This window comes from Chelonus insularis, unplaced genomic scaffold, assembly GCF_013357705.1.
Source record: "Chelonus insularis isolate UGA/USDA-ARS -01 unplaced genomic scaffold, ASM1335770v1 contig_210_pilon, whole genome shotgun sequence".
NCBI classification, from domain to species: Eukaryota; Metazoa; Arthropoda; class Insecta; order Hymenoptera; family Braconidae; genus Chelonus; species Chelonus insularis.
Genome location: NW_023276430.1, coordinates 1 through 105,928, shown reverse-complemented (window position 1 = coordinate 105,928; position 105,928 = coordinate 1). Strand labels below are relative to the sequence as shown.

Genomic DNA, 105,928 nt, shown 5'->3' with positions numbered 1-105,928 from the left:
TTTTTGAGAAATAAAAAAAAAATCAAGCGGAAAAGTAATAAGATTTCAACATTTTTCCGGTTAATTTTTCTTAAATAGCAGAACAATTTTTTTAACTCAATGACTTGCTCTTAATTCACCATGGTATTTTTTATTTTCTTAAAACAAGTTTGAATTGGTGATGGACAATAAAAAATTATAATTAATCACCAAAAAATTATCAATCAGCCAATCGAAGCTACTTATTATCCTTTTAATTAACGATTAATTATTTTATAATTTATCTATCACAACATTAATAAATAATTTTATTTATTATATAATAAGAAAATAATATTATTATTGATATAAAAAAAAATGAAAGAGAGTCAAAGTAAGTCATGACTCCAAAAACGTCTACCTTTTAGCTAGCCATGTGCATATTTGCACTTTTCTTTCACTCAAGTTATTTTAAGAGTCTTTCTTAATCTCGTCTGATGATAAATTATTAATAACGACAGACTAATTTTCAAAAAGGGTTGAAAAATGTTGATGATTAAAGTCTGAGATTTGAATATTCACTGACTCATAATATGAAAATAATTGAATGTAAAGCACTAACGTTAATTATTTCGAAAACTATTGAAAGATAGTTTCATCATCTCCAGCAAAGTCTTTGATCATCTGAAACATGTATATTTCTGTTGAACCGCAGAATGTTTTTCAGCCGTTTCATAGACAGTATTTTTTATTGCATGAAATAAGTAGAGTAAAACGAGTAGACTCCTGGAAAAAAGGTTGGATTAACGTCGAGAGACGAGATATGCGACGGAGGAACTAAGTACTCTGTTTGGCAACCAAGCAAGTGAGTGCTCTATGGAGATACGTCAAGAGATACGCTTCAGACCAGAGTCTTGTTGCCGTAGATAGAGCCGATATTATTCATCTAGCTTCCTCACTAATTCCATTCATTTCCCGTCGCTCTTCGTCATCGTTCATTGCCCGAATTCGTTGTACGCTCTGGTTTATTCACTCTTCCATCCCACATTCTCTCAACATTCTCTTTTGAATATTTTCAAAAAATCCTTGACACTTGAAATAGCACCGAGTGAATGATTATTTACTGAGTTAGCAATCCAAGTTATAGATAGACTTGGAAATATTATATTCTGATAAACAGCAATATTAGCATTTCAAATAAACAATACCACAATAGACATCAACATCTGTTTAACCAAAAGGATCAGTCCAAGTAGCCCTTGAACTATTACCAACTTGTTTGATGACAATGCAACGACCCTTGACTTTTCTGAAGTCAAACGTAATCAATACAATCAAGATGAGAAACCACATGATATACAGATGTTGCTGAATACTTCTCAATCAGTGTTAGATATATATATATATATATAATTTATTAGCACAAAGGTATTGTGTTGGAATGGAATTAATTATCGATTGATCATTTGTTTAATTAAGAGGAGCAATTAAATATTTTGGTTAACCTGTGTGTTTAATTGGTTTACTTATCGGAAGATTCTGATATGAAGAAAATCACAAACATATTTGTTGGTTAAATCGAGTGTGAGGTTTATACTCAGCCGATTAAGCACAACTACCCTTGTTATATCAAAAATAAATTGAGGAGAAGGGAGCAAAGACTGTGAGACCCCTACTGTGACGTTGACTCCATGTACAGATGTATATAGATCTTCGTTTTTCGTTACGCACCCTCACTATTGCTCTGTAATCAACCCTTAAGTTTGGTCGCACTGAATTCATACGGTTATTTATATGTTTCAGCTACCCCACAAATTAACCCAAATATTAACTGAATCTGAACTGTTATTATATTCATAAAATGTCATTTATTACCTATGGAAGGTTGTTTTATTCAAATAAAAAATAAAATTATATATATTTAAAGAAAAGTCAAATGGTTTGTTCTAGTTGGAAAAATAATTTTTATTGAACCAATTATACATAAAAAAATAATTTATTGTAAATTATGTAAATATTTAATTACTTTTAGATTTTTATTTAACGTCTTTAATTAAATAAATAAACTTTGTGTTTGTCGAGATATTTCAAATTATTTTGCCGTCTACAATTAATGAAGAAATTATTTTAACAATCATTCATTGCAGTAATAAAAAAATGTTTGCAACACAAGTGTATACTTTATTCTTGCGATAATGATATATTCAGTATGACAGTTATTTTTATTTTGAAAATTGATGAGAAGTATATAGAAACAAAATTACCTAGTGGTATAAGAAATTACATAATTAATATTACATAAAAATTTAATAATCATGACAAGGTCAACAATTTTCCTAATTTCTTAAAATGATTATTAAAACTTGAAAACACTTATTTTGAAGCATGAATTATAATTTACATATATTAATAATTGATGTAAGTCCTGCCAAAATATCTTATAAAATTGTAAACATTAATTAATGTGGTAAATAATTTATTATTTTTTTATATAAATCAAGTTCAAAATGTTTTAATAAAAGTAATAACAATTAATATTAATCAAAAATATTTTTTTGTTGTCAACAAATAATTTAAAACAATTTAATCATTAATTTTTGCAATGTTTATAAACATGTATATTTTTTTATTTCCCTCAAGTACGAGCATGTAATGATTGAGTTGAATATTTATTACTCTTTAATATTATAAATCAGTAAAATGATATTTCTATGTCAGTAGCGATTGATTGAGAAAATATAAAAATTGTAGTAAAAAGTCAACACTTGGTAGTTGAAGTTTGAGTAATCTTGTAAAGAGCTGTTTAGTAAAGATAAGACTTTCTTTGTTTAACTTTGATATGATAGAATCTTTAGAATTTATATATATCTATATATATATATATATATATACATATATATACATGTCTAGCTGCCTTAGGAAATGGAGAGGTATGAAGGGGAAGACTGACAATCTCTTATATTGCCACGTGCGACGTGACCATCCCTCATGGTAAGACTATATAATTTTTTTTTTTTCATAGATAATGCGTCAAACTATTCTGTACTGTCATGATCCATGATGTTACAAATACTTTTCGATTCAACCAACTATATAACTGTACCACCATTACATATATTCCAATGAATACCTTTTTAAACCGACGGACAAGTTTCCTACGAGAAAAAAATTTTTTCTTTTCATCACTAAATAAAAAATCTTGACAAATAAATTTCGATTTAATGAAATAATAATTTTATTTATAACGATGGAGTTGAATTTGAATGAAATTATTATTTATATTTATATGAAAAAATGAAGTAATATTTATTGACAAAAGTAATTAATTAAATAATATAAAATATTAAAGTGGAATATTTTGAAAAGTTGTGTGAAATTATTTGACCTAAAATGTAAAAAAATGTAAATAAACAAAATGAATATTTCTTAACGTAGCTCTTGAGGCGCTATCTCGTCCGATGCTATCTTTTGTGTTTAAAGCATATAATTATACGGAATTCACCTGAAGCTACTGCATACATTATTCTTATTGATACATGCGCATTAGATCTGAACTGCAACAGTCTCATCATCATGTGCGTTTTCATTTTTCATTAGAATAAGGTTGTACCGGATAAAATGAAAGCAAAAAAGATGAGAACGAAAGAACCTAGTATACCAAAAGCGAGACACTATACACATGAAGATTTCAGTTTGCACAATGAACGCCTCAGGACGGGGGTGTGGAGTCGAACAAAAAAGACTACCAAAGAAAGGGTCTATCTTATATTTGCATGCTTGTATATTATAAGTTCAGCAAAGAACATCGTTTTATTATTCTTTAATAATGTTACTTCAATAAGCAAAAATCATTTTTATGCCTCGAAAGAATGTTGGCTTTTTATCATAATTAATTACATCAAATGCATTTATTATTTTTAATTAATATCTTTATTTTATTTATATTACCCTTCTTCCAATTCAAGCTTCTTTAAATTGGAACATCTTAAATATTTGAATCACAAAGAAATTTTTTGAAATAAAATTAAAGTAAATATCCATCATTTCAGGTGCTTTAATGAATTATAACACTCTTTAGAGCCTTAAGATATAAAAGATGTTTTATATATTATGTTTTGCATTTTTTTGAAGTAACAATAAAACTAGGAAGAAGCAAAACTAGTCCATTCTTGAACAAACATTGTATCAAGGTTGACTACATAGGTCCAATGTTAGGTCTTATTTTCTCCTTGGGAATTACCTCTTTTCGGGAGGTAATTTATCAATTGAAACTTATCATGATGGGTATCTTACATTTCATCAATCAACACTGTAAATCCAAGTGCATTATTGTTACACATTTAAACATGTTAAATATGACGACACATTTAAAAATGCATTGAAAGTGACTCCAATGTTAATCAAATAGGTGACTTCATATTTAACACATTTAGATGTGTAACAATAATGCACTTGAATTTGCAGTGATGTTTTTAAATAGATTTGTTTGTGTAATAAAAATTTTGGATCTAAATGAATTTTTAATAATAAATATTTTATTTATAAAAAGTAATGGTAAATGAATTGTGTTTAAAGTCATTTATTATGAGAAAATGATTTGTTACATAATTTTATTATTATGTGTTTTATAGTGTCTTATTATTACATGTATAACATTTCCTTAAGTATTATATTCACTATTACAAAATCAATTTTATTTCATTGCTAGTATATTTACTGTTTTTAAAATTTATAGTGGTCTCGATATAAGGTATCTTTACGATAGGACAACATTTTGTTGGCTCGCTTCTAAACTCATATATTTCGTCATTTTCTTTCTGTGCATTGTAGTACTGTATTATATTCCTTTCGAATAAATAACTAAAACAGAGTATGACGATAAAGAGAATTATTATAAAAAATGTATCAATTTACACAATAAAAAACATTAAATTTCAATTTTTGGATGAAATACAATAAATTATACATATATTATTATATCATCGTAATTCATTATAACGAGTGGTTTAATACATTGGATACTGTTTATTATTCAATAGAAAATTACAAAAATGTATAATAACTTATGAATATTAATTTTTTTTGTTTTAATTTAAAAAAAATAAAGGAATCAAAGTATTGGCTGTTTATTGATTTTCTACATACTTGTTTTTATAATATAAACTACAATGTTTTATCGAGAATAACTGTTGAATAATGTTTATAACAATAGAATGTTTGTAACGGAAATATTTATTCCATAATTTTATCATCATTTAAAATGTTCGACTAATAATAATATTCCTTATCATATAGAAACATAAAATGAGTTATCTTAAAATATGTTGAGCTAGTTTTTCACATTACTGTTAACTTATTTGCATTGTTTGATTTTTAAATGAATCTATTGTCACTCAGTATGAATACTTGAGTACAAGTTATTAAAAACAATTGAAATATTTATAAACATTTAGATATATTTAAACAATCAATATATATATTTCTAGATAAGATATAATAACAGTACCAATCTAAGTGTTTTAAGTGAAAGCATTTTAAATGTTTGAGTCGCAAAAAAATCTTTTAAAATGTGATTGAAATGAATATTTTTTAATTTAAGTATTTTATGCTCAAGGATTGCAAAACACTTGAAACATTTTTAATTATTTAAAATGACAAGAAACGTTTAAAAATGAAATAATAAGATAGATACATTTAGGAATGTATATTTTTAAAAAAACAATAAAAAAAATAGATAAAATAATTTAATATAAAACACTTAAAGTATTTTTTTTCGTAAAACACTTGAAAACATTTAAAAAACGACTACATGGATTTAATCATTTAAAATGTTTGAATTTAAGACATTTAAGACTGTAGTGAAAACACAGCTAAAAATGACAAAACAAAAAAATAATAAAAATCATTCACTTTCATGGTATTATTTTTTTTTCTGGAGCTAATGATATTTTCAAGTTGATTAAACTGTTTGATTTATAACTTATCTTTCGGGGAAGAAATTGTTTGTAAAAACGTCAAAAATGAAAAGAGTATCGTTCCATCAGCGTTATCTCTGCTGAGTCCACTAAAGAAAAAGCGTGTCCAGGGGGCAATCATTTTGTAAGGTTCAAAACCAAGTCTTTTTCCCTCTCTCAGTTTCTCATACTTTCAATATATAAGTTTCCCTTTCAATAGAATACCATGACGGCATTGAGTTATTCTATTTTGTATACAGATTCGCTATAGTCAATATATCGGCTGTTAGATCGTTAAAATTGTCACCTCTACCAGAACTTTATTAGCAATAAAATTATTCAAGGTAGGCTATTAAAGAACGATCGTAACATCAAATGGTAGACTTTTATTTACCCCCAGCTCACAAACCTATTGTACGCCTGAACAAAATCACCAAAATAAGTTATTTCAATTAACTTTCACCGGTTAAAAATAATATCGAACCCTCAACATTAATCGTTGATGCTGCTGATATAATAAATCATAAAAATATATATCTTACCTATAGGTAAATATATTTAGCAGTGTGTGAACGCAATATAGGAACATTTAGAGTCTATATTTTATCCTGATTTAACAAGAAATAAATTTATTAAGTACATAATACAGCAAAATTAAATATTAAAAGTAATGATGATAAGTTAAAATATGGCTTATTAATTACATGCATAATATTATAATGAATGTAATTAATTATTTCTATATTCAAATATAAAACAGAAATTCTCCAATGAAAGTGAAACTAACAAAGAACCAAAAAAGAACACCATACACTTGAGTTATATCATTTTTTTTCTAAAGTATCCTGCTGTCATGAACTCAAAGGACTCTATCTATTTCGTTAGTAGATAATGGAATATCCTTAGAATTTAAAGAAAGTCACTAGATGTAGAGTGATGCTGAACCATGGGTGGGCCCAACCTAGTTGATGAAAAAACTATTAGGAGAAAGGTATGTTTTATTTTATCGACTAAAAACTTTAGTAATATATTCATTCATCAATTATACTATTTTTCAATTTAATTTATCATAAATAAAAATGAATTTATAGATAAAACATTTCATTGGTGAATCTTGAGCTGACAAGTCTAGTTTAAATTGAACCAAGCATCCTGCATCATGATTAATCTGATAGTGTCTTACAGTAGCAAAGATTTCTTTTATATCTTCTGTTTTTTGGATGTGTCATGTTTTATTTCCAATACATAAATATCTAAGACTATTTTAATTTATTCTACATCTTCAGAAAGTTGGTGTGTTGATGATAACATTTGTTGATAATTATAAAGTAAGTTAGGAAAAGAAGTATCAATGATTGAAATATATTTATAAATAATAAATTAATTAAGATAGTTTTATCAACTTGGAAGATAATACGTCAAACATGTAGTTAAAATGAAAAATGTGATTTAAAAAAAAAAAAAAAGCATGAGACATAGTGCAATTAATGACTCAGAGTCCCCTAATCTGACTATTTAGCTTCCAGAATGACTTTTCATCCCCTTTTGGATAATTTGATCTCTGTGTCTCTTTCAAGCTTAACGTTTCCTAAAGTGGCTCTAAGAGAGATAGTGTATAGTTATAACTATACGACATTCTACGAGAGAACATTTCATTCCCCAAGTGTTCACTCCGGACACTATAGTCGTCCTCAACGGGAATATCCTTTTTCTCCATCAACTCTCTTTCTCCTATTACCTCAACCATCCCCTTCGCGGTACCAAAGGCATCAACCACTTATCTGGCACGCGCATCGGATTGCGTTCCTTATCGCAAAACTGCACTACTTTTACCACTGAATGTCACCCTCACTTTTCATCACCCTCCATCTTTCAAAGCTTATACGTAACTATTGTCCCCTCGTATACTAAGTAAACGGAATCTTTTACATAACGAACAAACTAGATATTCATCCGGCAAAAATGCTTGACGGCTATGGAATCATTTTTATAGATCAGTTTAATAATAATCAATTAAATTTTTTATATTTTTTAATATTCACTTATTTAAAGTAGTATGGCTGAAATATTAAAATAAATTTAGATTAGTAAGTTTATTATTATATTAAAGATAAGCATATAAATTAATTTTTGGCAAGGTTGAGAATGCTTTAATGACTTTTATAATAAAAAAATTAATCATTAAAAATCGTAGTTTTATGTTTACAGAATAGGAATAATTGGTCGTTATTTTTCCAATAAGACCAAAATTTTTATATTTCTAGAAAACTTTGTATAATGATAAAAAAAAGCTTAAAGTTTGAAGAATTTATTAATTTAACAAAAATGTATGTCAATGATCATTATTACAAGATATTAATTATTAATTATGATATTTATAGTTTTCTAATGTATAATATGACTGTAAGACCGACTTAAAAAATCGGGTGATTCCATAAATTTAACTAATAAATATAAAATAATGAGAAATTATAGAATTACAAGCAAATTCTGTAAAATTCAATTTTTGCAGCATGAGTTTGTTATGTTTTACAGTAGAATATTATAAAAATGATAGACATTTAACAAAATGTAAAACACATCAAGTAAATTGTCCATTGATTTGCGATAAAATATACTGATCCATTATAATAATCATAGAATTTTTTCGCAAAAAACCATTTTTACAGAACAAACGACCATTAATACTGTTTTTACTATAAAAATGATATTTTTATCTACAAAAGAAGAAGAATGAAAAAGAAAATTTATATTCACAGTATTAAATATTGCTGTTGGCATTCTAATCAATAGAAATTATTGAAATAAAATTTACTCGAAAGCTAAATTTATTTTTTTCTAAATTTCATTTATAAATATTATAAAATATCAATCTGCGTCCATTTTAATGTGCTAACAGAAGAAACTTTACGTGATTTTCAAATAATTTTTGATAGATATTTCACTTCGTTTTTCTCTGTGCAGTCAAATCAGTATTAAAAAAAATTTTTCTTTTCTGTCATTAACATTTATACATTATTGTTAATCATTATAAGATTAATTTAATTATTTAAATTAATTATAGTAATACTTAGATAATGTTCTTGTACGTGATTTAAAATTTAGAAAAAAATAGATGGTCTGTTGAGGATCATACTAACGTTACATGAATTTTAAAAATGTATTATTATTACTTGAAGACTAATATTATGTAGAAATGTATTTTAATTACTATCATAAAAGAGAAAAAATAAATAAGAGTATATAGAAGCTGTAATATAAATAAAAATGAATAAAATAAATACTATCTGTCATCGCAACTTTTGATGATAATAAATAAAAATCTGTCAGCAATATCTACCTTGTGTTCTGACGCGAGAAACGTAGCACGCTGATCAGCTCACTGGCAAGTATGGAGTTAATATTAATCTTGGCTGTCTTTTCTCCTGCATAGTATCTCAAGATACCGGTCGCGTGAGAACACTCTGGGTAGACGAGATTGGAGCTACTACCTGAACACACCAGTCGCGTTCCCAAGACATTGTCGAATGATTAATCATTTAATGATTCTTTCTACGAGACAATAATGTTGCTAGGCATTCTAAAAATAATTTTCTGTATCTTATTATAGCCTCTTATATGGTGTAGGAAGAATCAGATAGATTGAAAAATAAAAATAACAAGGTCTTTCAAGGCATGTAAAAGTACAAAAAAGTACTAAATTGCTGTATTGAAATCATTATGTACCCATCAATATTTCATCTTTCAAATAAATAACATTTTTAAGTTTCAAATAATGTTTTACTTGTTTTTGATTTCTCTTTAAGATTAAAAGAAAAATATATAAAATGTATACACACATAATGATTCGCACGTTCATATTTATAGATGGTATTTCGGTAAGTTTTACTAGGTAAAGTATAAATAGTGGCGTCGAGTAGACCACCTCGGAAGAAAAGGTGCATGTTTCTAGCCTGAAAAAAATTTGTAGGGAAATATATAGTATATCTCAAATTCTACCCTACGTCAGTAAAACAACCATAAGTCACTAATTTCATGAGACAGTTGGGTTTCTTTAATAGTGAAATGCCGTTAAATTATACAAACTATTCTCGAAAGGTGCGGCAGTGACCTGCCATCATGATATTTTTAACCTGAAAAATCTAACTCTGTCAAACATTTCATTTATTATTCTCTTACTTTTTTATTCTTTGTATTTAACTAACTACATTTTTACTTATCGACAGTATATTTGTTATTTGTGTGTAGCATTATTTTATTATTATTATTATTATTTATATTTGTTAACGTATGTGAATTTTTACTCCAGAGCGTTCCCCACACTCCACAGAACTTGAAACATAATTGATAGACTGAAACACCAGTATAATGCGGGATAATTTGTCCAACTCGGTATACACAATCAGACTTATTGCCGCGAACGGATGCATCGCATCTGTAATCTTTTATTATGTCTCGGTTAGACCCAAAGATACACAATTTACTATCTACCTTATGCTTCATCTCATTCTGCTTTCTACGTGGTGGCCGATATACACACACTATGTGGAAAAGAGTCTTGTTACCAAGAGATATTAATTTTGGCCATTAAAAAACAGAACGAATGAAAAATAGTCGAATAAAATAAATAAAACGCGAGAAGCTTTGCTACCTGTGTTGGGAACACTCGCTATCAAATTTATTTCCACCTTTATATAATTTCATTCATAAACTATTAAATGAGTTTACATTACACACAAAATATATTTGCATATATATGTATGTAATATGTAATGTATATGTACTCTTTATAACTGCATTTTAAATTCAGTTTATTTTATAACTCGAGCATCTAGTATTTTTAATATCGTCAATGACGATCATTTTATTTTATATTTGTTTTTATGAAACTCGTAAATTATATAGATGTTTAAGTATTATCGAAAAAATATTTTTCATTATTTTATTGGATTTAGTAATGAATTTTAATTGTATTAAGCCTACAATGCATCCAGTGACACATATGATCAATCAATATTATTAAAAGCTGAGGCTATAGACTAATATTACCAAAGATTAATGTTATTATTATATTGATTAATATTATTAAAAACAATCTAGACCTTAAGTATTTTTTCTAGACTAAAAAAAAATCATGCATTGCAGGGTTAAATGCATTACATTAATTATGAAAAAAAATTTTTATCGAATAAATACATTTGAAATGTTTAAAACTCTTCATTCCATGGACAATGGCAATTATTGTGTAATTTTAATATGAAATATAAAAGTAAAATTATTATACAAGTGTTTTGCGAATGGTTCAACATCAAAAAAGATTAAAAAGACCTAAAAATGGAGTCATTTTTTGTGGTTTTTTTTAAATTGATGAATACTGTTATTTAGTTGAATTAAAATTTATGTCAATACTTTTATCAACACAAAGAATAAGAATTTTTAATGGGTCCCTTATTCCACTGTTACTCAAAGTGTATAATAAAAGTGTTTTAATATAAAACATTTTAAGTATTTTTACAATTACAGTATTAATTTTTTAAAGTCAATTATTTTAGTGTTTTTTTGGAGTTTAATATTAAAAATATTTTATTAAATATTTAAATTTTTATGCACTAAAAGTGTTTGATATGATGTCACCTATTTGATTAACATTGTAGTGATTTTTGAAATACTTAAGAATGCATTAAAAGTGACGAAAATATTAATTGAGTGGATAATCCAGTATTAATACACTTTAGAATCAACAATTTTCAATTTAGTGTCGACACAAAAATTTTAAATAAATTTTTTTCTCGGTACAATGAGAAATAACATTTCTTATAATTGAGTTACATCCATTTTCTCAAACTGTTTTTTTTTTCTCGAAGATTTAGCTCTTCCACTTTCTTGAGTAGTTATTTTTATCTCTACCCAAACAATTGAGAGCCCTGTATCTTGTTTTATAAGTATTGTTTCATCAATACAGACACCTTTTCTAATTATTCTATGAATGTTTTGAGATAAAAATGAAATAAAATTATCTCTGAATAAATTAAATCTATTGATGTAATAGAATTACTGTATTAGTCACGATCATCTGATAACAAAATTTATTTAGTGTGATTTTAATATAAATTTGAATTTGAGAATTATACAGAAAATGATGAAATTTTAAAACATTACCCTATTTTCCTTCGCCCTAGACAATATCCCTCCATATAATAAATACAGAGTACATATATGTGGTATTTTATTTAAAAAATTTTCAATATTTTTACCAGCACCCCTAACGAAAAAGTAACAGAAGGTAATTAATTAAAAGATAAAAATCTGGCGTTGGTATCACGTATTATGTATTAGACAGTAGAAGTTGAAAAATAGAAAACTAGAGAAAAAAAATATGCTAAAAGGTACGTACAAACTCAACTGATAAGAGTAATATCCCGGAAAAATGTTCTTCCCGCAAGAGATACGGGATATACAGGCATGAGTGGGAGTAGTAAATGTATACAGCACTGGTACATGTGATATCTGTACATGTACTACTAAAGATCGTGTATGTGACATGTGATGCTGAGAAAACAAGTAGTTAAAAATAAAAAAACTTATTACTTTTACACACTGATATATATATATTTATGAAAATCATAAAAAAAAACTCAATACACAGACAGCAGTGAATACTGCAAATGTAAAAACAGGAAACCAACGAATTACTTTAATGTTACATTTTTTTTTTATGTATTATAATTCTACAGTTATACAGAAAAAATTTGAAAAAAAATTATTATGATATTTAAAATGAATTTGAGTTCCACTGCTTAATGTTTAAAAATTTAGGAAAAATAAAAGTATTATTTTGAATTTACTGTACTTATATGTATCTATCTAGATAATATATTTATTTTTTATAAACATTTATTAATAAACTTATTTAATACATAGATACAGAAAGTGCTTCTTGAAAAAAATTACAAAGTATAATTGAGTACAGTTATGAATTGAATAATATTATATGAAACTATATTATTATATTATATTATATTGTAATAATTAATAAATATTATTCCTATTATTACATTATTATATTATATGGAACGTTGGGTGTACATGGTTTAATTTCCAAGTTACTTTTTTCAAGGAATTAGTAAACTATTAAGCATAATAAAGCCTTTGTTCACTGCAAATTATAATGTTTTATTTCAATGCACTTGAAGTGTTTTACAATGGCGTCATCAATTTAATTAGTATTGGAGTCGCTTTTTAAACACGCTCAAGTGCATTAAAAATGACCACCATATTAATTAAATGGGTGACAACATTTTAAATACTTTAAGTGCATTGAAATAAAACACTTTTAAATTTAAAATGTGCAGTGATTTATTTAAAAAAATATTTACAGTATTATTTGAAGAAAATAAAAATCTATATTAAAAAATATTTTTAAACGCTACTGGAAATCAATACTAGTAAAAATGACTCTGAATCGATAAATATTTTTTTATGGTAATTATTGTGATTTTATTTGAAGTAATTTTGATTTTAAATGAAACAATATTTGTAATTAAATCCAAAAAATAAAAATATCATCTGAGCACTAAATTTGAAAGAACTTAACTATTTATAAATTAAAAATGGGTCTTAAATTAAAGTTTGGATGTATGATACATAAACAAGTAGAGAAAAGGGTAAATGGCTGATAGGTTATAACATGAGATATACATCTGTAAAAATGAAGAGATACCTGGTTCGAATCCCAGTCAGGTAACATAAAATCAAATCATAACTAACATGAGAATACCATCATTTGCTGATTTAAACTCAAGTTGTTACACTGTAGTCAAGTTGTTAAAACATATTTATCTGAGTGATTTACAGAAATAGATTCATTGGTGTATAGAGTTTTATCGAGGTTCATAAACATCTTTTCAGCCCTCCAAAATACAGAATCAGACGAAATAGACAACGCTAGACACTTAAATGATGTCCAATAAAATTTTAAATAGCATTAATTTTTTATTTTATAAAAATCAAAATGGATTCCTAAATTTATATTGAATTGATAAAAAATTATTCGACAATAATCCATAGCAATAATTAATTTTAAACAATTTATATATGTATTATATAAATATAAGCTTCAATTATTTCTATCAATACAATAAATTAATTTTAAATAATTAATTAATAAATAAAGAATAAATTTTATTTTTTTCCAAACATTTTATACAGTAATTTGTATGTATACACTGTAAATTTTAGTGTTTCATTTAAAACGGTGAATGTGTTTTAATATAACCTCATCCATTTGATTAACATTGTCTCCATTTTAAAACGTTTTTAAGTGTTCAAAAATCGAGACAATGTTAATCAAATGGATGACGTCATATTAAAACACTTTTAATGTTTTAAAATAAAACACTTAAATTTACAGTATAATTACAATATAATTGCATCAGGTATATTCCTAATCAATTAAATATAATAATCAAAAATTAATTATTGTAAATAGAACACTAAATAGATTTTTTTTTTTTAATTAAAACATCTTTACAATTAATTTTATAGAAAGATTCTATAATTTTTTTTTTGTGTTACTTTTTATATTTTGTATGATGTGATAAAAGAAAGGAAGATTCTTTGTATTAATTAAAGCTCCTCGAATAGCCCATTTGAATAAATTTTTTATTCCTACTGATTTCTCGCGTTATTCCAACAACCCGTTCTTCGGGCTTTTATTTCAATGTAACCAACGATGTTGCAGTGGCGACTAATTTAAATACACATGTTGATGCGTACAAAGATTGGGTTTATATGTACATGCGGTCACTACTCATTTGTGTCCATCGATATTCTATAGCGATATAAATGGCTACGCGTAATGATGTAAAACCTAAATAGTGATATATTATATGGATATATATGAGGTTATAAGTATGTAATATATTATATACTGTCTAACAATTGTTCTTTTCTTTAAACAACAATCCATTTTTACATACTTAACAGTTGATATAAATTAAATGGTATTTCATGTTGTCATTTGAGGTTTGATTAATTCTGATAATTAAGACATTAATTGAATCATTCCATTTTTATGTGCATAAATATTTTTGAAAAGTTCAACTCAACTTTTTCTGGGACTATAATAATTAGGAAAAAAGCTGATGATCTTTAAAATACTGAATTATATTTTATAAAAATTAAATATAGTTAAAAACAATTTTGATTACTTCATTTTTTAAATAAACATAATGAAAGAATAATAACAAATTTTTTAAATAAAAGAATGTTTAAACTTTCATTTAAGCGTAGTTTAGAGCATAAACTTGATAGGTTCAATTCCTGTCCAAAAAAAAAAGTTTCAAAAATGTCCTGCCGAGGTGATGGTCTCATATTTATCAAGGCATTAAATAATAATATTATTTGACATGGTAAGTAGTAAATTTTGAGTCTAATTTCAAGTGGTTACTCCTTCGGTATGATTACTGTACCTATTATGGACTAAAAAAATTATAGAAATTTTGTGCACTGCTTAATGTCGTTTAATGTTTGAATATATAATAGTGAGTACTTTACAAAAAAAAATGTTTTATGCAATAAAAAAATTGTAATGTTTAAATGATGGAAATTTTTTGTTACAATAATTACAGGAAGCAAATGAATCTATCGGAGGGCTCTAAGAATCTTTAATTTCATTATTGTTGAAAGAAAGGTTTGACATTTATACACGCAGAGAAATGTATAGTAAAAATTACCCTGAATTTTATAGTAATTTGGTGACACTACAGGGTGAGGGTAAAAATTACTATACACATTGTAAAAATTGCTGTGCACATTTTAAAAATTACCATATTGCATAGTAATTTTTACCCTAAAAATTACTATGCAGTATGGTAATTTTTAGAATATGCACAGTAATTTTTACTCTCACCCTGCAGTGTCACCAAATTACTATAAAATTCAGGATAATTTTTACTATACATTTCTCTGCGTGTATAAACAAATATATGAATATAATAATTCTTGAAGAATAGTTATAATATTTTTAGAGATTTATATAATAATAATTGAAATCAACAACACATGTTCAGATTTTCTGCCAAAGAAAAATATTATAAAATAAAAGAAATATTGGGTTGGTAAATAAATAGTGAAACATCAGGGCAACTTCCAATTTTATAGTTTATAAAATGTAATTTAAATTCTTTAAAAATAAATTAGTGAATATTCCCTGTTTGTAGTGACAATAATAGCACTGATTTAAACAGTGATGGTTTTATAACTGCCAATCAATGAATATACAGTGTTTCACAGTGATTATTACTGATTCATTTTTGGAGGTAATATAGTGACTATGTGCATTAATGATTGCTGTTCTCTTCGGACACAAAAATATTGTGGCATAATTTTAATACTACACTTTCTGGAATGTATCAACTCTCAAAGTCTTCCACTATTTTCTTGCGAATCTACGATTTTGCAATGTATTTCAAAGAAGTATCGGTATGTATGTCTATAGAAATACATGATAAATACCTAATACATGCTCTATTAATTGATCAATCATTACTCATTTATCCACACTGAGGGAAAAAATTTTTTGTTTCAATGAAATACTTCTTTGAATAGAATCTATAAAATAATTAATTGATTTAAAGAGATATTTTTTATCAACAATAAGCTGATATTGTTCCAAAACTACATTTATTCGGTACAATATCAGCTTATTGTTGATAAAAAATATCTCTTTAAATCAATTAATTATTTTATAGATTCTATTCAAAGAAGTATTTCATTGAAACAAAAAATTTTTTCCCTCAGTGCACTCTAGCTTATTCATGAATGATTGCTTATTAATTCTCAAAATCTGCAGATCATGATCAAGCATACTTTCATACAAACACATATGCACATGTCTATCTTATTTGTACTGTATTTTTATCTCTACCACAAAAAAAAAGTCATCTATCTCTTTACCAAATTCACATCTTTCATATTTATTACAAAATGTTCTCGTCATATTTTTAAAATAATTTTTTTTTGATCCTCTAAAGTTTTATTTTGCTGAAAATTTTTCAGTGGTATATAATAATTTCTGTAGTAAGGAAATAACAGTATTTTCTATCAAAAGAGGAAAAAATTACTGTGCTACACCATAGAAATTATCATACTCCACAAGATGTTACTGCACGCATTTTAAATTTTATTTTCATGATTTTCAATTCCTATTCAAAATTACTAGTATTTCCTACAAAAACAAATCCATTCAGCATGACAATCATGGCATTATAATGTTAATAAAACAACTGAGCATGAAAACAAATCAAATTAAATCGCATTATTATTATTATGCCCACAAAGAACAATTGAGATGATTAAATTTAGTCCCCAATTATTTAAGTTTTTTTTTATCTATTATAAAAGATGCATTAGATTCAGTCAATAAACAAAACCATTGAAAGCGATTTTTAGAATATCAAAGGGACAATTTTCATGTACAGTACTGAAAAAAAAAACAAACAATATCTCTGGGCTGCGACGGAGTAACAACCCCGTCAACAGAGGGTAGATGCTGTCTGATGCAGTCTACAGAGATGCGATCAATATTACTACTACATACTCTCTTTACTCCTCACTACCCTCCTCGTGGATCCCCTCTTTTCCCTCTAGCTCACTCTCCTCTAGTACTCCTATCCGATAACCAGCAGTAGAGAATCGCGTTCCGACCCTCCATGACGTCACTATCGTAGGACGCCATCTTGCCATCAGACAACTGAAGCCCCCGTTATCGCATTCGTCCGTGTTCGCGTATCCTCGCGGTCGCCATCATTCCACCCCCAACTTCGCTGTGTCAGACTCTGACTTTGTGCTCAATCCGTTGAATGAGCAAATTAACGTGAGTACATAACTGTCGGGTATTTGACGTCTTCTGGAATCTACTAAATAATTCTTATCTTTCTTTAAGTATCAATCAGTTGGAAAATCCGATAATTATTTTGTACTTAAGAATTCACTGATTTCGATAATATGTAAATTACAATCCTCCAGATAATTGTTTATTATATTTTCTCTATTGCTATTTATTGAATTTCATTCGTTGCTGACACGTTGATTGCTGATCTCCATTTGTATTAAAAACACATTATATATGCAACGAAATATCAGCTAGAATATTCGTGTCTACTTCTATCTCTGATCGTTATTTCTGGTTTAGAATAAAAAATTTCGACAATTTCTGTAAAAATATCAAGTTTAGCTTTTACTAGTATAGCCTATCGGTATGTAATATCGATAAACTATGTCGAAACATTATTATTACTTGAGAATTCCAGGAAATTGCAGTTTCTGTGTATACAAAAAGCTTAGCTACTTTCTCCTTCGTAATTATAATCATTCTAAACTCAATGATTTCGTCATTTTCTATTGTCATTAATCATTCTCGTATTTATTTATCAATAAAGTCGAAAATAAACGCTCATTATTTATAGATTAATTGAAATATTTCCCGTCCAATCCAATTAGTCTGATTTATTCATTTAAATTCTTTTCACAATGTTTTTTTTTAATAATTATCATCATTTTTAGGTGAATTATAATTAATTGTTTATAAAATTTATAATGAAAAATATCTTATGTCATCAAGAATATTTTTACTTACATCAATACTTCATTTTATTAAATTTATCAATAAAGTTTTAATTATTTTAATTGTTTAATGAAGTTTAATTATTTATTATTTACATTATTAAACAAAAATATCTGAAAATATTAAAAAAAATATTAAAAATTTTAGATATAAAATGAATAACAATTGCATTTCTTCTTAAGCAGTGCAAACTTTTAGATGAATATATTTAAATATTTTTAAATTGTTTATAAAATTAGAATGAAATGAAATTTAATTTAATTTGCATTTTGAGTAATTAATTTATTTAAAAAAATAATGGATAAGTGATCTATTACATGGCTGAGACATTTAGTATCTCTCGTATAACCGAACAAGACGAGAACAAAGAAATGATAAAAAAATATTGTCAGGGTGGTCTTGACAATTTCGTGGTGGTCTAACGACCTTTTATAATTGTTGAAGAGTTCACGATGTATATCCTAACTGATTTAGAGCATATGCCACGTAGGATCGAATGAATGATTGAAGTACTTTCAGGCATCTGTAGTGGCAGCGCGTGTCAAACAATACCTACTTCTTATTTAAGTATTTTGAAGAGTTATTCAAACTGTATTTTATCACTATGTATAGACATATAAGTACAAGTAATGCACTGCATCCATTTTTCGTTACTTCAAATAATGATGCAAGCCACGCTTATTTATCTTCAATGTCATTTAACATGTTATATAATAAAACTAAATTATCTCGTTAATGATAAAAAAATTATTTGAAACCATGAATATAATACAGTAGAATTCATGTATTTTCAACTCCTTGGGATAACTCGACTCATGTATTCTCAACTCCTCCAACATATCCACTTCTTGGTAGCCGTATAACCAATTAGAATAAACCTGCATCATTTTTTTTTTCACTCATTTACATATTTAACACTTTACTTATTTAAGGTTCAACCTTCACACTCACGTGAAATACTTTTACATGCATTTTTTTAATTGACTGAGCAGCGTTGAAAGAGAGAAACTCTAGACAAGAAGTATGGACTCAAGATTTGAAAATACATAGATTAAATCGGTTTTAAATACACAGATTCTACCGTTATTGGTTGTTATCTCTATTTGCCATTTTTTTTAATTAATTCTTTTTCTTTGCTAGTGTTGAATTATTATTCTTCACAAATGAATCGATGAAAAACACTGGAAAATAATGTATATTTATTGATTGGTAATTTATAATTTATAACAATCACTACACGGATAATATATTGTAGTAATTTTTACTAGTTAAATTACTGGTAAAAATTAATTGATTTTTTATGAGTAAAAATAGCTAAAAAACAAAGTAATGAAAAGTATTGTTTTGGTAATTTTTATCAACCAGAACCGTACTTCACTGCAAATCCTGGGAAATTCAAATATTTAGTAATGAAACGCTTGAAGTGTTTAATAATAAAACACTTAAATGTTTACAATGTTGAACGTCATAAAAAAACTATAGCATTTTTGTAAACAGAAAGAAGTGATTTGCAATATTGTTACAACTATTTTTTAAAAAAAATTTTTATTAACTAAAATAGGTTTATTTTACTTTAAAAAACCTCTTTAAATTTACTGTTAATTAACTAGTAAAAATGACTGATTAAATGTTCTCCGTGTGTTAAAATTAGTGTTATTAGTACTGCAAACAGTAAATATTCACTGATTTATTTTTCGAAAGTATTTCTTCTGAGTATTATTGTTGTAACTTATCAAAAGATGTTAGGAAAATATTGGCATGATAAAAGTCCTATGCATTTGAAATGAACCAATAGCACAATTAGACAATTCAAGTGTAATCAACTATTATTCATCATTCCTGCGACACATAATTATTGATACAATTAGAAACCAGAATAGTAATTCCAAGCAATCGTAACTAATGTCAAGATTGATTTCATTCTGGACAATTCATAACTGCGAGCTATATCTTTGTGCTATAAATTCAAGATACAATATTATACGTATATAATCCTGATGTGAACATATAACGCCAACTACGCTTACTGCGTGTTTGTAGAGTTCCCGCTCACGCAAATTTAACATCCTATGTGCATCTAACCCGTGATTACGCCACTGAATGTGACAGTTTACTTGAAGTATTTATGTTCTGATAAGTGCATGTTCAGGAGTTATTCTTTTATACTATTTTTCTTTTTTCCTAATTAGGGACATTTTAAAATATACAACCAACAGTCAATTACGTGAATAAAATTAAGAAATATTGCCAGTGAAAAATTTTTATGAACTGGAAGGAATATTTTTTATCTTGTAGAATTATTTTTATTCAGTTGAGTTTTAATTAATTTAAAAATGTGAACTGTAATTAATAAAACTATGACAGCATTACTATTTCTAGTTATTTATTTAATCTTTATTTAAGTTCACATTAATTTATTGATTCGGAAGCTTTAATGTCACAAAAAGGGAAATATTAATTTTAAAAAATGAATGAAAATAACTGAGAGGAGGTGAATGTTTAAATTGTCGGCTTTAAATTGAGATTGTTATAGGTAATTGTTGTAATTAATGTGAAGATCAAAATGGAAGTTTTGAAGATATATTTACAAGTTTTAAAGTCTTAGAAATCACCTGCGACTTAAGCATACTCCATAAATCCTCTATTTCTAAAAAACAATAACCCAACGAAACAACATTCTTTCTGCGAGGAATTTTTACTGAATACTAATCCGGGAACAAGCGCATTAAATACCGACCCAAACTTTCCTAAAAAACAAAGCTAAGCTTTGTGTTGCGTTGTAACCAATTGTCATTCGAAAAACAAACAAATAAAGACATAGAAAGTGGATATACGAGCATACGAAACCACAAAAGAACAAAAATACAGAGAAATTTTAGTTATTTTCTATAAATGTTAGAATTATTGATGATTTAAAAAATTGCATACTTATTTTATCAAATTTTTTTTTATTTATTTAATAATTTTTTTTTATTATGTACAATAAAAATAATTGTTGTATGTATTTTTGAGCAATTAAATACAAGATTACATGTATGTGTTCCATTGGTAAATTCATCCTAGCACCAAAGCAGATGAGAGGCAAAACAGATCTTTAAATTTTTAGTAACATGAAGCTGATAAAAAAATTTACATTGATATAAAAATATTTCTTTTTTTAAATTGCTTTCTAATGTGTATTGGAAATTTTTGAACCAAGAAATGTGTTTTGCTTCAAGGATTCATTTTGCCCCGAGTTCTTTTATATTTTTTTCTACAGATTTAAACTCATAACTGATTGTATAAAGTGACATGTACAGATATGTCCTTAATTGATGATAATTTCAAGACCGAGTTAATTTATTATGTAAGCACATATTTATAAATATATTTAAAAGCCTATAGGGGAGACTGAGTTGAATATTATATTTTTAATTTTATCTAAATTTCGCACTCTTTATTTTTTTTTCATAAATTGTGAATAAATAAATGTCTTCGAATTTATTTTTTCTAATTTATAAAGAACACAAATTTTGGTTTATAAACATTGAAAAATATCCAAATACATGAAAATTTATCATACAAAGTATAAAATGTCTTACAATTATTATATAGTAGTAAATAATTATAAATAAATATTTCTCTTATTTTTAGTATATTAATTTTTTTTTAATTCTTAAACCCAAGTCTTTGTTACGTTAAATATTTTAACTGTTAAAAATTGTGGATAAAAATTTTCTCTCGTTGATGTTAATAAATAATAAATATTGTCGTTAATAAACAAATCTGTATTTTCTTTCATTTAGATTTGACATACCTTTAAATTGTTTTCATTTACATGTGTATAAACATGTAGATACATGAATGTCTTCCTATTGTATACATACAATTCACTCCTTATCTGTTTGTGGTAAGGTGAAAGATGTATCTTAATTTGAAACTGATTACGATTTAACTTTATTTATCTTATTTCTACTCAATTTTGATATGATGAAGATGACTGGAGTTTAATTTGATTGACATTCAAAAATTTTAATCCACATACGAAATTATTTTATCTGCATAATTACAATTTATTTTTTATTAGGCACAGATATATAATATCCATTTACAGTGACAATAAATAAATAATAAATATACAGTAATGCAAAAAAAAATATTCTTCAATTTTATCTTTACCGTCAAATATTTTAATGAGCATGTGAAAAATCATTAGGACCCGAAATTTTTCGGTAATTAAGATGCAATCGTTTTAGTCATTTATTTTATTGATTGACTTTATTTCATTGAAATAATTATGGCTTACATTAAGAATGAAATATCATCAATGACATTATGATGGATAATTTGTTTTGATTGTACAATTTGTTGTTTTAATTTGATTTTCTTACAATTTAATTAAAAACAAATATTTTCAATTCAATATTCCTTAAATTCAAAAAACAATAGAAAATTCAGTGTCTTAAAAATTATTTTTAATTGAAAAATGTTTTAAATTGAATTGTTCATTATTAATATATTTATATTTATAAAAATAAAATTTAACTTACATTTAATTAATTAATGTCGATAGAGTGTAATTTTAAAGAAATGTCAATTAATATTGTAATGAAACCGATTTTTGATGTTTTCGGATACAAAGAGTGACATTATTATTTTTGAAAAGATGCATTTGTGTCCAGTGAATGTGTTCATGTATGGATGCAAATCATGGTTATTTTTTCCATGCGAAATCTCGTGAACAAAAAAAATCAACTCCGAACAAAAGCCATCCGAAAGATAATAGTAAAAATAAGATCCGATAAAAGTTTCATTAAATTCGGCTCCATGATTTTTTTTGTTTTTGTAATAAAAAAAAAAAAAAACTGGAAAAAGGTAGGTAATTCAAATTTTAGTAAATAGTTTATCTACAATTATTTGTGTCAGATGCATTTATTTTAAATAAACATTCCATTATCGATCAATAAACTATAATACTCGAGTTTCTGTTTGAAACGGTAAACTTTTTGTTGATTAAAAAATTTAAAAATAATTAACTATGGCCAATAATAATATATAAAATAAATGAAATAAAAATAAAGTTACTTTTATTTAATCTATGGCGATTTTATCATGCCATTATATTAGAATATTCCTTTTTTTTTTTTTAAATAATTATATTAATTTTGTTAATAATAATTGAATATTATTTTATATCATTGAGAGCAATTCAGCATTGTTAATACCATTCATGACAAATTAATGAAATAGCAATTTAATTAACAATCAAGTATTGTTTATAAATATTAATCATCTTTAGAAAGATCAAAATATTGTTTACAACAATCAAATTGAGTTTATACTAACTATATATTGTTTATTATAATAAAATATTATTAATACTATTAGACCATTAACAATATTAATAATTTATGTCACATAATAACAAATTTTAAATCACACAAATTTAGCATGAATTTTAGTATAATGGGAAGTTAATCATGTAGACTTATATAGGGTTGCACCCACATCAGAGCTTTTTTTTAAGTGAATTTTAATTTCATTACTCATTTATGTAAATTACTATTAGCAGTCATTTTTTCTCACCATGTAATGGCATATATATATATATATACGTTCATTACATGCAGCAAAGATAAATCTTAAATAGTTTTAAAATATTATATATTTATTTGTATACACATTGTAATTTTTAAAATATAATTAAATGGAGAATATTTTGTAATTTATTTTATTAATGATCACAACAATTGTTTTGTATAATAAAAAAACATAAATAAATAAGAAGATTTTACTCAAATATTTCATTATAATCCAAGATTTTTATCATAACAGAAAATGTAATTTTCAAAATATTTACAAGATAAATTGGTGACATTTATTATTTAAGAATAAATAATTGTATAATAGTTAAATGAAATTTTCCAAAATAAAAAAGACAATTGTCAATAAAGAAAGTATTTACTTATGTTTCAACTTATCTTATTGAGAAAAAGCTCGTAAATAATAAAAAAGAATGTAAGACAGAAATGAGGTAGCACATAAAAGACATATATTTAAGTTGAAGGTCTATATTCTGACCATGGATGAGTAGTTCCTTGAACATCTTGTAACTAAAAGATTCCCTCATAAGATATCGAACGTATATAGGTATGACGAATTTGTAAAAGAGAAACTAAACTCAGGTTGAATGTATAGCGAACCAGGGATCAGTGACACACACTTCTTGCTACTATTCTTTCTGTCACAATCAATATTACTAAAAAACAATTTTATCAAGATAGATAAAATAAATTGGTATCGTTACTTCATATAGATTATTAGGACAAAAAGAATCATATTTAAATACACTTTACTAATTATTTTATAACTCTTTTATAATTCCAGGTAACTAAATGCATAAATATTAGGCGATAAACTACTTCAAGTTCATCATGTTTTCGAAAACAAATATAATATTGTATTTTTAGAGTACACTCTTGTGTCTTATATTGAAATATTTTTTTATTTTCATTTAAGTTAACTACAACCTGTTATTTTTTTACCATTAAGTAATTGTTCTGATTTTTTTTTTTTTAACAGTAGCATGAATGGACTTGTGTTCAGAGGATCCTTCACACTGCAAATCCAAGTTGTAGACACTTTTAAAACGCTAAGCCTCTTCAATGTTAAATGTCATAAACAAACTATAGATTTTTCACACACTATAAAACGTGTAAAAAGTGTCTACAAATCATGCATAGTTTGTTAATGGACATTTTACATTGAACACACTTTACGTGTGTTATTTTAACACGTTTGTGAAATTTTGGGATTTTCAATGCAATGAGTCACTCTCTGTTATTTAATATTGAAATATATGATCTTTTTCTAGTTCTATTTTTGAATTAAATAAAATTTTTTCCCTTTATGAAGAAATGACAATTATTTTATAGACAAAAGATATTAACTATTAATTCTACATGATTATTTTTAGTATAAAATGTCAGCAATTAATCTGTTGATTCTTTTTTTTTTTTTTAAACTCATGTGAAAGTTATATTACGCATTTATCAGATTTATACATTATGAGTAAAATTTCTTACTCACCTTGTACAATGTCGTGTGCTATGGTCTATAGAGAAAATTGCATAATCCGACCATTAGGGGTAACTTTGCTTTGGGGATCACGTTAAGTACGTCATAGGATGGTGGGCGGTCTGTGTATGTCCATGAGACTCGTGCCAACATAAAGCATCGATACATCAAGCTTTGCATACCTGATATGGGAACTCATTATAAATGACTTTTTAATCTTGGAATACAAAAATTATAGGACACTACAATAATATTTATATATAAAAAATATTTTATATAAAGCCAGTGAAAGAAAAGAAACTAAAAAAGTCACTCAGTTTTGATCATATTTATGAAAAATAAAAAAAAATTTTTAATTTTTACTGATTTCTAAATAATTTTGTGATGAAAATAAGTGTACTATAATGTAATTCAGAATTTATAACAGGATAATTAGCACTAATTACCCTCAATAAATATTTTCATTAAGTCAATATCAATTTCCATGGATTGAGTTATCATTGATTCTATCATCACGATGAATCTAGGTACTCGATTAAACGTTTTTATATTCAACATTTCAATGACTTTCAAGTGTATCGAAACTAAATATAATTAACATCTCGTATTAAACTTTGAAAAGATTTAAAGTATTCCATTTTCACCTTTTTCAAGTTCCTGCACTGTAAATCCATGTAAATTAACCCATTACTTCCCAAGCATTGAAATAATTGTAATTTTTGTCAATTTAAAAATTATATACTAAAGTGAAGTAGATATATTTCCATTCCAAAAAAATATATTTAAATAGAGAAATTGTGTATTAATACAAATTTAATCACAAATAATAGATAAAATATATACATACTTCAAAAAAAAAATATGCAATATAGTGTTCTAAAAATAGGACAGCAGTAAGTAATGAGTTAAAATAATCCATATTAAATGTGTTTCATATTAAAACCTTATGTACAAATTATTGCACTTTTGACTCACTTTGAGATGTGTTAAATTTTATAATTTGTTTATAAAAATTGAATACATTTTAAAATCTTGGATTTGCAGTATGGGCTTATTGAGCTAGTCTATTTTTTAATTTTTAATTTATGCTCAAAGTTTCAATAGCTATTAATTATGATCAACTGATATTTTAATCAGTGATGCACAGATATTAATTGTAAGGAGTATATAGAATAAAAGTTGAATAATATCGTAGTGGATAAATTTATTCTTGTTTATTGGTTTCACATAATAAGGCAAGAAATTATTTCGTAATATTACAACTATTCAATAAAGATTATAAAATATTATAATTGCAGTATGTAATAAAATTTTTAAAATTCCTTTCTCTCGATGTAAATACTCATTGTCCTGATTTTAACAATGTCCTAGTGATTGTCACTAATTCAAAATGATCATTTTTAAATAATTCAATTATTGATAGTCATAAATTTTAATTATCATTGCGTTACCAAAACGTAGACAAAAATTCTTTTCTGCAAATGATATTTTTTTCTGTAATATATTCTGTTAGTCTTCTTGATGGACTATGTGCTATTTCATTGTGTTCTAACATAATTTTTTGCTACTATTTTAAAACTATACCGAGAAAAATTTATAGGACGAACTTGACATATTGATCTGAGTAGCTTTACATAAAGTTACATGTATTGAAGTTGCCATAAATAGAAAAAGAACTACACAAACTTTTATAAAACTCGAGTTGAAAATACATGAGCCAAGCTGTCCTGAGAAGTAAAATTGATTATGCTGTATTTGTTCTTTATCAAAGGAGATCAAGGTTTTTTTTTAATTCATTGTGATAAATTTTTTTTGTACGTCACCTTATTAAAGACACTTTAACATTAATTCTTTTTAAAATATCCTATTATTTTATATACATTTTAATAATTACAGTTTTGCAATTTACTGTAAAAATATTATTTAAAGATTTTATTAAAAAAATTAATTGATGAAAATAACTTGAATTTTCGAAACTGTTGATAACATGGTTTTGTTTCAAATAAATCAATTTTATTTTTTTTTTTGAATATAAATGATAGTATAGAGAATTCCTAAATCATTAGAAAATATAATCAACATAATTTAATCAGATATAAATATAGAGCTAATAAATCACAGATTTAAACGACAAATAATGTAAAGATGATCGATTTAGAAGTAATTCTTAGATAAAATTTTGATAAGGGTAAATGTTTTATAGGTATGATGTGAATTTAAGGAGCTGCATAACTTACACCGAAGATCAAACTATCCCCGGTTCAAATGTCATTTTGTGAGTGCATTATAGAAGGGTACGATTTTAAACGGAGGGTGAGCTTTAGTGGTTACCGGTGTGAAATGTTCCCATGGGGGATCTTGTAGATCAAAAAAGTTATGGTAAAGTATGTAAGAGGGAGTTTTAACTTTATTGGTATAAGCTTATATACATGTTTAAATACGCATACGAAAACAATATGTTACCAATCGCCTTAAACTAAATAAACATTATTTTCATATTTATTACTAATTTATAGATTAAATTTTCATTCTTAGACATCGAATATCTTGAAATCAAAATGATAAAGCTCTGTTTTAGATCAATATTTTTGAGAATATGAGCTTTTTTTTATTGTCACAGCATTCTTTCACTATTTTGCAGTGATTTTCATATTAAATTAAGAATTTTTTTGCATGAAAATATCTTTTTTTAATTAATAAAATAACATTTGAATATTTACAATAAAATATTTTATTTGATTTAATTATATTATTTATTATTTAAATTTATTTATCATGTACTTGGAAAATGTATCTCATCATTTGATTCGGTACTTTGATAAATTTTAATACAAATGATTTTTGATTGATTATTTTAGAGAATTTTTATTTCTTTAGACACCATAGATTAATAATAATTAATTCAATCAATTGTTAACTCTATCGATAAATTTTTCTTTCTTGTTAGAAAAGACTTTACTTGAAAGTAATAAATACATTGGATTCAATAAAAAAATTGTATTTTTCCAGTGCACTGTTCTGTTTTTTTTTGCAAAAAAAAAAATAAGTCTTTGATTTAGTCTGCCTATGTAATTGTAAATATAACAATTCATAAAGCATATTATAATATTACGTAAAAAGAAATAATTACCTAATTTATTGTTAATAATATAATTATTATGTTAATCTGTGATTATTTTATCATTGAATTCATGACACATTCAAACGTGTGCATGTAATGATACACAGATCTGTCAGTACTAAATAACATAAGTCACTTTATTTTAAAATTTAAAATATTTTTTAATAATAATTTTCTTTCATAAATATTTTTAATAAGTCAGATACATCTTAAACTTATGTCATTTGTCATTGAAACAATCTATTTTGACATATTTTATTCTTAAAAGTAATATTAAATAATTTAAGATAGCATTTTTTTTTATTATTAATACAATTAAATTATTATAAACAATTTTAGATAATTATAAAAGATATGGTCCTCTACTTTAAATAAACTTTTATTTTGTAGTATTATAGTTTAAGACCAAGATTGAATATAAAAAAATATTTTTAACATTCAAAAGAATTGAATATTCTTAATTTGACATTTATATTATTTTTTCTTATTCGTATGACATCCGATTAGTAAAGTTTTTGTTATACATATAAAAGATACTTCAGTATCTCATTTTACTACATACTACCTTTCTGCTGAAGGCAAAATATTGTATGTAAATCTTCAACATGAAGAATAAACTAATCATAGTGTAGGTGAAACAATAAATTTCAAGCTTATGTCATTTTTTGAATCACAATTCACTCGATAATAATATATCCTAGGTAAAATTCGACGGAGCTTGAGCTGTTATTTGGATGCATACATTTTACCTTTAGGCTTGGTATCATGTTCCTTTTTCTTGCTCTCTTGTAATTGTATTCATTTTGGGCGTAAAATCTATGCTATCAGCGATAACATTTAGCATTTCAACCGTCTACATACACATATGTATATCAAGAAAAATAAAATACAAAGGAGATAATAAAAAAAGAACGATGGTAAAAAAAAAGAATAAGATTGACTTAACAATGTGTATCAGTGTGCGAATTATTGAATTATTTCAGTGGGTGATTTACTCAGTAATAAATGCAAGAATCTGCACAATGAGATGGTGGCAACAGCTCCCTACCGAGTGTGGCAATCCCTTCATTCAAAAATACAAAGAGGGTTCGATCAAGGCGCGTAAGTACTAAGGGTGGAGTAATACATCACACATATATCACTGACGGAGTCACCCTCAAGTGGTAAAATTAGAGATTAAATAACCAAGTTATATCTCTTCAAAGTTAATCCTAATTCTTACAATTCAATAACTTGAGTATTTTCATTAATATGTGTATAAATTATTTTATCAGCTCAAATACACTAATGGAATATTATTTAATTTTATTTAAAACAAAACAGACTTAACATTAATACCATTTAAAAAAAACTACACAAGGTAAAATACATAAAAAGAAAATGTAGAAAGCATATTAATTGGTATTTTAAAAATTTATATTATCATGGAAGTGGTGTAAAAATAATTGCCTTTATCAAAAAGAAATTTATATGAGGCTCCACTACAGTTTCAATAATAAAAATTTTTCAAACATCAGAATCCTCTTGACTATCTAGAATTCTTCATTTATTACATTTTGATCATAATCAAATGACATACTAAAATTATCATATAATTTGTTCAAGTCTATTGTGTTTAATGATTTTTTATAAACAATAGAATATTTTTCAGTTACTTGCATTGTATAGCAAATTTTCTGTTGAATTTCTTTTATGTAAAATTGATCGAATAATTAATGTAAATTATTTTTAAAATAGTTGTCTAGAGATATTATCAAAGGCAAGCATTGAAAAATGTTTTCAAACTTTAAAAAAAAAAATGTCATTGGTGAATTGATATCTCCTTTAATTTAAATATATTTTTTAATCTGGTAACAACTCACATGGTAATAGCCTGCATAGTACTCGTGACGAGATTGATAAAACCGAGTTTTTCAACTATCTAAAGCTATTGAGATAGTTTCATATCATATTTTATTACATTTACTCTCATAATGGATAAGGTGATAACTTTTCATCAATGCATTAATTCAATATATTTTCGCAACACTCAAATTACCGTAGTAATTGAAGTTAGTAATGCATATTATTTAATATAACCTTTTATTTAATAAAATTAAGATTTGAATGTTTTTCATATCATTTGTAATGATAGTGATTAACTTTTATTGAATGATAAATTTTTTGAAGATCTCAGTTACTTACACCAGTTTACAGTCAAGGTGATCATCATCACCAAGTATCCAGCAATTAAAGTAGGATGAAATAACCTCTAGTACTACCTGTTTAAAATCGTCGATAATGTATACACGCGTGCTCATGTTCTACACAGAAATTTATAATTAGCCAATGTTTTCATAATCTCTTTATAATAATCTTACCGATGTCGTGACGTTGTTTGGCATCTGTTTCCTGCTACGCCAAAGTGCCACTTGGATGATTTCAGTGAACATATACATTATAACATCATATCTATATGAAAAGATATTAATCGACAATGAACCAGTGTGCATATATGGTATATTTAAAATGAATATCACAAACTTGTGTACCTATACATATATACATACCTTGGCAAGAATATACTTGATGCAATCCATTATAAAGTTGCGGACACAGTTATGCATATTTATCTCATCGAATGCATCAAGATATGTTGAGAAAAATTGCTGAGTGCCACGCAAATGTCTCCCAACTAAGTTCGATCACGATGAATATGATCAGTGTACTTTTTTATCATTCATATTTAACTGTATATTTTTGGTTAAAATATTAAACTAATCTTTTGTTTGTGGCTATTTAAAGTTAAATTAATAGATAGGTTGATTTTATAGCATAAATAGGTCGTTTTAGTTAAAAAAATGTATTAAGTTTATTTAGATAACCTCAAAAAGATATAAAGAAATTTATAGTTGACGATCAATTGTATCTACATTCAAACAAAAGGATCAAAATGATTATTGTTATTCTTTTTTTTTTGCTTACATTAATTATTATTATTATATCTCTTTGTTGAATGTTTTAAAAAAAAGCTGGAAGAATGTCTTTATTATTTTTTCAAGTATTTTGAAGAAGATGAAATGAGTTAAAAGTAATTAGAAGATTTTAGTGGATATGTTCTTAGATTTATGACTATGCATGAATCTAATATATATTTGATAAAAGTCTAAATGGCTAAAGTAGAAGACGTAGTGATCATGGGAACGCGGGGGTTACTAACCAACCGTTAATAATGTAAACGGATCAATGGACAAATTCCGTAAATCCTATTTGATCCGTCAACATAAAATAAATACTCCCACCATAAGGCTACGGTTTACTGTGGGATTCTCGCTGACTCTGACTCGTAAAGACCACTCCAACAGATTATGATTTTTGTATATGTATGTGTGCACGCATTTTACTGATCTTTTATATCCACTAAAATAACACAGAGCTTTTGTTAGAATATTTTTTTACGAAAGTATATCCATCATCATTATCAAACTAGATTAGAAATTTGCATTATTTTATGTGTGTATCATCATTCAAGTAGCTGATTTAATTCTAGGTAAGAAAAAAATTCATTCTATTTAAATATGAAATTATGAATAAACTAATTATGTTTTATTTCAATTTTTTTGCAGGAATCCATTAAAAAAAAAATTACTAGGATTTTATATTTTTACAGAACTGATTATTTTAGGAATATAAGAAAAAAATAAACTTATATGTAGATTTTTTGACCGTTCGTAATTATATTCAGTTATCTCTGGCCATCAGAAAAACAGAAGCATAATAACAATGATAGGTTTAATTTAATTCATAAGGTATACATTGATAAAATTATTTTATAATGATTAGGAATACTCATTAATAGCTATAATGGTTTATTATATATCAAATATTAGACCTTGTTTATTACATCATTATAAATATTTGTAGATCAATTTGGTAAACGAAACATTTTTAAGCATTGTAAGATATTATTTGATTAATATAGTTAGAATTAAAATAAAAATTGTAAATGTTAATTAAATTTTATGTTTTAAAGCCTTGAAAATTATTTACGATTGTGTTTATGTATGTATGCAAGGCATGTAGACATTTTTTTCTGAACAATAGATTCAGAAATAGTTAGAACATCACTGGGAAAAAATTATGGAAAACATCAACTGGATATTTATTACTAGAAAGATAATAAGGTTGTTGTATTATTGTTGCTAGAAGGAGAATAAATTCTATCTCTGATAGTCTTAAGACAAGTGAAACACTGATTCAATCAGTGGTAGGTTTGACATTATAAATCAGTGAACAGTCATTTCTTTGTAGTAATTTTCACTAATTAAATATGTAAATCTTTTATTATTAAAAAATAAAACAGTAAAATAAAATTTTAATTCTCCAACAAGTTTGATATAAAATTAGTCCTTAAATAAATGTATAATATTCAAAAAGCTTAGGAATAATTATCATTTTATTATCAGTCCTCATTTATTTGTAAGTTAGAAAAAAATTGGTGGTCAGGTTTGCTAATAATCAAAACCCTGTCATTTGAATGTTCTAAAAAAGGAAAATGGTATTTCCTATAAATTCAGTTCCTTGATTACTGATCCTAAAAATTCAAAAGAAAATGTTCGCTTTGAACTATTCAAGGAAAAATCTGTAATTATCCAATATTATCACAAATGTAAGAATCCAACGAAACCTTCTTTCATCTTGATCAGTCTGATCCTGAATTTCAGTTACTGATAAAGTATTGATTATATTAAATCAAATAATATGACATTACTTGGCTTCATATGATAATGATTAATACCAATGAAGATAATTGTAATTATTTTTATCAAGAAGTTCAACAGCATTTAAAATTCTACAGTGTTATTTGAAGATAAATGAGGATCGCAGGAAGCTGAAAACCAGTTTACTCCAGGATGAAGCTACAAGAAAAAATATATCTTTGTCAAATTAATGAATACAAATATAATGACTAAAAGTGCTCAATTATTACCTGAAACTTACGTCTATATCATCAGTTTGAGTGTTTTAAATTTGTATATTTTAGAACAAACTCCAAAAAAGAATTGTTTTTTATTTTATACATCATATTATAGTTTATAAGTATCTAAAACTTGACTGAAAAACTCTAATTATTAACAGAGAGTATTTACCATTGGAAACACTTTGTATATTTTATTTTGAAACATTTCATAAAAGTTTCAGATTTACTATGTAGATATTTCAAAAAATATATAAAGCACCATCTCATTCATAAGAATTCAATTAAAATAAAAATTCTAAGAATTCTCGCAGATTGTTTTAATATTTTGAGTTAATTAAAGATTATTTTACCCAGAATTCGTTTTTACCTGAATAAAATGGATAGATGGATAGTAAGGTCTTCAAAAAGAGACAAGAAAAATCATTTTTGATCTTTATCAATACTCAAGATGAACTAAATGTAAAAGTTACCAAAAGTAATCTACATCTTTTTTATCATGATAAGAATAAATAGGTAGAAAAGATCAGGAGTGAGTTGACATATGAAATTGCATCAGTGCAGCAAAATTAGCAGTTAATATGACACTGTCTATGATTCAAAAAGTAATGTTTGAAGAAGGTTGAAAAGAAGAAAAAGAAAATCATTAAATATTTGTCTCATGCTGGTTATTCAGAAAATCTGAGTCTACACAAGCCTCTAGCTATCCTTATCGATCTTTACTTTCTACCATGATGGTTTGTTATTGATATGATCGATGAACATTCGATAATTAATAAGAGAAAGCATTGACATCTCAAGTTTCATTTTTCTTCTTTTAACAAACACCTTTTAGGCTATTTTTTTTTTTTCATTCTTTTCCCATCTACAGCAACTATATTATATGAGTTTTAATAGTTATTTTAATACATAACTGTGTATAAAGTTATTTAATAGTTTTGCTGCTTGAAGTTAAATTAGTTTCTTTTTTTACTCTGTTACTCCAATTAGTTATATTTTTAGAATCCTTAAGTTAATGCACAAACATTGATGATAATTTACTAGAAAATGAATTTATCAAATTTAAAAACAATTGATCTTGTGGTGAAATCATTGAAGACATCAAGAAATGAATCAATATCTAAGTTAGAACAACAATACATGCATATTTCAATATGATAGAGTTACAATCATCCAAAATGGTCTATAATAATTCAATATCAATATTATGATGTATTTGAGTTGTTCTGAACACTGTTTTAATTCAATTTGCAATCAAAGAAAATTAAACTCCAATTTCCTGATCTTGATAGCCAGCATGGTACCTTTGCTATAAATTCAAGTGCAGTATTTACCGGATGTGCTGGCATTAAGTTCTACATTGAGCTCAAAGGTTTTAAGTATTTATAAAAAGTTAGATTGTTAACTTAATTACAAATTGGCTTAGAGGAGTTGATTATAAATTGATGAATGATCAAATTCAGGCTTGATGTAGAAGACTGTTATAACCTGATGAACAGCTACTTTAAATGTTCCTGATGTAACCAGTAAGTTTCTCCAAAAAGCCTATGGGAAAATCATGATATCTTTTATTAAAACCTAACTGTGATTTTCAATCACTTTAAAATTTCGAGTATGAATTTATATCGATTTCATATGAGATGAATACAAATAATCATTATCGTTCAATAACACATTAAAGAATATGTTCAGACTCATGCTTACATAGCATATCGTGTATTGGTGTATAATGGAGTGAAGTTTCAAATAATAACTTATTTAGAATTAAGCTATACAAGTATATACATTAATGATGACTAGTGGTTATACTAAGCTATGACAAGTTCTGCTTTCACATTGGTAATAATAAAATTTAATTAAGAACTATGTAGAATATATACATCAATTAGAATATACAAAAAAGAGTTCTTAGATTGAGAACTGTAATTCCATGAAGAAGGCTAAGTTGTCTAACATAAATTAGAGAAATACATTGATAGTAATAGGTTTATAATTGCTAATTAGTAAATATTAACTTGTTTGAACTAATTTTTGAATATTTCTTATTTAGAGATTTGAAGATGTTGGAAACAATTCCAAGTTCTTTCAAAATAACTCTTTTAATCCTAAATATGATGAATTTGGCAATGTTGGACACTGTTAGGTCTGAAAAAAGGGTTCGATTTTAATCTTTTAAGGAAAGTATTGGATATATTTTTAGTCCTCCAGGTCTTCTGGTAATTTAGTCCTTGCAAGATGAAAGTAGAATTAATATTTTTACTCTAGTATGTAAACAAACTTTTGAAATTAATATTTATTAACATCAAAGTATCATTTTAGGATGTTATTCAACTCAGTGATAATTTGTTTAAACAAATGAGTAATTTTTTAACTTAAAAATTTTTAAAACTATTATTGTTTTTTTCAGTTAATTATTGTTAATAATCATCATAAAATACATGTATATACGCATTAAATAATCTGTGTCTTATTATTATTTATTATTATTACTATTTTAATGTTAAAGAGTAATAAAAATACTTAAAGTAGAATTAAATGAAGTCAAATTAAGTTGATATGATTTTTAGCAGCAAATGTTAGCCATACATATCCATTATTCAAAATATAAATGAAAGAGATAAATGTTTAGTTAATGATTAAAATGTAGCTTTTGATGACACTTGAGATTGACATAAAATATGTTTAATAGAAACCGAATGACAATCATGTTCATATAAATGTTAAGTCCACTCAGAGAGTGCGTATAACTAGGGGAAAAGTAAGATAAATGTATGATGTGGTTTGCCACAATGCAAGACAGAGGCATAAAGTTACTTCTTATTGTTTAACGGACATGGGAAACGAACATTGTGACATGATTCATGCTCCATTAAGCAGATAAACAATTTACGTAAACACCTTCAACAATACCATGAACAAATGCATAACTTTTCAAAATGATGTAGGCGGCTTTGATGTGTATTATCCGTAAGTGATATATATTTTCTGTACGACCAATTTTTTAGATTATCGAACTTGAAATAAAAACTTTAAAAATCATGTATTATATTGTTTAGTGTTATAATTTAAAAATAAAATATTTTATTTGATAGAAGGAAGGTTTTTAGTATTTGTTGTACATCTTGAATTTTATATAATTTTTGAGATAGTAAACCGAGTAATTTGATTACAACGAAAATTAAGAGCTCATTAGAGAAGAGATGTAATTGTATTTGACTAGTTATTTATGTGGCTCTCACACAACCATTTATTCAGTCGAATGATAACGAGTGATTCAATATGATAATGTGACCTAATAAATTGATAAATTAAGTCATAATTAAAAGAAGTTCTTTTAAATTAAAAATTTATAATAAATTATTATAAACTATATTAATAAGAAAGATTGTTAAATTAAAAAAAAAGCTCAAAAATCAAATATTGATTTTTTAAAATAAAAAAAATTATTTGATATTAAATTCTTAATAATACGTAATAAAAAATTGAACATTTTAATTTTTAAAATAATATTTTAATATTATAATATAATAATAATACTAATAATAATAATAATATTTTAATTTTTAAAATTTAATATTAAATTAAGTAAAAATTAAATATGAAATAAAATTAATTTTACAACGAATATTATTTTATTAAAAATAATAGCGGAAAACTAAATTGTTTACAACAATAATAAAGGTTCAACAACAAATGCAGTCCTATAAACAAAGCAGCATCCAAAAATTAGTGACTCCAATTTTTATAAATAAAATATTTAAATACATCAAAATTAGATTAAATAGCGATATTTTTTACAATTAGAAATATTTTTAAAAAAAAAGCTACACTTTTTTTATAAATTACAATTCTAAAAAACTATTCGAGTTGTATATAAATTTAAAAGCTTGAAAATCTCAATAAAAAGTGGTTTAATAGTTCTAAAATGAAAGAGAAGTAGTTTGAAAGCAAATAAGAAAAAATTCAAAAGAAAGAGGGTGTACTTAACAAGTTCGACCCCTCTTTACCAAGTGAATAGTGCCAATTGACAGGGTGACAGCTTATGTAACTGTAACATCACATGTATCCGATACCCATGAGAATATTTTTTCACCACATGGAATTTTTTGTTTATATATTTTACATAAATTAATTCTACAACAAATGAAAAAAAAAATACACCAATTTTTACAATGTATTTTAAATAAAATTATAGTAAATGTAAGAAATATTTAAAAGTACGACTTTTGTCATGTTATTTGTAATCACAAGCTTGTAATATATGTTACACATTCATCATTCATTTTCTGACGGTCATCTTAATCACCGATATTGACTACTAGTATAATAAAGGACTCATACGACTGAGCATGCTAAACCTTTTTTTTATTTTTCATCAGTACCTTCACTTCACCCTTTTAATGCGACACGCGTCGTGATAATGTCTCTGACATAGCACTTTAAATTTAACGGCCTCTGTATAAAATTTTCACTTTTACTATACTGGATATGGCTTATTGACATTTTACGATTGAATGATTGTTATATTTTATAACGTACACAATAACATCTAAATCTGCAAGGCTTGAAGAAATTTTTTATTAAGATAATTAAATAGTTGCATTCAAAATGGTATAAAACAATTTTTTTTTAACTTAAACACTGGAAAAAATTTTTTTCATATCAAGTAAATATGTAATTGTTGTAGAATTAAGTAAATAATTCCTCATGCTAAGTAAATAATTAATTGAAATAAATATTTAATAATCTATTTAATAAATTACTTATTTAGCACCAGATACTATTTACTTAATATTACAATTTATTTTTTCCAGTTTACTTTGTAAAGATGGATGGATGAAAATTACTATTGAGTTCAAGTAATGGTGGTGAATTTCAATCAAAGCTTCATTGAATCTTGCAAAGTGGTAAATATTTATTATTTTGTGGCAATTTATTTACCATTATGTGTTGTTATTCTGCTGAACTATGTACAGAAGAATATTTTTGATTATTAAAAATTATTTATCCATGTAATGTTTAATTAAACAACAATTAACATAGCATTTTAAAAATGTGCCTATTCCTGACACAACGTTGTGCTAATCTAAGTCAGCTATGGTTGATGTTGGACTATAAACGAGCTAGTTTTACTTCCTGTTAGAGTTTTGAAACTTGATCATAAAGACTTGACATTTGATTAAACTTTTAAAATTAAACTAACAAATTTACTATTAAATCTTAATATTATAAATTTGATAATTATAAAGATTTAACCTTTATAATAATATTTTTTGCAAAAATTTTTTTTTTTGTTGTCCTATCTAATAATTTATAGTATTTATAAATCATTCATGTGTAATAACATTAAAATAAATATGTTAAAAGCAAATTTTTCCTTCATAATTGATATTTTGTTTATTTGAAATAATATTCTATTATTTATAAATATTAAGACAAAAGAAATAAATATTAAAAAAAAAAAAAAAAATGGCACAACAAAAAAGTAAAATATGTCGACAATATATTCGAGCTTTTTCTTATATAACTATCGCACCGATTTTTGTTATCTAAAGTCTTGGGTATATGAGTGATCGTCTTTCGGTATAGTTATGCCGTAGGTACGCAGCAACTTGCAAAACCGGAAATTATGTCTGGAGTTCCATCTCCGGTACACTGCCAAGTTATACCTCGTGAAACAAACTCCAGAATTCGAGGAGAGAGAAAGAGAGAAAATAAGGGTAGGAGTGGAACTACATTGAGAGAAATCGAAATAGTTGGATTTACTATTGTACTATCATAGTTTACATTTTTCCTTACCATTTAAAAATTCAACTTTAAAATAAATTAAATTAAAAAACTAACTAATATCAACAAATGTAAGTATTTCAATTTTTCTTATCACATATTATCTACATAAAACTACATTTAAATATTTCAAAAATCTTTAAATATACCTTTTTTTGTATGTAAAAAGTAAAAACTAATGCCACTATGAATACATGCATAGTATCTTGTCATTTAATACACAAAAAGAAGTGGAAATAATTAGATTTAATGTAATGAATTATTTTTAAGTGTAACATTGAATAGTTGAATGTTTATTTGCCGTAAAATCAATAAGAATCAACATATTGTTTAGATGGAAATTATTTTAAAATTCGGAAGATTATTTAAAGTCCAAAATGATTGTGTAAAAAGAGAGTTTTTACGCATAGAAATGATAAATGAGCATGTCATTAAATTTTTTATTAGAATATCAGGTTCACATTCTGTAACATTGATGACACTACTCAGAGTGTAATAAAGCCATCTTGTGCTCCACCCAAACCCCATCGCTCTCCCTGAAAAGGAGAAGATGGAGGCGGCGAGACCGTGGATAGCGATCTATACTGCTGTTGCATCCCTCTCTATGGTTGCCAGGCAACTGTTCAACCCCTTCCGTGCCTTCACCTCTTCCTCCGTGAAACGCGCAGATATTGCGCCCTTATCTTTCCTCTCCTCTCTTTGCTCCCTCACCCTCTGAAACAAGAAGAGTTGATTCTCTCGCTTCCTTCTCTTCCAGTTTCTGTCTTTTCGTGTACTTCCTTCTCTTTAAACTTTCTCCATCTTCTCTCTTTGCAAATTCCATTGTATTTCATTTATATTTTAGTTTAGCTTCAATCATTTTTATTTATTTATTGCTTACAACCATTTTTTTTTACTCAAATTCCTCACATTTTATGATCAAAGAATGACCTAACTATCACTACGAATTGTAGTGTTTTATTTCAATGCATTAATAGTGTTTCAATATCACGTCACCCACTTTCTTACAAATATCAGTGAATAGTCACTGATTTGCAGTGGTTTTCACTGATTCAGTTTAAAAGAGTGTTTGATAAGCATTTTTGTAACTTTCAGTGCATTGAACTCTCTAAAGATGGATCAGTGAATATTCATTGTTTGGAGTGATAAACAATAGCACTGATTTAAACAGTAGTGGTTTTATAATTGCAAAAAAGTGTAAATACACTGTTTTCCAGTGATGTTTATTATTTCATTTTTCAGAGAGAAATAAAATAATCACGAAAATCGAAATTTGTAATGTACAAATAAAATATGTATTACAATCACAGGGAAACAGTGTAAGTTCACTGATTTTCAGTTATAAAATCGTCACTGGTTGTGAAGTAATGCTATTATTATAACTGAAAACACTAAATATTTAAAGAGCAATTTTTTTTATTAACATTTAAATATTTATTTTATTAGCATTAATTTTTTTAGAGCAATTTTCACTCCTTTATCTTAGTAGCAAGATCTCTTTAAAATAAGTTAATGAAAATCACTACAAATTAGAAAATAATTCCTGATCGATTAAAGAGAAAACAATAGACTTGTTTAATACTACACGAGGTAATAAATTTTTACAAGATAATAGTTAGATTCGAATCAGATCATAAATGCACTAAAAATCATAATGCTATGTAGGATACAAAACTATGTAAATGATCTGATTTTTGAGAATTTAATCTAAGTTTGATGATAAGGTGAATTTCATGATGTATTTAAAACATGGAATACGAATATGGTTTCTTATTTATTAAAATATAATCAAATTTGAATTTTTCAAACTCAATTTGATATTTCTAAATTTTCAAACATAACACTTTGGAACGTTTTTTTCATCCCTACAATTTTCACGTATATGTGAAAGAGCTTATTTCGATTTCTTTACTTATTTTTTATCAACATCTTCCCTCGACAAAGGAAAAAGGGAGTCTCAGCGAACTGATAACGGTTTGATGTATGGTTTAGTGACGTCACTAGTCGTGGGGATGCTCGGCCAAGAATAGATTATACCGATTGATAGGGTTACAAACAAAAGACCATGAAAAACAAAAAAATAGTTGGTTAAATAAATATCGTTATTTTCACAAATATTTTAGTATCTACTGTAATATCATTAAATAAAATTAGCAATTTATTCATGATAAAAAATGTGATGATAATAAATAATAATCATTAAAATTGATCACTGAATTTAGCAGATCATTCGAAGGATTTTTTGCAAATAAATTTTTGACAGTAAAGTAAACATAATCATTGACAATTGCTGTAAACAATACATTGTTTAATTATAAAGGTTTAATCAAATTCTTTCGAAGTCTACATTAAATAATTTTGAATTAACAGAAAATTTAAATAATAAAAAATTAATAATAATAATATCAAATAATAATCAACATAATAATAATAATAATAAATTATATAAATATAAATATATGTTGGAGTGCTCGTTTATATTGCTTTTCTCAAATAAAAATATTTTACTTATATAAATAATTAATATTAATTATTTCTAATTTATTTATCTTATATATTAATGTTAATAATGATGATATTAATTAATAAAAATAATTGGAAATTTCACTTAAATATGATATGAAATGTACCGTATTATTTAATTGAAGCATATCATCTTATTACAATATCTCGATTACATTATCAATTAAAATGGTATAAATGTTAAATTCACATTCAATCCTTTATACTTGTGTTGTATAATGAATACAATTGAGAACATCAGGTATAAAGAAATTACAATAATAAATACAAATACAATAAAAAAAAAAGAATTAGTTGAATCGAATCAACTTAAAAAAATAGCAAAATGAGTTTTATGGCGGAGGAAAAAGCTTTCATAACTAAAGAGTACGAAGAGGAAGAGAAAAAAGACGAGATATCAGTAGGGAGGATTTAAAAGAACTCAGTGGTAAAGCCCCAGGCATTGCTCGCACATCATTCTACTTCCAGGAATTAAATTTTTATATCTTTCGCTGAGAGTTTAAACGATAGAAGCTGCAGGAAGAAAAATTTCAAGGAAATGAAAAAACCAAAGGCAAAAAATCTCAGAAGAATACTCAGCGTGATTTAAATATTTATTTAATTTTTATCAAATTTTTTATATAACGGTAATATAAGAAATTTTTATTTATATAATAAATGAAATTAAACATTTAATTAAGGCTATGTTATATATACTTTGATATCCTTTAAAATTATTGAAAAATCCTTGAAAAACATCAACTTCCTAAAAATTTTATTTCTTTACTTTTTATTGTATTATTATTATTATTTCATGAGGTATAATTTATTAAAGACTTACACTTCAATTGTACTAAAAGCGAGTGCGCAGCTATTCCGTTAAGCTCTAAACTAAATAAATTTATTTAAATATTTTCCAGAATCAAATAACTATTATAATTAAGAAATATATTGATCTGATTGTATCCTCAAATAAATGACTCATCAATTGTTTCCAAATTCGTTGGTTATTTTTTTTTTTATTTTTTTATTATAAACAATTTTAATAATTAAATGCGATTTACGACTTATCTATTAGAGATATCAAAAAAAATAATTACTCGAAACAATTCCTCAACTCAAAATCTATCAGAAACAGTCAACTTATCTCGAGGAGATCGAATTGCATACATGGTTCATGGATGGCCCCATAGATCACTAAATGAAAATAGAAATATATTATTTGTTAAGTATTAAATTTTTCCCAAGTCTAATGAACAATACAGTCAACATCCTGTGTATGTTCAATTATTAATTTATTTTCAAAGTTCATTTGAAGTCTTCTAAAATGTTACCGTAAAATCACCAATAAATATAATTTTGGCAAGAATGGTAGAGTGATAAAAATATTTTTTCAATTTGTTGATAGACGTAATATGTCTCTATTTTCACGTTCACATTATATTTATTTGGAACTGTACATCAAAAAAGTAACCCATAAGAAAGCTAAAATGAGTATGAAATATAGTCTTACTTGATGATTATTCTGATAAGAATATTGAGAATCTAGATATATATACATACATAGAATGATGAAAGCCTCTTTGTAGGTAATGATATCGATAAGTAGAAATCGGTGCACATTGTATGGTGCCTTACGAGTGTTGGCTTCCAATATCTCTTTCTTTTTACAGTTTTTTGATAGTAAGCCAGTTCACTGTGACAAAGTCACTCTCTTTAGATTTAGATGCTCTTTAATATTTATGCCTGGAGTCATAGACTTCTCTTGGCTAAAGAAATACTCCGAAGAATTTGCTTGCTTAACAAAAAAAAAAAAATATTATAAATGAGACTCTGTTCAATGACAAAAAAAGAACATAATAAATAGAAGAAAACATTCTCAATGGATATTTTAGCATAGTAATTCAATAGTTGATTTATTCAAATGTAAAAATGTAATATTTTGGTAAAGTTATTTATATCAAAGCATTGAATGTTTAAAAAATAGTAAACTTGAATAATTGTTTTCAACAAATGGTATTAAAACTGACAAGTGATATATTGTTTCACAATAATACTCATAGGACCACTCACGTTGTACGAGGAAAATGATGTCTCGATGAGCACAGATTCTGCTAACAAGTAATTTCTTTATTCTTTCGGGGTGTGTAATTGAGCTTGTCTGGCATGCAGTCTGGTCCAAATATGTATACATATACATATCACTTTTTTACAGTAGAATATTTATATTAGCTAAATTAAATGAATATTCCTTCAGCTGATTTAAATGAATAAATATTCATACAATTGAAATATTAATTATGATCATGAATAAATATTTCATTGATTAACAACACTGTAAAAAATTATAAACATTGAAGCATGAAATGTAATATTTTTGTTTGTACTTGAACTTGAAGTTTTAATTATATTGATTTGTGATAATTACCTTTAAAGAATGATAATCATGGTGAGGTGATTAATATTCTCCACTGACAACAAATACATGTGTGAATTGAAAGTGAACGTAGTTCAGTCAACTATATTGCAGATGTAAATACAGCAAATCAAATGAATCAGTTTTCTAAAACATACGACGTAGTTGTTAAAATTCAAGTTTTCTAAACAGATACAGGATGGAAAATTCTTTGGAATAACTTTACATTCTGGTTTGAATGATTTCATGCGGAAATAAATACAATAAAAATTCCAGAATCAGAGTAAATCCAATAAAAGGAACATGTAGGTTAATATATTGAGTTTATTATTTCATACTAATGTATCCTCATACTAGACTCAGGAGTTCATTTCAAATCATAGTAATAGTTGAGTAACATGGAAACACAAAAAATATTATGTATTACATTTTTTTATGATATACTTTGAGATGTTGGTCACCTTAGCAACAACGGTAGAACATTAATAAAATCTTATTTCGATTCAATTAAATAAAAAATAATCTTATACTCTCTTGAATTGAATCAGTGAAAACTACTGCAATTCAGTGAATATTCACTGATTGCCACTGTCAATAATATCACTAAAAAAATCAGTCATTGGATTGGCACTGGATATCAGTGAATATTCACTGATTCGTAATAGTTTTCACTGGTTCAGTTTAAGAGAGTATCCCAAATTTAATTGAATTTTTAACAAAAATTTTGATGTTATCATTCGATCAGTTATGGAAATTGTGATATTGATTCAAATAATAATAAAACTTAAGGATAAACCATATTATTGCTATTACATTCTAAAAAATTATTGTAAACTCTAAAATTGATGCCTTGTCATTGTTGCTAGGTCACCAACCTCCTCAAATCTGTACACATAAAGATCTCTATGTAAATGATCAACTTAGCGGTTTTTGTAGTAAATATGTAATGAGTTTTACGTGGACAAATGATATTAATTTTAAGTAAATTAAGTTTTTTTGAAATTTTTTATAATACATAGTGAATCAACATATTTTTTTTTAACTTATTATTTAAAACATGAAGTAATAATGATAATAATGATTAATTTAATGTAAAAATATCATTAAGTCTGAAATTTTTATTGATATTATTAAGAGAATAGAATAGAATAGAGAAAAAATTGATGAAAGAATACACTATTTCTCAGTGATGTTTACTATTTCATTTTTAGAGAGAAATAAAATACTTACGAAAATTGAAAAATCGAAAATCTCCTCAAATCTGAAGATCTCTATATAAATGAAATTAAAATATATAATACAGTTGATGGATAATGCTGAAAAAATAGCTGAATATTAAAATCATTTTAAAATATACATTTAAACTTATTTACACATTTATTAAAAATAAATAAAACTCACCTCGACTACACCGATTCCTTGAATATTTTCCAATGATAAGGAAGAAAAAAGGTACATATCGATAATACAGAATTCTAGTTATTAGTGACCGATAAAGGTTTCAATGCATTACAGTTAAATTTTGTTCAATCAATCATTGTAATTTGAAATTATTATTATTGATTTTTAAAAAATTAAATTGACCAGAAATAAAAACTATCACCATATAATCATTTTATCTTTAATGATAAATAAATAAAACATTTTACTCCAAATTTTTGTATCATGAGTCGATAATATATCAACCATTTGGTGTAGATGTCGTGATTGAAATACCAACTGCACAGTAACACGTGGGTGCATCGTTTCGACCATCACCTTACTGAAACATAACCATTAAAGTATTGTGTTCAACTTTAATGAAATTACATTAATTGTGATCTTATTTATTTAAATAATTCTAATAATTAATCAATAGTAATTTTCATGAGTTTAAAAAAAATATGATAATTCATATAAGTGTCAGAAAACTGTCTATTTAGCTTGAAAAGCTCTGAGTTGTGTTTGTGAGTGTCAAATAATACATGAGTACCTGTCTAATTTAGTAAACAGAAAAACTTTTAATTCAACATCATGTTACGACGACAAGCAAGACTTAGAAGAGAATATCTCTACAGAAAATCTGCTCAAGATAAATTAAAAAGTATTCAAGAGAAAAAAGAACGATTGAAGAAATGTTTAGAAGAAAATACTCAGATACATCCGGATTTGAGGAAAACTGCATTATATCTTCAAAGAAAAATAAACTGGGAAGATGCTGGTCCAGAAATGGCACTGGCTACGTCTACAGAGATGGGTGGATCAACAGGAAACCATGAGGATGATGAATATCGGTGGGCTGGAGTAGAAGATCCAAAAATTGTCATTACAACTAGCAGAGATCCAAGCTCTAGATTAAAAAAATTCGTTAAAGAATTACGACTTATTTTTCCTAACTCACAGAGGATGAATCGTGGTAATTATGAAATGAAGCAGCTTATTAACGCTTGTCGTGCTAATGAAGTTACTGATTTCATAATGGTTCATGAGCATAGAGGCATTCCTGATTCACTAATTATATGTCATTTACCTTATGGTCCAACGGCATATTTTACAATGACCGATGTAGTCATGAGGCATGATGTTCCAGATATAGGTACTATGTCTGAACAATATCCACATCTTATTTTTCATAATTTTAAAACTAAACTTGGATTACGAACAATGAATATTTTAAAATATTTGTTCCCTGTTCCAAAAGAAAGCAGTAAAAGAGTTATTACTTTTGCTAATCATGATGACTATATATCTTTTCGACATCACAACTACATAAAAGTTAACGGCAAAGACATAGAATTAACAGAGGTTGGTCCACGTTTCCAAATGAAACTTTATGAAATAAAATTAGGAACTTTGGATACCATTGATGCAGCAGATACTGAATGGGCTTTGCGACCTTACATGAATACAACTCATAAAAGAAGATTTTTGTCAGAAGAAGATGGATGGGTTCAAGAGGATAATTTATAGTGATCAAGATAATATGTCATTTTTCATAAGTTAAGATTTTAAGGTTCATTTAATTACACGAACTAAATTCTTATTAACTCGATCATTTATAATATAATGTTCTTTTATTATTTATAATAAATTAAGAAAATTGAGAAAAATATTGTTTTGTATTATTTTTTTTTTTTTATTTGAATTTTGTAAATCAATTAATTTTTATTTTTAATTGTATTAAGTGGCATGTTTGTAGGATTTCTAAATCTAAGTTTACTTGATTGTTATCTTGAAAACAAATGAAAAAAATTTTCATTGATTTAATGATGTATTATTATCTATACATCACTTTATTGGCAAAAATATTTAATTCATTTTTGCTAATTTAAAATTATAACTCAAATAGCTTTTACGAATAATCGTTTTTTACCTATTAAGTTCGAGCTTTTAGAAAAACAAAATGTCGTAATCGATTATAACAAAGGATTATTATCAATATTCAGTGTTATTATAATTTTATTAATTTAAATCTACTTGTTTTCTCATTTTACAGAATTTTTCTGTTGGAAATTTCAATATATCTTGAAAGTTCAAATACCTAATAATTGGCATGAATTAGTAGCAAAGTGGGAGTATTGACACAACAGCAGCGCCTCTATTGGGGATTTCCTGTAGCCCAACGTTGATAGTTTTACAAAAAATTATTATTGTTCAATTGTCTATTGTTGAAATAAAATTTTTATTATTATTACTTCTAATAAGCGATTAACTAATTATCGTAGTGGTTGACTTTATCAATCTCAAACTGGTGCCAGTTCAATTATAATTGAACACAATTATCCGTGTCATTAGATGCACTTTTCTTCTTTTGTCTAAAGCCCCGGAGACATTCGTTTTTGACGAAAACTTGTAAACGTTTTATAACAGTATAAAAGTTTCTCAGTAGAGGGCTGTTTAATTGTTGTGATCTATAATGGATTTATTTGTATCTCCAAAACGTCCAAAAACAAATGGTGAGAAATTATTCTTGATGCCAAAAATGATTTTTTTAATTACAATTTATTATTTAAATATAATTTTAATATTAACGTAATTAAAATCTATGCTTATAATTTGAATAGCAGCTAAAGTTGCAAACATTTTTACGATTGAAAATTACTGGGGTTAGTTTACGCTAGCGCTAGTAGTGGTCGATATGCAAACATTGCAGATTTCTTGTATGCATACCTCCAATTTTTGATATTTTTACTTTCGTAAAATAATGTGATATTCTTAATAATTTATTGTTGATTTAACGAATGATTGGAGCTATTTAATTAGGAATCCTTGAAAACAGTAATCTTATTCAATTTATCTTCAATTTTTGTCATATTAATACAAAAAATTTCTTCCTTTGACGTAAGAAAAAGCACATATATTTTTCTTTGTAATCCAATGAAAGCTTTAACTGCATTTATTCATTAAATACAGTTATTATTAGCTTATTTAAGTATTGATATGGATATTTGTTTAATTCATCGTTATATTACAGATTTAGAAGTTACTGGTGTATCCAGAAGTGGAAGAGTGAGAAAAAAATCCTCCAAGCTTATGGACTTTGAATCACCAGATGATTTGGCGGATAGTAAATTCAAAAAACAACAGAAAGCTCAACATCTTCATGCACAACAATTACTAGAAAAATTTGAAGCTCAACAACTTGCACAATCATCAACAACTGTGAACCAATTTGGTATTGGTGGAAAAGTTCGAAAAAATTCAGGCTCACAAAATGTTATTCCTCAAAAAATAAAACAAGAGCCTGTTTCTGAAACTGAAGGACAGTCTTCAGGGTCAGATTCAGATGATGTTGGATTACATGATGATGATCGATTTTCTATGGAATCAGCTAGTGAAGAAGAAGTTGATCCTTTATTAATCGACGAAAAAGAAACAGGATTTAAACGATTAGAACCACCTGATCAAGAAACTCCTTCTCAAGCGAATAGCCTTTATATGTTGGAAAAGTACAAAAAAAAATTAATAATAAAAGATGGGAAAATTATTGGTCGTATGAAAGCTCAGAGGAAAGACAAAGGCGTAAGTTTAATTTTTATACATAGAAAGTTTTTTGTTTTTACTGCCTGTTTTAATTCGTACTAACTTATATTATGTAATTATTTTTGACAGAAAACAAGATTTACTGCTTACATGTTATGGGCTAAAGAAATTCGCCAAGAATTATTAAAACAATGCCCATATATGGGTGAGTTATATATTTCTGTTAACACTTATTAAAATTATAATGAACGTATATAAACATAGAATTATATTTATTTTTAGATTTTGCATCAATTTCTAAACGATTAGGAGAGCGTTGGGCGACAGTTCCGAATTCAGAAAAATATAATTGGAAAAGGCGAGCAAAACGATTGGCAGCTAAACCCAATAGCAACGTAACAAATGCAAAAGATGAAAATTCTGAGTGGAAAACTTCTCCTACAGGTTCTCGTAAGAAGTTCATCAATAAAATCGGTGAGACGTTCACGAAATCACCGATTATTATTATTATTTTTTAACTATCTTTACTATGTGTTTTTAAAAATGAAAATTTCATTAGGTAATGGAAAGGAAGCCAAATCACCCACAAAAAAAATAAACAATCAACTTGGAACAACTGCTGTGGTTGAAAATAGCCCAACATCACCAACACTTAATCGTAGTGGAAAGGACCTCATTAATGAACCTGTAATCGGAGTTGGAATGTTCAAAGTTATTGGAACACAGCCTGTAGATGTTGCAGCTCACTTGAAACTTTTAGGAGAAAGCTTGACGATTATTGGAGAACGATTAAAGGAACACGAAGGTCAAATAGCTGTTTCTGGTAGTTTATCCGTCTTATTAGATTCTTTACTTTGTGCCCTAGGGCCACTTATGTGCCTCACGCAACAAGTTCCGGAAATCGATGGTGCAGAACCCGAAGTTTTATCACAAGTGCTTGATAACATCGCTTATATTATGCCAGGACTGTAACCTGTTGTAGATTTAATTTAAGCATTAATGCGGTATTATTATGTTCTAAAAATATTTATTTTTAATCGAAAATATTCATAATATATAGTTATCTGGTTTTTTGTAAAAAAGTTTTCCATCTATATAATATAAATACTTTGATAATTAAGATTATCAATATTTTTCAAATATAATTACAAATAAATATTTTAATTTACATATAAAATTTTAAATAAATTTCATTGTGGAACAATTGGTGGGCACGTACAGAAAAGATTTTTATCACCATAAATATCATCAATTCTACCTATTACAGGCCAAATCTTTGGAACATTCACGAAAGGCTAAAAAAAATATAAGAATTTAGATGAATAAAATTCAATTAGAATTAATAAGAACAAGCTCTTGTGGAAATAAAACTTACCACAGGAAAAGCACCCAACTCTGGTGGATATGGTCTGTCCCATTGAGAGTTGATAACTTGCTCTTGCGTGTGTGGTGCCATTTTTAATGGATTGACATTGATATCCATCTCACCATCTTCAATATCTTTGATTTCTTTTCTAATAGCTACAATTAATAGTAATAAACATATTTTATTACTCATTTCAATAAATCATTATAAATACCATATATTGATATATCTTACAAATTAATGCATTGCAAAATCTATCAAGTTCCATCTTATCTTCAGATTCTGTCGGTTCAGGCATTAAAGTACCAGCTACAGGCCAACTCATCGTAGGTGCATGAAATCCATAATCCATTAATCTCTTTGCGATGTCAACAACTTCAATGTTTGCAGTTTTTTTAAATTCTCTAACGTCAATAATAAATTCATGTGCTACTAAACCGGTTTCTCCTTTGTATAGAATTTTATAATACTTTTCCAATTGTTTACTCATATAATTAGCATTAAGAATAGCTACTTGAGTAGCTTTACGTAAACCTTTAGAACCCATTAATTTAATGTAAGCCCAAGAAATTGGTAAAATAGCTGATGATCCATACGGAGCAGCGGACACAGTTCCTAATTCGTCTACTATATTTCCATTACCTGTAGTATCGAGTGCAGGATGACCAGGAAGAAATGGCATTAAATGACGTTTCCTTAAAAGATGAACATATGTTAATGTTTCAATTATTATTTGTAATATTGATTGAGATTTTTTTTTTTTAATTCAAAAGTTATCTTACACTCCAATTGGTCCCATTCCAGGCCCACCACCACCATGAGGTATACAGAAAGTTTTATGAAGATTCAAATGAGAAACATCACTACCATAATCACCGGGCCTACAAAGACCAACTTGGGCATTCATATTAGCACCATCAAGATATACCTGTCCTCCAGCATCATGAACCATATTACATATATCACTAATGGTTTCTTCAAATACTCCATTTGTAGAAGGATATGTTATCATGAGACATGATAATGTTTTTTGATATTTATCAATCATTTCTTTCAAATGAACCATATCAACCAATCCATCTTTATCAATTAATATTGGCTCTACTTGCATTCCAGCCATTTGAGCAGAAGCAGGATTTGTACCATGAGCAGAAATTGGAATTAAACAAACTCGACGATTATTGTCACCTTTTGATTCATAATAACGCTGAATTGCTCGAAGACCAGCATATTCTCCTTGTGCTCCACTATTTGGTTGAAAACTTATCCCATCATAACCAGTTATTGCACATAAGTCTTTTTCTAAGTCTTTAAATAATTCTTGATAACCTTGAGCTTGTTCTATCGGAGCAAATGGATGTACATTAGCGAATCCTGGTAGGCTACATGGCATCATTTCTGTTGTAGAATTTAATTTCATGGTACAAGAGCCCTAATTATAAAGAAATCAAAAATTAATATACATTTTTATTTATTCATTTATGTTAAAATAAAGTATCAAAATTACCAGTGGTATCATGCTATGGACAAGTGATACATCTTTGTTTTCTAATGCTTTCATATATCTAACAATTCTTGTTTCAGAATGATACATGTTAAATATTGGATGTGTTAAATATTTGGATGTACGGTTGAATTTTGAATTTCTCAATAACTTATCATCTAATATTTCTTTATCAACAATATCTTTGGCAGTTTTATCAACATTAAAAATTTTTAAGAGATCATTTACATCATTGAGATCAGTTGTTTCGTCTAATGAAATTCCTATAGATTCATCATTATTATATCTGTAAAAAACATTTAATATATAATAATAATCATGTTATTAAAGAATTAAATTTTTTTTTAAAATCTAAGCATTGAATCTTACCTCAAATTAATTTCTGCTTTTTTTGCATTAGCTTTAATAACGTTTAACGGTAATTTAGATTTTATCGTTATAGTATCAAAAAAATATTCATTTAGTATTTTATGTCCCATCATTTCTAAACCTTTAGCGAGAACCAAAGTTAAATGATGGACTCTCATAGCAATATCTCGTATTCCTTGAGGTCCATGATAGACTGCATACATTGCAGACATATTTGCAAGAAGTGCTTGAGATGTACAAATGTTGCTAGTAGCTTTGTCTCTTCTTATATGTTGCTCTCGTGTTTGAAGAGTTAATCGATAAGCATCTTTGTTGTTAACATCTCTAGTTACACCTACAACTCTACCAGGCATTAATCTGACTAAGCTATTACGACAAGAAAAAAATCCAGCATGTGGTCCTCCATATCCTAAAGGTACTCCAAACCGCTGACTTGTGCCGATACAAATATCAACATTAAATTCTCCAGGAGGTTTTAAAATTGCTAATGAAAGCAAATCAGTGGCAGCACATACTAAAGTCTGGAAAGTACATGAAAAACAGTACATGTTATATCTAAGTGGTTTGAGATGATCTAATAGTTCAACTATTGATATAACTGATTACTTACACCATTTGCGTGAAAATTTTCAACAATTTTTTCGTAATCATAAATAGCTCCAGTTGTATCTGGGTATTGGAAAAGAACCCCAGCGATTGATTTAGAAGATGGATCTACCTGGAATACATCACCTACTTCAAGGGTCAAACCTAAAGAATTAGCTCGAGTGGCAATGACACTAATTGTTTGGGGATGAACTTTATCAGAAACAAATAATTTTTCTCGTTTATTATGACGATGTGCGAGACTCAGAGCTTCAGCAGCTGCTGTTCCTTCATCTAATAAAGAGGCATTTGCAACTTCCATGCCTGTCATATCACAAATCATCGTTTGATAATTAAGAAGACTCTCTAATCGGCCTTGAGCTATTTCCGGCTGATACGGTGTATATTGTGTAGTCCTATAAATACGATAAAGATAAACAAAATGTTTATTTAAATAAATATTATTGTGATAATATCGTAGTAGAAATATTTTACCATCCGGGATTTTCAAAAATGTTTCTCATAATTGTAGGTGGAACACAACAATTGTAATATCCCATACCAATAAAAGTTCGCCATAGTTTGTTCTTTTGTGATAATTGAGTTATTCTTTTTATTAACTCATATTCCGCTTGAAATTAAATGCAAAATATAAATAATTATTATTTATCAACAAATAGAAAAAATTTATTCTTATAACATCAATTATTTTTTATAAATAAAACACAAATCTTTTCATTTCACAACTTATTGTTTTTATTACGTTCATAACAAACAAGTTAATTGTTAAAAAAATTACTCATCAATTGTCCAGTAAAAGGCAATTATAATTAATTAAGCTATGTATATGGTATATGGTATCAATATGGTAAATATATGTACACAAAAAAATAGTATTGTATTTGTTAGAAGGTAAATTCATGCATCAATGCAATTTAAATTTTTTCAATGAAAAACATTTTTTATCACTATGAAATTCTATTAATAATAATTTGTCGATAATCTATTTTTCCATACACTAGAATTATTTTTTTCAAACAGATTTTATGTTATACATATAAAATGAGATAAAGTTATTGATGTCATATATCATAAGAAATGATGAAATATGATAAATAAAAATTAAATATCGGTAATAATGATGAGAAACTGTTATCGATTAAATAATAATTATAGTAGTGCAATTCTACTGGAAAATTGATAGTATAAACCCTAGGAGTTTCACTCATTCCATGGCTTATTTTCAGAACATATAACAAATGGATCTTCATTTTTTAAATATAAAACTAATTGAAAATTTATGATTGTTACTTGAAAGTATTAAAATATGATTTTAAAAAATGACATGAGATATTAAATATTTTAAGTTTTTATAAACTTACATAATGGTGATTCAAGATCTAGATCTTGATTATGTTGAATTTTATCAGGTATTGCAGTATTCGTTAATTCATCTAATGTCTAAAAAAAAATTAATTTCTATGAATTACTATATATAATAATGCTGTTCTACACATTGTAATCTATTACATTGAATCCAATAGTTCTCAGCATCTCAAGTTGTTCATGATCTCTTGGACCAATATGTCTCGATTGAAATTCCCGTTTAGGAAAAATTTTATCAAATTTAGTAGTAGATAATTTAGTAGTTAATCTCAGATGTCGAGTTAATCCATTGATATTTTTTGAAATGGATAACAATTTCCCATGTCGGGAAAGTTTCAAACTGCACTGCATATTATTTTACCAAGAACAAATGAAAATCTTAACCGAATTGTAAAGTAGATAATATTTAACTGAATAAGTAATTTATAATCCAGTTTTATAGTCACGTGCAATGATATCGTTTTCAGAGATCATAAGTTGTATTTGTAATACTCTGATTACAACTTGAACTACTTTGACCTCTCTTGCATGTGTAACTTAAAGGAATTACAACACAAAATCTTGGTAATAACATTGTACGATTTTAAAAATTTTACAATTTTAAACAATTGCTTATATTTCTCTAAATCTATGCATGTGTAACTTAGAGGAATTTCAACACTTAAAAATTCACAAATGTGTATCATCATCCAGCAAAATTGCATCACTGAATCCATTTTTCGTTGAAGGGAATATTAGAATTTGTTAATCGACCACCAACCCTGATCAATTCCCTTTCATCAAGATTATAGTTCGTCGTGCCCCATTTCGTACTGCTCGATATGGTATGCTTCCTACACGACTTAACAGAAAGTTGAAAAATTTGTCTAGTTTTTTTCTTTACAACTCAACTTTTATCTTGAGGATGAGGACAGGGAAAAAATAGCTGAGTAAAGAGTAAATACGATGAATGAAATTTTAGGCATAAGGTTAATACAGGGGCTAAGTAAAAAGATCATGCTACTCTTTGGAATAAAAATCAAGATGTTTATTCAACAAATTATTATTTAATTCATTTAATTTAGTTCAATTTAATCGAATAAATAACAAAATTTTAGCATAGACAAGAGAGAGTTATACGAATAATGTTTATCATTATAATAAAGTTCATTAAAATAAGCTTTATTTTCTATTGTAACATTAGAGAATGACCTTAGTAAGTACAATAAACAAGATCGTTTTTACCCTTTCGAATTTGAATGTTTCAGTTTTAAACTACATAGAGAAAGTGTTTTGTTACTAGTGTAGCAACAACAATGGATAAGGTAATCCCAGGTAACATTCGTCCAATCCCTTTGTTAAAAACAATTAAACGTCCAATAATGTGCCCCGTGGCCGTGTTCTCTTAATTGGATCTATCTCAGGTGGTGGCATTGCTTTTCTTTTTGTCATGCCTTTTCTTTCTAATTGTTTTTCAATTATTCGAGCATTATTTGCATAAGAATCAGCCACTTCTCGCTAAAAATGTTAAATTGGAAATTCGTTGAATTAGTTTAAATTGAAGATGAATTATGACACATAAAATTAATATTTAAATAAAATAATTATCAACTTACAGCTTCAATTTCATCTTCTTCTTCATCAATTGTTGATACAGTAACAGAACTAAATTTACCCATATTTTTAGTGTGTTTTGTGACCATTATTTTCTTTGGTTTTTCAACGGCAACTTGGTTATAAATATCACTAATTGGTCCTTCTCCAGAACTTTTAATTACTGCACCCTTAACGATGAAAACAATATTTGCAAAAGGATCATGCTTGTAATACAATAATAATCCACATCTGAAAATAATATATTTTATCAATAATGATGATTCAAGTTGAAGTTAGATATGTAAATGTTTTACATTACTTACTTTTTGCATTTTTGACGATGTTGTTTTTCGATTCCTTCTTGACGTTTTAGATAAACAATTTCATCAGGTTCACAGGTCATCTTATGAGCATGTTTGGTACCATCAATTACTCGAGCACCATCCCGTTTTCTCAATGGTAATTTTTCTATGGAACAATCTTGAAAAATGAAATCAATTTTTTTTCTATTAGTTAATTCTGCACAATACCAATGAAAATTTCAAATTAAATAATATTTTTACGTTATTTTTACATTGAATTTTTTTCTATTACTATATATTTTAAGTAATAAATTAAGAAACATATGTTGATTTCTTGTGTATTATAATAAATTGAAAAAAATTTAATTTACCTAAAATTAATGTCATTTGTCCACATAAACAATAGTAAATATGTAATGGTTTTTCTTCACTATATTCTTCTTGATCTTTTGTGTCAGAACAAATAATACTTCTTGACACTACTTTAGGCATTTTTATTTCTGTTATATTATTAATTACAAATTATGAGTATTAACTAGTTGATTTATTTACTAATAAAAAACAATGGTAAACATAACCTCAAATACATATAAACATCGCAGAAATTTCTTGTCTACAGACATTCCGTGTCTTTAGCCATCATACTTCTGTCACTTTTTATCACTTCAAGTCTTTTGCGCATGGTCAAGAATTCAGCGTGTCGTATAATTTGTCACGTGTATTAATTTCAATACTTCGATTGATTTGTTTATTACAAATTAATGTTGAACATTTATTTATATCAAATACTTATTTCATAAACATTAAGAATCTCTTGAAGTAATTGATACATTTTCTAGTGTGTAGTTTCTTGCAGTGTATATGAGCTTTATAAACATATATATATTGATAAATTGAAAGACGGTAACAGAAGCCGGCTCAGTGTTTTATCAATAATTTTGTGCTGAGATTAGAACGATGAAGATTGAAGAAGTTAAAAGCTCTGCAAAAACACAAAGAATTTCAGCCCATACTCATATAAAAGGTTTGGGTCTTGACGAAAATGGTGTTGCTATACAATCAGCAGCTGGATTAGTTGGTCAGGAGTTAGCTCGTGAGGTTAGAATATTTTATATCTATTAACAAAGTCAAGTAATCATTGATATAATTAATTTATTAAATTTTGAATTATAATAATTTCAGGCAGCAGGTTTTGTTGTAGATTTAATAAAATCTAAAAAAATGGCTGGTCGTGCTGTGTTATTAGCTGGCCCACCAGGAACTGGTAAAACTGCAATAGCTCTAGCGATTGCTCAAGAACTTGGAACCAAAGTACCTTTTTGTCCGATGGTTGGATCTGAGGTGTACAGTTCTGAAATTAAAAAAACAGAAGTGTTAATGGAAAATTTCAGACGAGCCATTGGTTTGAGAATCAAAGAAACAAAAGAAGTGTATGAGGGAGAAGTAACTGAGTTGACTCCGGTAGAGACAGAAAATCCTATCGGAGGATATGGAAAAACAGTATCACATGTTATTATTGGTTTAAAAACGGCAAAGGGTACAAAACAATTGAAACTAGACCCATCAATTTATCAATCATTACAAAAAGAAAAGGTTGAAACTGGCGATGTCATCTATATCGAAGCAAATAGCGGAGCTGTTAAGAGGCAAGGTAGAAGTGACAATTACGCTACTGAATTCGATTTAGAAGCAGAAGAATACGTTCCTTTACCAAAAGGTGATGTCCATAAAAAGAAGGAAGTTGTACAAGATGTTACATTACATGACCTTGATGTTGCAAATGCTAAACCACAAGGAGGACAAGATATTATGTCAATGATGGGACAATTAATGAAGCCAAAAAAAACTGAAATTACAGGTAACATTGTAACTGAATTTAATTTTTTCTATTATTTAAGTTAATTTTAACTAAATTAAATTTTTATTTTATATAGATAAATTGAGAAAAGAAATAAACAAAATTGTAAACCAATATATTGACCAAGGCATAGCTGAATTAGTACCAGGAGTTTTATTCATAGATGAAGTTCATATGCTAGATATTGAGACATTTACATATCTTCATCGTTCCCTTGAAAGTGCGATTGCTCCAATCGTAATATTTGCTACAAATAGAGGTCATTGTAATATCAGAGGAACAGATGACATTGTTTCACCTCACGGAATTCCCTTAGATCTTTTAGATCGATTAGTTATAATTCGAACACTTCCATATTCTAGAGCAGAAATTGAACAAATTATGAAATTACGAATTGCAACAGAAGGATTACAAATTGAAGACGAAGCTTTAAGTGCATTGGGAGAACTTGGAACAAGAACGACACTCAGATATGCGGTTCATTTGTTAACACCCGCAGCATTAACAGCTAAAATAAACGGAAGAACAATGATCAAAAAAGAAGATGTGGAAGAAGTTGATTCAATATTTTTAGATGCAAAATCTTCTGCGAAAATTCTTACTCAAAATAAAGATAAATTTATGATGTGAATAATTTATTTATGAAATCTTTATTATCTAATTTTCTATTGTATCACTTTATTATTTTCATTCAATAAATTCATCATTGACACAGATATAAACAATTGTATAATTATTGTTAAAATAGATTAAATGTATCAATGTCACTGTGTCGTTCTATTAAGCAATTTTGTGGTGTTTCTAGGAGTTCTATTATTGCTACACTCACATCATTTTTTGATGTACAATCCCGATGAAGAAGAGTGTTCATTTAGTCATCGACAGCATTAGAATTTTCACCGTTTTTCAACAAACTTTTAACAAGTTCTAGATATTCACTGATTCACAGTAGTTTTCACTGATTCAGTTTAAAAGACTAGAATGTTATTAAGACGTAAAGTCTTGTTAAACATGGCACAGACATAATTAGTGCAAAATCTTCCAATACTTCAAAGAATGTACAAAAACAACCCCAACTATGATACCGCGTTCTTAATCGGCTCAACTTATTCACAAATTGTTGCAACTAGAAAATTGTTATAAAATTGAGTTTTGTTTTTTTAATCAATTACAATAATTTTTTAAAAAATTGGTTAGTTAATAATACACATAAAGGTACCAATCAGTAGTTGTTTTATTAGAATATTATATTTAAATATTTTCATTAACGGTACATTAACATAAATATTTAAAATATATATAAATGACTAGATACAAATATTGCATAAAAATTTACATTGCAAAAAATATAAAGATCCAGTAAATAAATATAACTACGTAGAGTTCATAGGAGCTAATTAATAATATTTTTCCAACGTTAGTTTTTAACGGTTGAATATATTGGAAAGTTGCCAATCTTTACATGCCCGCATGATAATTCAATACTGCGATTGGCAAATAATATATATTTATCTATGTATATTAAATCAATATATATTCTTTGTTCGAGCCCATTTAAATTAAATAATGTAAAAAAAAGTTATAAACAATGTACATAAATTTATGGCAACGTTTTTACAATTGAAAATGCCGAAAATATATTCAAAAAACAATTTATACTTGTAAAAAACAAAAATAATTAATCGATTTAAGGCATATCAAGTGGTAATATATACATGTTTGAAAATGAGGTAAAACTTTACACAGAATTATAGATAAAGAAGTATGAAAAATTTGGAAAAGTATCTTGGAAAGTATGTGCACCGATTTTCAATGGAATGAAATAAGATAATAGCAATCAGTCCACTGGAAATATAGAAGTATAAATCTTTAATCATGAATTTTATTTTTAAATAAATATATGTATGTATAAACACCGTATGATGAGACGAACGTTCCCACGTTTTTTATATACTATAATAATATATATGACCACTCGTAATGTCTAAATACACAATTTAATAAATATGGCTCTGCGTGAAAATAACAAATAGTGAAAAATTCTAATATATTAATAACAAACTGGCCATATTATCTATTTTACTTGTTATTCCTAAGTATGCAGCCATTTAATGATAAAGTTAGTGATAAATAGCTCATCATGAGGAATCAATACAACGATAGAATCGAATTGCTTAGAGTAATGATTCATAATCATGTGTATTAGCATTAATTGAACATATTTATTCAATAGAATATAAAATAAATATTGATTATACTACTTAAATGTTATTTTAAGTTTTGCAAAAAGACTAAGCAGTCAAAACATGATTAATATTTTTAATAAATATAGCACTCATTTTCGATACAGTTTGAGACGTTTTAATAAATGCTACTTATTATTTTTCGATTCAAACCTATTTTAATTATCTGGTGCTCAGCATACAACTTATCGGTTAAATATTTATTATTAATCAAGATTCCCTATAGGAATTATCACTTTTCACGAGTCTTTATGAATCAATCAATTAAATTTGTATCAATGATCACAAAATTTGAAAAAAAAAAAAATTAAACTTTCTTCTTTGATAACTTTTTATAAACACCTATTAATTTTTTTTTTTAAACCAAATTTAGCAATCATTTATAAACTTTATTTACTTAGCTTTCATTTTTTCGAATTTTCTGAATGTTTATCCTTATTTTTTTAAGATGCCACTTGAGTTGTTTTCATATCAGATTTTTTTAGTATCGTAGGTTCGTCTTTTAAAAATGTTCCAGATCTTGAACCAACAGTCAGTTGTTTGATAACATCTCCATTCTGATATTTGAATTTTTTCGGCACTTCTGTATTTTTTGCCAAAGGTTTTTTATTTGCTTGTATTGCCCGACTTGGCCTATTGGTTCCATTAGATTTTGGAGATTGCTTGCTCGGGCTTTCACTACTAGAAGGATTAGTATCTTTTTTATCACGTTTTAGAGCAGGTAGAGTACTGGTAGAAGGTAAACTTTGACGTGAATTAACTTTAGGAATAACACCATTCATCATTTTACTAGAAATATCTGGAGTTTTTGCAGCATCTAAAAGGTTTTTCCTTAAATTAGGAGGACCATGATAAGCATTAATCGCTGCTACTCGATTACGACTAGCAGCCGTGGAATTTTCTATAGATCGACTAGCTCTACGAGTAACGGATAAAGGACTTTTTTGATTCACTGGAGGAGATGATTTTTTAGCACGTTCCATTGCTAAACTTTTAGCTGTAGGTCTTCCTAGCGTTGGAGACACTTTAGTCGAAATCACAGATTTTGGAGTTGTTACTTCAGTCATCAAACTATCAGCAGACATTGAAGTATCCATCTTACTAGATTTTTTCACAGTTAAAGTTTTTTTCTTGGGCTCTGCTAAAGAATCGACTGATAATCCAATTTCTGGATCTTTAGATTGAAGAGATGGAGACTCTGGACGAGTAATTCCGCAACTTTTACTCGTACCTTCTCTTTTAGGAGTAGACTTCACACCAGTAGAATCGGCTAAACTATCTGAAGATAAAGCTTTTACATCCTTCTTTGCTGCAACTTTTAACTTTGTGATTGGTTTCTTATCTACTGCGCGTTTCATGGCAGGACTTGATGTTCTTGATGAGTCAGATGACGATATGATAATTTTTCGGCGATGTTGAATATTTACACGCTCAGACAAAGATTGATGTGTTGTATCTTTTGGTACTGATTTATTTCTTGGTTCTAAATACCGTGATTTCACCTGAAAACAATTCAATGAAATATTGAATTACAAATACTTAGATTATTCAAGATACTTTTGTGAGATTAGATTTTATTCAAAATTTTTACCTCTAATTTATTCGGCCACGACTTAGGTCTAAATCCAGAATCAGATGCTAGAAATTTGACATCTTGCATTTTACGTTCCATGGGATCACTTTTTGGTTTTGGTGGAATTTTTTTAATGACCGGAGCAGTAGTTGATGGCTTCAATACTTTATTATTTTGTTCAGTAGCAGTCATTTTTCCTTTTTTTGATTCTAAATTTCGATTAGTTACATTACGATTCGATGGAGTTTTGGAATCCTACAAATATTCAAATAATTAATATTTTAAATTTATTTTAAATATATAAGTTAATCGAAATCAAAAAATATACCTGAACTAAATTAGAATGTTTCGAAGACTTTTTCAAGGGTTCATGTGGAAGAATCACTAAACAAGCAAGTTCTTGAATTCTCCTTCTCAATTCAAGATCCATTTTTAACCATGTAGTTGTTCTTGCAGCTCTTGAAGCTTCTTTGACTAAACATTTTTCGACTCTACTTTGAATTTTTTCTAGAAAATCAATAAATAATGATCCCCATTGTGGTTTCTGTAGCTCATCTGAATGTATCGTTGTTAATAGTTTGTGTAATTTGGTGTAACTTTTACATGCTTGATCAGGAGGTAATTGATCAGCTGCTGAAAGAACATTATCTTCTAATCGACTAATGTTCCAAGTAAGGTCTCTTCCAAGAGCTTGAAAACTATCATTACTTAAAACACTTGAAAAATTGTCAGAAAGAAATTTTAAAGCAGCTTCTAAAAGATTAGAAACCATTCTAAAAACTGGCTCTGCCCACCGTACATTAGGAAGAGTTGCTAATAATTTATCACAATCCATTATCGTTTGAAGTACATTATCAGCCGACATGTGAACAATATGTTGATGATAACACTTATCCATAAGTTCTCTTGGTAATGCTGCGAATGCCTTGCAAGGCCAAATACGTACAAAATGTCTAGTAATCCATCGTAGAGATTTCCTGTAGATTTCATCAAGACCATAAGCAGCAGCAAGTGGCATACACTCTAAAACACCCACTGCACATAATTGGCAAGGTTTATGGAAAAGATGACAGTATTTTATTTTAATAGTATAACCGATAACTTCTTTCAGTCCTTCTAAACAAAGCATATCTGCTAGAGTAGCCAATTCTACAATGCTAATCGAATCAGGAATATTGCTTTCTCCACTATAAATATGGCATAAAGCAAAATGAACGGAAGAATAAGAATATCCTTGAAGAGATATAATATTTCCAGCATTCTCAATCCAACCACCACTAAGAATAGCTGCGAAATACTGGCACCTAGAACTAAGAATACATTTATGAGCACGAATTCTTCGTCCACCAACATCTATAGTTACATCGGGGTTGATCTCTTCTAAAAACATTCTCAATAAGTCTTCACCAAGTCGATTATAAGGTTTTGTGTTAGCAAAACTAGATGTTTCAGTTTCTTCTGTACTAATATCTGCTCCTGAACGGCCCATACTACTCTGCATACTACTGAGATCTGATTCAGATATAATGCCATCACCATCACCTTCATTTCCAAATTCTTCAATAGGAGATTTATGTTTAGCAGGTAAAGATGTGCTCATAATTGATGTAAACTTTCTTGTAGGAATTCTCATTTGGCAAGAACCTGTTGTTCGATTCATAGCTAATTTGCTTTCAACCCAAGACATTTCTGGAATGCTATTACTCATTCTATAACGTGAGTTTCGAGATTTAATATTTTCTTCAATTTCTACTTTATCTTTTATTGGAGCTTTATCCAAATCTGATAGCCTTACAAATCCGGAACAAGAAGCTTTACTCTCTTTTTCGTCATTTAATTTCGTATTAGAATCACTGGGCATGTCTTCACAGCTAGTTTCTAGATTTCCATATTCAGGCTTGTCAAACTCACATTCAATCTTTTTGATAGTTTCTGTCAAAGATTTGTGAGTCTCTAATATTTTCGTCGATTTTGAATTTTCTCGTCGCTTTTCTTTAAAAGCAGATCGACTTCGATAATTTCCAAGATCTAAATCTTGATTATCACTTCCTGGAGATGGTCCACTATTACTTCCACTACTGATATCAAAGGTTTCACTTTTTCTCGTATGGCCTTCAGTACTCTCTGTAGCTGTTTTTTCCCAAGTAGATATCTCTGATTGATCATCCTCAAAAGCTTTAGGATCCATCGATGCTTCAAAGCTAGAATTGATTACTTCAGAAGTTCTGCTAGAATCTTTAAATTCTTCGCGTTTTAAAGAACTATGACGATCATCATTAAGTAATTCTACATGAGAATTCGGGGGCGTGTCTCTCATTTCATTATCGAAACTCGAAAAAGACACGTCAACTTTACTACTCTTTCCTGTTGATAACATTGACAGATGAAGAGATGTCGATTTTTCGTGGTTTAATGAAGCTTTTAAACTACTTGATTTATCCTGCAGAATTTTGTCAATTCCCGGTTCAATTGATATACTATGAGCTCGTTTATGTTCTTGAGAAAAAGCTATATCTTCAGTCAGTTTGCTATTTTGATTTTGTGATTTGTCAACATTCCAAGAATGCCTTTGTAAAACTGGCCGAGATGTTGAAAGGGTTCTTCGTCTTACAACTGGAGAATCTGATTCAATGAACATAAAGACACTTGATTTTTTATCTTTCGAACGAGATTCATTTGATGAAGAAGATCCACCACCAGAACCATGCCCAGAATTATTTTCGTCTTCTGTTGAACGATGTGGAAGTCGATGTAATTTTTTTTCTTTTGTGTCTTCTTCATAGCTTTTACGATTGGGCTCATTCAAGTCAATAAACATTGAGAAAATATTTTTCTTTTCACTACTTTCACCTGAATGTTCCTTCAAATTATTAATTTCTTTTTTTTCACATTTATTGATAGTTTTTTCAGTCTTCGAAATATCAATAAAAAATTCACAAGATTGTTTTGGGATATCTTTATTAGATTCTGTTTGTTTTTCACTACTTAATACTTTTGTCGAATTATTAATATCTTTTAAATTAACAAAAAATCCCAAACTTCCTTGTTTTTCTGATGATTTCACTTTAGATGAATTTTTATTACTTGAATCTGAGAAAGAATAACTTTGAGACATACTACTCGAAGAAGATCCATTAACAGATTTTAAATTACTCTTACAGTCACTCATATCAACTACCCACGTGGTCATTGATGATGACATACGGGTAGGTTTAATTTCTTTTAATGGATGATCAGAGAGTACAGAACCCCCTGACACGATTGGAGTTGATTCAGTTTTTCTTCGAACAGTAGGACTGTCTGTGGGTCTCGAATAATCATTAGTGCAAACGCCTCCAGAAACTATAGGGGTCATTTCATCTCTTTTAGTTCTTTTCATTACTCCCAAACGATTTCCTTGTGATGAAGGATTTAAAGTTATTGGTAAACTGTTACAATCCGCAGTAGAGTTATCATCTGTTTCTGAATTATCAGCTAAAAATTTGTCACTTGCACTTTTTGTTATTGGATAATTTTTGTCTGAATTGTTTGCGTGATTTGAGTTATCATTATTGAATGATTTCGATGAAGTTCCAGCAGATTGTGAGTAATAAAATACTTCATTTAAACTGCCAGAATATTCAATATCTCTATTTTCTTGATTTTTGTGTGCTGAATCAGAAAAGTATGACATGGAAGGATAATTTTTGCCATTAAATGTTAAATCATCATCAACGCGATGGCTTGAGTATTGTGGAATTGAATTTTTAAATATTAAATGACCTTGTCGACGTTCATCTTCTTGACGAAAACGTGATAGAAGTTTATCACCTGATTCTAATTCAAATGTGTTACACCTTACTAAAGAATACTGAGAGTCTTGAGTATTATCAATATTGATAGCTATTAAATCATCATTATCATTTTCTTCATTTTCGTATTGGGCTTTTTTGTTATTATCAATACATGGCGAAGGATGATTACTTTCTCCGCTATCTGCTTCTTTTATCTCTACTACTAAAGCTTCTTTTTCAATCGGTTTTTCTTCTGTAGCAGAATCAATACGTTTTATTTTTTTTGTTTCTGAAACCGGCTTTAAATATTCTACGAGTTTTAATTCACGTTCAAATTTTGCTGTTGATTCATGTCCACTTGATAATGCAGTCTTTCGAATTAAGTTACTGCTTTGTTTTTCTTGACTTCCAGATGGTGATTGAATATGACTGACATTTCCTTGTAATTTTATTAAACTAATTTGAGATTGATCTTCACTTTTTTTCGAACAAGTTACTTCATTGTCGTCATTAAGGCTTGATGCATCTATAAAGTAATAATTATTCACGCTAGAAGAACTCGTGTTTAATGTAAGAGCACTGGAATGAGGTATGACATGATGTTCATTATCAGTTGTAACATTTCGTATTTTTGAATTAAAGCTTTTATCTTTTTCAGATGTATTAGAATATTCTTGTCTATCTATATTCGTTACTGGTGATGAGTTTCCTGGCTCTATAAATTCAAATGAACTTGTTGGAACAAATGAACAACTCTGCTCATTATCATTAGAGTCTGATTCATAGAATGGTTCATTTAATACTTCGTTTTCATAACGAGTAATATCATCAATTTCACAGTTCTCCAATTCTCGGTCAGTCCGATCATAATTTGATTGTGATATATTTTTTTCTATTTTGCTGACGCTGCACACACAATCATCATTTGATATGGTTCCTGCTACCTTATTCTCTATGAGGTCTTGATGACACCAGTCTTTTCGATAGCTTGGAGTAGTTTTATTCCCTCTTTCTACATCTCCACTAACAGAAACTCGAATAAAGTCATCATCAGTAGATACACAATCAGTCACATGTGACTCTTCAATATCAGTTCCAGAATTTTCAGACTCTGTATTCTCGTGAAAACTGATTGATCCTGTTTCTAATCCGGAATCTGCCATATCTGAAGTATTAGGACTTAAATCAACTGCATCATCAGTTTCATTTGATACATTTACTTCTAAAAATGGATTAATCACGTCTAGATTATTTTCAATATGAAATATGAGTTGTATCAATCGTTGTTCCTCCTTTGAGATATCCGAATTACAATATAAAAGTCTGGAAATATATTAATATTATTGAATCAGTTAGGTAAAAATGATATTGAAAATATCGATAATTGTTAAAAATATACCATAAATGATTATTGATTGAATGAAAAATATATTTTTATACCTTATAAATTCAGTAATTTGTTGATAAATTTCAGTTATATTTAAGTAGCATTGAATTGGACTGGTATTGGTAGTAAAGTATTTGTTTTTTAATACATGGTATAAATGTGGAGATCGTGCTTTAAAAATACAACTATTTATTTCAAGTACATCTGACTTATGTAAAATGCATAGATCTGTATGTATACACTCCTTGAGTATTCTATAATATAACAAAATATTTGGTAGTTATTCAACGTTATTTCCCAGTGATCACAAGAGAATGTTTTTGAAATTCTAACGTATTTAACTATCAATTAGAGTAACCATGAATAATTCTATAAATATTGTAATGATTTTTTTTTAAATATTTACCCTACAAAATATGATTTTATTATAAAACAATAAATTATTGTTACCTGAATATATCTTTTTGAAAATCGTCAATGCTTTTAGTGTTGGTATTTTTATATTCTTTTTTTTGTTTTGTCTTAAAAATTTCACTCGATGTTGTTTGAAATTTGACAGCAATTTTGTAGTGAAATAATGAGTGTGAACATGTTCTTACTTTATTTAAACTTCCTTGCTTCCTTTTATCAATGCCAGCGCCTTTAGCCATGAGTTGAATCTACTCTTCCATATTTATCTATCTATAAAATTGACAACTATTATAACTAAAATTGACTGTATTAAAGAAACTGAATTTTAAAGTTTCATGAATACTATTTATTACTGTAAAATAACTAAGAAAAAGCCTTTTGATAAGGTCGAATTTTCATTTATATCACATCAAACTACGTTATAATCAAATAAAAACCAATATGTTGAGAACTAATTAAAACTTTGTTGGTTACAATATTCATTAATAAAAGTAGTAACGTCACTCAAATAAAATTAATTAGATTTTACCCTCATTAGGTGACACGAAATAAGTTGTAAACTAGTTTATTAAAAAAAGGGAATTAAGAATGCTTCCACTGGAGATCCCAATTTCAATAGTTTATTGATCGTAACACACGTATGTATACATATATTTATATATACCTTACGTTTTCACATCGTCTTTGCAGGTTGTTTTTGGAATTACACTAATTCCACTTAAATAACAACGTGTATGAAATACTAATAATAGAAAATTTCACAGTAAATTTAATTATTACTTTATAACGCAAATTTGCGCTGTTTTTTATTATTCAGATATCTTCATTCACAAAAAAAAATACATGTTTCCAATAAGCATGTAAACGATTAACTTTAAAGCAGAGGGCGCTGAGAATCTTCGCTATTGGATAATTTTAATTTGTTGAACAAAATACAAAAATTTTTAAATAAAAATCTATTTTTGCAAACGAAATTTTAATTATTCGTTTATTTATGTATTTTTTTATAAATTTAATAGTTAAAAAAATCTAATATCTTAATAGTTAATATCATATTTATTTATTGACAATTTTAAATAAATAATTCCTAATTTTTCGTATTTGTGGTTATTTACTTATACGTATATATATTTTTATTAATATTTTTTGTTTAATTTATATGGTGTTTGTGTTAATTTATCTATAATTATGTTAAAAATTTTTAATTTTTTCAGTCGTCTTTTTTCATATACTTTTTGTATAGGCATTGTTTTTGTATATTTTTAAAAAGAACAATTTTATTTGGTTTCATTAACTAAAAAAAAAACTACAAAAAGTAAACAACGATTGCAACGCCACTTATAATCGTGATGATTCAGCTTACATATTAGCTGTAACTGGCTGCAGTAAAAATGTCATCTTTTGCTTTGTTTTTATCCACGTATAAAAAAATCATTCCATGTATATATGTATATATACATTGAATCTTCAAACAATAATAATAATATTATTAATACCAATCCACTGAATCTTTCAATAATGATGTTAGATTGATGTCATGGTCTATCATAACGTTTACTGATATTATTGCAAATAATAAGAACAAATTCAAATTTATCATTCAAATGACTGAAATGATTTTTTTGTTTAAGTATTAATATATCTCAGTGTTAAATTAGAATGAATTCTTAATTTTTTTTATAAAAAAATTTTGATATATTTCAGTAAGTAAAAATTTTATGGTATTAATTAAACTTTTATAAACTCCAGATTAATTTATAACAAAAAATTATACTGAACAAATGAATTGATAAAAAGACATAATTTATTTCTAATTAGCTAACATCTTGGGTAGAAATGACTCCAAAAAATACACTTTCCAATGAACAATTTGCTTTGAAATGGAATAATCATTCAAGCAATTTATCTTTAGGTTTTTTATCATATTTAACGAATAAATATTTAGTTGATGTAACCCTTGCTGTTGAGGGACAACTAATTCAAGCTCATAAACTTGTTCTCTCTATCTGTAGCCCATACTTCCAAGATATTTTTAAGGTAAACATCATAATAAATATAAAAAAAAAAATAAATAGACTTATTTTTATAAAAGTCATTACCAAAAACTTATTTTTAGGATAATCCCTGCCAACATCCAGTAGTGATTCTGAGAGATATGAAATATACTGAAATTGATTCATTATTGAAATTCATGTATCAAGGAGAAGTCAACATCAAGCATGAGGAGCTTGAAAATTTTTTAAAAGTTGCTGAAGCTTTAAAAGTGAAAGGACTTACAATAGAGAATAATAAAAACAATGTTCGTTTCATGTAATTTTAGTTAAATTATAAGTAATTATAAAGGATATTTATTCCAATCTATAAATACTTACAGTATGTTTAACTTCATAGGAAAAAGATAACGAAACTAAATTAGAAAAACATTCTAATGAAACTTTGGAGTCTAAGCAAGTTGATAAGACAAGTCACTTAGAATTGATTCAATGTGAACGTTCTTTAAAACGCCCTAAAAACTCCATTCCTACGAGGGCTAATAAAAAAACTATAAAATCTTCGTTTAGCATAGACGATGAATCTTCACCACAAATTTTATTAGAAGTTGACGATAATAATTTAGCCGAAGATAGTATTTCTTATTCAAAGAATAATTTAATTAATATAAATGAGAATTCGATTAAAGCTGAACACAACGATGGTAAAAAAAATATCTAGAATTTTTTTGCTTATATTTATTGACAAAATTTATTTGTTTCATAGATTATTCCCTAGATTCGATTCAACAAGTAAATGATCCCAATGGAGAAAATGATCCTGATAAGTCAATACAACCTTCGAGTAGGACTTGAAATGAATATTTTTCAATATTTATTATGCTTTCGTTTTAATAATAAACAAGATCATTAATGAATTTCATAATCTACAGATAGCACCGAACCTGTAGTAACTTACAGGCTGTCAACTCGAGGACGTCCACAATTAGTTCATAAAGGATATGTTTATAATCTGACATCTCGTTCAGAAGTGCTGAACCGATCACATTATCGATGTGCAGAACAACATCGAGGTTGTCGTGGTAAATGTGCTGTAATTGAAGAACAATTCATGCCAACAGGTGTTTATGATCATAATCATGCACCAGGGTATCAATCTGAAAAAGATTATAAGAAAAAGAAGTAACTGAAAATAAATAAGTGTAATTCTACTTCATTTTTGTGATTCAGAAAAGTTTTAATTTTAAAAACAATTAGTGTAAGAATTTTACCATTTCTTTTTGTTTAGGGGTTTTACACATATGTAAATATATATTTATTCAAATGAAAATGTTGGAAAATTTAAAATACATCCAATCTAATAAGACTTATTTATTCACACAAAGTCGTATTTTTCTACAATATTGACATATTTTGTATTGAATATTGTAGAATCTTATACTATAAATAAAGTATTTATTAACATTCATTTTCTTTTAAACTATTAAAGCTCTATGATGGCTTCCAAGCTTCGATTTTTGGCTTGGTTGTACTGTAGGGCATATAAGCTTCTTTCGTGCCAGACATGTTTTCTTTATGATCAATCATCCATTTATAATTTGGTCTAGAAGGATCATTGAATGGTAATAGATCAGTTCTGTAGTGCAACCAACCATGCCATTCTGGCGATACTTGTGATCCATCATAATTCATCCCTACATGATCTGCATAAATTACCCAACGATTTTGCCCTGTCACAAGAAATTAAATTTGTGAAATGAAAAGATTAGTTATCACGTATGATTCGAAAGTACATAAAACCAATTTGATTGTTTTACCCCAAATATAAAAGTTATTTTCATAATAACGATTTCCATATTTGTCGACACCAACTAAATTTCCCCATTTTAAATCATCAGTCCTGAAGATAAAACAATATTCAATTAATTTCGTATTTCGCAATAGAAAAAATAAATCGTATAATTGATATCTCAGCTTATTGAAAAGACAGCTTGCCAAATGCAATTTCGCACAACTAAAATAATTCTTTGAATTACCTGAATAATGTTGATAAAATTTTTATTGGATTTGGACCATTTTGTTTAATAATGCGTCCTATATTCACTAATATATCAAACTGACCTTTAATAATTGCACCCGGAGTAGGTTTCATTTTTGCATTATGTAAATAAGAACAAACTCAAAATTTTTGGTTATGTTTAGAAACTAAAAAAAGACCAGTCGATATTATCAAGAACTGTGTTATCATACGATGGTAAAAGTTACGATAAATGAATTCAGCATCTCTTGCCCGAACGTTTAGTATGAACTTCGACAACGTGATGTCACTACTTGTTAAGTATCAACTCGCCAATAATATGAAATTCAAAAAGACTGGACATGTATTTTTTTTGTATTTTATTTGGTAATATGTTTAAATTTCTGACATGTTACACGAAATGACGAAAGAATTCATTTCATGAGATAAGGCAAAGATTCTATTTAACTTCTACAGATAATGATACATCACATTACGTGCACTTTAGTACCACATATATTAGCAGAATACATCACCTGGGTTGGCTAAACGTACTTTCAACCGATAATGAAAATAATGGTAATAAAAATCTTTTATTTAACAATTATTTATTAGAAATATTTATAAATACTAAAATGTTAACAAAGAATAATTTCTTACATTCACAATCAGAGCTAATTTAGCTTATATAATATTCTATGGACGAGACTGCTCATCATTTAATAGATTCCTGACATGACTTGATGAAGGCCTTCAACTCACTGATGCTTACAGAAATGAATATGCAGTCTAGAAATTCATAAGGTTATTGTTTATTAATATAAAATCTAAAATACTATTTAGCCTGATTTACTAATTTGTTTCGTCTGCATTGAATTGTTGCTTCTCGAAATCGATTACGAACAATATGTATGTATGATGGAAATTGTTTATCCAAGTCTTCTTGTTTCAGCTGTTGCTGAATTTCTTCATTAGTAACGAATTAAGGAAGAAAACAAATATGGTTTTTTAGAAAATCATACAGCATTATATCATTATTACCAATATTCTTCTTTTTCATCTGTTCAGTCTCTTTTGTAAAACGTGATTCCTTGCTCAAACGAGGCCAACGTACATTATGGTTATGAAGTATATCCAAATTGTGATTGGGTAATTTTAATCCAGCGACTTTCAATTTAGCTACTTCGAAGATTAAAATTCGTACCGTTTTCGAAGGATAAGAACCAGAAGAATCCATCTTTAAGGCTTTCTCCAAAGGCGTTTGATTTTCTTTATCGGGAAGATTAATATCAGCATTACATTTAATAAGACATTCAGTCGTTTCCACAGATTGCCGTTCAATAGCAATGTAAAGAGCAGTTAAATTATTTATACCGGAATGATTAACGTTGGCGTGATGATCAAAAAGACATTGAATAACATTACAATTGCCGTGATCAGAAGCTACACGCAGAGAAATGTATAGTAAAAATTATCCTAAATTTTATAGTAATTTGGGGACATTGCAGGATGAAGGTAAAAATTACTATACACATTGTCAAAATTACTGTGCACATTGTTGAATGTACTAAACTGCATAGTTATTTTTACTCTAATTCCACCCTAAAAATTACTATGCAGTTCAGTAAATTGAACAATGGGCACGGTAATTTTTACAATGTGTATAGTAATTTTTACCTTTATCCTGCAGTGTCATCAAATTACCATAAAGTTTAGGATAATTTTTACTATACATTTCTCTGCGTATACCATTAGTGGAGTCCAACCTTTCTTATCCATAGCTTCGATATTTGCATTATGATCCAAAAGACATTTTATTGCATAGAGATTGTCGTTGGCGCAAGCTGTTATAAGTGAAGTCCAACATTCTGCATTTGCAGCTTCAACATCAACATTATGTTGCAGCAATAGTTCGATAAGAGCAGCAGTCATGTTTTTCTTTGTCTGGCAAACTAAGTGGAGATATGTAGAACCTTTTTTATCAACAGCAAAAATATTTGCACGATTTTCCAATAAAAATTTAGCTGCTGCGTAATTACATTTATAACAAGCCTTTAAAAATGACGTTCGGCCATCTTAACCCGCACCTTCAATATTGGCATTATATTGTAACAATAATTGTGCAATACTTATTGAGCAATTTGATTGGACTAGATAGAAGATTGGTGTACAACCTCGCCGATCCGTAGCATTGGGATTGGCATGATTTTCTAAAAAATATTTAACTGCTACATCACTATTACACGCAGAGAAATGTATAGTAAAAATTACCCTAAATTTTATGGTAATTCGGTGACACTGCAGGGTGACAGTAAAAATTACTATACACATTGTAAAAATTACTGTGCACATTGTTGAATGTACTAAACTGCATAGTAATATTTAGGGTGAAGTTAGAGTAAAAATAACTATGCAGTTTAGTAAATTGAACAATGGGCACGGTAATTTTTACAATGTGTATAGTAATTTTTACCTTCATCCTGCAGTGTCACTAAATTACCATAAAATTTAGGGTAATTTTTACTATATATTTCTCTGCGTGTATGTATACAAGCAGTTATAAGTGGAGTCAAACCACCTTCATTTTCAGCCGCTTCAATATTTGCGTTATGTTGCAGTAATAATTCTATTATTGTTACAGTCACATCACTTTTTGTTGTGCAAGCTAAGTAAAGAAGAGTGTTCATTTGGCTGTTCACAGCATTTAATTAGGATTTTCGCCTTTCCTTAACAAATTTTTGATAAGTTCTAGATCTTGATTTTTGCATGCAGAGTGCAACGATGTTCTTGAGCGATTTTCAGCACGATTAATGTTCGACATCGTCTCGTAGTTAGAATCCTCGGCAACCGAAAAAAACAAAATTGTATCAAATACATCGATTGCTTTTTTTTAATGAAAATAACAACTTCCTTACTTACACTATGCAGAACAATAAAACTAGTTTGAATTACGTCTTAAGTTACCTTCTCGAGCTGAGGACGAAAGCATCAAGCATGATTTTCGAAGCGCTAGTGCGTTGTAATAATATTGTGTGTGTGACAGCTTATGTTTTTTTTAAGCAGACCACATGGTCCAGTCGGAGACCAACGGAAATTTCCAATATCTTACAAATGTCTCTGTTGATCCTCTGTTTGTCTATCATAATTCATTATACTGTTGGTGCGTCAACATAATATTCTAATATTCCAAATAAAAAATAAATGCTCTACATTTATATAGTGATTTACATTGTTTAGTTTTTGCGTTACACATTTGACATGCCCATCCAATGGTACGCAATATATTGCGAGAAAAGGCTTTAGTATAAGTCAAAAATTAACGTCAATTATTTCTATGTATTTATTGTTTATTGAGTAAATCCCTATATTTATGAATTATGAATATGTACAATTTCTGACGTTAAATTGTCTGACTTTATTTCACCTCAACGAAGTAAAAATTGCTTTTGATTGCATTTCATAAAAAAAGACATTCATAAATACAGTGATCTTTATGTGGCTTTCAGGCGAAAAGAAAACAAAATGTATATTCAGAAGAAGGGAAAGTGAAGTCCAACGTTAATTAATTAATCAATGGGTTACCAAATACAATCATGAATTTCGATAGTCACATGATTAATAAATAATAAGTGCTTCAAACATCGATAAACTTATTTTAATAAATTAATTAATCGTTCGAAGTTTTTCGTTACGTTGCTATTATATGCTACCTTCCACTTTATTCTTTACTTCTTTTACTACGTTACAATTAAGATGAACTCTATTCCAACTTATTTATTCATTAAGCTAACACAACACTATTCTAAGAATAAATTAAATATAAATGATATGCAACTTCTGTGGTAAAAAACAGAGTAATCTATTTTCTTAATTTCATTTGCTGAATTCTAATTGAAGCACGTAGCAAACTACTCAATTCCAATTTTCGACAATTTTTCTTGTGACGATTCATCATCATTTGTGTGTGTATCAGTCGCTCAAATAATAATAACAAAATACTGATAATATATGACACCATCAGAAAAACAATGACTGGAACAATATCTTCAAAATCAACTGGTAAAACTTGTGTGTTGTCTATCTCGATAGGTGGAATTTTTTTCGTTTCATCCAAAATTTTTTTTAAAATGCCACTTTCTTTCATCAATAAAAAGCTAAAAAATTCATTAATAAATTAAATCAATTAATTATTTTTGTTTTTCAAGTAAAACACTTACTAAAAGTTCATTGCTTTACGATATGGACTATTGCGTTGTAATCCTAATCCTACAGACACATGGTTGATAATTTCAGTTGACGACAAATCACAACCGTAGGGTTTTTTACGTTCACTAATGAGATTTGAAGTATAATATCCATATTTGACTCCATTACAAGCCCAAACTAGTCCTTCAGAATCAGATAAGGGTCCAAAAATTTCGAGTAACTTTTTTTTTTTAACAAGCTGACGAATTTTTTGATTTGGTGAATCCTTAAATTATAAAAAATGCAAATAAAATCATTCATTAGCGGTATTTACAATCACTGATACCCTACTCTATTTGATAAATTAGTGAATAGTCATTGACTTCTAGTAGCTTCCACTGATCAAGTAAAAAACAGACTAAATTACCTCAAAAAATTGTATGCTTGGGAAGTTTGGTCTTATTCTAACTTGAAAAGAGTCATCATTAATCATATCATCCAATGTTGTTAACGTCTGTTTATTACTCTTAGTTGCTAAGGTACTAATTATAATGCCTGAATAAGCTGCAAAAATGACAACTGCTGTCAAGTGAACTGTAGATTGAATTATTCTGACAGAAGTAATCGTCGATGTCGGCATGGCTGAAAAAAGATATTAAAATAAACCAAAATACATCTAAGCAAGTTGTATAAATTCCATAAAATTATGGGGTAAAAGAACGTATCGAATGGTGATATTTTTTAAAATCTCAAGGCCATTAAACAAATCAATAAGTTACATTTAGAAAGCCCATAAATATTTTTCCATATTGATCAACACTGATCCTTTATAAGTTCACATGAATCAATAAGGATTGATAACCATCACTGAATCTAATAACATGTTGTTTTTCGTCATACGCATTACCAAGAACTAGATATTGTATGCGCATATCGATTAATATTCAAATTGTTGTTAGAACAAAAAATTAAAAAAATATTAAAAAAATATTAAATTAAAATAAGTAATAAATGTATTATTCATTATAATGAAGCAATTTTTTATACATAAATAACAAAACAAATTTTTATAAATAAATTAAAAAATTACCAACTTAAAGAAATTGATGATTTTGTAGGTTTTTTTGTTCATCAAATAATTAATAAAATAATATTGAACAAGAAAACTACAATTTTTTATCGAAAATACGATTTTTACATTCCGATAGTTGTGTCCTTTTTGTAGCGCGTGGTGCCGCCTATAGTGCTGTCTCGCCTAGATACACGGGACCACTAAAATGCGAAAAAATAATATAAAAAAAAATCAGCGCACTTTCGTTTTTGGGCACATTTTTTCTACAGGTCATTACGGATATTTTGACATTAGAAAATTAAAAATTGCCCTTTGTACCAAAATTTTTAACACAAATGCAGCCAAGCCTCCTATATTGACTGGACTATATACAGGCTGGTAAAAATTTCTATAAAAAAATTTATAACAGTCAACAAATAATATTTAATGTAGGACTCCGTAGTGCAATAAACAAATTATTGTACTAATCTTCCAATAATCGCGATTAACCATCATATAACTGAGGTAGACCGATCTTCGGATAAGAACATGGTCAATGATTACATATTCTTTAAATGCAGTAAAATGAAGAAAAGATTAAGTTATAAAATTAGGCAAACAGACGTGTTCTAGTGTAGTAAAGTAAAAACATCTGAAAGTATGAAATAATCCTTTGATGTAGGAACAATTATATTTAATTGATGTATTGAATAGAAAGTAAATTTCTGAATTTAAAAATTCTTTCTAGAAATGTTTACCAACCTGTATAGGACTTTTTACTACTTTTTTGGTATTTTTTACCAGCCAAACTAGTATTTTTTACTAAGTTTTTTTTAGCTATTTTTACTAAAAAAATGGTTAATTTTTAATTCTTTCGGCTAGTAAAATTTACTTAAAATTGACTAGTAAAACTTCCGAGAACATTTTTGCCGCGTGAGGATTGATAAATAATAACGTTTTGATAAAATTAAATACCTTGACCACACATTGCACCAAACACGTCCAAATATGGCCATGAACTAATCAAATGATTTCCCAAAGGCTGTTGCTTTTGATAAAAGGTTATTAGTAATTTGATTAAAGTAGCAGAAAATAATATGAAACATATAAGAATAATCCAAATTTGTGTACTAAATGGATGTAAAAAAGTATCCCATATGATTGATGGATCTGGTTGGTGGAAATGAAAAGAATCTCTAAAAAAATGAAACTCATAATAATCTAATAATCGTCATTAACCATAAATTAAGGAAAATTTTAATTTTTATACTTAGCAATATAAAAAGGCGATGTATATCCAATAACGCCATTAATAGTGTGATCTATACGTAAATAAGTTAAATAAACATCTGAAACGTTGTAAACCAAGTTAGCTATAGCACCAGTCCAAGTTCCATTTGGAAGATATGTACCCGTATCCACTGATTCTTGAAAAGTTGTTCTATCACAAGAGGGAATTTCTCTTTATTAAATCTATAATTATATGAAAACATAATTCATATACTCACGTAAAATTTAATCCCTCTTGCAGTATATCAAACGTTATCATAAAGAAATCTGCAATGCTCGTTGAATGAATTTTATCAGATTTTTTAAAAGCTTCTTTTATGTCCTAATTCGATAAAATTATTATAAGTTTTGAAAGACAGTAAAGACATGAAAAATAATTATGTAAAAAAAATTACAGGTCTAGCTGTAACACGCAATTCATGACCATTCATGTCCATCCTTCTTCGAGACAAACTTATTGGAGAGTAGTCAAAGATCCCACTGCTTTGTTTCCAACGCCCAATAATTTTTTTTATTAATTTCGATTTTTGACTTATTTTATAGATCTCAATAAGAATTTCGTTATCTTCATCATATTGTACATCCCTCTTAGACAACATAAATCGACTATTGTATGGTACATAAAAATCAGAAAAGACCTTGTCAATGTTCTCATCATCTTCAGTGAATATAAGCCAAACTGATTGGGACATGTTTGTCAGAGGTGACAATTTCTAAGCAAAAAAATAATTTAAAAATACTTACAAAAATTTCTTGATAATGTACTTATAAGTTAAACTAGAATAAAATAATTACTGTCATAAGCTGATGCAAAAGAACTTCAGAATCATCAAGAAAAACTAGAAACTTGTTGCCTAAGTCTCCAAGATATTGATTACTCTATAAATTAAATTATATGAATTTTATTCTTTGAACTTTAAATTTATTATTAAAAAAAAAAAACAATTTATTATATTTTTCTTTTATTAAATTAGTATAAAAATTCAATTACCTTTTTTATAAAATCATCTATATTTGATATAGTTGTGGAGATCATATTCTTGCTCAAAGATACATAAAGATTATTTAATTTCGTAGAAATATCAATGGCTAATCGATTATAAATAAACAGCAAAAAATTAATAACATGAAACTATTAATAATGAAACAATATAATTGACTATACGCACCTTGATTTTCATAAGAAGATTCATGTGCACAAAATAAAATGACAGATTCACATTGGTAATGAGTAAATACATCTTTAATTAATTTTTGATAGACTTCATTAGATCTAATCAACTGAAAGCTACCTGATTGTATGAACATTGACAGTAGTAGTAAACTTGTCTTGAATATCATTTCTGTTTTAATTAGAAAATTCATTATTTCATTTTCTTGATCATTCTTTGAAAAAATTAAAATTTTCATGCCACGAACATATGAGCAAAATGAATGTTCATGTTGTAACAGTGATATAAATAAATATGAGTATTGATTTCAACCATTAGCATGTTCAATTTTCAGCAAAGTATATTATCATATAATAATTGACATATGAACATAATGAATATCTATCGATATGTTATTTTAAAACTGTCATGAAAGTTTGTTCAATTCTTTTTTTATTTCTCAAAGGAAAACGATGTGTTGAGAGACATAAACGCATTTTTAGATAATTTATTCAGGATATTTATGGAGAATAATTGGTGAAAAAAGCTTTCGAATGATTGTTCTCATATTACTTGCTCTTATATTAATTATCTTTTCAAAAAGATCTTTTTTTAATTGGAATCAATTTTAAATTTTACCCGACTCTCTTATCTACGCATGCGCTTTAAAATTTGGGGGCGTGTCTACGGTCGATTTTTGAAGCGACATCTAGCGGTCAGAGAACATAAGTTCTAGGATTTACCGACATGTTAACCGAAACTAAGTCCGGATTTTCCCGGTCTCTTCTCTGCTTCTTGAGTCAGACTTTTTAGCGCCCCTTAGTGGCGAATGCCATAAACCACCTGAAGGCCATAACGTATACATAACTGGATTCTAAAATCATTGAGTCAGTTGATTATTTATCAATAAACAGTTTTTGAGATTTTAAATATAAAAACTCTGCGAATTAAATGGAAATGTTAAAAAATAAAAAAAATTATGTAATTTTGGTGACATCATGTAAATATACAATTCTTGGTAGCACTTATTGTATCATACATGAATGAAATTGTTTTTTAAAGTGAAATATAATGAATATGAAATATTATTGTTAATAGTTTTGATGAATGAATAAACATTTTAAAAAATTGGTCTTTTTAATATAAAAAGTAACGGATGAGTTTCACAGAAATTTTTTAATGTATTAATGGATTCGATAAATAAATCAACAAGAACTTTGCCTCCGCTTGTCGAAGGTAAAATTCATGGCTATTTAGAATTCACAATTGACAAAATTGTTTGGATTCAAAAGAATCCTGGGAATATTTTAATTATTGCATCTTGGTGGGGAGAACTTGATAATGCACAATTCAGGTAAATGACTTACTTCATTCTAATTATTTATATTTGTATATTCATTTCAATGTATATATTGAAAAATATTAATTATATTTTTTGGTTAGTTTTTAGGCAACAACTATATTAAATAACATAAAAAAAATTTATGTGAATCAGTTAAAATATGGGTATTTTCAATTAAACGGAAATAACCTCTAATTGTATAATTTTATTGGTTATTTAATTTTATATGTGAAATTTTTTTTTTTTACAGGTTTGATGCCTTTGATGGTAAAGAGCATAAGTCTAGAAAAGAGTCAACTAAAACTTATGCCATAAAAACCAACTTTAATCTCTTTAAGGAATATTTAAAAAATGCTGATAATATAGAACTGTCGATTAAGTTAGAAAAATCCCAACATATAATAGGGACAGCTTATGTCAAAAAATTAATAAATTTATTTTTTTGTAAGTCTTTTACTCAATCTTCTCCAATATTCAATAATAATGGTGTAAAGATTGGAGATGTGTATGTTAGAATAACGTTAACTCCAATAAAAAATATGAAAAGCTTGCATTCCATGAAAGAATCGAAAAAGAAGATCTCAACAATTGACAAATCAACATCAAATATTTCTAGCATGCCAATTACAAATATGCAAAACATTGACTCCAATTATATGAAGTATGATGTAAACAGTTTTAATGAATTTGACAATTTACCATTAAAATTGAAAAATATTCATGATAATGACAATATTTATCAATCAATTTTGAAAGATAAACGTTCTGATTTTACTACTTTATCTCCAAAAAGTGCTATTGACATTACAGACAAATTAGTCGCTCAAGTTGTAGCCCGAGCTCGTAAATTAAGAAGTGAAATGACGTATGATTTGAAAACACAAGCTATAAATAATGAAGATTCATTGTTAATGGATGGGAATTCAATTTCAGATAGTTTAAATTCAAATGAATCTGTGAAAAAAGAAGCAGCACTTTATGAATATTTCCTGGGAAAAGAAATGAGTTTTCGGAGTGAGAAAAATGCTCTTGAAACCCTTAGAACTTGTTCTCCTACTCCAAGTCTTATTGATATTGCTACAGAAACGATAAAATCATGCAATCAAAATAAATTAGAAATCACTAAAAAAGAAAGAAAAACGTATCATAATAGTAATTTTCATTCAAGCTATTCAGAAGATGATACAGAATCAGATTCAATCATTTCTTCAAATAAAATTTGTTTACACAGTAAAGCAGCTTCTCCTCTCGACTATGTAGATAGTGTGAAAATTATTGTTGATTTTCTAATTCTAAGTTCTGCTGGATATCGTCGAGTAAAATCATCGTGTATATCAAGAGGTGATGGACTTCCTATTGCTGTAACGTATATTGTTCAATATGATACAATGTTCATTAATGTTAAAAATTTAAATAAAAATAACAAGAAAATTCTAAATCCAAGAAAATCAGTGAAGATGTGTTCAAAAAGACAAGAAGGACTATTAGTTTATTTCAATCATGAAAATGTCTATGATTTATCTAAACAATATCTTTATACAGATGTGCCGTTGAAATTTAAAGTATTTAATCGGCATATTAATCAAAAAACTCCTACGGAACTAGGTCTTGGATCCATATACATCAGTGATGCTTCAAAATCTCAATTTCTAAGTAGTACTCAAAAAGTAGCAATTATTAAGAAAGGAATAAAAACTGGAGAACTAAAAGTGAAAATAGAATTAGGTTGTGATAAAATTCATTTTGGAAGGCAATTTGTAGAAGCAATATCTTCAGCTAAAGAAAATATCCCTGTACTAGAATTATCATCTGATTCAATGATTAGTAAAGATAATTCATCACACAAGTATAGGACAATAACAGGAAATGAATCAAAATCTGGCTCTAAAGGAAATGTTTCTCCAGCCAAGCAAGATAAAATGAAACCATTGAGTGATTCAACTAAAAAAAATAAAAAAAACACTCAACACCAGAAAAGGGATGAAGTATTTTTTGATACACAATTTCCTAATAATTCTAAAGAAAAAATTTTACTTCATGGTTTAATTTATGTTGGAGATGGTAAAGATCTCCCAGAAATGAGTACTTATTTAATTTGTAGAGCTTTTTGGAGAGAAGATAGATCAATAAGTAGAGTTTGTAGTGGAACAACCAATCCTTTTTATCATTTTCATCAATTAGTACCTTTAATTCATGGTCCAGAGCTACTAGAAAGAACCAAGGATAATTGTATAATAATTGAAGTTTATTCAAGGCATGCTGAATGTGATGATAAACTCATAGGAATTGCTAAACTTTCAGTTCATCAACTCTATGTTGCCTTCAGGGATCCTTTGGTTTTACCACATTTATTAAAATCAAAGTATCCAATTATAAGTGTTGATGGGTGGGTACCCATAACCGATCCTGTGTCTGGGAAAATTCAAGGTCAGCTTTATGCTTTAGTAGCTTTAGGAACTGTTGATCAAATAGCTCTTTTAGAAATGACTCGTGGACTTCGTGATCCATATATAACTGCTCAGATTAATCGTAGTGATACTCCAAAATTTTCTTCGAATATTGAAAATAATGAAATTCTTCAAAATGAAAAATTAGATAAACATTATTCTGAAAGGTTTTACCAAAATAATCATAGAGATAGACTTCAAGAAAAAAAATCTCAAGAATGTCAAACAGAAATAACTACTGTAAATGATTTGAAGCGCCAAGCAAGTGAAGAATTTGAATCTAACCATGAAAAATCTACAGGATTGCATGAAATAATTGATAGATCTGCTCATACTTCAACTGTTCCAAGAACTATTGTTGATCAAGAAGCTCAGGTAGATTTTGATTTTTCTTCTGATCCTCGAGATCATATAAAAGTGTACAGTGTTGAGCCACTCTGCTTAGATGGTCTTAATAGCAATAGTTATTCAATCGAGAGTTCAAATGGAAGTCCAAGAGATAATTTTAACATGCCCAGAGAAATTTTTCGAAGTGTTGGAGTTGGTGCTGAGTTCGATGAAGAAGTTGACTTGACATCAAATAATGTAGCTTATGATGCTCAGAATGATGGCAATGTAGCTGGATCGTCTTTTCATGTTGATGATAACTCTAGAAGTTTTAATGATGAAGAAAGAGAAGATTTTTACAGTACTGAAAGACACTTGCCATCAGTTGAAAACCAATCTACAAATATTTCAAATGATGTTATGGAAAAAGGTTTCAACGCAGCTATAGAAATATCTTGGGCTCTTCACTTACCAAAAATAGAAAAAGATAATCAGTTCATTGATCCATGTACTTATGTAACATTTCAAAAATTCAGGGATAATACTAATACTAAAATTGATGCCTACATGACAACAGATGTATACCCTTTTAGTTGCAATCCAAAATATGATTGGCGAATTAATACAAAATTATCATGTGACTTATTAACTAAACAAGATAAAAAACTTATCATGAAAGTTTGGCGATTAATTGATCCAGATGTAAGTATGGAAGTGAATATAGAAAAAGATATTGGAATTGGATCAGCAGTATTAGATCTGACCGTACTTACTGTTGGGTTTCCACTTGTTTCTGGCTGGTTTAATATAACAGATTTCAATGGAAAATGTAATGGGCAATTGCAAGTTAGTGTTACACCACTCGATAATATTGATAAATTTAAAACTTCGGCAGCAATCGCTTTTGAGCCAACTATAATAAATGAACCTCACAATATACGTGAAACTAACGAAAGTAAAGCTCAAGCTAGAGTCGAACCTGTAATTGATATCGGTTTTAGTCTAGAAGATACATCGATGTCATTTTTATCACAATCTTTAAAGTAAGTGAATTAATTGTTAAGTAAACAAATTTTGTTAGATTAAATTATCGATAGAATAAAATATTTACAAATTACTTTCACATTATTTTCAGACAAAAACTAAGTGAACTGGATGAAATAAAACAACGTCTCCAGTCTCGTTTACAGGACGTAACAAATACAGCATTTGATGATTATGAAAATGACTTTGATTTTGGAGATCACGATGACGATCATGAAGGTACCGAAAAAAATGATAATCAAGCTGTCAGTAATCGCGATTCAATAACTTGGTCATCTCCATTAGTTGATAATCAGTCAATTAATTGCAAAACTAATACTGATCAAACGACAAGTGGAAATCGATATGCTAATAACGGTAATGATGGTCATAATTATTCAGTACAATCTTCAAGTGAAAATAACACGGTTACTGTCGAAGGTAATCCGCCAGATACCGGCTATTCTTCTAATTCAAATAACCATGGAAGTCAAAATTTAACTAATGGAAACATTTATAAAGATAATTCAAATTATTATTGTAAAAATTTAAAATCAACTCAAACTCATTATCGTAATCAACAAATGGATGGAGGTGTTAAAAATCACGGAAATGAAGAAACAAGTGTTTGTAACTTTAACTCAAATTCAAGCTATTTATCATCAGAAAATCAATTTAATGAAGCTGACTATCCAATAAGAGGAACTAGAATACATATAAATCATTTATTAGACAAATTATCAACTCAATTATCTTCAGCACCACCACCAATTAATTACTTGCCGATGAAAAGAAATATAATGGACCTAATAAGCAGTCTAAGAAGAAACAATAATAATATTTCTCATAATGTTAAGTGTAATCGTGAGGCTCATGTTCGTACAGTTCCCACGCAAACTGATATGAATTATTTGAGTGATTCTAAGCTTAATGATACTTCAAATAACACAGCCTACCATGAAAGAGACAATCGAAAAGATGATACAGAAATACCGGCAAAAACGCAAAAAAGAGAAAAAATTTCTACAGTTATTAGAGATGAATTAATTGCGGATGATCATAATGACACTACTGAATATGATTATTTATCAACATATTTAATGACTTCTAATGTTCGTCATATGGGTGTTAATGGAATGAATCCCTTATTTTACACTCATATGATTCCAGATCTTCCCGTTCCTGAAAATGATTCTGTGAAACATGATCAAAATGTTCAACAAAACTCCAGTCCTAGTTCAGCTTTAGAAAACGAAGCTGCTGAAATACTAGATAATCGATATGTGGAATCATTTAATGCTACGATCAAGAAAGGAATCGCAAGATTAAAAAATATACAACATAAGATGGAATCAACACCAAAAGTAATTCCACCAAATTCTCAAGAGTTAGCTGAACATGCTGAGGAATTTCGCGTGACTCCGTCTGTCGTGTCTGAGAACATCGATGTAACAGTAATGCATAAACCTTGTAACGATGATTTAATGGCTAGTAATAGTATGGGATCAACTACCACAACTTCGATAGATAACAACACGCAAACTTTCTCGGAGATCGATGATAATAGTTCGTTAAACTCTTCGGATACATCCGTGCTTGTTGTATCACGACAGGCACCCGATGGTGGAAATCCCATTGAAGATGTTAATGGTTCTTCCCTATCAAAACCAAATGATCATTCAACTGATTCTTCATCTACAAAAAGCTAAAAGTTCATTTTATACTTATTGTTCATTCGTTCAAAGTAGTACATTACATCTTCAAAGGAAAAAATAGGTCGACTTCAACCACTACTAACAGTAAAATTAACAGCAAGTGGCTTGAAATGGTTTAGTTTTTTTCTCTAGACTTTATGAACAATTTTTTACCATGCCTATGCAGAAAACTCTGTAGATCAAACTTATTTTTCAAAGCTAAATGATAAATATTTATCATGCAGTAAATTTGACAAAAAATGAGTTTTAAAGTGATTTTGAATCGTACATTTAAAAAAAAAAAAAAGATAAAGAAAACAAGTAGACTATTATAAATTAAGTATTACGATTTCTGTCTTTCAGCTGAAATGACAATCTCGCTGGTAGTTTGAATTAATCTATATTTTTCCCTTGTTGTGTTATATGCTATTTTTTAATTCAGTAATTTTATTCACGCAAAAATGTATTTACTATTATTAATCTATTTTTAATTTTCTATTTTATTTATTGTTATTCAATGAATTAATAAGAAAACCACATGTATTATAAATTGATTAATTGTTGAATAATCTTTTTTGTGAATAAGAGAATTGAAATAATTGTTTTTTAACTCATTGGTGATAGGATATAATTTACCAGTGAAAAAAAAATAAAGGGAGAGAAAAGGGAAAATTTAATAGTAAGTAAATGCGTAAAATAAGTGTTCTCTAATGACTGATTTACCGTAAATACGTAATAAAAACGTTTGATAAAAATATTCAAAAATTTCTCATAAATTGTAATCATAAAAAAAAAAATAGCAACATAGCAATATTATTCGAAATAATCACTTCGTATCAAGGGATATTTTTTATATAATCATATTGTAAATAAAAATCAGCAATGAAAATATTTCAAAAATATGCCATTTAACATTATAACTGTATTATCAATAAATAATACTTAAGAAATTTTATCAAAAATCGAATAAATTTTATTTATATATCAATCATTCATAAATTAGTCTTTAATGTATGAACTAATATATGCTTCTCTTTGTGCCCATTTTTGTATATCTTTTGGATGAATTAGCCATACTTTTGCATCAGTTCCACCATGAGAATGAATCCATGAACAGTCACGTATTTTCTGCGAAAAAAATTTCATTTATCTAATTATTTATTCAATATAATAAGTAGAATTAAAAAATTTAACTATTTATTTTATTACAGAATTCAAAAAATGTGCTATTAAAGAATCTATCATAATTTTATTATTTTTTTTTATTTTAATGTAAAATAAATTCATGTTATTTCTTACACGAAATTGATTTAATTCTTCCTTTTTATACTTCTGAAGTCTCTTACGTTCTTTCATCATACAAGGACGACAAATGAATTTTTTATTGTTTAGGTGCCAGTAATCGCCACTTAAACTTTCATTACAAATTTTACAAACATCTGTATTTCTTTTAGTGCATTTTATTTCAACTCCGAAACGCATTTTTATACCACAACCGAAGTTGTGATCAAATAACATTCCTCGTGTTTGAAGATTGATTCTTTGATAAGTAGTTGGGCTAGAAGGAAGCATAAAGTTTTAAAATATCTGCTAAAGTATATGTTTAACATGATTTAATACACTGAGAAAAAAAAACATTTACAGTAGTTTCTTTCAAAAGTCCAAAGATTTAAGTTCTTTGATCATTGAATGCGGAAGGAAATTTTATGCTTTAATAATGCTCTGGATTAGTAAAGGATTGTAAGTATCACTGGATGTGAATACAATGAATGGATACTAATACATGTAACCCTGGACAAATTGAACCTCCAAAAGCTCCCCAGATAGATATTTTGGTTTACTCTCAATAATTTATGCATATGATTTGATCCAAAACTTGGGGACCCTTGCAAAGACAAATCTTGCCCAGCTCTAGAATGCGTTTCTATAAAAATACATCCAGAACATCCTTGAGGAAGGATTAAGATAAGATGATCCGCGACATTTTATAAAATCGGATTTTTGAAAGAATTTACTGTTATATTTGTTTTATTGATAATGATTTTTTAAATTAATTATTAGATTAACTCAAAAACTAATTTATCAATTCAACAATAAATGATTTTTTAAACCAATATTACGAAGAAAAAAAGCATTCTTGATTTCATTGAACAAATAAAATTTGTTTTCAAACAATAGAGACCTAATGACAACTAATCAGAATAGGATTTAACTTTTTAAATTATAATTAAAATTTTTTCTCAGTACATAAACATTAAAATCGATGATTTAAAAGATATGTACTCTGGATTATTGTTCACTTCAAATGTTTTTCGTTTTGTTTTTGACGCCAGTGGATGTTTAAATTTATAATTTTGAACTGTGACGAACGAAACATTATATTCATTTGGTGCTGGATAATCATCCACATGAATTCTTCGACAGCTAGAATTTGTCAATCCACCATAACCTTTTTTACTGAATGATTTGGAGCATGGCTACATATAGTTAATAGAAAAATTTTCCATTAATTATCAAAACATAAAATATTTCTAAAAAATAATATCATACAACTTTACTTTAGAAGTAATAGCTTTAAATGACTCTAAAACGTTATATTTTTGTGGACCTATATTTGGATAATTCTCACTTATATGATATCTCATAAATGTATTCATGCCACTTTTTAAACCCAAATCTCTCGATTTTCCTGAGCCAAAACATATCTTGTTTTTTTCTTGTTTCTTTAGCACGTAGTTAAATTCTGAAATATGTCGTTTATAGTAAATTTACATCAACTCATCAATTAATTAATAAAATATTATTAATCATAATTTGGTTATGTAATCAAATATTTTATTTAATTTTTAATAAATAATTTTTCATTATTTATAATCTTTGATAAAAAATTTTCAAACTTGTCGCGCTACATTTGATAAATGAGTATGCGTTTGCGTGATAACATTGCGTGTTGCACATATGCAATAAAATACAAAAATAGCTCCCAACACACACATTTGTCACGGAAACTAAGTGAGGTTAGCGCGCAAGTATACTACGCACATACCATCGCGACATACCCACATTGCAGAGTTGATAAGTTCAAATAAATTTTATTATACTTATGAAGACCTTAAAATGAACAGTTACTTTTCGAAACATTGTACTTCATCAGAGCCTAAAATTACTATGGCAACCGTTTTAATAGTTAATCAATCACTGATTATTGACGACTCTTTTAATATAAATTAGTGAAAATCACTGCAACTCAATGATTATTCACTGACTACTCATATCAAGTCTATCATTAATCTTTTCAATAATCAATTTGATACGAAATACTGTAAATATTCACTTATTTGTGGTGGTTTTCATTAATTTATTAAAACACAATATGATATTTTTTTACGAGTTTTTCTTTATTTCAATTAAACAACTGAATGAATTATATTCTACATGTTGACATTGCAAAATAAATAAATATAATTAAATTAAAAAAAAAAAATTTAAGTTTTTTTATTATAAGAAATCAATTTTATTGTGAATAATAATTAAATAAAAAACTTTTGCGTAAAAGTTTTTCTTATAATTTTTTTCATATTTGGCGCTTGTCAGCGACATCTGGCCATTTTCATTACGCAGTTGAAGTCAATACACATACTTTTACCGTTATGTGATGATTTGTTAGAAAATACAACAAAAATATTGATATAAAATGTTTCTTAATTCATAAAATAGTATTTTTATAATAAATTGACATGAATAGAATGGTTTTTTTCGATTAAAATAAAATAAAATGATAGAAATTACGGAAGCTACGCCAACATCTAGCTGAACACCGTAGTCATACGGACCTTTCAGCAGGTCGATGGGGTTGTCCATACCGACGGTTCGTTCGTAACCGTCTTCGCTTCGTGATGTATCTGATGTGTGTTTCTGCACATGGCCGTGTCGACAGACGACTCATCACGTCGCTCTGCGTTCGTCTGCCCTTTTTCACTGGTAAAAACATCCTTAAAGACTCAATTTAATTAAGAAATTGTTCAAAATGTTACGATCTTTCGTTTTTTTAGTAGTTAAATAATAAATTTGTGCTATGGGTGGTATTTATGTGTCAAGAATTAGAACGTGGACTTTCTTGCCAATTACGTTATGTACTGTTTCTACCTTTTTGCCGGGCGTTTCATTAAACAAACCATACTAATCAATTATCTATGTATTATTGATCGATTATTACTTTAAAACTTTAACCATGACATTGATTCTATTATTGGAGCGATTTTTTGATCGTTCATTTTTTTCTATTGTGCTTTCTGTAGTTGCGTGTTGGCATGTACTTTGTGCCCAAGGACACGCTGACGAATCAGTAACGGTTATATATACATTAAAATATAACATGAAAAATGTTTCTATCAATGTTGCAGTATAATTCTTAATCAATTTTATTCATTATCAAACCCCTGTTCTAAAAATTTATAAATAAATTAATAAATTAGTTCTCATGTTAACGTTAATGAATATTGATTATTATTTTTTTAAAATGTTATTTCAGATAAACCGTATCACATAGCACATCCACCATGACTACGTCTTCTGAAGACGTGCTGATGCAAGTAGGCCAAGTTCGGTACAAGAAAGGCGATGGAACTCTTTATGTAATGAATGAAAGAATCGTTTGGATGGTTGATAATAAAGACACTGTAGCTGTGAGTCATAAATATGCAGATATTAAAAGTAAGTTTTTTGGATTTACTCAATAATTAAATCATTCATGAAATATTATTTATTGTAAACAAAGTATTTGTTGTATGTTACATATAATTTTATATTTATTTATGAATTCATGATTTTAGTGCAAAAAATTTCACCTGATGGAAAATCGAAAATTCAACTCCAACTTGTATTACATGATGGAACCTCTTCGACATTTCATTTTGTCAATAGAAATGGGCAAGCAGCACAAATTAAAGATCGAGATAATGTAAAAGAGTTATTACAACAATTATTACCTAAATTTAAAAGAAAAGTTAACAAAGAGCTCGAAGAAAAAAATAAGTAAATATACAATTTTAACATTAGTGATATTTTTATAATAAATATTAATCAATTGTATTAATGGTATTGATGGTTTATCGTTAGATTGCTGCAAGAGAATCCAACACTATTACAGTTGTATCGTGATTTAGTGATGACTCAAGTAATAACTTCAGAAGAATTTTGGAATCAACATGCGATAGATTATACTCAAGCGAAAAGCCAGCGCCAGGATATTGGAGTAAACAGTGCCTTCCTCGTAAGTTTTGACGATATACTTTTTTTATTTCTAAAATTATAATATCCACAAACATAAAAAATCTTAATATTGAAACTGAGATATAAAAACACATAGTCTGAGTTTGTTTTGTGTACTTATTTAAATTAGATATTCAGATCGTATTGTTTTTATCAAATTTTTTGTTAAAATACAAAAAAAAATCGTTTATGACGATGGAGAAAATAATGATCGTTGAATTAGACGGTTAATAAATTAATTATATTATTTATTTAGGCTGATATAAAACCACAAACAGATGGCTGTAATGGCTTGAAATATAATTTGACAGTGGATATCAGAGAATGTATTTTCAAGACTTACCCAGCAGTAAAACGGAAGCATGAAGAGAATGTACCCCACAAAATGTCAGAACCTGAATTTTGGACGAAATTTTTTCAATCTCACTATTTTCACCGTGATCGCATTCATGCTGGGACCAAAGATCTATTTACCGAATGTGCCAAAATAGATGATCAAGAAATTAAAAAAGATATTCAAACTGGTATAAATGATCCACTACTTGATATTACATCTTTTGAGGATAAAACAACCGATGAATTTTATGATAGTGGGTTTAGTAAAAATGATAAATCATCTGGAAATATAATTCATCAGAGCATGATTAAACGATTTAATCAGCATAGTATAATGGTGATGAAAGCTAGTACTGCCAAGCAACAACCTTCCACGCCAAATACTACCATGCAGCCGCAAGTTAATGGCTCAGCTACGTCTACAGGAAAAACTCCAGCTTCTGGAAGGCTGGAAAATGAACCAAAGACTAAAAAAGTAAGTTACATTTTTTTCATTAATCATTCAAATTTTTAATTATATTATGAAAAGCCAATTTTAATCAATATAGATTGCTTTTAAAGATTAATATTAAATTTATTCTTTAAAAATTGTCTATATTAAATATAAAATTTTATTAAAACTTCATTTTTAGTTAATTTTCCGTTATTTTGTTCGTCATTGTTACATAAAATATATTAGTACTCAATAATTAACATCATTTTAAATATCAATTATATTTATAAAAAATAATAAAATCCATGTTCCTCCAGCTTAGGATACAAGAAAAATTGGTGTATGATGATCTTGATGCAAGCCAAGATGTAAATGTAGCTGTTGGAACTCCACTTAATTTAACCCATATAGATAGATATTTACATGGTCCCATAACTAGCAACAGTACTACCGAGACAACGATAAATGATCCTCAAACAACATTAAGTCAATTGAAACGTGAAGCTGCTAACTGGGTCAATGGAAACACTCTATCGCGGCAATCTGCCACATCGTTAATCAGTCCCGCTGCTTCGGTTTCAGCATTAGGGGAATTAACTCCTGGTGGTGCTTTAATGAAAGGTTTTCGTGAAGATAATGTTGGACGTAAGTTGTAATAAATACTGATTTTTCATTTTCTCGTATTTATATTATATTTTTATAATAATTTAAATTAATACATTTTATTAAAGTTATATTATTATTTTAATTCTATAGAATTAATACCTAAGGATTTGGAGAAAGAATTACGAAATGTTTATGTATCTACATGTGAGTTGTTGAAACACTTTTGGCGTAGTTTTCCACCTACAACGCCACAACTTGAAGAAAAAGTTGTTAGAATGCACGAGACCTTACACAGGTTTCATTCAGCCAAGCTCAAGCCATTTGAAGTAAGTTAATAGAAAGTTATTTTACAAGTAGTAATAATAAAAATCTAAATAATTGTAATACTACTTTATATTTCTATCAAATTAAAATTTCCTAAAAACATGTCTAATAATTAGTAATTAAGTATATATTGAATAGTTGTTAAATATTATGTTAACAGCATATTACTGAATAAATAATTATGTTCAAAAATTTTTATAGGATCGTGTACAAAGGGAATTTTCAGCAGTGAGCCAACATTTAACAAGTCATCTTAACCAACTATTGAATACAGCATATCGAAAATTCGCTGTCTGGCAGCAAAGGAAAATGCAAATGAGGTAGCCTTGGCATAATTTTTACTAGAAAAAGTATGAAAAAAAGTTTAAATAAATTAATGGAAAGCAATATCGATATTAATACATATATTGCACTTTTGTAATGTTACCATAAATAATTGAGTACGAAAATGAAAATGAGTTTTAAAATAATTCAATAGTAAATGGATTAAGACCTGGATGAAACCTAGAAAGCATTGCATATACTCATATCATATCTGCTGTTTATTTATTTGTAAAAGTAATCAAGGGACCTCGAGTGGTAATATATCTGAATAAAAATGAGACGAAATTACGAATAGTTATAACTAAATAAATTGATGAATTTTGAAAGAGCAGATAAAAGTATATTTTTACAATAATTTTCAATACAATAATTTGAAATAATCTGCAATAGAATTTTTAATTTTATTTTTCATCTTTTATTTTGTTTTATTTGATTTAAAAATTACGATGTATATTTTTTTCATATGTTTTTTTTTTAATTTTCGTCTATTTCATTGAACATAATTACGCTAAGAAGCTTTGTACCATTTTTATATATTACTACTCGAAATACCTTAATTTGACTTTCTTAGAATAATTTTTGAATAAAAAATAAAGAGTGAATGAAAATCATAAAAATTATTCACTCGAAACTATAAATTTATTAAATGAACTAAGACTGCCGATATTTTGTAATTTTAAATTCATCTGAATTTGTTTTATTAGCTGTAGCTAAGAAAATTTCGCATTTATATTTGAATAAAAATCAAAATTTGGCAATAAATGCGTGATAAATGTTCATTATTTTCAATACAAAGCAATAATTTTCTTGACTGAATAATTTCTTGTAACTAAAAAATATGTATTTAAAAATGGGATATTTAAATCAAATTAAATGTTAATTATTACATATTCCTTAAATTGTAATATTATTCTTATTACAATAATTATTGGTTAATTAATTATCGTTCATTCTTTTTTATTATAATATTATTGATATAAATTAAATTACTGCTATCTTGAAATATATTCTTACATTAATATAAAAATTAATTAATATGTAATTTTCCAGCTTCACTATCATTATTACCTCAATATAATTTAACTATAATCAATAGTTTTAAAAATTTTTTGTATTTCATGATGTCTGTTGAATATATTTATTTTTACGGAGAAAAAGGCCATTATGTTGGAAGAAGGAGCTATAAGTGGATGTCGATTCTTGTCTGGAAGGATTTGCTATGAATTAACACGAACAGTTTCAAGGCTATACACCTTACTATACCTGTGTAAGTTTGTGATTATTAACCGTTCATCTGTCTACAACTTTAAAAAAAGATATGCAGAGGATCTCAAGTTCTGCTCCAACACCAAAGAGTGGAGTTTTCGTTTTATGCATTCATCTTTTAAAACCTCTAAATCTTGACTAGACACTTCAGGTATGAACTTTTACCTCAGTCGTTTTTTTATAGTCAGTCTAGTTTTCGACCAAAAAATATCTACTACTTTATGGTAGGTATTTTTTTGGATTTTCAACGCCTAATATAATAATATGTATTTTTTAGTAATAAATTTTTATTTTTTAATTAATTTATCCTTTTTTTTTTAATTAAAAAATTTTTGGTAATTTTAATATGAACCAAATTATTTTATTTAAAAGTTTTTATGCAATTTAGAGATCATTTGTGAAGAAAAAACAATTTGGAATGAAATGTTTTATTACTAATGAATGTAATTACATTCATAAGATAATAATTATTTTAAAAATCCATAAAGAAGAGATGATGTTTCTTTAATCATGTATTGTGAGAAAAATTCTCTTTTATTCGTTACCCCATAAAAAAAGATAGTATTATGTATTGATGTAATTGTAATCTTTAATCCCATTGTGAAATGAATTAAAGGGGAAGATGTTCTCTTTCGTTTAAAAACCCCGCCGGCCCTTTGAAAAATGAGTGGTGGCGCTTTCCATTGTTGACTCCAATCAAAATGGCAGCTCGTAATGAGTACTTTGGAGGCTTCAGATGTCTCATCCGACGACTGACGCGATAAGTGTATTTTATGTCATTATATTAAACAATTTAATTATCTAGTGTGAAAACATTTTGTTTACTAAGAAATAATAGATTGCTATATTATTGTAATATTGACAAAATCAGCATTGTATCTTTATGGAGTATACGTCTTTCTTTTGATCACATTGAGTGCTGATTTGCGAAGGGATTGTAGCCATATTTACAGTGTTATCCGGATGAATCGAGATAATTTTTGCGACAATAAAAGACATTAAAACAAATGAAGGTATTGTTTAAAATGCATGTTGTTGACAAAGTAAGAAAAAATCATCAAGAATAAACTAGACAATTAAAAATTTATCTATGAGACAATTCAAAAAATTCGTGTCACGTTTTTGCAAAGACGCCTGTCTAAGATCATGAAGATTTTCCGGTGTTTATAAATTTATCGTTTTATCTGTAAAGTGAAAAATATTTCAAAATTATTGTTTCAAAAGTTGTTGTGTACAAAGCAAAGTTCCATTTAGTGTCTTCAATTTTATCACGGAACTGCAAAAAATTCGTAAGTTAAAGAAAGACAATTTGAAGTGTAATTACAAATAATTTTTGCAACTTTATTTCAACTCGAAAATTTTATGAAAAAATTCTTCTATTTCAGAATGATAATGAAAAAGTTTTAAGAAACTAATGCAAATGTTAAAATACTGATTTATTTATTTGATTGTGACAAATAATATATTGATAATTAACATCATCAATATCTAAATCATACATGTTTTGGGCCAGACACAGAAAAGATACGATCAAAGACTATGTTATGTTTAACATAACTTATATCTATAACTGTTTGTTAAGAGACAGTCTGCAAGGTGCAGGCTAGGCACATTAGTGCCAATTGCGGGTAATGGATCCTGTTGGTCCATGGTAAGTATCAATTATCAATGAAATATCCTAAAGTTGTTGCAAAATATTTTGTAATTAACTATATATAACTATTTTCTTCACAGGTACGCCTCGTACAATCGTCTAGCGGCTGGAACCGCTGCTGGCACATTTCAAACCGGTGGTACAACAGCCAGTGGCGAATTTGTGTCTCACCATTTGAGTGCAACAGCCGTCAGTCAATCTGTGTCATCAACTACAGCGTCACAATTATTACTCCAAGCCGCCCACACAACGGCTTCATTAGCGGGACAACCGTCGCCGTTCAATCCTGGTAGCTTTTTATCACCAACACCAGTTGGTTATGACGTCTTTACCCCTCTATTTCATCATCCCAATGCTAAACAATCCCACTATGTACCACCACATCGTCAAGTTATGCCACAGTCGCAACTGGACACCGCGGTTAAACAAACAACATCAGATCCTGAGGTATCTACAATACGAGAAAATTATAATGCCACTCATCAAACACCATTTTTTGAACATCAGACTCAAACGACGTCATCAACAACTTCTACTCTCACTTGGAATCATCAAACTAGTTCTCAATTACCAAGCCCTTTTGGTATCTTACCGCACGAGAGTGTTGTATCTTCATCTCCAGGTCCACCAGTTACTAAAAGTAGTGGATCTGGTAGCTATGAAAATAATTTTAATTCTCACTTTGCCTCAGGACAATCTCTTGATAATTTAAACTCCCCATTACCTTCATCATCAGTCACAACTGATTTTAAGTCTGCTACGTTCTCAGATGGCAAGAAAGGCTCGAAGGCGACTTCTCCTACTAATATTAAACCTACTGTTTCGACGTCTCCTGACAACGGTAATTCATTTTTCCAACAAACTCCAGCTGCTTTTAGTCCTGAATCTCTTGCCACTAATTACTCAGATGCAAATGAAAACTCAGTCACCAAAGTTCAATCTTTACATCAACAATCTTGTATTGTTTCCACTGCTAACCATATTACAAAAGATTATAGAATACAAACGCACTCTACTACAGCCTCAACTATATTTCCTAATGCTTCATCAAGGACTGGAGTACTTAGTCAAGATAAAAATCTAGTACAAAATTTTGAATCTCCGGCAAAAACTCAACCTATCACACAAACGATTCAAACTAAAGCACAAGCTAAAGTTTATCCAGAACTAGGAAGTCACGATCATCCACGAACTGAAACCAGTCATGAAGCAAACCAGTCATCTCCAATCAGTTACTCCATGATGGATGCTAGGTCTTTAAATTATACAACTAGTGCTACAAGTAATTGTAGTAATAATGGTAATGGTAAAATCACTAATAATCCGAGAACACCAGCTAATACAACTTTACATCATCAACAGTATCATGTTCTTAATCAACAAACGCAACAAACTGCACCATACAGACATTATTCTGGTTCACAAAATGAAGAATATCATCATTCTGGTAGATCAAAGTCAGTAACATCAACAGATTCTGCTTATTCTTCAAATACGTCGACGCAAAATGGACCAGATTGTGGAGTTGTCGTACCTAGAAGACCAAGTCCTTTACAAGCTCATTCTCAAGCGAGCCCTCTAAGTCATGTGCCAAGTCCTGCTTATCCTATGTACAACAGTCCAATGGCCGCGATGTCATCTCCATCACCTCTTCAACAACATGGAGATAACAATGGAAATAATCAATGTGCCAATGCTCAAACCTACAAAGCTGTAGTTCAACAGCAAGTTACTCCACCATCTCCTTTAGATGTTTCGGTACCGAGACCTGCCTCACAAGGTCATGTAGCTTATTCTTCTGTGATTACAAGAGCTTTAGGTGCTGGAGACAATACTAAAACAAATTATAGTGCTGAAACTCGAACATATGATTGTCAGGATTTTTCTCAAAGGCAAAAACAACAACAAATATGTTGGGACAATGATAGCAGGCCACAAAATGTCAATAGAAAGTTTCCAGTTGCTGGATATACGCCTACCAATGCTGAAATGAGTCCTCAAACTTTGCAGAATCATCAACCAACATCAAGAATGCAAAATGTTCCAGATAGACAACAAGGATATTTTGATTCTAATCAAATGAATCTTCAAAATTTAAATAGCTGTCGAGAAGATTCGATGGGTATTGTTAAAAATATACACCAAAGTTCTGCATGTCAAATTCACCAACCAACTACTACTGGTGTTTCATCACCAGCAGACTCACAAAAAGATCCTGAAGAACGTAGAAAAATCGATTGTGATAAAAAACGACGTAGTTTCGATCTTTCTTCAGGCTCACCTGTTATGACAGATTATCTCAATCGAATACCACCGCCAGCTCACCACAATTCTAACCAACAACAAAATGGTTACTTTGATTTTGAACGATGGAACTTAGCACCATCAGCTTCAAAAATGTTCTCTGGATCTTCTAGTACTTATGGTACACAAAATACTCTTCATCCTTCTGGAAATTTTACCGGGAATACAGTACATCAACATCAATCATTGATGGTGTCTCATTCTCATTCAGCACCACCGATTCCATACTTTCCTACATTCCATCTTCAACCAGGACATCATCCAGGTCATCATCCTCACGAGTTTCAATCATCTGTAGATATGCCAATGGGATACGGTGATAATTCGTCGGGTCAAAATTCAACGGGTTACCAAGAATTTCGTGAGGAACAGCCTAAAGTGATTGTTCCAAACATCGAGGAGGAGTTGGGTTTTCTCCAGCAAAATCAATTACCAGTCGAGACTGCTAATCAGGTGAACAAGGATCTGAAGCCGGCGTGCAAAGATCCAAACTCTGGTTTTATGACAAGCTACTTGAAGTTTTTGCAGGGCGAGCGAGAACCCTCGCCACCACCTGCGATTCGTGGAGGGAGGAAAGCTACTTGGAATAGATCGAAACCTTACATGCCACCTGAACCGATTAAACCAAATGAAGCCTCGACAAATGGAGGGAACTTCAAGGGACAAAACTCGGCCAAAGAAACCCCCAGTATCGACTATGCCAATGATCCCAGATATTTTCCATTACCTAAAGAAAGGAAAAAACCTTATATTGATTCTAGCGACGATGGTTTAAGTGAAGATGATTTTCCATTCTCTTTAAAAAAATTTGAAAAAAAGCCTCCGAGTAATAATAATTTTCTACCTAGTTCAGAAAATATTATAGTTAAACCTGAGCCTAAGAAAAAAGGCAGACCAATAAAACCTGGTGGACCAACAGACAGAAAAAGAAAAGCTGCTGCAGCGGCTGCAGCTGCCGCTGCTGCTGATGCTGCTGCTGGAATTCCACCAAAAAAAAATGATACTAATCTCCTTTTGTTACCTCCAAGACGAGAAACGTCTAAACGAAAAGCAAAAGAGAAAATTTCCACTAAACAACTTGCTGAGAATTCTGATGATGATGAACAGGGAGATTCTGATTCAGATCCTGCATGGACGCCTGCGGCTAAACTTACAGGCGATGATGAAGAAAAAAAGAAAAAACGTGGTCGTCCTGTAATAAGTAAGAAAACGAGAAAAATGCTTGACGATGATGATTATTTGTCGAGTGATTTAATGCCGAGAAAAGGGAGGAAAAAAGGAGATATGAAAAATATGGTATCGAAGTTTGCATGTAAAATTGACGAAAAACTATTGGCCTCTGTTAGCGATGAAGATATCGATATTTCACCATTCAAGGTTTGTAAATTAATACTAATCTTTTAATTATTTTTCTAATTTAGTAGTATGTGATAAAACAATTAAAATTTCATTATATGCAGCGATATATTGAGGATATAGATAATGGGGTAATTTTTATTGAATTTTCATTATATTTATATTGTCAATATCAATATATGTATATATTTTTATTTTATTTTCGTATTTTGAAATAGTTATATATAAAATTTTTTTAAATATTTTTAGTCTGGAGAATTTGTTGTTATAAAAACTGAATTAGAAGAAGAATATCCCGCACTTTGGAGGATAGATGGTAAAACGTTGTTACAAAAATATGAACCATTTAATTCTAACGGAAAAATGCTATATCGAAATATTTCTACGGTAAGACAAAGAAACAAATTCAACTTTTTATATAATTTTTTTATTTTATTGTGGAAAATCTAAATTCTTTTTATTATATAGTACTCTGGATGGACTCCACAAAATCGTCATTTATATCAACAAGTTCCTGTTAAGTTTTGGCAACAAGGAAAATTGGAAACAATTGTCGAATTTTTAAGAGATGAGATGATAATTGATGATAAGTAAGTAATCTTTTTATAATCGCATTTTTTTTTTTTTAAATTATTTTTTATATTGAAAAATTTCTTTTGTATTTTACAGAGAATGTATCCATCGATCAATGAAAGACAACGAAAAGTATCAAGATAACTTTGAAGTTTATGTACAAACATTAATAAGTCAAGCGTTGGATTCAAATTTTTTAACAGAAATTTTTCAAGAGCAAGGTAAATTTTTTTTCTCTATTTTTAAATATGTACATATATACATGAAAAATTAATAATTAATTGATCTTACAGATGAATATTTCTTGTCAAATGTTAAAATGATTGATGAAATAACGGAGGATCGAAAAAACCGCTTACTATCAACTACAAAGTGGCAACCAAATGTTGTTACAGCGATATCTACGTGGCCTTGCTTAAACGTACTAAAGGATTTATCTAACGTTGAATGTAAAGGAAAACAGTGTGTTGGATGTGATTATAATCAAATTTACGCTAGAGTATTGCTGTATGGACAACCGTACAATGCAACTACTTTAGAAGGATCTCCACCAGATCCTTCTGTGCAGCATGAAAAGGTAAAATTTTGAAATTTATTTTACTATTTTGAAAACAACATATATTAAAAAGCTCGATTATTTTTTAAAGTCAATACAACAGTGATTGAATCAAGTCCTAAACTTGTTTTTTGTTATAGGACTTTTTACTATGTAGAGTTTGCCAAACGAAAGTAGCTTTATTTAATAAAGTTACGCATCAAAAATATATTACGTTCCTTGAATGCGCCAGGAGGGTCGCCGATAAAAGATTGCAAGATCCTAAAAAAGACACGACGATTATTTTAAATGAATTATTAGCTGATGAAGCGTGGCTCAATCAGGTAAAAATATATTCTTATTATGGAAATTTCATCTGTTGACCAATAAAGAGTAAAATTTTTATAAATTAATTGAACAAGTATTTTTATCGAAATATTAAATATAATTTATTCGAAATTATTTAAATAATAAACGTAATATTAATATATTTTTCAGCTATTTAAAGAAGTTCGCACAATTTGGGCTGAAATTGACAGCATAGAATATCAATCAAAATCAAAATTAAATTCTAATTCTACTGTGAATGAGAGTAATTTACAATTACCTGAAACATCAACGCAACAAATGGAAATTAGTTGTCTCCCAATAGAGCCAAATGAAAATTTAAGTGCCAGTATACTATCTTAGTAATTTCAGCTTACTTAAGGAGTATACTTTAAAATAATAATAAACACGAAACATAAAAAATAATTTTCGAGCCTTCAAAATAAAGTATTAGCTTAATATTTCAAGTTTGTTGCCTTAAAGATTATTAATCACGTAAATAATCAGTGATAATTTATTGTTTTCGCGTTAATCAATTGATAAGCAAATCTTTCTTTACTAATGTTGAAGAAGATTTGAAATAAGATTATTCAATCAATATTTACCTTTGTTATTTTCTTTGGACACAAATTCTTATGTCTGAAAATTAATTAAAGGACATCGTCATTATCATTTGTAATATATTCATGCCATGATTTGTAATGATTGAACGATAAATCATCATCTTGGCAGTTCGTGTTTAAATAATATTTTAAACTACTGACATTGACGTATTAATGTGAATATAGATGATTAGATATTAATTAATATAAGTATGTATTTGTATGTGCTAAATAGGTGCTAGGAAACGGACAATGTAAGTCTTAAATAATAAATCATTGAATCTAATCATTTGAAATATTCCGACAAATATGATGGATCTCAGGTCGGTCAATTGAAGATCAATGATACAATTAGATTAACCATTGTAATATACGCATAAATGATACATCACAAAACTCATTAATTGAGACATTGAATATTTAGATACATTCAAACGAGCGACTATTTTATTTGGTCGACGTGTGCAATAAAAAATTGTAAAGGATTATTTTCATTTAGAAAAATGGAAATTTGAATTATTTACTAAATATCTTATCATTAAGACGAATTGAATAACTCATTGAAAAATGATTGGAGGAATATTTTTGTTAAATTTTTTTCATTTATTTTCTATTGGTTTTTAAAACTTATCTTTTTTTTAGTAATTTAATATGAAAAATTTTCATTCAATACTTAAAAATCGAATAAATGTTAATTGACTAATTATATATTAAACACATATCTCTAAGTATTTTATATTTTCAATTACATATTTAATCCTCGATATTATCATTTGTAAAAGTTTTCATGTGATTAGGATTTTATTTAAATATTTTTTTGTTTATAAATTTTGATGGAATATATTCTTTTATTTCAATCTAAAACTAATCAACATGTATTAACATTTAATTTAATTGAACAAATTTAAAATGATTGAACGAGGAGTGAATGTATTTTTCAAAGATGTATCAAATTATATTTGTAAATTGTAAAAAAAGATCCTATGTCGTTCTCAAGAGAAGTATATTTCGATAAATTCTCACGTGAAAATTTGAAAACGATGCTAAAATTTTTGCATTTTCCTAACAATTTATTTGGGCAAAAAGTTATATATATTTTTGAAATTAAAATATTTTTTATGTATAAAATCTGAAATATTTTTTCATGGGTTTATTTTTGTTAATAATATTGACGCACTTAACAAAGTTTTATTCATTTTTTTTTTTGTATTAAAATGAGATTAAATTTATTTATTAAATTAAAAATGCGAATTGCAAAAATCTTTGCATCAATTAAGTAACCTATTCAAAGATTGTATTTCGAAAAAGGGTAGTTTTTTTTGTTTAAAAAAAAAATTTTGCGACTCGAAAAAAATGCGGGCATTTGGACGAAGTCATATCGCCAAAATCTTAAATTTATTTTTTGTTTTAATAATTGTGGTGAAAAAAAAATAATAATTTTGAGATATCAAATTTTAAATAATTGTGCCATTTAATAATAGTTGATAAAACTTGTATGCTTACTCTTGTAAATTTTTTTTAACTAAAAATTGCATAATATTACTTTTAATAATGAAATGGATAATAAATAATTTTGTAAAAAAAAACAAATGTTGTATACACCATCAACATCACGTGATAGATTAAACACTATATATTACTGAGAAATGCTTATTTTTTTCTATTTGTGTTATTTTATATTCTAAGTAAAATATGAAAATCAATGATTAAATACATATTAGCCAAATAAACAATATTATCCATCCAAGTAAAGAGAAAAAATGACAATGATTGTAAATTACAGTGTTTTTTGTTATCACCATTGAGAAGATTCAAAAGAAAAAAACTTTAGAAATACTAATAAAAAACAAATATAAATATATATATAAATACATTTATATATATATATATTATACATACATAAAATAGTACATGCATAATTTATGTTTTTATTAATCATTTTTCAATAAAATATTGAAAGAGACTTTTTCAACTTGGTTTTCATTTTTTTTTAAAGTAATACCTATTATTAAAAAAACATGCACTTATTTAATAAGTCATTTATTTTTCAGTAAACATTGGTTTCACATTCACGAAATAATATAATATTCAAAATTGTTTTTATATGAATTAAATTCATTTTTCTTTAATTTAATAAGCTCTAAGTATAGCACAATTATTGCTATAATATCATGCTAATATTGAAGCTAGAAATAACAATGATAAAGACAAATATTAATTTTCAAATCAACCGGTTTGCCGCCGTTGAGTAAAATCGATCCATCGATTTCTGCTCGAAGGCGCTCAGAGCAGAACCGAATATGACACAAAAAGAGATTTTTACACTTTGAATTTGAAAAATATTATAAAACATACAATATTTTAACAATTTGCACTGGAAAAATGTAGCTTTACCAACATGTTATAAAAAATATGTGAAGTTAATTGTCTTATTCAACTACCCTTATATTAGTAGCCAGTCCTGAAGTCAGAATTTTCGTCAGACTCATGTACATTTGTTTCTGTTCTGCATCAGATTGCCATTCATTTTTGACGTTAAATTTTTCTGACAAAAATCTTACGTTTGTCTGCTTCGGAAAAACGACAGATACATACGTCGATGACAAACTTAGGCTAACATACGTAAGTCTGCCGTTAGTCTTACATTGATTTGGCCACTACTACGGACGAGTCATTTGTACGGAAAGTTTATGAGACAGTGTCTGAATTTAATAGTAGAAGATTAAGAAAAGATTGGAAGGAATTTTCTGTCCTTATAGAAACATATAGTTCGTTCTTCTTTAAAAGAATTTTCATAAAGACAAATTGTCAAAATTTGTTTAGAAAGTAACGAAACATGTGTTCCTTTAGAGACAGAAGATTCCTTTTAATCTTTCTTTAACATCTGCAAGTCACTCATAATTTTCTTCCAAGTGTACTTATAGTTAAAACTTATAGTATTAGTTAAAGGAAGTTTGTCAATAATAATTTCTTGCTAGTTAGAACAGAGATAGTCGAATAGAGAAAAGTACCCTTCAGATGTTTGTTATTAGGCTGGCTTATTACCTGCGAAAGCGCACAATACAAAATTGAACCGCTGCGCATGAATAGGACGGAAAATTGTATAGTGGGGAATGGACATTTAAAATATTTTTTCCTAATAAGTTTGACTCCATAGGTCCGTATTTTTCAGTATAACGTGGTGAGTTAGTGCAACAGTGTAACCACTCCCTCAGTAGTTTGACTTTTTCAAGCTCCTATAAACGCGTGTGTCTGCTGGTTTAAACTATTATTCTATATTAAATTATAACAAGCTACTGTGAGTTTCAAGTAATTTAAACAAGAATTTGCATAAAACATAAATTAATGTGCATAAAATTATTAAGCAGAAAAATTCGATTCAATCACAGGATACAGAAACAGTGTGAGGGAATGTACAAAATTCTACGTCGAATCGACAGTGAACGGACCATTTGTAGAGTTCAGCATACGATAAGAAAAGTCGAGTTAGTATCTAAAATTACGATCGCAAAGAATTTTCTTATTATACTCACGTGGAAAATTTAGACTTCTATTTAAGAAGGGTAGAACTTCCTGCAGGATATCAATATATTAAATACAATTCCATTAATTTCAGTCGCCGTAGAGTACTAATTTCAGATACAATGTCAAACATCAATCATACTGAAAATCGCTCAAGAACATCGTTGCACTCTGCATGCAAAAATCAAGATCCAGAACTTGTTAAAAGTTTGTTAAAGAACGGCGAAGATCCTAATGCTCTCGACGACCACATGAACACTCCTCTTCACTCAGCTTGCACATTAAAAAGTGATGCGACTGTGACAAT

The 105,928-nt window shown here is 27.7% G+C and overlaps 13 protein-coding genes across 26 annotated transcripts; 7 read left to right on the top strand and 6 right to left on the bottom strand.

Annotated features, from left to right (window-relative positions):
* The first annotated feature begins 46,126 nt into the window (after positions 1 to 46,126).
* LOC118064481 (U3 small nucleolar ribonucleoprotein protein IMP4) lies at positions 46,127 to 47,454 on the top strand. The gene has a single exon (XM_035079107.1). It carries the CDS (start codon positions 46,390 to 46,392, stop codon positions 47,323 to 47,325), a length of 936 nt encoding a protein of 311 aa, XP_034934998.1. The 5' UTR covers positions 46,127 to 46,389; the 3' UTR covers positions 47,326 to 47,454.
* A 483-nt stretch (positions 47,455 to 47,937) lies between these two features.
* Positions 47,938 to 50,420, top strand: LOC118064489 (HMG box-containing protein 4). Of its 3 annotated transcripts, none has more exons than XM_035079129.1 (5): positions 47,938 to 48,311; positions 48,830 to 49,377; positions 49,468 to 49,543; positions 49,621 to 49,782; positions 49,898 to 50,420. In XM_035079129.1, the coding sequence occupies exons 1-5, from the start codon at positions 48,272 to 48,274 to the stop codon at positions 50,308 to 50,310; spliced, it is 1,239 nt and encodes a 412-aa protein (XP_034935020.1). In that variant the 5' UTR covers positions 47,938 to 48,271; the 3' UTR covers positions 50,311 to 50,420. The 3 variants fall into 3 exon arrangements, with proteins under 3 accessions (XP_034935020.1, XP_034935019.1, XP_034935018.1); XM_035079128.1 differs by having other exon boundaries at positions 47,939 to 48,311; positions 49,621 to 49,788; XM_035079127.1 differs by having other exon boundaries at positions 47,955 to 48,311; positions 49,621 to 49,812.
* On the bottom strand, positions 50,409 to 54,941 carry LOC118064488 (glycine dehydrogenase (decarboxylating), mitochondrial). The gene is made up of 10 exons (XM_035079126.1): positions 54,693 to 54,941; positions 54,545 to 54,623; positions 53,658 to 53,793; positions 53,188 to 53,578; positions 52,578 to 53,098; positions 52,212 to 52,494; positions 51,487 to 52,136; positions 50,939 to 51,399; positions 50,714 to 50,859; positions 50,409 to 50,633 (listed from the first exon to the last, which is right to left on the bottom strand). The coding sequence occupies exons 1-10, from the start codon at positions 54,897 to 54,899 to the stop codon at positions 50,529 to 50,531; spliced, it is 2,979 nt and encodes a 992-aa protein (XP_034935017.1). The 5' UTR covers positions 54,900 to 54,941; the 3' UTR covers positions 50,409 to 50,528.
* Positions 54,942 to 55,608: 667 nt separating this feature from the next.
* Positions 55,609 to 57,058, bottom strand: LOC118064486 (UPF0428 protein CXorf56 homolog). The gene is made up of 4 exons (XM_035079120.1): positions 56,797 to 57,058; positions 56,447 to 56,603; positions 56,144 to 56,372; positions 55,609 to 56,045 (listed from the first exon to the last, which is right to left on the bottom strand). The coding sequence occupies exons 1-4, from the start codon at positions 56,915 to 56,917 to the stop codon at positions 55,896 to 55,898; spliced, it is 657 nt and encodes a 218-aa protein (XP_034935011.1). The 5' UTR covers positions 56,918 to 57,058; the 3' UTR covers positions 55,609 to 55,895.
* A 61-nt stretch (positions 57,059 to 57,119) lies between these two features.
* Positions 57,120 to 59,002, top strand: pont (pontin). The gene is made up of 3 exons (XM_035079134.1): positions 57,120 to 57,523; positions 57,608 to 58,283; positions 58,360 to 59,002. Exons 1-3 carry the CDS (start codon positions 57,383 to 57,385, stop codon positions 58,911 to 58,913), a joined length of 1,371 nt encoding a protein of 456 aa, XP_034935025.1. The 5' UTR covers positions 57,120 to 57,382; the 3' UTR covers positions 58,914 to 59,002.
* A 599-nt stretch (positions 59,003 to 59,601) lies between these two features.
* Positions 59,602 to 68,547, bottom strand: LOC118064485 (uncharacterized). 5 transcript variants are annotated; one of them, XM_035079115.1, is made up of 6 exons: positions 68,335 to 68,547; positions 67,710 to 67,940; positions 67,313 to 67,513; positions 62,428 to 67,195; positions 62,118 to 62,354; positions 59,602 to 62,028 (listed from the first exon to the last, which is right to left on the bottom strand). In XM_035079115.1, the coding sequence occupies exons 2-6, from the start codon at positions 67,907 to 67,909 to the stop codon at positions 60,970 to 60,972; spliced, it is 6,465 nt and encodes a 2,154-aa protein (XP_034935006.1). In that variant the 5' UTR covers positions 67,910 to 67,940; positions 68,335 to 68,547; the 3' UTR covers positions 59,602 to 60,969. The 5 variants fall into 5 exon arrangements, with proteins under 5 accessions (XP_034935006.1, XP_034935008.1, XP_034935010.1 ...); XM_035079117.1 differs by having other exon boundaries at positions 68,340 to 68,547; XM_035079119.1 differs by having other exon boundaries at positions 68,451 to 68,469.
* A 225-nt stretch (positions 68,548 to 68,772) lies between these two features.
* On the top strand, positions 68,773 to 71,026 carry LOC118064491 (broad-complex core protein isoforms 1/2/3/4/5-like). The gene is made up of 7 exons (XM_035079131.1): positions 68,773 to 68,791; positions 68,885 to 69,373; positions 69,489 to 69,707; positions 69,787 to 69,969; positions 70,062 to 70,365; positions 70,428 to 70,505; positions 70,594 to 71,026. The coding sequence occupies exons 3-7, from the start codon at positions 69,507 to 69,509 to the stop codon at positions 70,845 to 70,847; spliced, it is 1,020 nt and encodes a 339-aa protein (XP_034935022.1). The 5' UTR covers positions 68,773 to 68,791; positions 68,885 to 69,373; positions 69,489 to 69,506; the 3' UTR covers positions 70,848 to 71,026.
* ND-B17.2 (NADH dehydrogenase (ubiquinone) B17.2 subunit) lies at positions 71,009 to 71,852 on the bottom strand. The gene is made up of 3 exons (XM_035079133.1): positions 71,698 to 71,852; positions 71,479 to 71,561; positions 71,009 to 71,391 (listed from the first exon to the last, which is right to left on the bottom strand). Exons 1-3 carry the CDS (start codon positions 71,811 to 71,813, stop codon positions 71,153 to 71,155), a joined length of 438 nt encoding a protein of 145 aa, XP_034935024.1. The 5' UTR covers positions 71,814 to 71,852; the 3' UTR covers positions 71,009 to 71,152.
* An 808-nt stretch (positions 71,853 to 72,660) lies between these two features.
* On the bottom strand, positions 72,661 to 73,610 carry LOC118064494 (ankyrin repeat domain-containing protein 1-like). Its single transcript, XM_035079135.1, has 2 exons — positions 73,445 to 73,610; positions 72,661 to 73,121 (listed from the first exon to the last, which is right to left on the bottom strand). Exons 1-2 carry the CDS (start codon positions 73,608 to 73,610, stop codon positions 72,661 to 72,663), a joined length of 627 nt encoding a protein of 208 aa, XP_034935026.1.
* A 6,591-nt stretch (positions 73,611 to 80,201) lies between these two features.
* LOC118064482 (uncharacterized) lies at positions 80,202 to 86,985 on the top strand. Of its 2 annotated transcripts, none has more exons than XM_035079108.1 (3): positions 80,202 to 80,709; positions 80,948 to 84,514; positions 84,607 to 86,985. In XM_035079108.1, the coding sequence occupies exons 1-3, from the start codon at positions 80,543 to 80,545 to the stop codon at positions 86,201 to 86,203; spliced, it is 5,331 nt and encodes a 1,776-aa protein (XP_034934999.1). In that variant the 5' UTR covers positions 80,202 to 80,542; the 3' UTR covers positions 86,204 to 86,985. The 2 variants fall into 2 exon arrangements, with proteins under 2 accessions (XP_034934999.1, XP_034935000.1); XM_035079109.1 differs by lacking the exon at positions 80,202 to 80,709 and adding an exon at positions 80,746 to 80,793.
* Positions 86,986 to 87,138: 153 nt separating this feature from the next.
* LOC118064484 (uncharacterized) lies at positions 87,139 to 89,444 on the bottom strand. Of its 4 annotated transcripts, none has more exons than XM_035079111.1 (5): positions 89,318 to 89,444; positions 88,747 to 88,931; positions 88,472 to 88,665; positions 87,488 to 87,746; positions 87,139 to 87,316 (listed from the first exon to the last, which is right to left on the bottom strand). In XM_035079111.1, the coding sequence occupies exons 1-5, from the start codon at positions 89,337 to 89,339 to the stop codon at positions 87,188 to 87,190; spliced, it is 789 nt and encodes a 262-aa protein (XP_034935002.1). In that variant the 5' UTR covers positions 89,340 to 89,444; the 3' UTR covers positions 87,139 to 87,187. The 4 variants fall into 4 exon arrangements, with proteins under 4 accessions (XP_034935002.1, XP_034935003.1, XP_034935004.1 ...); XM_035079112.1 differs by having other exon boundaries at positions 89,235 to 89,437; XM_035079113.1 differs by having other exon boundaries at positions 89,252 to 89,437.
* A 618-nt stretch (positions 89,445 to 90,062) lies between these two features.
* Positions 90,063 to 94,252, top strand: Tfb1 (transcription factor B1). Its single transcript, XM_035079130.1, has 8 exons — positions 90,063 to 90,169; positions 90,720 to 90,901; positions 91,021 to 91,222; positions 91,307 to 91,460; positions 91,716 to 92,270; positions 92,546 to 92,873; positions 92,985 to 93,160; positions 93,360 to 94,252. The coding sequence occupies exons 2-8, from the start codon at positions 90,748 to 90,750 to the stop codon at positions 93,480 to 93,482; spliced, it is 1,692 nt and encodes a 563-aa protein (XP_034935021.1). The 5' UTR covers positions 90,063 to 90,169; positions 90,720 to 90,747; the 3' UTR covers positions 93,483 to 94,252.
* A 1,210-nt stretch (positions 94,253 to 95,462) lies between these two features.
* On the top strand, positions 95,463 to 102,670 carry LOC118064487 (uncharacterized). Of its 4 annotated transcripts, XM_035079125.1 has the most exons (11): positions 95,463 to 96,037; positions 96,134 to 96,399; positions 96,483 to 99,159; positions 99,226 to 100,083; positions 100,167 to 100,193; positions 100,312 to 100,449; positions 100,531 to 100,652; positions 100,732 to 100,856; positions 100,929 to 101,212; positions 101,332 to 101,514; positions 101,669 to 102,670. In XM_035079125.1, the coding sequence occupies exons 2-11, from the start codon at positions 96,380 to 96,382 to the stop codon at positions 101,858 to 101,860; spliced, it is 4,626 nt and encodes a 1,541-aa protein (XP_034935016.1). In that variant the 5' UTR covers positions 95,463 to 96,037; positions 96,134 to 96,379; the 3' UTR covers positions 101,861 to 102,670. The 4 variants fall into 4 exon arrangements, with proteins under 4 accessions (XP_034935016.1, XP_034935012.1, XP_034935014.1 ...); XM_035079121.1 differs by having other exon boundaries at positions 96,483 to 100,083; XM_035079122.1 differs by having other exon boundaries at positions 95,850 to 95,859; positions 96,483 to 100,083.
* Positions 102,671 to 105,928: the final 3,258 nt, after the last annotated feature.

Coding starts and splice junctions, on each gene's coding strand:
- LOC118064481 (XM_035079107.1), top strand. CDS start 46,390: ATGTTACGACGACAAGCAAGACTTAGAAGAGAATATCTCTACAGAAAA.
- LOC118064489 (XM_035079127.1), top strand. CDS start 48,272: ATGGATTTATTTGTATCTCCAAAACGTCCAAAAACAAATG. Junction 49,378..49,467: donor CTCAGAGGAAAGACAAAGGC/GTAAGTTTAATT, acceptor TATTTTTGACAG/AAAACAAGATTTACTGCTTA. Junction 49,813..49,897: donor GAAGTTCATCAATAAAATCG/GTGAGACGTTCA, acceptor AAATTTCATTAG/GTAATGGAAAGGAAGCCAAA.
- LOC118064488 (XM_035079126.1), bottom strand. CDS start 54,899: ATGCAGTGCAGTTTGAAACTTTCCCGACATGGGAAATTGTTATCCATT. Junction 53,794..54,544: donor AGATCTTGAATCACCATTAT/GTAAGTTTATAA, acceptor TTTAATTTCAAG/CGGAATATGAGTTAATAAAA. Junction 51,400..51,486: donor GGAATGGGACCAATTGGAGT/GTAAGATAACTT, acceptor TCATCTTTTAAG/GAAACGTCATTTAATGCCAT.
- LOC118064486 (XM_035079120.1), bottom strand. CDS start 56,917: ATGCCTAAAGTAGTGTCAAGAAGTATTATTTGTTCTGACACAAAAGAT. Junction 56,604..56,796: donor ACAAATGACATTAATTTTAG/GTAAATTAAATT, acceptor TCATTTTTCAAG/ATTGTTCCATAGAAAAATTA. Junction 56,373..56,446: donor CATCGTCAAAAATGCAAAAA/GTAAGTAATGTA, acceptor TATTATTTTCAG/ATGTGGATTATTATTGTATT.
- pont (XM_035079134.1), top strand. CDS start 57,383: ATGAAGATTGAAGAAGTTAAAAGCTCTGCAAAAACACAAAGAATTTCA. Junction 57,524..57,607: donor GTCAGGAGTTAGCTCGTGAG/GTTAGAATATTT, acceptor TAATAATTTCAG/GCAGCAGGTTTTGTTGTAGA. Junction 58,284..58,359: donor AAAAAAAACTGAAATTACAG/GTAACATTGTAA, acceptor TATTTTATATAG/ATAAATTGAGAAAAGAAATA.
- LOC118064485 (XM_035079115.1), bottom strand. CDS start 67,909: ATGGCTAAAGGCGCTGGCATTGATAAAAGGAAGCAAGGAAGTTTAAAT. Junction 67,514..67,709: donor TTTCAAAAAGATATATTCAG/GTAACAATAATT, acceptor GTTATATTATAG/AATACTCAAGGAGTGTATAC. Junction 62,355..62,427: donor AACATTCTAATTTAGTTCAG/GTATATTTTTTG, acceptor GAATATTTGTAG/GATTCCAAAACTCCATCGAA.
- LOC118064491 (XM_035079131.1), top strand. CDS start 69,507: ATGACTCCAAAAAATACACTTTCCAATGAACAATTTGCTTTGAAATGG. Junction 69,708..69,786: donor ACTTCCAAGATATTTTTAAG/GTAAACATCATA, acceptor ACTTATTTTTAG/GATAATCCCTGCCAACATCC. Junction 69,970..70,061: donor TAGAGAATAATAAAAACAAT/GTTCGTTTCATG, acceptor TTAACTTCATAG/GAAAAAGATAACGAAACTAA.
- ND-B17.2 (XM_035079133.1), bottom strand. CDS start 71,813: ATGAAACCTACTCCGGGTGCAATTATTAAAGGTCAGTTTGATATATTA. Junction 71,562..71,697: donor ATTTTATCAACATTATTCAG/GTAATTCAAAGA, acceptor TTTTATCTTCAG/GACTGATGATTTAAAATGGG. Junction 71,392..71,478: donor AAATAACTTTTATATTTGGG/GTAAAACAATCA, acceptor TTCTTGTGACAG/GGCAAAATCGTTGGGTAATT.
- LOC118064494 (XM_035079135.1), bottom strand. CDS start 73,610: ATGACTGCTGCTCTTATCGAACTATTGCTGCAACATAATGTTGATGTT. Junction 73,122..73,444: donor CGAAGCTATGGATAAGAAAG/GTTGGACTCCAC, acceptor CTCTGCGTGTAG/CTTCTGATCACGGCAATTGT.
- LOC118064482 (XM_035079108.1), top strand. CDS start 80,543: ATGGATTCGATAAATAAATCAACAAGAACTTTGCCTCCGCTTGTCGAA. Junction 80,710..80,947: donor CTTGATAATGCACAATTCAG/GTAAATGACTTA, acceptor TTTTTTTTACAG/GTTTGATGCCTTTGATGGTA. Junction 84,515..84,606: donor TTTTTATCACAATCTTTAAA/GTAAGTGAATTA, acceptor CATTATTTTCAG/ACAAAAACTAAGTGAACTGG.
- LOC118064484 (XM_035079110.1), bottom strand. CDS start 89,146: ATGTGCAACACGCAATGTTATCACGCAAACGCATACTCATTTATCAAA. Junction 88,666..88,746: donor TTAAAGCTATTACTTCTAAA/GTAAAGTTGTAT, acceptor AACTATATGTAG/CCATGCTCCAAATCATTCAG. Junction 87,317..87,487: donor AAGAATTAAATCAATTTCGT/GTAAGAAATAAC, acceptor TTTTTTTCGCAG/AAAATACGTGACTGTTCATG.
- Tfb1 (XM_035079130.1), top strand. CDS start 90,748: ATGACTACGTCTTCTGAAGACGTGCTGATGCAAGTAGGCCAAGTTCGG. Junction 90,902..91,020: donor TAAATATGCAGATATTAAAA/GTAAGTTTTTTG, acceptor TCATGATTTTAG/TGCAAAAAATTTCACCTGAT. Junction 92,874..92,984: donor TCGTGAAGATAATGTTGGAC/GTAAGTTGTAAT, acceptor TTAATTCTATAG/AATTAATACCTAAGGATTTG.
- LOC118064487 (XM_035079121.1), top strand. CDS start 96,380: ATGGATCCTGTTGGTCCATG. Junction 100,450..100,530: donor TATATCGAAATATTTCTACG/GTAAGACAAAGA, acceptor TTTATTATATAG/TACTCTGGATGGACTCCACA. Junction 100,857..100,928: donor AGAAATTTTTCAAGAGCAAG/GTAAATTTTTTT, acceptor TTGATCTTACAG/ATGAATATTTCTTGTCAAAT.